At 46.7% G+C, this 141,404-nt stretch overlaps 6 protein-coding genes across 10 annotated transcripts; 2 read left to right on the forward strand and 4 right to left on the reverse strand.

Annotated features, from left to right (window-relative positions):
• Positions 1 to 1,522: 1,522 nt before the first annotated feature.
• LOC133381825 (zinc finger protein 883-like) lies at positions 1,523 to 17,423 on the forward strand. Of its 4 annotated transcripts, none has more exons than XM_061621324.1 (7): positions 1,523 to 1,625; positions 3,888 to 4,025; positions 5,589 to 5,666; positions 6,184 to 6,264; positions 9,738 to 9,827; positions 10,666 to 10,746; positions 13,928 to 17,423. In XM_061621324.1, the coding sequence occupies exons 2-7, from the start codon at positions 3,992 to 3,994 to the stop codon at positions 15,520 to 15,522; spliced, it is 1,959 nt and encodes a 652-aa protein (XP_061477308.1). In that variant the 5' UTR covers positions 1,523 to 1,625; positions 3,888 to 3,991; the 3' UTR covers positions 15,523 to 17,423. The 4 variants fall into 4 exon arrangements, with proteins under 4 accessions (XP_061477308.1, XP_061477310.1, XP_061477309.1 ...); XM_061621326.1 differs by lacking the exon at positions 1,523 to 1,625 and adding an exon at positions 1,686 to 2,001; XM_061621325.1 differs by lacking the exon at positions 1,523 to 1,625 and adding an exon at positions 1,686 to 1,985.
• A 7,211-nt stretch (positions 17,424 to 24,634) lies between these two features.
• LOC133379098 (DLA class II histocompatibility antigen, DR-1 beta chain-like) lies at positions 24,635 to 29,251 on the reverse strand. The gene is made up of 5 exons (XM_061613709.1): positions 29,185 to 29,251; positions 26,489 to 26,766; positions 26,208 to 26,319; positions 25,462 to 25,485; positions 24,635 to 24,648 (listed from the first exon to the last, which is right to left on the reverse strand). The coding sequence occupies exons 1-5, from the start codon at positions 29,249 to 29,251 to the stop codon at positions 24,635 to 24,637; spliced, it is 495 nt and encodes a 164-aa protein (XP_061469693.1).
• LOC133381865 (H-2 class II histocompatibility antigen, E-S beta chain-like) lies at positions 27,954 to 47,291 on the reverse strand. Of its 2 annotated transcripts, XM_061621425.1 has the most exons (6): positions 47,155 to 47,291; positions 40,928 to 41,212; positions 35,881 to 36,159; positions 35,602 to 35,712; positions 34,883 to 34,906; positions 27,954 to 34,033 (listed from the first exon to the last, which is right to left on the reverse strand). In XM_061621425.1, exons 1-6 carry the CDS (start codon positions 47,258 to 47,260, stop codon positions 34,020 to 34,022), a joined length of 819 nt encoding a protein of 272 aa, XP_061477409.1. In that variant the 5' UTR covers positions 47,261 to 47,291; the 3' UTR covers positions 27,954 to 34,019. The 2 variants fall into 2 exon arrangements, with proteins under 2 accessions (XP_061477409.1, XP_061477410.1); XM_061621426.1 differs by lacking the exon at positions 34,883 to 34,906.
• Positions 47,292 to 48,589: 1,298 nt separating this feature from the next.
• Positions 48,590 to 58,126, forward strand: LOC133379099 (HLA class II histocompatibility antigen, DR alpha chain-like). Its single transcript, XM_061613710.1, has 5 exons — positions 48,590 to 48,605; positions 49,588 to 49,845; positions 56,735 to 57,019; positions 57,370 to 57,520; positions 57,935 to 58,126. Exons 1-5 carry the CDS (start codon positions 48,590 to 48,592, stop codon positions 57,936 to 57,938), a joined length of 714 nt encoding a protein of 237 aa, XP_061469694.1. The 3' UTR covers positions 57,939 to 58,126.
• A 13,298-nt stretch (positions 58,127 to 71,424) lies between these two features.
• LOC133379101 (SMH class II histocompatibility antigen, beta-1 chain-like) lies at positions 71,425 to 97,841 on the reverse strand. The gene is made up of 5 exons (XM_061613711.1): positions 97,703 to 97,841; positions 96,165 to 96,221; positions 72,312 to 72,590; positions 72,020 to 72,142; positions 71,425 to 71,471 (listed from the first exon to the last, which is right to left on the reverse strand). The coding sequence occupies exons 1-5, from the start codon at positions 97,839 to 97,841 to the stop codon at positions 71,425 to 71,427; spliced, it is 645 nt and encodes a 214-aa protein (XP_061469695.1).
• Positions 97,842 to 117,773: 19,932 nt separating this feature from the next.
• LOC133381868 (H-2 class II histocompatibility antigen, E-S beta chain-like) lies at positions 117,774 to 135,406 on the reverse strand. The gene is made up of 6 exons (XM_061621430.1): positions 135,264 to 135,406; positions 125,021 to 125,302; positions 120,218 to 120,496; positions 119,938 to 120,048; positions 119,626 to 119,649; positions 117,774 to 118,763 (listed from the first exon to the last, which is right to left on the reverse strand). Exons 1-6 carry the CDS (start codon positions 135,367 to 135,369, stop codon positions 118,750 to 118,752), a joined length of 816 nt encoding a protein of 271 aa, XP_061477414.1. The 5' UTR covers positions 135,370 to 135,406; the 3' UTR covers positions 117,774 to 118,749.
• Between the last annotated feature and the right edge of the window lie 5,998 nt (positions 135,407 to 141,404).

Here is a 141,404-nt window from a genome sequence, read left to right on the forward strand (position 1 = left end):
GCTTCAAAATTTTATTTTTTTCTGATTTAGGCAAAATTTAATAGATTTTTGTGGGCCCTAAAAGTTTCATTTTTTTCTGATGTGAGAAAAAAAGAAAAACATTTTCTTCGACCCTAAAAGTTTATTTTTCTTCGTATTTCAAAAGAAATTAAAACATTTCCCTGGGCCTCTAAAAGTATCATGGGCCCTACGCACTGTGCCTACTGTGCCTAATGGATAAGTCGGCCCTGTTATGGAGAAATGCCAGATGTCCAAGCTGGATTTAGAAAGGGAAGAGACACCACAGATAGTATCGCAAACATATGTTGGATAATGGAACGGACCAAGCAATTTCAGAAGGAAATCACCCTGTTCTTCATAGATTACAGCAAAGCCTTTGACTGTGTAGATCATGAAAAACTATGGAATGCTTTAAAAGTAATGGGAGTGCCACAGCATCTGATTTTCCTGATGTACAACCTATACTCTGGACAAGTGGCTACTGTAAGGACAGAATATGGAGAAACCAATTGGTTCCCCATGGGAAAGGGTGTGAGACAGGGTTATATTTTATCACCCTATTTGTTTAATCTGTATGCAGAACATATCATACGGAAAGCTGGATTGGACCAAGATGAAGGAGGTGTGAAAATTGGAGGGAGAAATATCAATAATTTAAGATATGCAGATGATACCATACTACTAGCAGAAACCAGTAATGATCTGAAACGAATGCTGATGAAAGTGAAAGAGGAAAGCACAAAAGCAGGACTACAGCTGAACATCAAAAAGACTAAAATGATGACAACAGAAGATTTATGTAACTTTACAGTTGACAGTGAGGACATTGAAGTTGTCAAGGATTATCAATACCTCGGCACAGTCATTAACCAAACTGGAGACAATAGTCAAGAAATCAGAAGAAGGTTAGGACTGGGGAGGGCAGCTGTGAGAGAACTAGAAAAGGTCCTCAAATGCAAAGATGTATCACTGAATCCTAAAGTGAGGATCATTCAGACCATGATATTTCCGATCTCTATGTGTGGATGTGAAAGTTGGACAGCAAAAAAAGCGCATAATAAAAACCAAGAAAAATAAATATAATTTGACTTCAATGACTTACAGCGTTCACTTCACTGTATGTTACTAAAAGATGTTCATTTACCCTCCGCAGGTACTTTAAAAGTTGGAGGGCACCTTCCCTATTCTCGCGTGCGTGCGTGCGTGTGTGTGTGTGTGCGTTTTACAGATATAAGTAATCCTGTTCCAAGTGTGGAAAGAGCTTCAGTCGCCTCTCCTCGCTCCGGTCACATCGAAGGATGCATGCAGGGGAGAAACCATGGAAACGCTGTTTGCAAAAAGCGCTTTGGCGACAGGGCGTAGTAGGAACCTCCGCGCCTGCGCCCTCGATTTGCCCAAGGGCAGAGCCTGCAAGACGTTTGCCCAGAGCGCCGCTGGGATTCAGTCCTCCAGCGGTGGAAGGAACTGAGCTCTGTTTCCTAGAGAGGCAGGATGTTGTCATGACAATGGGAGGGACAGAGGGAGAGAGACAAGAGTGAAGCAAGGAAGCAAACAGGCTCGGTTGATTTCCGAGGAGGAGGAGGAAGGAGGCTGGATCGTGGCGAGGACGGAAGACAAAGAGAGAGGTGCAGCGGTGGGGGGGCGAAAGGGTCAGGAGTTTGCATTTGGGGGGTGTAAAAAGGGGGAGATCCTCCCCCCACATCTCCCCCGGGAATTCATGGGGGGGAGTCGCATGCATGCAGCCCAGCTGCAACATTGGGGGCCGAACAGCTGCAGCGCTTCCATTGCATGATCCTCTTTGAAGCGCCCTCTCCCCAGGAGTGGGGGTGGGAAGAGACGCCCTGGGGCAGAGGAGACCCCCGGGTGTCGGGGCTAGGAAAGGCGGCCTACCTCGCTGGGCTGCTGTGTGAGGACAAAAGGGGAGCAGAAGCAGGTGTCCCCCTCCCCCGACGCCTTGGACAAGAAAGCAGATCCCCCAAAAGAGAGTAAGCAAGCGAATAAGTAAGCAATATTTTCCCTACGTACAAACGGGGCTGTTTTATTGTCCATTCTGTCCACAGTATGTTCCTGTGAGCCCATTTCTGCACTGCGGTAGCTCCTGGGAGGAAACACACTTTTTGTAGAATCATAGAGTTGGAAGGGTCCTGTAAGACCATCCAGTCGAACCCCCAGCTCAGTGCTTACTTACCCTCTCCCCCAAATGCACTTTGCCTCTTATTAGGATCTCCTCTATCCCCCCCCAATTCTAGTCTGTCTGTCTGTCTCTCTCTCTCTCTCTCTCTCTCTCAGACACTCACACACACACACACACATTAGGACAATCATCTCCTTGGCTTTCTGACCTTACAACATCGTTGCTGCTGCTGAAGGTTGGGGAGGGGGAGATCAACCTACATTTCCCACTCTGGGGCCCTTGCAGGAAGGTCTGAATAAACATGTAAATGGCCAATTGCCAAGAAAGTCCAACACGGTCACATTTGACTTCAAAAATAAAACATATATCTATGGTGCGGCCGCATTTGGAATACTGTGTACAGTTCTGGTCACCTCATCTCAAAAAGGATATTATAAAGTTGAAAAAGGTTCAGAAGAGGGCAACCAGAATGATCAAGGGGATGGACCGACTCACTTACGAGGAAAGGTTGCAGCATTTGGGACTTTTTAGTTTAGAGAAAAGGCGGGTCAGAGGAGACATGATAGAAGTGTATAAAATTATGCATGGCATTGAGAAAGTGGATAGAGGAAAGTTCTGCTCCCTCTCTCATAATACTAGAACTCGTGGACATTCAAAGAAGCTGAATGTTGGAAGATTCAGGACAGACAAAAGGAAGTATTTCTTCACTCAGCGCATAGTTAAACTATGGAATTTGCTCCCACAAGACGCAGTAATGGCCACCAGCTTGGATAGCTTTAAAAGAAGATTAGACCAATTCATGGAGGACAGGGCTATCAGTGGCTACTAGCCATGATGGCTGTGCTGTGCCACCCTAGTCAGAGGCAGCATGCTTCTGAAAACCAGTTGCCAGAACCCTCAGAAGGGGAGAGTGTTCTTGCACTCGGGTCCTGCTGGCGGGCTTCCCCCAGGCACCTGGTTGGCCACTGTGAGAACAGGATGCTGGACTAGATGGGCCACTGGCCTTATCCAGCAGGCTCTTCTTATGTTCTTATATTCTTAACACACTTCTTGTAGAATCATAGAGTTGGAAGGGGCCTGTAAGACCATCCAGTCGAGCCCCCAGCTCAGTACTTACACTCTCCCCCAAATATACTTTGCCTCTTATTAGGATATTCTCAAACCTCCCCCCATTGCAGATCTTACAAACTTGTTGCTGCTGCTGAAGGTTGGGGAGGGGCAGATCAACCTACTTTTCCCACTCTGGGGTCCTTGGAGGAAGGTCTGAATAAACATGTGTGATCAGCAAATAAGCTGTGTTTTTGTGAGCTTCGTGGAAACATAGGAAGGTACCTTATATTGACTTGGTCCACCTAGCTCACTATTGTCTGCGCTAGTGCTGTCCTGGGTTTCAAGCAGGGAGCCTTTCCCAGTCCTGCCTGGAGATGCTGCTGAGATTTGAACCCAGGACTTTTTGCAGGCAAGGCAGATGCCCTTCACCTAAATGGCCATGTTGAGTAGTTCTGGATTTGATCCTAAACTTTGCTCTTTTGGGGAATGGGCCAAGGTAAATGCCCTTTCTGCTTACGGCATTCACAGCCCTCCAGTTTCAAAACCAGCCGTGGGAACCCTTTCTGGCTCTGCGGGCCAGATCTTTACTGGACCCTCACCTCAGGATCCAACTCTGACAGGTGGGCAGAGCCCTTTCAAGCTGGACGGAATGGTCTGTGTGGAAGAGGCCATCTCATGAGTAGACGGCATTTTCTTCTTTCAGGGTCTGGTGACCTTTGAGGAGGAAAAGGAGGCAGTAGCTGTGCATTTCACGGAGGAGGAGTGGGTCTCCTGGATCCGGGCCAAAGTGTTCCGCGCAGGGAAGCCATGGAGGAGAATTATGAGATTGGAGCCTCTTTCAGTAAGGAGACACGTTTTCTTAACTGATAGATGTTGAAGATCATTTGTGCCAATGATGTGTGGAGTGGAAAGTCAGTTTCCTATAAGGAATTCTGGGAGCTGTAGTCCAAACTCCACAGTGCGAATTGCTGCTCTGTTGGAGGTTGGAAGAGTCCTCTCTCCCTCTCCGTCCCTCCCTCTGCCCAGTTTTTGCCTTTGGGGCCTAGGAAGAGGCGAAGGTGGCAGCTTGCAGAATCAAGGTGGGCACCTCTGTGCTTGCACCAGTCTGTGAGCAGGAATGGTGTCTGCCTGGATCCTGCCCTCATGCGTTGGAGTTGAAGTCCTTGCCAGTTCTCAAGACAGCCCTAGTGTAGTTTCTGCAAGAATGTTGCTGCATTGCACATATTGTTGTGAGTTTCGGGTGAGGAAGATTCTCTGGAGAAGCTCTGGAAATAGATGCCACTGAAGAAGACTTGCTTCAAGTCGAAACACGTTTGACAAATTATTTGAGATATGTTGTGCATTTTATCTTTGCATTTTATATTTCTGTATTAGTATATCTTCATTTTATTGTCAGGATATACATACTGTCTACAGAGCTAGCAGTTCACATCACACTCTGTGTGGTAAATTGCATGTGCATTAGAAATTGGACATTACTGTGTATTCAGCCATAGAATATATTTTCCATCATTCATTTCTACATATATTTTTCAAAATCATACCATGACTTGACTTTATGTGCTTTTGCACATTTTGTCTAATTCAGCATCTGCATGGTTGGTACCAGAGATGGATTATGGGGAGAAGGGGGTGGGGGGAGAAACACTCTCACTGACAAATTTCTCACTCCCCCACCCACCACCCCGATTGCTGGAGCCCTTTCGATATGCAAATTATAACTGAATCATAAACTGGAAGTTAAAATTAAGCTGCAATCCCAAACATGCTTGCGTCAAAGTTGACTCCATCAAAATCAGTAGGACGTTTTTCAGAGGAAATGCATTTAGGACGGAAGCATTTATTTATACGCAACACACCATCATTTCCCTTTCAGAGATCCAAACCATATACTCTGGCCCTTTGCTGTCTCTTCCCCACGCCAGCATTGATATTTGCATATACATTCTCAACCTATGACACTGAAAAGCTTATGGGAGCATTTTTGGCTACACGAATATCTTGTGGGGGCTTCACTCTTAATCTGCATGGAGAAAGGTTTTCTCCAGAAGTGTAAATGTGAAGTGCAGCCCTCTCTCCCTTTTGGAAGAGGAGGAGGAGGGTGAAGCTCTCAGGGCTGGTTTTCACTCTGTGACAAGATGATGTCCAAATGAAAACAGCTGGGTTGGCTGAGTTCCACCATGCCCTCCCCAACAGGCAGTTCAGGTTGGGTGTCATATCCAGTGAGCGCATGTTCCCAAGTGCCAGGCTGACCCTGCTGGGACCACACGGCCCTGTCCTCTTCAGGGGGTGCAGGAGTTAACATGTTCCAAACAATCCCTCCTCTTAGCTACAAATGGTTTGATTTGGAATGGCTGAATATCTTGTGGTCAAAAGTAACAAGTCCTGTCTGTTTCCTTGGAAGAATTAGACCTCAATTCCTGTTTGGAAGATGGAGAGGATCTTCTTATGCAGGTTCCCAAAGAGGAGGAGACCTCAGCAGGTCAGTGCTTAGCTGTGCTGTGGGGGCCCTTTTGGTCTGGGAATTGAAGCATTTTTCCGTTCCTGAATAATATCATCCAGGGGAGAGTCACCCATCAGGCTGTGAATTCTCCTGGTGGACATCTCGGATGATTTTAAAAGGGGCTAAGAAAAATGGCTTCATGCCCAGTCTGTGTCTGTTGGAATTACTTTTTAATATGTTTTTGTTTTAATATATTTTAAACCCTGTTTTTAATGATGTGTTTGAGAATGTTTTTAGTGTTTTGTTTGCCACCCTGGACTCCTACTGGGAGGAAGGGTGGGATATAAATCCAAATGAATAAATAAATGCATGGAAGAGAAGGCTCTCAAGGGCCATCAGTCCTGATGTTTATGGGCCACCTCCAGAATCGGGGACAGCAGCAGGAGATGAGCTCTTGCCTTTCTTAGCTTTGAGGTTGTAGAAATTGTTTGACATGGAATCCCTGACTTTTTATGTTGTGGTTAAAAGTAACTTCTCTTGTCTGTTTCCTTGAAAGAACGAGACCTCGCTTCCTGTAAGGAAGAAGGAGAAAGTCTGTTTATCCAGGTCGTCAAAGAAGAGGAGGAGACCTCAGCAGGTTGGTGCTTAGCTGTGCTGTGGAGTCTCTTTTGGTCTGGGAACGGGAGCATTTTTCCATTCCTGAGTAATGTCATCCAGGGGAGAGTCATCCATCAGGCGGTGAGTTCTCCTGGTGGACATCTCGGATGGCTTAAAAAAGGAAGCTTGAGAAATGCATGGAAGAGAAGGCTGTCAAGGGGTACAAGTCATGATGGCTGTAGCCTTCTGTCCTTGTTTTTTTAAAAAGATGTTTTGTTTTAAAGGTGATTTCGGTGCTTCATCATTTTTTGCCCCCCCTGGATTCTCTTTGGAAAGAAGGACAGGATATAAATTTTATTAGTATTATTAGGACTGATTCTGGGATTCCCATACACATCAGTTCAGGCCCTGTGGATATGCTGGACTAGATATGCCTTTGGTTTGATCAAGCTCATCTAAGAACATAAGAACATAAGAAGAGCCTGCTGGATCAGTCCAGTGGCCCATCTAGTCCAGCATCCTGTTCTCACAGTGGCCAACCAGGTGCCTGGGGAAAGCCCGCAAGCAGGACCCAAGTGCAAGAACACTCTCCCCTACTGAAGCTTCCAGCAACTGGTTTTCAGAAGCATGCTGCCTCTGACTAGGATGGCAGAGCACAGCCATCATGGCTAGTAGCCATTGATAGCCCTGTCCTCCATTAATTTGTCTAATCTTCTTTTAAAGCCATTCAAGCTGGTGGCCATTACTGCATCTTGTGGGAGCAAATTCCATAGTTTAACTGTGTGCTGAGTAAAGAAGTACTTCCTTTTGTCTGTCCTGAATCTTCCAACATTCAGCTTCTTTGAATGTCCACGAGTTCTAGTATTATGAGAGAAGGAGCAGAACTTTTCTCTATCCACTTTCTCAATGCCATGCATAATTTTATACACTTCTATCATGTCTCCTCTGACCCGCCTTTTCTCTAAACTAAAAAGCCCCAAATGCTGCAACCTTTCCTCGTAAGTGAGTCGCTCCGTTCCCTTGATCATTCTGGTTGCCCTCTTCTGAAACTTTTCCAACTCTATAATATCCTTTTTGAGATGAGGTGACCAGAACTGTACACAGTATTCCGAATGTGGCCGCACCATAGATTTATACAACAGCATTATGATATCGGCTGTTTTATTTTCAATACCTTCCCTAATTATCGCTAGCATGGAATTTGCCTTTTTCACAGCTGCCGCACACTGGGTCGACATTGTCATCGTGCTGTCCACTACAACCCCAAGGTCTCTCTCCTGGTCGGTCACCGCCAGTTCAGACCCCATGAGCGTATATGTGAAATTCAGATTTTTTGCTCCAATATGGATAATTTTACACTTGTTTATATTGAATTGCATTTGCCATTTTTCCGCCCATTCACTCAGTTTGGAGAGATCTTTTTGGAGCTCTTCGCAATCCTTTTTTGTTTTAACAACCCTGAACAATTTAGTATCGTCAGCAAACTTGGCCACTTCACTGCTCACTCCTAATTCTTGGTCATTAATGAACAAGTTGAACAGTACAGGTCCCAATACCGATCCTTAAGGGACTCCACTTTCTACAGCCCTCCATTGGGAGAACTGTCCGTTGATTCCTACTCTCTGCTTTCTGCTTCTTAACCAATTCCTTATCCACAAGAGGACCTCTCCTCTTATTCCATGACTGCTAAGCTTCCTCAGAAGTCTTTGGTGAGGTACCTTGTCAAACGCTTTTTGAAAGTCTAAGTACACTATGTCCACTGGATCACCTCTATCTATATGTTTGTTGACACTCTCAAAGAATTCTAATAGGTTACTGAGACAGGACTTTCCCTTGCAGAAGCCATGCTGGCTCTGCTTCAGCAAGGCTTGTTCTTCTATGTGCTTAGTTAATCTAGCTTCAGAGCTTGGAAGTAACTAGTTACAAGTAACAAATTACTTGTAATTCATTACTTTTTGAGTAACAAGTAGGTAATTCGTTTACATTTTGATTGTAATAGAACTAGGAGTAATTCACTACTTTTGTGGAGTAATTGTAACGTTTCCAGAATTACTTTTGGGCATTACTTGGAGGGGGGAGCAGGGGAAGTCTTCTGCTCCTCTGATTTGTGGATGAAAATCATGTGCCTCAAACTGGGCTTCTGTGCAGCGTGGCTCTTTCCTCATGCTCTGTGGATGGGTAGGAGGCGACGAGGGAGGAGGCAGAGAGTGGAGAAAACAATTATTTAAAAAAACAGATAGTGGTGGAGAAGAATGGAGGGAAGGGAAAAAGGATCCGGAGGTCAAGAACATGGATAAAGGAGGAGAAGGAGGCAGCAGCAGAATGGAGATAAAGAACTGTGGAGGTGAAAGATGAGGGTGTGTGTGTGAGAGAGAAAGAGAGAGAGAGAGAGAGAGAGAGAGAGAATATGAATGATGTGTTTGCACTTGGCACACAAAGTGGCCTCCACCACCCTCCCTAGCTACTTTGCTGCATTTGCAGTATTTTAACTTTTGCATATCAGTTTGCTTGAGTGAGTGTCCCTTAGTTGGTGGCAGGGCAGGGTCTGGGAAGTGGTTAAGTGAGAGAGATTATGCTGGCTGGCTGAGTAGGGGGGGCGCACGTGCAAAGATCTGAGTAGTGGCCTCTGCCTCCCTCACCACCACCCTTACCAGTGGAGAGACCACCATTGCTATCATGGATAAAAAGAATGATTCTACTACCTCTGGATGTGTGTGTTTATTCTTAATGTTGTTTTAGGCTACTTAAGATGTACAGCAGCCAAGGCCAGCACCTTGTAGGCATTTTTTAAAGTAACTGAAAAGTAATTGTAGTGATTGGTTTGGAGGAAAAGTAAAGCAATCAGTTACTTTCAGTGTAATTGTAATGGTAATTAGTACTTTTTTGGGGCCATACTACTGTAACTGTAATTTATTGCTTTTTAAAAGTAATCTTCCAAGCTCTGTCTAGCTTTAATAATACTTTCTACCAGTTTTCCAGGGACAGAAGTGAAGCTAACTGGCCTGTAATTTCCAGGATCCCCTCTGGATCCCTTTTTGAAGATTGGCGTTACATTGGCCACTTTCCAGTCCTCAGGCACGGAGGAGGACCCGAGGGACAAGTTACATATTTTAGTTAGCAGATCAGCAATTTCACCTTTGAGTTCTTTGAGAACTCTCGGGTGGATGCCATCCGGGCCCGGTGATTTGTCAGTTTTTATATTGTCCATTAAGCCTAGAACTTCCTCTCTCGTTACCACTATTTGTCTCAGTTCCTCAGAATCCCTTCCTGCAAATGTTAGTTCAGGTTCAGGGATCTGCCCTATATCTTCCATTGTGAAGACAGATGCAAAGAATTCATTTAGCTTATGCTCATGCTATAAATTGGAAGGTTGGCCGTCAGGTTGAAGTTCCCCTTCTGTCCACTGAGAGATTCCTCAAATTAAAATATCTGGCTTGGCTTCCAGATCTTGACAGTCTGAAGGAGACCCAGCTAGTTTTGTAGCCGAAAGTAACTTGTGTGTTTCCTTGAAAGAGCTAGGCCTCATTTCCTGTTGGGAAGGAGGAGGAGAAGAAGATCCACTTATCCAGAGTCTCAAAGAAGAGGAGGCAGAGACATCAGCAGGTAGTGCTGTGGGGCCCTTTGTGGAACTGAAGATTCCCCACCCACCCCTCTTGTTCCTGAATAATGTCATCCAGGGCAGACTGACCATTAGGCTGCAAGTTCTTCTCATGGTTTTGCCCTCTCCACCTAAAAATCTCACAACATCTCGTTCCTCGTAGTTTCTCTTCCTCCACAGACCTTGGGTTGCGAAGGATGAAATGGTCCCATCCCACCCAGGATGCTGGGCAAGACTGTGGACCATTGATCTTAATAAGAGGTGCAGTGGTAAATTTTGGGAGGCAGGAGCCCCAAACATTCAAACCTAAAGCTTCTGTCACAAACACGTATATCTGGCACTTAATTTCCAAGTTAAAGACTATTAAAATTTGAATAGGTAATAGTTGCAGCAGCACCGGATTCTTCCCATTCTCTGTGGTGTGTGTTGTTTGGGTTACTCGCTTTCGTTGTCAGGGACTATTTGTGCCACAGACTCCTTTTTCTGGTTGTGGATCCTGCAGACTACTTATAAACCAGCAGTTATATGTATAAAAAACAATATAAGACCTATTAAGGATCATAAAAACAGTAATTCAGAATTCTTCGGGGGGGACAAAAACCTTTCAATAAACTTGGAAAGCGTAACAACATCTGGGCTTGTTTCTCTTCAAAGGGAAAAGAACTCCAAAAAACTGGCTCCACACAGCGCTCAAAGCATGTGGCCTGAGTTGCGGGCTGTTGGCAAGGCTTCATCCGTTTGCTCTTGTTAAAAATGTTTTGAGCGTTCAGATTTGATTTGGAATTCCCAAATACTTTGTGGTCAAAAATAACTAATCTTGCCTGATTTCCTTTTTTTTAAAAGAACCAGACCTCATTTCCTGTTGGGAAGAAGGAGAAGATCCGGTGATGCAGGAACCCAAAGAAGAGGAGGAGACCTCAGCAGGTAGATTTACTGATTTATTATTTAATTTATATCCCGCCCTTCCTCCCAACAGGAGCCCACATGCTTAGCTGTGTCGTGGGGCCCTTTGAGGAGCTGAAGCTTCTCCCCCCTCGCCCGCCCCGTTTCTGTGTAATATCATCCAGAACAGACTGACCCATCAGGGTACAATTTCTCCTGGCCGCTTTGCCCTCCCTTCTCCTCTTCATCCAACATCTCACAATATTTCCTTCCTCGGAGTTTCTCTACAACAGCAGACCTTTGGTTGTGAAGGCTGAAATGGTCCCCACGCCCCAGGATGTGGGGCAGGAGGGTGGACTTGAGGCACTGTTATGGGTCAGATCACTCTAGCTGTCTGTCCTTGGGGTTCAGAAAAGCAAAAGGGGACTTCTGCTTTATTTTTAATCGGATTTCATGATGGAAACCAAACTCTTGGCAGGGGCGGCAGGTCCTTCATTCAGAGAATGGGACTTTATTCCTCCTTCAAAAACCTCTGTGAGAAATGGAATCCCTTTTGCTCTTTAAGAGCCTAGTGAGAAAATTGGCCAGCTGCCAAAGGTGTTTACATTGATTGCCAGAATTTAACACACCCACAAGCCCAAAAAGTTTATTTAAAAAAGAAAATACAGAATAAAGGTTCTCTGTTTCAAAGGGGGTGGATAGGAGAAATCCAGCATATTCCAATGATTTTAAAAAACTGACTTACTGCCAGTGATTCCCAGCAACACATTTTGATTCTACAATTGCAATCCTATGTATAATTAACTTAGGAGTAAGTTCTACAAGGTTCTTCCTTCTGAGAAGTCATGCAGAAATCCAGCTTGCAAAATGCAGCACTTGTTGAACAAGGACTGTTTTTAAGTCAGTTGATATGCAACCTGTATTTATTTATTTTTATTCCTCTTATGTGCCTTCAAGTCGATCACGACTTATGGTGACCCTATGAATCAGCGACCTCCAACAGCAATTTATTTATTTAATGAAATCTTAATTATTTAATGAATGCGGCGGCACGCTTGATTAAGCATAGCCGCCGCCGGGATCACATCACCCTGGTGTTGGTAGATCTACACTGGTTACCAGTGGTTTACCGGGCCCAATTCAAGGTGTTGGTGTTGACCTTTAAAACCCTATACGGTTTCGGCCCAGTGTATCTGAAGGACCGCCTCCAGTATCATCAATTAGGCCGCCTTACAAGATCAGCCACACAGGACCTCCTCTCGGTCCCACCAATCAAAACAGCTAGGCTGGTGCGGACCAGAGAGAGAGCGTTCTCGGTTGTGGCCCCCACCCTCTGGAATTCCCTCCCTTACGATCTCCGACATGCCTCTTCCCTGATGAGTTTCCGTCGAGCTTCAAAGACCTGGCTGTTCAGGCAGGCCTTTAAGAACGCTGGGGGGATTAGTTTTTCTTGATGTTTTAATTATTGTTTTTGGTGTTAGATTAAATTGCTGAATGTGTTGATTGTATATTGTATATTTTATTCTATGTAAGTCGCCTAGAGTGTCCGTTAAGTCGGACAGATAGGCGACTAACAAATAAAAGTTTATTTATTATTATTATTTACTGCTTACTTGACAGAAAGCCTCTAAGTCAGCCTTTCCCAACTAGTGGGCCACCAGCTGATGTTGGACCACGACTCCCATCAGTCTCAGCCAGCATTACCAATGGTCAGGAAAGATGGGAATTGTGGTCCAACATCTGAGTTGGGAAAGGCTGTTCTAAGTGGTTCACAAAGAACAATTTATAACATGCATTAAAAAAATACCAGTAAAAGCAAATGTGAAGGACAATTTTTTTAATCAAAATATTACTGCAGTCAGCAATTTTGCACAGTAAAAGTACATGTTAAATGTTTTTAAAGCGACGCACCTATGTAGGCTTGCTGGAGTGAAAAAGCTTACAAGCAAGTGCCAAAATCTGCAGTTATGGTGTCTGCCTTATGTCATGGGGCTGGGAGTTCCGAAGGGTAGGTGCTGCCACAAAAAGATGAGAAAGAAGCCCCCTTGCAGCTCCTGCCTGCATTGTCTTGGTCTTAGGCCAAGGGCAGCCCACATGGCATTCCCTGTTGGACTACAATTCCCAACATCCCTCACCACCAGCAATACTGGCTGGGGCTGATGGGAGTTTGATAGCATCTGAAGGACACCAGATTGCCTCTCCTGCTTTTGGACATCCTGGCCTTTGCATCTGGCCCTCTCCTCTTTTGACTGCAACCAAATCTCATAGGGGCCCAAAGGGGAGAGCGTTTCCCTGTTTGGACCCTTGCCTCATCCCCAACCTGGCCGCAGTTCTTGCTTCATCTTGTAGAAACAGATAAAGTAACTGAGAAGGGGGCAATGCACACATGTGTACCTAATGAAATGGGAAATGGACCAGAAAGGAATCTATGTTCTTCTTGTCTGCGTTTGTAACTTATTCAAAAGGTAACCCCAATTGGGGGGCACTTAGGAAAGGGGAGAATCTTGGAGTTCCATTTAATGCTAGCCCTACTCAGAGTAGACTCACTGAAATTAATGAGCCTCGATGCCTGTCAATTTCAATGTGTCTACTCTGGGTAGGACTAGCCCTGAATAGCACCCTTGGAAATTGTCCAGCTCTGGTATGCTGAGCAAAAGAGCACCACAGAGAGCTAGCCTCTGAATCAGCAGGTTGCTCCAATGAAGACTAGAGATGTCCCTTTTGAGCCCCTGCTGCCTCAGGTCTGTCTTTCTGAGGCTTCACTCCCTTTGTGATAACTGCAGTCCTTAAAGGGCCAATCCTCTGGTCTGCAGACAGGCACTTCTTCAGTGCTCCTGGGGGCCCCTTCTGGGTGTGTTCCCTGCAGAGTTAGACTAGCAAAGTAGGTTGGGCAGCATTCAGATTCTTAGGTGAAAGGGAAGGTGCCCTTCACGGTCTCGCCTCTGGCTCTACTGGCCCTCGTGCTGTGGGAACTGGTGCTGGGGACACCTGCTCACCAGTCTCAATTTTATTGGCCTCCTGGTCAGTTAAGCCCAGGGTCAGATACCCGGTTTGGCATATTAGCTAATGGGTCTGCAGCTTCTCGCTCTTGTGTGTTGATTACTGCTCAACTCTGGGGTGAGGACAGAGGTGCTGAAGTAAGAGAAGTGGCTAATTGCATTTGATCCACAATGAGTTCCTTAGTTTCTGCCTTGCACTATTAACAGGATTTTTTTTCCCCTAGGAGGTGATGGAGAGGACAATGAGCCATTGGAAGGAATCAAGCCTGACACAGGAGAAGAGCCCTTTGGAAGTCAACAAGGACCCAAAGGGCCCGAGGGAAACCACAAAAAGAATTCAAGGAAGACGTCCTTGACTTTTCAGAGTGCTGACGTCCACAAGCTTTGGATCCCACAAGAAGATCGCAAAGGAAAGAGAAGGAAAAAGTGTCCACTGTGTGGGAAGATATTCAAGTTTAAATCAGAGTTAAATAAACATTTCAGAACCCACACAGGGGAGAAACCATATATATGTATGGAGTGTGGAAAAGGCTTTAGCAATAGCGGAAATCTTAAAAAACATAAACTCCTGCACACAGGAGAGAAGCCATATAAATGTACTGAATGTGGAAAGAGCTTTACTCAGAGTGGTAGCCTTACGATACATAATAGGACCCACACAGGGGAGAAACCTTATCAGTGCTCAGAATGTGGAAAGTGCTTCAGAGTGAGTTCAAAGCTTACTTCACACTACAGAACTCATACAGGGGAGCTGTATAAATGTACAGACTGTGGAAAGAGCTTCAGCAGTAAAGGAAACCTTTGCAAGCATCAAAGAATCCACACAGGGGAGAAGCCATATGAATGCATGGTGTGCGGAAAGAACTTCAGCAATAAAGGGAACCTTTGTAAACATGAAAGAATCCACACAGGGGAGAAGCCATATGAATGTATGGAATGTGGGAAGAACTTCAGTGACAGTACAAGCCTTACTTTCCATAAAAGACTTCACTCGGGGGAGAAACCATTTAAGTGCATAGAGTGTGGAAAGAGCTTCAGAATGAGCTCAGGCCTTACTTCCCATCAAAGAATCCACACGGGAGAGAAACCATATGCATGTATGGAATGTGGAAAGAGCTTCCGTGAGAGACCAAGTCTTGCTTACCATCAAAGAACCCACACAGGAGAGAAACCATATCAATGCATGGAGTGTGGAAAGAACTTCACTGAGAGATCAAGCTTATCTTTACATCAAAGAATCCATACAGGGGAGAAACCCTATCAATGCATGAACTGTGGAAAGAGCTTCAGGACTAAAGGAAACCTTTGTCAGCATCAAAAAACCCACACAGTGGAGAAGTCCTATAAATGTAGGAGATGTGGAGAGAGCTTCAGTGACAGTGCAAGCCTTACTTTCCATAAAAGAATTCACGCAGGGGAGAAACCATTTATGTGCATAGTTTGTGGAAAGAGCTTCAAGGGGCACTCAAGCCTTATTTCCCATCGAAGAATTCATACAGGAGAGAAACCCTATAAATGCACGGAATGTGGAAAGAGCTTCCGTTTGGTCGAAGTTCTTACTGCTCATAAAAGGACCCACACCGGAGAGAAGCCCTATAAATGCATGGAGTGTGGAGAGAACTTCAGGAATAGAGGAAGCCTTTATAAACATGAAGGTGTTCATGCGGGGGACAACCCACACCAGTCACCATTCCCCAATGCAGCTCCTGAGAATGCCGTGGCCCCTGCAGGATCTTTCCATTGCCCCCCCACAAGACTTTCCGTCTCCCTCTCTCCTTCCCCACCGCTGTGCACTGTTTTCATTGTTATTTCACCTTAAGTATTTTAGGAGGTTGGAAGCATGGTGGCAGCTCAGCCGTCAAGGCTGGGAGCCAGAAGGCGAGGATCCAAGGGTGCCCCTCTGCAGAGAAGTGTCCCTGGGCTCTGCAGTTCACTCTATGGGGAAGGAAAAGCTCTCGCGTAACAGTCTCGCCGGCTGCAATCTGTTTCTGTTATCATTACCTTTTCGATCTATTAACTGCCCTTCAAGAGAAGGTGCTGGGGGGAGGGAGGGTTACAGCAATTTAACATAGAATATTAAAAACCATTAGGGTGGCTCCTAAAATTCATATATCTTGGGTGTTAGTTCCTTCTGCTAAGGGCCGTTGGGCTCTGCTCTCCCCAAAGAAAGAGAATGTGATTAAGACGTCCAGCATCGAATCCAATGGCTTTTATTTCCATTGCCATGTGGATTCACCAATGAATGAATGAAAAGAGGATTCAACAGATTCATGGAAGAAAAGGCTGCTATATTCTGCTTCTACTGTAGGAGGAGTTATGCCTCTGAATACCAATTGCTCGGAATCGCAAGCGCAGAGAGTGCTGTTTGGCGTGATTCAGCCTAGCTCCTTCTCTCAGCTGCCCTGCTACCAAAGGGCTTTAGGGTTGGTGCCGTAGAGTGCTCTGGGGGGGGGGGGGCAGAAGGTAGATCTGGATCTACTGGTCGAGCTTTGGGTGATTTGCAGGATTTCTGACACTCAATTATTTAACAACAACAGCAGCAACATGACTCCCTTCCTTCCCCTTCCCAAAACATTCTGTTGCTGAAATGAAGAAAGCTTGGGGGAACAAGGGTGGATTTTTTTTTTGTATGGAAGGCCAGAGAGCTCTGCCCTGGAACTCAAAGCGAGTCCCTGGGCTCTGAATTCTTTCCAGCACCCGCATCTTTTGCATCATTTGGAAACAAAAGATTTGTTTGATGCCTGTGCACCTCTGCTCAAGAGCTGGTTGCATTTGCCTCCCAGTACGAGGATGAATATAAAAAAGCACAAAGGAGGGGCTGAGCAGCTCTGGCAAGGCAAAAACTGGACAGCATTGTTGCTGTGCCTTCCTCCAAGTTCCTTCCTCCCATTGACAAAGCACTGGTCCATCCCCCTTGCTGTGGTAGCGCCTTTCTGGGGTTTCAGGGAGAATTCCTTCCTAGCTGCACCTGGAGATGCTGGCATTTGAACCCGAGACCTGCATACAAGGTGCTTTGCCACTTAGTTGTTTTCCTTCTCCAGTAACTTTGAGGGGTCTGGAATTGTGAGCTCACTCTAGAACAGTGGGGCATTCCAGGGACACTGGATTTTGATGGCCTTTTCAGTGGTGGCTCTCCATTTGAGGAACGCCCTTCCTGGGGAGGTGCATCTGCCTCCCTCATGATTGGGTTTCAGGAGGAAGTTAGAAGCGGTCCTGTTTCCCCAGGCATTTGATGGCTGAAAGACACTTCCTAGCAACCCCAAGATCACTGCTTTTTAGAATGGTATAGCACAGTGGGGAGGAGAGCCTGGCTGGGAGTCCAGAGTCTGTGAGTTCAAATCCCCGCTCGTATCTCCTGGGTGTCAAGGGCCAGCTAAAGATCACCCCACAGGGAGTGGCTCAGGGGTTACATGCCCTGCCACCTGTTGGCAAGCTGTACAGTCCCAAGGAGACCCCCAGCTGGCAGTTGCAGACAAGGAAGGGGCTGGCTGGGGCAAGCTGAGCAAGCCCTAGCCAGCTGGGGAGGACTAGCATCAGAGGAAGGCAATGGTAAACCCCCTCTGAATAGCTCTTACCATGAAAGCCTTATTCAGAGGGTCGCCATAAATCGGGATCGACTAGAAGGCAGTCCATTTCCATTTCATGAGTTGTTATACTGTTGATGTGCTTGTTGCCATGGGCTTGGGAGGAAAAGCAGGATACAAACAGAATAAAGAAATTGTAGAGTACACTTTGTGTTTTTATTTGTTTGGGGCCTGGGTGTGTAGGAAATGATTATATTGTTGCTTTCCTTTCTTCCTTGGTCCTCTCTCCGGATACTCCAAATGTAACCCTGTGAGCCTTGGAATATGTTGTAAAGTTACCTGATAGTAAGAAAGAAGCACTCTGATTGTGCTCGGAGGCTGTATTTATGTGACTGAGTTTGTTGGGTGGCCTCTTGTTTCTAGAGAAAAGCTATGCCTTCTGTTGCCTGTAGAGAATTTGAAGTGTCTGCCCTGTGCCACCATCGCTCCTGGGGGAGAGGCCTGCAAGAGTAAAGTAGAATATTAAAACAGTGGTTTCAAAAGTAACTCTGCTGAGATTGCATCAGTATCACTGAGACTTAAGACTTAGTATAATAAGAAAAGCTACTTTATTTATAAAAATACATAGTAGATAGAAAGGCATACCTAGTTCTAACTAACTAAGTTGGAGGCGCAACACCCAGGTGTGGGAGTTAGCCTCATGGCTCAGGGAGAGAGAGCAGAGACAAAGAGGTGTCTCCTCTCTCCTGGACAGTCTGAGAAAAGATGCGGAAAGGGCAGAAGGAGGATGGGCAGGTAAGCTTCCTTAAAGACGCATCAGTCTAGCAACGGGAGGAAGGCAGTCAGAGCATGACAGGTAAAGGTAGCCAAGCCTCTCCATCTGGAGGACCCTCGCTCTATCTCCTTTGTGGAACACGAACAAAAGTACAAAGCAGGAGTTGCTCTTGCTCCACTTCCAGCACTTCCTTCCCTTGTCCAGAGCAGGAGGGCCAGGTGGGTTGGGTGGGAAGGAGGCCTGCTCTGCCATAGACCCTGGGCACCCATCCTGCCAGACCATGCAGGCAGCCAAGCTAGGCAGGCAGCCGGCTTGACTCCTATGACCCCAAGCGAATGGGGGGGATGAGGGGAGGGATCCCACAGGGTGGGGAAATAGGGCCAAAGCCTGCTTGAAGGTTCACGGGGTAGGTTTTTTATGTGATAAACTTAGTTGTTTTTTCTAGAAAAAAATAGGGGAGGGGCACCGTAGGCCTCTCTCCCCTGCTATGGGTCAGGGGAAGGTTGATGAGGGGAGTCAGGCTCAGGTTCCTTGAAGTGGGGAGGGCTCTGCCCCACTTTCACTGGAGGGTTCCTCATGGCGGGAGGATGTTGAGGCTGCTGCAAGATTATAACGATTAATTTTATGGAGCTAATTATTTGCTATGGCGTATTTGTTTGTGGGATCCTTTGGCTGCAAAGGGAAGATAGCTCTGCCCTCGGCTGTTCTGTTCTGGAGGCTTTTCAACTGGTAATATTGGGGGTTATTTGTCAGTCGCTTTGGGAGGATTTATATCCTGAATGGCGAGATATAAATTAATTGCAATAAGTGAGCAAATAAACAAGTAACTCTCCTTCCCACCCCCCAAGCAACTGTTTCTGAGTGGGGGGAGGATGTTGCTCCCCTTCTCCAGTCTCCCCTGCCAGCCCCAGGAGAAGTCCCCTTTGCTGCTGCTCCACTGATGTTGGGGGGGTGTCTGGAAGGACTTTCCTCTTACTCCCCCAATGTGGGATCTCTGCTCACCTGGAGGCTCCTCCACACCCAACACCTCCGGAGGGGAGACCAGTGCCATCATGACCCCAAGGAGGACCCTCAAGTCCAATGCGGAGGAGCCCCCGTCCTCTCGCAGCTGACTCCAGAGTGGGACTTACTCCACCCAGCCCCAGGAGAACTCCTGCACAAGTCCTGCCCTTCTGACCCAGGGATTGGCCTGGAACCAATGGCTCTGACCTGAGGGGGCATCATCGGTCACCAGACACACGGAGAAGGGCCTCCGATGAAGAACAGAGTCCAGGTTGGTTCATGTGGGGTGGGGCAGTCCTTGAGTTACTGGGGTCCTGTACCAAACAAGGCTTAATAGGTCAAAACCAGCTCTTTAAACTTAGCCCGGAAACTAATTCGTAGCCAGAGCGAAGGTCCTGGTCCTCTCTTTGTGGGGCTTTCCCTTAAATTTGGTCCAGCAGCTGTGACTTGTCCAAAAGGCCACACTCAGCCTGCTGGCTGGAGCCACCAGCTGCAGACATGTCACACCACAGCTCCAAGAGCCACACCCACAGGCTGCAAATTTGTTACCAGCCCTGAGGGCCAAGTTCTCTTGCTGGCCCAGAAAGTCCTCAACAAGTTGGGACCTGGTTGCCCGAAGGGGTCCTTTTGCCCGTATATCCCGATTTCCATCTGGGGAGAAATGGGGGCAGAGCCTTTTCTGTTGTGGCACCTACCTGGTGGAAACATTCAACCACACACCCGAAGTAAGGCTGAGCTTTTGGTGCCACCTGGAAAGCCGTTTGTTCACTCTCAGGCCTTTGCTGGCCATTGATGCATTGAGCAGCCCATGGAGAGACTGTCCAGCTGCTATGATCCATGCTGTATTTATTGACTTTTAATGGACTGTTGAGCTGCCTTGGCATTTTGAGTGCCAACGTGGCACTCTTTTGAGCCCTAACTTTTAGGGAAGAAAACAGTTTAAAGACTGAGGGAGGTTGAAAAATATTTTTATTGGTACGATAATATTGGACATGAAGAAATAATGTCAAAACTGTGAAATCTGCTAGATTGAAGTGGGTCGGTGCAGGGGGTGGTTAGTGGTTGCCATAAAATAGCTGGATATTTACAGAGCAATTAAATTACCTGGTATGAGCAGGGTGGGGGAGGTCTGTCTCTGGAAATTGGGCTCATCTTCAGGGTGTGGGGGGAGGAATAGGGAATCCTTCCCCCAAAATAATCTAGAAAGTGGGAGCTAGACTTGCAACATTTTTCCAGGAGTGGATGGCCAGACATTGACTTTGGATCCAAAGGGGAGGAAGGCAGAAAGGCAGAATGAGGGCTGACCCACAAGCATCTCCTGCCCCCCTCCTCAGACTGAAGAGCCCCCCCAACTCAGCCCTTGACAGCCACCCTGGGGCTGAAACACTTTCAGAGGGGTGGGGTGTCTAAAGGACATAATGGTGCTTGCTGGAATTAAGCAAGTAACCTAAGAAAAGGTTTCTGACCAGCCTTCTGGATGAACGAGGCACCCCCTGGAGGTGGGAACGACATTCATTTTGTGCAGATGTGTCGCTCTTTGGCCAGGTCTGCTACAGATGCAGCCGACGGTAAAAAGCGAGTCTCTCAGCCGAGAGAGATGCCACCTGCAGCTCAGGGGCAGATCCTCTGCTGGGCTTGAAGGGGGATCAGTCCAGCTCAATCAGTCCCCAGCAGTTCCACAATGGGCAAGAAAGACTCCCTCTCTGAAAACCCAGAGAGACGCTGCCAGTCAGTGCAGACATTATAGTAGAGACAACATTGAACTAGGCTGACCATAAGGCAACTTCCTTGTAACCCCGGTGAGCTGGTGGCAGCCGTATCAGTCCACAGGAGCAGCCGAGACTTTTGCAGCCCTTGAAAGTGAACGCTTTGGAGCCCAAGGGCCACTTTCCCTTCTGGGTAACCTTCCAGGGGCCAGATGCTAGAGGTGGGTGGGGCCAGAGGCAGAGCAGAGAATGCAAATTGAACCTTTGAATAGGAGGCTGGTGTCTGCATGACCTCACAGACACGCCCCCACCAAGGAAGGAAGAGACATTATAAGGGGGAGGGGAGGCTCCAGCCAGGCAAAAGTTCTCAGGGAGGGGCAAAGTGAGGCTAGTGAGGGGTGTGGCCTGTTGGCATATATGAGGTTCAACTCCAACTTGTGGGTTGAGGCTGCATGGGGTTAAAAAGGGTAGCTAGAGAGGAGACCTCTTGGTTGCTAGGCTAATACCTCTCTTTTGATCTCCTGCTGACTCTCCCTTCCTGCTAGACTGATATGCAAAGGAGGTTGATCCCAGTTCCTTCCCGCCTTCCCAGTTGTCTTCTTCTTCTTTCTCGAGAGGGGAGCAGACCTCTTTCCTTTGTCTCTCCTCTCAACCAGCATGAGGGCCAGCACTGGGACCAGAGCCGGCTGCTCCACCTTAGCTAGTTAGCTAGATATAGGACTCTTTCCTATCAAGCATGTACTTCCAGAATAAAGTAGTTATTTCTTATTTTAAAGCTTAAAGTCTCTGACAAATTTGCAGGGAAGGTAGAATCTTAGCAAAGATTCAAACACACACACACGTAAGCTCGCTCAAAAACTCTCCGCTCTGCTACTCAACTCAATAGAATTCCAACATGGCCTGGGGAGGGGGGTTGGTGGCTTGAGGAGAGTTTCAAGGGCCAGACAGAGAGGTCTGGAGGACCGCATTTGACCTCCCCCCTGTATTAGCCCCAGCTGTGGGCTGCTTCAAACTGTAAGGATCAGTACAATGGAATCAAGGAGGCAGATCCAAAGGTTTACTCACAAGGAGAAGTTTATTGAGTAATTTATCGAGCACACGGGCATGCCCAATAAATGGAACAGGCTGCAAAGTTCCCACATGAGCACCTGCAGTCTGTATGCTGAAGTGGGCTACAACAGGCTTGCCTACCCAGTGGAACAGACCCAAGGTCTCTCGCAGAAAGGTGTCAAGGTCTGCACCCTGAGCTCACGGCACAGGCATCTTTTATAGAGAAAATTCTGGCAAAGGCACACACAGTGACGGAACGCAATCATTAGCTATATCTAACATCAAATCTGCATCTTGACAGAAGTACATCATTAATCAAGCGATATCAGTCTTAGACATCAAAGCTACCCCATGCCTAACAGGCTATGGCTATCCCAGTCCTTTGATCCAAGGTGTCAAGGCACTTGATGGATTGTCCTATTTACGTGCAAGGACATTGGTCTGGTGCCAAGGCACATCTTGACCTCTCTATGCTACTCTTTCCAGGGCACGTGCCCTACTGTTAATCAGCACATGCAGCCCATCCTTGGCACATGCAGCTCATTAGAGCTAACTGGATCAGTGCCAAGGCTACTGTACATCAAAAGGTCCTTTCCCTCCCCAACAGCCTCCTATCACATCACGTTAGTGGCTATCTAGACGAGCTTCAAAGAGGTGTCCTCCAGGCTGCATCAAAAGACCATCTCTCAGCCCACTAGCCTCTCATAGATAAGGCCCACCTGAGGGACACTGACTGTTCTGTGACCTCATCTTCTAACAAGCTAGGTCTCTGGCGGGTTTCCAAACTACAGAAGACAGCATTATGAGCTTAACTATTAAATCTTCCGTGCCTGAGGACTGGAAAGTGGCAAATGTAACGCCAATCTTCAAAAAGGGATCCAGAGGGGATCCCGGAAATTACAGGCCAGTTAGCTTAACTTCTGTCCCGGGAAAACTGGTAGAAAGTATTATTAAAGCTAGATTAACTAAGCACATAGAAGAACAAGCCTTGCTGAAGCAGAGCCAGCATGGCTTCTGCAAGGGAAAGTCCTGTCTCAGTAACCTATTAGAATTCTTTGATATAGATATAGATAGAGGTGATCCAGTGGACATAGTGTACTTAGACTTTCAAAAAGCGTTTGACAAGGTACCTCACCAAAGGCTTCTGAGGAAGCTTAGCAGTCATGGAATAAAAGGAGAGGTCCTCTTGTGGATAAGGAATTGGTTAAGAAGCAGAAAGCAGAGAGTAGGAATAAACGGACAGTTCTCCCAATGGAGGGCTGTAGAAAGTGGAGTCCCTCAAGGATCGGTATTGGGACCTGTACTTTTCAACTTGTTCATTAATGACCTAGAATTAGGAGTGAGCAGTGAAGTGGCCAAGTTTGCTGATGACACTAAATTGTTCAGGGTTGTTAAAACAAAAAGGGATTGTGAAGAGCTCCAAAAAGATCTCTCCAAACTGAGTGAATGGGCGGAAAAATGGCAAATGCAATTCAATATAAACAAGTGTAAAATTATGCATATTGGAGCAAAAAATCTTAATTTCACATATACGCTTATGGGGTCTGAACTGGCGGTGACCGACCAGGAGAGAGACCTCGGGGTTGTAGTGGACAGCACGATGAAAATGTCGACCCAGTGTGCGGCAGCTGTGAAAAAGGCAAATTCCATGCTAGCGATAATTAGGAAAGGTATTGAAAATAAAACAGCCGATATCATAATGCCGTTGTATAAATCTATGGTGCGGCCGCATTTGGAATACTGTGTACAGTTCTGGTCACCTCATCTCAAAAAGGATATTATAGAGTTGGAAAAGGTTCGGAAGAGAGCAACCAGAATGATCAAGGGGATGGAGCGACTCCCTTACGAGGAAAGGTTGCAGCATTTGGGGCTTTTTAGTTTAGAGAAAAGGCGGGTCAGAGGAGACATGATAGAAGTGTATAAAATTATGCATGGCATTGAGAAAGTGGATAGAGAAAAGTTCTTCTCCCTCTCTCATAATACTAGAACTCGTGGACATTCAAAGAAGCTGAATGTTGGAAGATTCAGGACAGACAAAAGGAAGTACTTCTTTACTCAGCACATAGTTAAACTATGGAATTTGCTCCCACAAGATGCAGTAATGGCCACCAGCTTGGATGGCTTTAAAAGAAGATTAGACAAATTCATGGAGGACAGGGCTATCAATGGCTACTGGCCATGATGGCTGTGCTCTGCCACCCTAGTCAGAGGCAGCATGCTTCTGAAAACCAGTTGCTGGAAGCCTCAGGAGGGGAGAGTGTTCTTGCACTCGGGTCCTGCTTGCGGGCTTCCCCCAGGCACCTGGTTGGCCACTGTGAGAACAGGATGCTGGACTAGATGGGCCACTGGCCTGATCCAGCAGGCTCTTCTTATGTTTTTATGTTCTTATGTTAATCTTACCCTCCTAAAGGCACTTATACATATAAAAGCAGTAAGGCAGCCTTGCATAATGGTTATAGCAGTCACATACATGCCCCAGGGTATACACCCCCAAACCCTGAAATTCCCCATCCCTGCTTTAAAGACTAACTCAGTCCTTATGGGATTGAGTAGATCCTTTGTTTTAAGGGACAGTTCAGGTCCCATCCCCAGCAGGGAGATTCAGCGCACGAGAGATGACAGATCTAGGAGATCAGCCAGGATTACAAAAAAACCCAAATGGGACCCCCCTTTCCCTTCCCCCCCAAAAAAGGAGACATGAAAGGTGTAAGACATGTGGGGCTCTGGAGGGAGAGGCTTTGTCTCTGCCAAGGGCCTTCTCCAGCCCCTCCATGGCATCCAAAAGTCTGCATCTTCAGAGCAAGGACAGGCCGACCCTCATGGGGGGGGAGATGCTTCTCCTCCACATTGGGGATACCCACGGAGCAGTGAAGTCTAGCTGATGAGTGCTGGAGGTTGAGAAGAGAGAGAAAGGAATTAATCAACTAGGGGGTGAGGAGGGAGGATAACCCCTGCCGGACTTTGAACCCTCGGATGTGGGGAGGGGTCAAAATCCTCACCGTGATTCTCTCTCTTTCCCCAAAACTCTTCCCCGAGCAACAAAAAATTAGCTTTACTTATTTATTGTAAAATATGGATCTGCCCCTTTCCCAGGAAAAGTCTGTCCAAATCAAACAATAAAAACTAGGAGTATAAAAAAAATCAGTACTGCAGAAGATAAAAAGCAAAAACAGCTTAATTCAGGGATAGCCAACCTGGTGCCCTCTGGCTCTTGCTGGATTACAACTCCCATCATCCCTCCCCACTGGCCATGTGACTGTGTGTGGGGGGGGTTCCCTAATCCACCTGAGGCAAGATGTGGGGAGTGTCAGGTGAGGCACTGAGCTGGCAAGGGAGGCAAAACTGGGGGGTTTGAATGGTTCCCCCAGCAGAGAAGGGGGATGAGGGGGCAGAAGAAGGTCCTTCTCCAGATAGACCTCAAAAGGGGCAGAAAACCCACCTTCCCCTGAGGGCCAAATACCCGCCCTGGACTCTGCACTGGCCCTTGCGAAGCAGCTCTGACCAACACCCTCCGGGGTGGGAAACTCTCCTGCAGACCCACTTCCAGAAGGCAAAAGTGGAGTGTGTGTGCAGGGGGGATTGTTTTTTTCAATTGAAGCCCCCTCCCACTCCATCTACAGAGTCTGTGGGTGAAAAAGCAAAGGGCCCCCAGAGCAGCTGGGGAAAGGGAGGGAGGGTGGAAGAGCCAAGAGAAAAGTTACCTGCAGGCTGAGGGATGGATCGGACTGGAGGGGGAGAAGGAGAGAAAGACTCAGTCAGGATGGAATAGCCCCCCCAAGACCCCTCCCCTGGGAACACCCGCCCCACCCCCAGATCAAAACAACCCAATCAAGAGGCAACCATTTTGTACACAATAAAGCTCTCCCACTTGTGTCCACTTATGCAGTCTAAAACATCAAGAAATGGAGGACATCCGTGGTGTGGAGGGTGCACAGGATAGAACCATGTCTCCCCAAATGACAAAAACTAGAGTGGGAGACATCTTGCCCTCTCACCTTCCCACCACCACCCAATGCCCACAATCACACAAATCCCTCCCATTTCCCTTCACCTGCACCCTTTGGACCAGCCATGGGTAACACAATGGCCCTTCGCTCTGCATGGAGGGAGCATTGGTCAGCTGCTGCAGTGAGATTTTTGCTCAAATGGGCAGGAAAATGCACCTGAAGAGTTCAGCACAAGAACCCTGAGAGAGAAAGGCATCCAGAACCAGAAGCAGTGTTCTGTCATTCCCAAGTATACAAGGACTGAACAAGTCTCAAGAGATGCTGCATGTGATTCTGACTCTGTTTAGGCTAAACTCTACCCACGTCTTAGACACCAAGAGGGACCTCCTAGGAGTGGAGAAGGAGCAAGGACAGGAGGGGAGTCTAGAACCAAGCCCACTTACCCCCAGATTCAGGACCCCCCTCCAACCTTCCACCTCCCCCACTCCTGCCCTCATCACCTTTCTTGTACTTCAGGTAGAGGGTGAGTCCAGTTGCCACAAAGACCAGCCCCAGCACGATCCCCACAATCCCCATCCACATCTTGCTCTTGGCGGAGTCCGATTGAGGCACTGAAGAAATAAAGGAAAGAAAGCCTTGAGTGAGGAAAGGCAGGCCTGGGATCAGACCCCGAGGGGAGCATCCTTAATCCCCATGGAGGCCTTGGCCCAGGAATGCCCCCTTTCGAAAGAGTCTGCCTCCGCTCCAGGAGATAAGGAAGATGGATCAGGGCTGTCCTAACCCACTGCATGGTGATGGGGCCCTCGAAGCTGGTGTGGTCCACCTGGCAGGTGTAGACATCTCCACATTCTGGCTGCACCTCCAGCATCACCTGGATCTGGAAGGTCCAGTCCCCGTTCCGGGTGATGTCTGTGGTCCACACTCTGGTCTCCTCCTTCCCATTCCTGAACCACTTGATCTCAATCTTCGGTGGGAAAGAGCCAGCCACGGTGCAAATCAGCAAAGTGTTGTGCGATGTGGAGTCATCCTCTGTGGGGGTGATCTTCACCTTGGGCTGGACTGTTGGAGGGGGAGAGAGAGAGAATATTTGAGAGGGGGGTTCAGAGACTGAGGGAGGGTTAGACATGGAGAATTCAAGGGAGGGAGGGACGGAGGGAGGAATAGTGAGAGCATCTTCCATCCATCATCCCCAGCAGACACTCAGTGAATCCTTCCCTCCTAACACCATAACCAACCTGTTTGTTCTCTATCATGCCCCAGCTTCCCTTGGTGGCCAGACTAAGAGTCAGATAATAGGTGATGCTCACTTGTGTATAGCTTTTGTGGAATTTTTAAAATATCTACACACACACACACACACACACACACACACACACTTCAGCCATGTGGAGGAGGCTTCAGTTTCAAGCAGAAGACTGCTGAGGGAGGGGCTTAAGTCTTTCTGTTTGCTGTTGTTTTTAACTGTCTGCTGTGGCCACTTGTTTGATTACTGTATTGTATTGTCTGTTGTTTACTTGTACACTGTTGTGAGAGCCAAAGCTGAAGTGCTGTCTTGAAATATTTTCCCTCTATATTATATAGACATATTAAATTGTTGTCATGCTGTAGTGATAATTCAGCCTCTAGGGGGAGCTCTTGCTTCCCCCTCCACTTCTCCCCGCACCTATTGAGCAGTCTGTTCTGTTGGTAGGTGGCAGGGAAGGGCAAGTAAAGAGGCTGCTGTGATTGAGGATGGAATTGGGGGAGGCCTTTTTTTAACAGAAGAGAGGAGCAACTTCAGAAATGGGGTTGCGAAGGTGAAAAGGGGACTTAGTAGTTGCATGGGGTGAAGATCTAGGGGACTACCATGGGGGTGGGGGGAAACTGCCCGGACAGCCTCTATGAATGCACAGGATCGAGGGTCCTCATGTTCTCCCTTTTCCCTTAAGCTGTTCAGATTCCTTATACATCTGACAAGCTCATCTAAGCTTGCATGTTTAGGGACAGCAGTCATACGAATAGGCAGGTTATTGGTTGGAGATCCCTCTCAAGGATCCTTGGGATTTGGAAGATACCAGGAAAAATACTGGGGCGTAAACAGTGGAGTTGTTTAAACATTTATTTCTTAAACACTTTTAGCTAAATGTATATAGTTGGCCTTACCACATAAGTCAGAATCATACAAGTTATATTGTGATATTTGTGAATCAGATAAGTTACATCGCAACAAGTCAGAATCAAACAAGTTACATTTCTGTATCAGTACTTTTTTATATCCAGAAAAAACTGAATTGGCTCACCCAATATGTGAGATGAAACTCAGACCTTCAACAGCAGTATCTTCGACCAGGCTAAAAAGCACTGGTGAAATGCCTTGGATTTCTTGCCTTTTTATAGCCCTCCGTGTTATGTGGGAGTATCATCTTTGCTTGCTGTGGGCTACTCCAGGCAAGCCTCAGAGAAGTGTTAGTTGAATCTTGTCTCCCTGGTGGGGTAGCAAGTGTAGATTGGTTGTGCTCGCTGCATGCGGTCACTCGGCCACCGTCTAGAGGAAACACCTTCCCAACAGTCTTTGCTACATGTCAGCTGAACACACCCTCAGGAGCTTCACCCAGCTATGGCTGGCTTTATCCCAGCTTCCCTTATCTTGGCCCATTGCTTAGAAAGTGAAATAAAAGCCAAGTACTGAGGGGGTGGGAAGAGCCCAAGTCTTGTCTAGGTGAATAAACCCTAGACTGCATTTTAGATCAGGACGGGCATATGGTATATACTGACTCATGGCATCTCCTGGGAGGTGTAGTTAATGACTGAGAGTTGCTAGGAGAGCCTCTGTTCCCCTCATAGAGCTTCAATCAAAGCACCTGACTGTTAAACCACTGTGGCCACTGCAGCTCTGTCAGGGGCATAGGAGTCTCCTCTCAGCACCCTTCACAAAATACACTTCCCAGGATTAACCTCATGACAGCCTGGTGCCTCCAGCCAGCAGGCAAAGCGTGGCCTTTTGCACAAGCCACGGCTGCTGGACCCAACGTAAGGTGCAGCCCCACAAAGAGAGGACGAGGACCTTCGCTCTGGCTACGAATTAGTTTCCAGGCTCAGTTTAAAGAGCTGGTTTTGACCTATTAAGCCTTGTTTGGTACAGGACCCCAATACCTCAAGGACTGCCCCGCCCCACATGAACCAACCTGGACTCTGTTCTTCATCGGAGGCCCTTCTCCGTGTGCCACTTCTGAGGGAAGTGCGGAGCAGGGATGTGGAGTCCGAGTTGTGGAGTCGGAGTCGGCAGGCCTGGCCTTAGCATGTGTGGGGCCCAGGGCAAAAGCATAGTTGCCCCCCATTCTTTCTCTCTCTCTATATATTTATATATATTCAACAGGTCAAGCTTTCACCCAGCATAGAAATTGCACAAAATCTTCACCCATTGAATGGCTGCCTGTCACTGCAGCTGTTAAAGGTCCAAAAGCTCTGTTCACCTTCCCCAAAGCAAAACAGTCTTGCTTGTGGTGGACATGTAGAAGTACTCCATGCCTGTATTTTCCACACAGAAGAGATCGGGGGCCCTCATGGGTGGGCAACGGAAGTACCACTCCTCACCACGTGGACAGAAGTGGAGTCAATGAAATATATACGCATGTACAAAGAACAGAGATAACAGGTCCAAACCTCAAGGGGAGACTGACAATCTAAGACAGACCCAGGGGGACAACGGAGAGAGGGAGGATGGAGGCATGGGAAGAATATGCGATTATTTCATTGACAGTTGCTTTGGCTTACTTACAATAAAATATAGGAAGGGGGATGAGGGTGCAGCACTTTGGGAGGAAATAGGATTTGGGCATGTGTGGCCAGGACGGACAACTTAATTAAATTAAATTAAATTAGGCAAGAAAAGGGCATGTGAATACGATTTATTTAGAAGATTTTTTCCCCTTTCCCGTTCCTTCATCCTATGTTGTCAGACCCAGATGCTGTGGAAAAGACTGGAATGGGAGGGAAGTCCTTTGCCTGGCTTGTAGGCTGCCCGATGTGGTATCGCTGCCTGCCCCTTTTCACTTCTCAAGGGCACTTAGGTATAATTCTTCTGTCCTGCTTTATAGCCCCAAAGGCTCTCAGAGCAGTTTGCAAAAGATTATCGGAATAAAGTGTTTCAGACAGGCAGTCTCCTCCTGCCAAGTCTGGTGATGCCGGGAACTGAACCTGGAACCTTCGGCGTGCAAGGCAGATTGCTCTGCCCCTGAGCTTCCCCCTTAAGGCCCTGATTGATTTCTTAAAAGTGGGTGGAGAGCGAACAGCACCCAGCAATCCCAGCAACAGGGGGAAGGACAACCAACAGCTGACGAGCCAAAGGTAGGAAGGAGGATCCCGAGTTACTGTACTCCACCCCTGACTTACCGGGGAAGTGGAGGCTGAACCTCTCTGCTTAAAACCGAGGTGAACTAAGAAGCGAGGGCAGGCACAGGCATCGTAAAAAGACGGGCAGGAGACGGGTTGCAGGAAGCAGAGTTTAATGTCCAAACTAAGAATGACCCATGTTACCTCGGTATGCATCAAACACCGAGGTAAGTGCCTATTTTACCCCGAACGAGCGTCACACGGAGTGGGAAGGAGGCACCTGGAAGGGATTCCCTGCGTCATTCTCAAATGGGTTCCCCCTGCTGTTTAGGGCCATGCCTCCCTGCCTGCCCGCCCTTCCTGCAGGAAGGATCCGAGGGCGTCTTTCTGCTGCGCTCTGCTGCAGGGGGCCCCCTCCACGCCCATTGGCTGCGGGGTTGCTGCGTGTCACCAGCGAAGAGAGAGCAGGGGAAATCCCCGTGCAGTGACTGCAGAAGAGGGGATGCTGCATGACGCCAGAGAGAGGGCCTCCTCGGGAGCTGATGGGAGGTGTAGATTTCTTCAGGCAGTTCCGCCATGCTTGCCTTTGTGTTTGTTTGTTTCTTTGAGGTGGGGAGTGGGGGCGCAGATCGCCAAGTTCAGAATATGGGGGGGGGGGCAAAGCGCGGGGCCCGGGGCAACTTCCCCGCTTCCTGGTGCCTAGGGGCGCCTCTGGGAGTCGGAAGCAGTTTTGGGTGGAGTTGGAGTCAGTAGAAATGTACCGACTCCGAATCTGGCTTCAAAATAAATTTTGATTGACAAATTTTTTAAAATGTCAATTCAAAATGTCATAGGAGCTTCCCATGATGTCAGCTGTAGTTGAGCATTTCACCATAACTCAGGATGGAAAATATTTTGTGTGTCAGTGTATGACACAGGACCCAGATGAAGAGAGATGCTGTGATGCCGAGATCAGCGCATATTCAGGCAGCGATAAAAATGCTCCTACGAGAGCTTCCAATTTAAAAAGACATTTACAGCCCTTTCCAGGACTGTGGAGTTGGGAGCAATTTTGGGTGGAATGCTCTCCCCGGGAAGCTACACCAGGCGCCATCATTTATTTATTTATTTATTTAATTTCTTAAACTTATATACCGCCCGACTAGCAATAGCTCTCTGGGCACCTGGCAGAAATCTCCTTTTTACCCTGGCTTTTGGCCCTTGATTTGAAGGGCTTCAGGTATGGGTGGTCTCTTTTAATGCAGCAGGTCTGGGAAGACCTGCCTTGATTTGTATTGATCTGTTTTTGGATAGTGTTGTGTTTGTTGTTTTAATGGGTTTGTTCTTTGTGATTGGTTTTAATCTTCTTGCTGTAAGTCAGCCTCCACTGCCCCATGGAGTTTCCAGTGGTGGCTCCCTGCTCGTGGGATGCTCTCCCAAGGAAGGTACACCTGGCACCATCATGATCTATTTTTGGGCAGCAGGCAAAAACCTTTCTACCCAGGCTTTTGTTTATTTATTTGATTTATATCCTGCCCTTCCTCCCAGCCAGAGCCCATGAGGACAAACAAAAGCACTAAAAACACTTGAAAACATCGTAAAAACAGAATTTAAAATAATGTAAAATTAAAACAAAACATCTCTAAAAAAGTTTTGAAAGGTTTTTTTAAAAAATGTTTTTTTATAAAAAGGTTAAGAACATTACCAAAAAAAAGGTTTAAAAACATATTAAAAAGCAGTTCCAACACAGACGCAGACTGGGATAAGGTCTCAACTTCAAAGGCTTGTTGAAAGAAGGTCTTCAAAAGGCGCCAAAAAGATAACAGAGATGGCGCCTGTCTAATATTTAAGAGGAGGGAATTCCACAGGGTAGGTGCTGCCACACTAAAGGTCCGTTTCCTATATTGTGCAGAGCGGACCTGCTGATAAGATGGTATCTGCAGGAGGCCCCCACCTGCAGAGCGCAGTGATCGGCTGGGTATATCAGGGGTAAGACGGTCTTGCAGGTATCAGTTGGGAAAGAGAAGAGAGGAAAGGGCAGAAGGAGGAGGGGCAGGTCAGATTCCCTTCAGACGTATCAGTCTAACAAGCGAAGGAAGTCAGTCAGAGCATCGCAGGTAAAGGTAAACAAGCCTCTCCATCTGAAGGACCCTCGCTCTATCTCCCTTCTGGAGCTTAAACAAAAGAAGAAAACAGGAGATGCTCTTGCCCCACTTCCAACACGAACTCTGGTCTCCCAGGTCATAGTCCAACGCTCTAACCACTACACCACATGGTGTGCCGCAAGAGGTGACTAGGTGTGCCGCAGATATTATGAAAGTATGTAATTTTGTACACAAAGTGTGCCAGAAATTTTTTATATGTTTTACAGCACACTGCGAACAAAACAGGTTTGAGAACCACTGCTTTAAACTTTAAAGTTTTATACATGGGGTGTGGGGGAGAAATGGCAGGATAATTCCCCCCTCATGCAAATTGAAAATATATTCTGTTTAAAGAGAGGTGAGAGGGCCAGTGTGGTGTGCTGGTTAGAGTGTTGGACTAGGACCTGGGAGACCAGGGTTCGAATCCCCACACAGCCATGAAGCTCACTGGGCGACCTTGGGCCAGTCACTGCCTCTCAGCCTCAGAGGAAGCAATGGTAAATCCCCTCTGAACACCGCTTGCCATGAAAACCCTATTCAGGGGATCCCCATAAGTCGGGATCACTTGAAGGCAGTCCATTTCCAGTTTTTCATCTGTCAAACAGAAACATTCACAAAAAGAAACAGAAAAATAACCCTTCACGCTGCCCCCTCCGCAAGCCCTTCTAGAGTACCCTCTCTGGGTCTTAAAAAGAGGGCAGAGCAAAGCCCTCCCATCTCCCCAAGTGGATCGCGCTTTTGCCAGCCTGAGCAAAGATGCTCCTAGGACGATGGAGAACTAACATCTCTGCCTGGGGGGGCTCATCCTCAGGGTCTGGGGGAGGAATGCAGAGTCCTTCCCCCACAACAATCTAGAAAGTGGGAGCTTCAGACTTGCAGCATTTGTCCAGGAGTGGGTGGCCAGACATTGACTCCGGATCCGAAGGAGAAGGAGGCGGCCAGGCAGAAAGAGGGCTGACCCACAAGCGTCCCCTGGCCCTCCTCAGATGCTGCTGGTCAGTGCAGACATTATAGTAAAGGCAACATCGAACTAGGCTGATCGTGAGGCAATCTCCTTGTAACCCGGAGAGCTGGTGGCAGCCGTATCAGTCCACAAGAGCAGCCAAGACTTTTGCAGCCCTTGAAAGTGAACTTTTTGCAACTCAAGGGCCGCTTCCCTTCTGGGTAACCTTCCAGGGGCCAGATACTAGAGGTGGGCATGGCCAGAGGCAAAAGTGGGTGGAGCACAGAATGCAAATTTAACCTTTGAATAGGAGGATGGTTTATGCACTCTCTCAGACATGCCCCTCCCCCTCCCCCTCCAAAGAAAGTATAGCCATTATCAGGGGGTAGGGGGGCTCCAGCCAGGCAGAAGCTCTCAGGGAGGGGCAAAATGAGGCTAGTGAGGGGTGTGGCGTGGGGGGGAATGGTGGCTAAAGGAGAGCTTCAAGGGCCAGACAGAGAGGTCTGGATGGCCGCATTTGACCTCTCCCCCAGGCCTGAAATTCCCCTTCCCTGCTTTAAAGACTAAAAGTCCTTATGGGATCAGTAGATCCTTTGTTGTTTTAAGGGGCAGTTCAGGCCCCACCCCCAGCAGGGAGTGCACAAGACTCTAGATCTAGAAGACATGTGCCAGAAAGATCAGCCAGGCTTACAGAGCTGGAAGAAAACACCAAATAGGACCCCCCTTTCCCTTCTCCCCCCCTAAAGGAGACATGAAAGGCGGAAGACATGTGGGGCTCTGGAGGGAGTGGCTTTGTCTCTGCGAAGGGTCTTCTCCAGCCCCTCTGTCACCTCCAAAAGTCTGCATCTTCAGAGCAAGGACAGGCAGACACTCGCCGAGGGAGGGGACAGAAAAGTGCTCCTCCACATCGGGGGATCCCCACGGAGCAGCGAAGTCTAACTGATGAGCGCTGGAGGCCAAGGAGAGAGAGAAAGAGATACTAATCAATTGTGGGGTGAGGAGGGAGGACCATCCCTGCTGGGCTTTTGGGCAACCCTCAGATATGGGGCCAAAAGAGAATGTCAAGAGGCTGAGTGTGCGTGAGGGGGGCAGGGAGGGGGTCAAGATCCTTGCCGTGATCCCCTTTTCCCAAAACAACTCCTGGAGCAACAAAAGAGTAGTTTGCTTATTTACTGTAAAATATGGATCTGACGCTTTCCCAGGAAAAGTCTGTCCAAATCACAGAAGAAAAACTAGGGAGTTTAAAAGAAAATCAGTACTGCACAAGACGAAAAACAAAAACAGCTTAATTCAGGGATAGCCAACCTGGTGCCCTCCTCCTCTTGCTGGACTACAACTCCCATCATCCCTCCCCACTGGCCATGTGACTGTGTGTGTGTGTGGGTCCCTAATCCACCTGAGGCAAGATGTGGGGAGTGTCGGGTGAGGCACTGAGCTGGCAAGGGAGGTGGAATGGGGGGCTTGACTGGCTTCCCAGCAGAGAGAGGGGTCAGAAGAAGGTCCTTCTCCAGATGGACCGCAAAGGGGGCAGGACACCCGCCTTCCCCTGAGGGCCGAATACCCGCCCTGGACTCTGCACTGGTCCCTGTGAAGGAGCTCTGCCCGACACCCTCTGGGGTGGGAAACTCTCCTGCAGACCCACTTCCAGGAGGCAAAAATGGAGTATGTGGGGGGGGATTGGTTTTTCAATTGAAGCCCCCTCCTGCCCCATCTAGAGTCTGTGGGTGAAAAAGCAAAGCCCCCCAGGGGCTGGGAAAGGGAGGGAGGGTGAGGGTGGAAGAGCCGAGAGAAAAGTTACTTGCAGGCTGAGGGATGGATCGCCCTGGGGGGGAGGAGAGAAAGACTCAGTCAGGATGGAATAGCCCCCGTCCCCGAGAACACCCTCCCCACCCCAGATCAAAACAACACCCTCAAGGGACAACTGTTTTGTACAAAATAAAGCTCTCCCACTTCCGTCCTGTTACAGAGTGTGAAAGAGGACGAAATGGAGAACATCCGTGATGTGGAGGGTGAGCAGGATAGAACCATGTCTCCCCAAATGACAAAAACTAGAGCGGGAGACATCTTGCCCTCTCACCTCCCCACCCCCACCCAATGCCCACAGTCACATGAATCCCTCCCATTTCCCTTCACCTGCACCCTTTGGACCAGCCATGGGTAACACAACGGCCCTTCACTCTGCACGGAGGGAGCATTGGTCAGCTGCTTCAGTGAGATTTTTGGTCAAGTGGGCAGGAAAATGGACCTGAAGAGTTCAGCACAAGGACCCTGAGAGAGAAAGGCATCCAGAACCAGAAGCAGCGTTATGTTATTCCCAAGTATACAAGGACTGAACAAGTCTCAAGAGATGCTGCATGTGATTCTGACTCTGTTTAGGCTAAACTCTGCCCACGTCTTAGACACCAAGAGGGACCTCCTAGGAGTGGAGAAGGAGCAAGGACAGGAGGGGAGTCTAGAACCAAGCCCAGTTCCCCCCAGATTCAGGACCCCCCATCAGCCCCCCACCTCCCTCATCACCTTTCTTGTTCTTCAGGTAGAGGGTGAGTCCGGTTGCCACAAAGACCAGCCCCAGCACAATCCCCACAATCCCCGTCCACATCTTGCTCTTGGTGGAGTCCGACTGTGGCTCTGGAGACACAAAGGAAAGAAAGCCTTGACTGAGGAAAGGCAGGCCTGGGATCAGACCACAAGGGGAGCATCCTTAACCCCCATGGAGGCCTTGGCCCAGGAATGCCCCTTTCCAAAAGAGTCTGCCTCCACTCCAGGTGTAAGGAAGATGGATCAGGGCTGTCCTACCCCACTGCACGGTGACGCGGCCCTCGAAGCTGGTGTGGTCCACCTGACAGGCATAGACGTCTCCGCGTTCTGGCTGCGCCTCCAGCATCACCTGGATCTGGAATGTCCAGTCCCCGTTCCGGGTGACGTCTGTGGTCCACACTCTGGTCTCCTCCTTCCCGTTCCTGAACCACTTGATCTCGATCTTTGGAGGGAAAAAGCCGGCCACGGTGCAAATCAGCAAAGTGTTGTGCGATGAGGAGTCATCCTCTGTGGGTGTGATCTTCACCTTGGGCTGGACTGTTGGAGGGGGAGAGAGAAAGAATATTTGTGAGGGGGCTTCAGAGACTGACAGAGGGGTAGACCTGCAGACTTCGAGGGAGGGAGGGAGGGAGGGAGGGAGGGAGGAATAGTGAGAGCATCTTCCATCCATCATCCCCAGTAGACACTCAGTGAATCCTTCCCTCCTAACACCATAACCAACCTGTTTGTTCTCTGTAAGATTTATTTTGGGGGGAGGCAGAAGGAATTATCATGCCCCAGCTTCCCTTGGTGGCCAGACTAAGAGTCAGATAATATGTGACGCTCAGTTGTCTATAGCTTTTCTAGAATTTTTAAAATATCTACACACAAACACACACACACACGTAATTCAGCCATGTGGAGGAGGCTTCAGTTTCAAGCAGAAGACTGCTGAGGGAGGGGCTTAAGTCTTTCTGTTTGCTGTTGTTTTCAACTGTCTGCTGTAGCCACTTGTATGACTACTGTATTGTATTGTCTGTTGTTTACTTGTACATTGCTGTAAGAGCCAATGCCAAAGTGTTGTCTTGAAATATTTTTCCCTCTCTATAATAGACATATTAAACTGTTGTCACGCTGTAGTGATAATTCAGCCTCTAGGGGGTGCTCTCACTTCCCCTCCTCTTCTCCCCGCACCCATTGAGCAGTCTGTTCTGTTGGTAGGTGGCAGGGAAGGGCAAGGAAAGAGGGTGATGTGGTTGGGGGTGGAATGGGGGGAGGTTTCTTTTCTGAACAGAAGAGAGGCGCAGCTTCAGAAATGGGGTTGCGAAGGTGAAAAGGGGACTTAGTAGTTGTGTGGGGTGAAGATCTGGGGGACTACTGTGATGCGTCCTTCCCTGGCTCTCCCTGTCAGGTTCCTACCTGCTCGTGGTTACTGCCTGTCTCTAGGCACCACCAGGGACTCCACCAGTCCGGACCGCACTCTCTTATGGTTTACCTATCCGCTCTAGCACAGATCTCAACAGATCCCCCTGCTAGGCAACCACCAGTAACGTCCCAATACTAGTATTCCCAGAGACTCTGAATACTGGTATTGTTATTCTCTTCACCGCTGCCACCATTTGTTACAGTTCCCCTTCAGCCTTGGTCATTACCTTACCCTCCCTTCTGGTCTGTGAAACCCCAGCCAAGGATCAGGCCTTTGGTAAACCAAATTAAGTATTTATTACAGATAACAAAGCTAACAAGATTAACAAGATTTCTTCTTAAGGCACATAAGCATATGGTTTTACTCAATACTAATCCGAACTCCACCTCCCTCCTTCTCCACTCTCTCCTGGCAAACAACTCTCTAAACCCCACCAAGCAATCCACTCTTTCTCTTCTCCCCCCCAGATTAAACTCTCACTCTTCCTTTTATACATTCAGCCATTTTAAACACTCAGCCAATCATCTCGCATTCTACTGCCCATTCACTCCCCCTCTTTCACTCCACTTACCATGTATCTTCTAAACAATCAACACTTACCATATATACATTAATATAGGAACATCACAACTACCATGGGGGAACTGGGGGTGGGGAAACTGCCTGGACAGACTTTTTGAATGCACAGAATCGAGGGTCCTCATGTTCTCCCTTTTGTCCGGAGGCTGTTCAGATTCCGCCATATATACATTAATATAGGAACATCACAACTACCATGGGGGAACTGGGGGTGGGGAAACTGCCTGGACAGACTTTTTGAATGCACAGAATCGAGGGTCCTCATGTTCTCCCTTTTGTCCGGAGGCTGTTCAGATTCCTTATACATCCAAAATGCTCATCTAAGCTTGCATGTTTAGGGAGAGCAGTCATACAAATAGGCAGGTTACTGGTTGGAGATCCCTCTCAAGGATCCTTGGGATTTGGAAGATACCAGGAAAAATATTGGGGCGTAAACAGTGGAGTTGTTTAAACATTTATTTCTTAAACACTTTTAGCTAAATGTATATAGTTGGCCGTACCACATAAGTCAGAATTATACAAGTTATATTGTGATATTTGTGAATCAAATGTTACATCACAATTAGTCAAAATCAAATAAGTTACATTTCTGTATCAGTACTTCATTATATCCAGAAAAAACTCAATTGTCTCACCCAATATGTGAGATGAACCTCAAACCTGCAACCAGTATCTTCGACCAGGCTAAAAAGCACTGGTGCAATGCCTTGGATTTCTTGCCTTTTTATAGCCCTCTGTGTTATCTGGAAGTATCATGTTTGCTTGCTACGTGGGCTACTCCAGGCAAGCCTCAGAAAAGTGTTAGTTGAATCTTGTCTCCCGGGTGGGGTAGCAAGAGGAAATTGGTTGTGCTGGCTGCGTGCTTAGATTCCTCCTGCTAGAGACGATCACTCGGCCGCCATCTAGAGGAAACACCTTCCCAACAGTCTTTTCTAAAAGTCAGCTGAACACACCCCGAGGAGCTTCACCCAGCTGTGGCTGGCTTTATTCCTGGCTACCTTTATCTCTTATTTATTTTTACACTTGGCAGATTGCTTAGAATGTGAAATGCAAGCCAAGATATGGGGGGGGGGGAAGAGCCCAAGTCTTGTCTAGGGGAATAAACCCTAGACTGCATTTTAGATCAGGAAGGGCATATGCCATATGGTATATACTGACTCATGGCAGGGGCGTCATTAGGCAGGGGCGGGGGGTGCAGACCGCACCTGGGTGGCACCGAGAGGGGGGTGACACCCAGAGCCGCGCCTAGCTCTCCTTTTCCTGGTGGCACCCACCACCAGGGCCAGTTTTAAAGGGCGGCCATGTTGGGCACTGGCCCGAACGCCCCAGAGCTACAGGAGCCCCTGAGGGGCTCTTCGAGCCCCTGAGGGGCTCTTCGGTCCCCTTCTGTGATCTGTGCACCCCCTGCACCCCCGCGCAGCCCCCCTACCTGTCTACCGTAGTCTTTACCATTGCCCTTAATTAAGATGGCGGCCACAGTTTCCCTAAGATACTGAACCCGCTGCCGCCATCTTAGTTGATGGCAGAGATGTGCGTGTGTAGCAAGCACATGTGCCATCAACAAAGATGGCGGTAGAGGCTTCATTCCCCTTAGGGAAACTGCGGCCACCATCTTTATTAAGGGCAATGGTAAAGACTACTGTAGAGAGGTAGGGGGCTAAACGGGGGTGCAGGGAGGTTGCACGTACGTGCATGCACGCACCCCCACCCACAGGGGACCAGGGCAAGCTGATGCGCAAAGCCCCCCGCATGCCTGGAGCCAGCCCTGGGTGACACCAACCCTGGTGACGCCACTGACTCATGGCTTCCTCCAGAGAATCCTCGGAGGTGTAGTTAGTGCTGAGAGTTGCTAGGAGAGCCTCTGTTCCCCTCACAGAGCTTCAATCAAAGCAGCTGACTGTTAAACCGCTCTGGCCACTGAAGCTCTGTCAGGGGCATAGGAGACTCCTCTCAGCACCCTCTACAAACTACACTTCCCAGGATTCCTTGGGGAAAGCCATGACTGGATCAAGTGAAATCAACGTCTGGTGTGGGTGTGGCCCCCTGATTAGCCAAGCCCAGCAGCTGTGAGTTTGGCTTTTAGGACACTGAGAGTTGGTTCTTACCGAGCATGCCTGACATTATCATTGAGTTCCATGTAACATTTCTTAAATTAATTAAAGTTCAGCTAGGTTTTTTTTTTAAATTAAAAGTTCAGAACATGAAAATCAGAGTATGGGGCAAGGTCAGTAAGAGGATTACAAGTACTCCGTGAACATGGCTGATTTTTAATTAATTTCAACAGATTATGAGAAACCTGACAGAAAAAAAGTCTAAAAGGGGTCTGGTTTCCCCCCTCTCTTTTTACACTTTGAACTCTTGATTCTCTCTTGACTGTTTTGTGTATCGCCTTGAAAATTTAGAGAGTTGTTAAGCAAGTGTTTCTGAGTTCAGGACTAGAAGTTTTGTAAGGTTTTGTTTTGAAGTGAACTTATTTATTTTTTATTTTTTTATTACATTTATACCCCACCTTTCTTTCCATGATAGAAACCCAAGGCGGCTTACATACAGTTCCCAGGCAGTCTCCCATCCAGGCACTGACCAGACCTGACCCTGCTTAGCTTCACCAGGGTGCTGGTCTCATGTGCCTTCAGACCATATCCTGGGAGCTTATGGGAAGCATCAGAATGGCATGGGGGTATTTCCAATTTAACTTTGAGGAATGCAAAAGTTTGTGTCCTCCTTCTGCCAGGGTGACTCTGCCCTGCCCCTCTCTTTGGATGCCTAAATTGCATTTCAGAAAGCAAACCTGAAGTTTGAAATTATTGTAATGCTAGAAATTTGGGGACCGAAGGAAAATTTCATTTGGCGGGCAGAATTATCATTTGGGGGGCAGAATTATCATATGGGGGGCAATGCCCTCATTTGCCCCCCTGTCGTTTCCCCCTTTCCTGCCTCCCCTCCCCTGACCCCCCTCCCCTTCCCATTCTTCATCTGGTTCCAGGTGCGGAGGGAGGGGGCAGAGCCAAGGGGGTGGGGTGGGGGAGCTTCCGGAAGGGGACAGCCTTCGCCCCCCACTTTTGGGTCTCCCCATCCCCTTCTAGACTCACTCAGCGTCCTGCTCGCATGAAGGGCGTGCCGACCTTTCCCCAGTTGCGCGGGCGGCAGAAGCGCCAGGTGTCCCCCGCCTCCCCCACTTACTCTTCCTGCGGGAGGAGAAGCCCTCCGCGAGGATGCCGCAGTCGTGCCGGCAGAAGCAGAAACGCCACCCCGTCGCCTCGCCTCCCTCCTGCGCTGCCGCTGCTCTGGCCGACCCCCAACTGCCCCCCCTCCCGGGCTCACCGCGGCGGGCGTGGGCGAAGGGCGCGTGGATCGCGTAGTTGTGCCGGCAGAAGACCTCCACGTTGGCCATCTCGGTGCGCAGGACATCCTTGTCCTTGTTCCAGGCTTCGAATTCGGGCTCGCCCAGCTCAGCCACGGCCACGACCCTCCCTCGGTCGCTGTCGAAGTAAAAGAGCTCCTGCCGGCCCCAGAAGTAGCGGTCCAGGTAGCGGATGCGCTGCAGCGTCCCGTTGGCGGAGGAGGCGGAGAAGTGGCACTCGCCCTTGTTCTGGAAGAGGAAATGCTCTGGGGGGGGAGAGATGGGGAGGGGGTCAGGCGGGGGCAGAGGCAGCTGTTCTCCTGGCGAGGCGGAGGAAGGGCCGGAGGGGCGAGGCGAGGGCCGGCCGGAGGGGCACGTCCCTCGGGAGGGATCCTTCCGCTCCCCCCTCTAGAAAAGTCTCTTTTCCAGCAAGTGAGAAGAGCCCGTCGGGATCCAGGACTGCGGGGGGGGGGGGGAGAACAGCGCTTCCTTTCTTTCCTTTCTTAAAAAAAAAGTATTAAATTCCGGTTTCTACCTTTGCCTACAATAAGTGCTCCCCAACAAGGCAAAAAAGGAGAAATGCAAAGGGAACAAAAGTACGAAATATTCTAGAAGAAGGTTGATTGCTGTCACACGACTTGGGTTAGGAAAAACTCATGTTGCGGAAACCTTGAGGGGGGAAGTATGGAAAAAATGGAATATTTTTTAAAAAACTTTGATTTTTCTCAGGCTGCCATCTACGCTGGGGTTTGCCGTTTTCCCCTTTTTGAGCAATACGTATTTTTACCACTGGGAGCAAAGTTGCTAGAAATGGGGCCTCCACTTTTGTAACTCCCCCACGGAGAATCGCTCAGACATTTCTTGACATTGTTTTCCCTGTCATTTCCTTTATGAAACTGTTTTCCAGAAGGGTTTTACTTTGGCACAGCTCCAGAAAACATGAACAAAGTCTTCTACATCTCCAACAGCACAACTTTGGATAAAACTTTTGCTTAGCCTGGGTGGTGTTAAGCACTATTGGTCAATTGCTTTAAAGAGCTTTCCTTTCAGATTCGGACTTGATAATGCAATTGGGATGTTCTTAAATAGCCAACTCTGCTCTTCTTCTGAGGTGGGCAAATGAAATTTCTCTAAATATGAACTCCATTTCCTTTGGTATGTTGGGTGTAACTGTTGTATTTTCAGTAAGGAGAGAATCTGAAATATTTTACCAACAGCTGTCCTTTTCTCCGGCTAAATTAAGAAAATTTCAAAGATAGTAGATGAACGTGGAACTCTGTAGCTTGTGTTGATCTCCTATGTGTCTTACTTGTAAAAACTGAAAAAATGGAGGTCTCTCGTTATTCAAAATTGCAACCACGTTTACATAGAAAGTGATTGATCCTTGTTTAAACCAGTTGCTTCAGTAAAGTATTTTTCCCCATAGGTGATGAGCAGTGCCGGATTTAGACTTGGTGAGGCCCTAAGCTATATAAAGCTTGGAGGCCCTTTCTTAAAAAATTACACCAGATATATATATATATTCAGTACACATAAAATTTTAAAAGCCCCCCACAAAAATTCTGAATTCTTTTGAGGCCCCAGCAGTGTCATTGAAGAGCACCTTCAGAAGGCCATAGCTGAAGAAGTCACCCATAGGTCTGCACTTGAGATGGGCAAGGTGGTCTACTGTCTTCCTCATTGTGCAGTCATCTGGGAGGATGAGGCTACCACAAAACAGAGTAGTGTTTGATGCCTCGTCCCATGAAAGGGGGTGTCCATCACTTAATGACTGTTTACTAAGTGGACCCAGTCTGAACCCAGATTTGTTTGGTCTTCTAATCAGGTTCCATCAGTACAAGGTAGCTGTCACTGCAGAGATTGCAAAGGCTTTTCTTCAGACCTTAATAGCAAGTGAAAATCAGGATGCAGTAAGATTTTTGTATATGGAAGAACCACTAAACTTTGATCAAGAACCAGAACTAAAGATCCTGAGAATGACTCGAGTGTTATTTGGTTTATTGCTTTCTGCTTGCTGCTACCATATGACATCATTTGAAACAATATCAGAAGAAACATCTGCCAGATGCTTGATTAATGCCTGTATGTTGATGACTCATTGCCATGAAGGCCAGAGAATTGCTTTCAACACCTGGAATGGACCTCCGGAAGTGGAAGACCAGTTCTAAGGAACTTCAGACATTCTAGCAGAACAAGGAGAATGAACCCAACTTACAGCTGGAAGAACAAACTTTAGGACTTTCATCATTAAAGGTTTTAGGTCTGACATGGAAGACCGAGGCAGATGAGTTCATATTTGAGATTCATAACCTGCTATCCTATTTCAGTGACTCATACAACTACTGGAGATGAACTCAGTAAAAGGTGGAAATATCGACAGACATTCATGAATCCGTTTTGGAAAAGATGGCGACAAGAATATCTATTGATCAGTTCATCGCAATGAAAGCTGAACTCACAGTAAATGACATAGTTTTGATTCATGAGGATAAAATGCGCAAATACAGGTGGAAGATTGGTAGAACTGAAGAAACGTTCCAAGGACGTGACAATAGAGTCTGTGCATGTGCAGTTCGACTTCCATCTCGAGCGATTCTGAGAATGCCAATGCAACTATTATATCCATTAGAACTTGAAGAAGAGGATGAGCTTGCATGAAGTTCATTGGGCCAGAGGATGCTGAAATTGTTTGTGGTCTCTTTAAGGGGAATGTTTTGGGTGTAACACAAAGAGAAGCCTCAAGGGGTATCTTTTTATGAAACTCCTATTGAATAGTATGAAAAGTGAAAGCAACTAGGTTTCCCCGCCTCTTTCTCTCTCCTTTTTCCTCACAGTTTGTGGAAGCAGAGCTTAGTTTTGTTATAAGCCAAGTCTGTCAATTAATCAATATAATCAGTGTTAAAGAAGTCAAGCCTCCAAGGACCAGTTTTCCTGTTAAGAAGGCCTTAGCAGCTTTTAGAATATTGTATACCTGTAACCTATCAAAAGTATTTTCAATGGCTGGTTCTGGTTGTGTTAAAGCTAATGCTGTATCATCTGCATATAACACTATTTTAAATTCCTCACCGCCATTTTAGGATTTTGTTATTTGCTGATTATTTCTTATTAAAATTGCTAAAGGTTCCAAAAAATAGCGAATAATAATGGTGAGAGTGGACATCCTTGGTGAATATCTCGCTCCTGCAAGATAGGTGTTGATACCTGATTGTTAACAAATACTTTTGCAGTGGGTTTTTGATATAATAAATCTATCCAAGATTTGGAAGTTCCTCCCAAGTTCTTTTTTTGAAGAGTTCTAACCAGAAATGACCATTCCACCCTATCAAATGCTTTCTCTGCATCTAAAAACATAAATACATTCTATGCAATCAACTAGTTTTTTGACATTATGTTGTAATTTCCTGTTTTTTCTGAATCCTGTTTGGTCTGGTTTAATATAATTTGGTATGATGCTATTAAGCACTTTTGCTATAACGGAAGTCCAAATGTTTGCATCTTGGGTCAGAAGCGACATTGGCTGATAGGCAAGCCAGGGTCTTTCTCTGGCTTTGGTATAACTTCTGATACGTTTGTCTCTAGGCTTCTTAGGTCTTGTTCTGTGACTTTGGGCATGTGAGAGGAAAGAGGAAATTTCCAGTACAGGAAAGCTCTTTCTAACTCAGGTTTTATTTTACATGTTAGTTTTCAACAAATTAAGAAAATCAACCTGCACTCCATTACCCCCATGGAGAGATAGTGTAGCACAGTGGTTAGAGAGCTGAATAGCGACCTGGGAGTCCCAGGTTCAAATCTCCCATACTAAGTGGTCTTATTTATTTATTTATATTTATTTATTAAACTTTTATACCGCCCGACTAGCAGAAGCTCTCTGGGCGGTGAACTACAAAAAATACTAAGATACACAATATAATACAATAAAAACATATAACAATAAAACAGTCTAAAATCAATTACAACAAATGAAAAACCAATAGCTTAAGTTAAAATGCATTGGGAAAGAGGAAGGTTTTAACTTGGCGCCAAAAGGATAGCAGTGTCGGCGCCAAGCGTACCTCCTCGGGGAGACTGTTCCACAGTTCGGGGGCCACTACTGAGAAGGCCCTAGATCTTGTCACCACCCTCCGGGCCTCTCCATGAGTCGGAACCCGGAGGGCCTTCAAAGCAGACCGCAGTGAGCAGGTGGGTTCATATCGGGAGATGCGTTCCAACAGATATCGTGGTCCCATGCTGTATAAGGCTTTATAGGTTAATACCAACACTTTGAATCTGGCCCGGAAGCATACTGGCAGCCAGTGCAAGCGTGCCAGAACAGGTGTTATGTGATTGGACCGCTTGGTCCTTGTCAACAATCTGGCAGCCGCATTTTGTACTAGCTGCAGCTTCTGAACTGTCTTCAAAGGCAGCCCAACATAGAGCGCATTAACGTGAGGTTACCAGAGCATGTACCGCCTCTCAGCCTAACTTACCCCACAGGGTTGTTGTGATGACAAAATGGGGGAGGGGCAGACCCATGTACACCCCCTTCAGCTCTTGGGAGGAAAGTAGGGGGTATTAATGTAAACATATATCAATATAGGAGGGGGAATGCTGTCATTGAGAGAGAGTGGCTTGTGACAAGGTAGTCCAGAGTAAGAGGTAGCAGGTGAGTCTGGTTTGGAACCTCCCAACCCCAAATTTCCCAGGCAGGACACACTCCGGTTCCAGCAAAGGTCATTCTGCTCAGATGCCCCCCCCAGGAGATTTGGAGGGGCAACAGCATCTGGCCCGGCTTCCCCCCACCCTTTTTGCTTCTCTCCCAACCCACAGGAGAGTTCTGGGGAACTTCAAGGCTTCCTCAGAGATAGGTCAAGATGAACTATTTGATGGGGGCGGACCAGACACATAGGTGGGGTAGGGGACCCCTGACCCCCTAAAATGTTTCTGGCTGCCCTAAATATTTTTCCAAAAAATAAATAATGAAATTTATTTCAGAAAATAATTCCGGACACTACTTTTTTGTGTACCCCCTTGAACCTTTAGGCTGGCTCCATGCCTGGTGGGAACAAAGACTGCCTCAGAAAGGGGTGGGTTTCCTTCCTTTACAGCTTTTGAAGCGGAGGCTGGATTACCCCTCCCCCTGGGATGCTGGAGCAGTGGATTCCCTGCAGTATCTGTGGGTTGGACTGGATGACCTTTGAAGTCCCTTTCAGGACTGAAAGAGGAATAAAAGTGACCCTCTCTCTTCCAGGGCAGCTTCTGAGTAAAGGGGGGAGCTTTAAGCCTGTGGTTGATGATTGTGAATAAGGCCTGTGGGGCAACTGTGGAAGTCTGGAGGAAGGTGTGGGGGAGCCCGGAGGGGGAGGGACAAGTGGGTTGGGTGGGAATGTGAGGCTGCAGGGCCCTTGCTCAGAGACTGGAGCACCTGCTCTGTATGCAGTGGGTCCCTGGTTCAGAGGGATCTCTGGGAAGGAGGACCCTTCTCTACCGTAGACCATGGGTAGGCAGTCCTGAGCTAGGCAGGCAGACGGCTTGACTCCTATGACCCCAAGTGAATATGGGGGGGGCTTAGGTGATTAGGGGTGGGATTCCGGGGTGGGGAAATAGGGACGGAGTCTGCCTAAAGGTTCACTGGGGCAGGGTTTTTTTGTAATAAACTTAGTTGCTTTTTGTGGAAAACAATAGCAGGGAAGGGGCACCGTAGGCCTCCCCCTCCGCTATGGGTCAGGGGGAGGTTGATGAAGGGAGTCAGGTTCAGGTCCCTTGAAGTGGGGAGGGCGCTGCCCCACTTTCACTCATTACTGAGAAGGGGCAAGAGGAAGACGTTGGGAGATTACAGAGATTCATTTTATGGAGTTGCTAATTTGTTATGGTGCATCTCTTTGTGGGACCCTTTGGCCGCGAAGGGAGGATCGCTCTGCCCTCGGCTCTCCTGTCCTGGGAGGGTCCTGGGGGCTTTTTAAGGGGGCAATATTGGGGCTTACTGGTAAGCCACCTTGGAAGGATTTATAGCCTGAATGGCGAGATATAAATAATTGCAATAAATGAACAAATAAACAAATAACTCTCCTTCCCACCCCAAAAATACCCGAGCTGCTGTTTCTGAGTGGGAGGAGGACGCTGCCCCCCTCCTCCTCCAGCCCCAGCAGGAGCCCCTTTGCTGCTGCCCCACTGATGGGGGGTCTCTGGAAGGACTTTCTCTTACTCCCCCCCACCTGGGATCTCTGCTCACCTGGCGGCTCCTCCACGCCCAGCACCTCCGGAGGGGAGACCAGCACCGCCAGCACTGCCGCCCCAAGGAGGACCCCCAAGTCCAATCCGCAGGAGCCCCCCATCATCTCGCAGCCGACTCCGCAGTGGGACTTTCTCCGCTCAGTCCCGGGAGAAACTCTGCCCAAGCCCCGCCCCTCCACCCTGGGGATTGGGCAGGGACCAATGGGGCTCCGATCCGAGGCGGCGTCATCGGTCGCCAGGCAGGGGAGACCAGAAAACGTCCCTTTCAGGCACTTGTCAAGAAAAGGGCAAAACTGAGTTTTATTTGCGCTCTCTGCTCTTCCTACATTTGCGAGGTGTGCAATTTCCCCCTTAGCTTACTCTGATGCATTCCTAATTATTTATTCCGCGTTCATAAATACGTTACTGGGAGCCTTGCAGACAACCTGACTGAAGGGTGGGCTAATCGGAGGCTGTGACCCATTTGCTAAGCGGCCCCTTATCGGAGCCCCCCCCCCCAGAGATCCCCTCCCAGCCTCCACTCCAGGAGCCACTTCGGGGTGGGGTGGGTGGAGTGCTTTTGCTCTGCCTTGTTTGTAAGACCTGCGTGGTTTACTCTAGAAGGGCAATGCGTGGCCCCCCAGCCCAAAGAAACAACTCTGCATCCAGTCTTCCTGCTTTTAGTCTGCAGCCCTGGAGGAACCCCCCTTGGACCAGAGGGCAGAACCAGAGTCCCCCCTATAATCTCCCCCCATAACTTTCCCATCCTCTGGATTTCTCTCTGTCTCCCAGTGAAGCTCCTGCCCGAGGAGTTTCACTCGGCAACAGGCTGAGGTTCCGAGGCGAGCCTCCCCTCCGCCAAGGCCACCCCCGGGCACCACCGCCCCACAGCCACTTTGGGGGCGGGCAGGCAGGCGGAGGGTGCAGGTGAAATCCTTTCTTTGACTTGCTCCGGAGACTCATCACTCCCTCGCCCATTTCCATCCATCCCTCCCCTAGCCCGGGAAAAAGAGCTGCCGCGATGATGGGCACAAGAGGAGCCCTTTGCCTCTGGGGGTGCCTCTGGGCCGTCCCCACTCTGCCGCGGGCTGGGGCCCTCACAGGTCAGGCAGGGGGCGCGGGGGTATGCCAGGGAAGGGGGCATGGGAGGGAGTTCTGCCTCTGGGGGTCCCTTGGGCAGAGGGAGGAGGGATCAAGGAAAGACTGCGTGCGGCAGAAGAGGAGAGAGAAATGGGACCTCCCCCCCAAAGAGTCCTGGGCAGAGTGGGGTGAAGAGCGAGGAGGCAGGATCTGCTCCCTTAACTGAGGAGGGGTGTCTCTTTTAAGCCAAAAAGGACACGGTAAAAGGGAGGTGCAAATGGGACACCCCCCCCCCGCTTGGCTTCACAAAGAATCTGGACTTGCGCCTCTGGCCTCGCTGCCAGTTCCAAGGCTGGAAGGCACGTCGGAGCAGAATGGCCTTCCTCGAAAGTAAGTGGCATCATGAAAGGGGCGACTGCACGTGATCCGGATCAGCCAAAGGGGCCATCTGGCCCAGCAGCCTGTTCTCACGGTGGCCAACCAGGGGCCCTCATGGAAGCCCAAAAGCAAGCAGGACCCCAGTGCGGGAGCAGCACTCTCCCCCCTCAGGTTGCCCTCCACAGGTATTTGGAAAGAAACAGGCTCACCGTAGCCATCGTGGCTAGGAGCCATTGGTGGCCCTCTCCATGAATTTGTCTAATCCGCTTTTAAAGCCATCCAAATTGGTGGCCCTCACTGCTGGACTCTCCCTCCTCCAAGGAGCTCAGGGTAGAGTTACTCCCCTTTTATCCTACTCACAACAACCCTGTGAGGTAGGTTAGGCACCTGGGGATGTTGGCTGCACTCTCCCCTCATCAGGTTTCCCTCTGCACATATTTGGAAAGAAACAGTCTCTGACTGTGAAGGCAGAGCATAGCCATTGTGGCCAGTAGCCATTAGTGACCTTTTCCTCCATGAATCTCTCCAGTCCTCTTAAATCCATCCAAATTGGTGGCCTTCAGTGCCTCTTAAGGGAACAAATTCCATACTTTAACTTATTCCGCATTTCATTGCTGGACTCTCCCTCCTCCAAGACCTCAGGGTAGAGTTACCCCCCTTTTATCCTACTCACAACAACCCTGAGAGGTAGGTTAGGCACCTGGGGATGTTGACTGGTCTCTCCAATGATCCATCTAAGTCCACTTTTCTAACTGCCACGTTGGTCCTGCACTCAGAGTCGCCCTGCCTCGCCTTCTGGGGCTGTTATGGCTCTGAAATGAGATTAATCTAAAAATATATAGAGGGGATGTGGGGGTGTATGAGAGCAGAAGAAAGGGGCCACCAGTCCTCCTTTCCCTGCAACTGGAGATGTTCTGGGCCATTTGAATGAGGGTCCCCCAGAGCCCTCCCTCCCCTGCTCATTCTCTCCCCCATCCTCCCACCACCCCTGCAGTGGAGGACACGCTGGTGGAGCTCGACTTCTTCCAGGAGAGCTTCCCTTCAGAGCAGAAGTCCGGTGAGTTCCTGCTGGAGTTCAATGATGAGGAGATCCTGCACGTGGACTGGGCCCAGAAGCAGAACATCTGGAGGCTGCCGGACTTCCAGCGCTTCACCGACTTTGAGGTGCAGGGGGCCCTGGCCAACATTGCCGTCATGAAGAACAACATGCAGGTCCTCATCCAGCGCAGCAACCGCACCTGTGCCCAGAACGGTACAGCAGGGGGGGGTGACCCAGGGAGGTGCAGAGGATGAACCGGAGGGGTGGGGGTTGTCCTCGTAGCTTCTGTGACAAAATCCTTCAGCCTTTTCCTCTGCCTCAGAAATTCTGCCTGAGGGAAGCAGCCCATCGCAGGGGTGTAGACATCCAGGGCAACAGGGTCATAGAGGCCTTCCATTTTGGGGAACGGGGCCTACAGGGCAAGCACAAGGCATGGCTTGAGCACCAGCCTGCCCCGGGCCTGCAGAGCTGAAAGACCAAACACCTCCTCCGATACAAGCGGTATGAGGCTTAAATAAGCCCCCCCACCCCAACTACCTGTCGCATCATTGTGAATGCCACATGCGCTGTGCGCACAAGTCGGCCTTCACCCATGATGACAGCGGGGGAGTCTTCCCCTTAGGGACTCCCCAACCACCTTCTTGGGTGATAGCAGACATGTGCGCACAGTGCATGGTGCATTGGCACTGATGCAATTATAAGACAGGTAGGTGGGGCGGGAGGGTTTATTTAAGCCCCACACTGTCTGCCTTGGAGGATGGGGGTTCCTGGGAGCTCCCCCTTAATGATCCATGGCAGCTGAATGCTGCAACCTGACACTGCTGTGGATCACGGAGTAGGACCCTCACTGTCCCACCCTAAGGAGGGGCCCCTCTGGGCAACAGGCCCCCTCGGCCAGGGCCCAACCTGACCGCCTCTTGGCGCTGGCCCTGCCTACCTACAAGCCAATCAGCATGAAAGGGGAGCAAGTCAAGTGAGAAGACTCTTCTCAGGGGTGAATGACATGCTCCCTTGTCCTTTCTTGCTGATTGGAGGCAATCAGAGTGCAAGGAGGTGAGGCAGTCACTGAGAAAACTCTTCACAGTAGCTAACACAGGCCTCTCCTTTCATGCTGATTGGCTTCTAGGGTAAGTGAGAAGTGAGCTTCGTGGCAAAGTACCTTGGTCTCCAAAATCCTAATCCCACTTTAAGCTTCATTTCAGAATTCTTAAAATCAAAAGGTTTCTGGCAACATTTAGCCCCCATGGAGAGAGATTTGGGGTGGGGGCTGGAGAACCTGAGCTCACAGCTGTGTTATTCTGGTTCCAAAGCTCCGGAATTGCAGAAGAGACAGTGAATCCTGGGGGTGAGTCTGTCAGGGGACATGGCGTAACTGTCGTGAAGGGACCCTGCGCTTGTGAGCTGGCCCCTACCCCACTGAGCCCGTGCTTTACATGTTGCTGTGTGGAATTGTGTGCTTAATTTTGTTTAAAGCAGCACCACAGCAGCAGAGTAACAGCAGATGTTGAAATGCGAGTGTGCCAGCGTGTGTGTGCATTTACCTAAGAAAACAGGTTTTTACCCTGCATCAGCATCACTGGGACTGGAGACTTATTAAAATAAGAAAAGCTACTTTATTTCTAGAAATACATAGTAGATAGAAAGGCAAACCTAGTTCTAACTAACGAAGTTGGAGGCGTAACTCCCAGGTGTAGGAGTCAGCCCCACGCTTATAATAATAATAATTATTATAATAAAATTTTATTTTTGAGTCGCCTATCTGGCCGAGTGAACGGCCACTCTAGGCGACGTACAAAATACAATAAAATACAATATAAAAACCAAGAAGGACCATAATCAATAATTAATAAAACATCAGTTAATAACAGTTAAAAGACTAACCCACCCCAGAAATCTCATAGGCCTGCCTGAACAACCAGGTCTTCAGGGTCTGGCGGAAACTTGACAGGGAGGGGGAATGGTGAAGATCAAACAGGAGGGAATTCCAGAGGGTGGGAGCCACGATCGAAAATGCCCTCTCTCTAGTCCGCACCTGCCTAGCCAATTTTACTGGTGGGACCGAGAGAAGGTCTTGTGTGGCTGATCTTGTCAGGCGGCATAATTGGTGATGCTGGAGGCGCTCCTTCAGATAAACTGGGCCGAAACCGTATAGGGTTTTAAAGGTCAATACCAACACCTTGAATTGGGCTCGGTAAACAACTGGTAACCAGTATAGATCTATTAACACCGGAGTAATGTGATCACAGCGATGGCTGTTCTTACTCAAACGTGCCACCGCATTTTGTACCAGCTGTAGTTTCTGGACTGTTTTCAAGGGTAACCCCACATAGAGCGCATTAGAGTAGTCTAAGCGGGAGGAGACCAGGGCATGTATTACCCGTGGGAGCAAATGGACAGGAAGGTAGGGTTGCAGCTTCCCTATCAGATGGAGTTGATACCAAGCTGCCCGGCTCACTGCCAAAATTTGAGCCTCCATAGACAGCTGGGAGTCAGGAATGACTCCGAGGCTGCGAACCTGGTCTTTCAGGGGTAATCTTACCCCATTGAACACCAGGTGTATATCTCCCAACCTTCTCTTATCTCCCACGAGCAACACCTCGGTCTTGTCGGGATTTAGTTTCACAAATGTTCTAATGAAAATCTCCACTCCCCAAATATTGCAGGAGTGAGCTGTCCTCTGCTACTATATGCCGATGACACGGTCCTGATGTCCTTTTCTGAAATTGGCCTTAAACGCCTACTACGGACTTTTATTTGTTACTGCGAACAACATTTTCTTACAATTAATCACACTAAGTCCAAAATAATGACATTCACCAAAAATAACTCAAAACATCTTTGGAAAATAGAAGGCTTACTGTTTGAACAGGTTAAGAAATTTAAGTACCTAGGCATCTTATTCTGTCCCTCACTCTCCTGGACCCCTCATATGAAGGCCGTAACTCAAGCAGCCCATAACACCTCTAAAGCCCTAATTAGGTTCTATTATACAAAAGGCGGATGTTTCATCCCTGCTGCTATAAAAATTTTTAAAATTAAAATAATATCACAGCTCCTCTATGGAATCCTGATTTGGGTCACTCAGTATAATAAAAACATCGAGTCAATATTATCAACTTTTCTTATGCCCATTTTCGGGTTACCAAGATGCGCCTCTTCAGCCGGCCTCCATCTAGAGTCAGGGTTTAACTCTTTAGAATGTACAGCTTGGCTGCAAGCATTCAATTTCTGGCTCAGGATAGCCTATTCGGGGGGCCCTTCAGGACTTACACATCTTATATGGAAAGATCCATTTAAAAGTTCATGGACTAAAATCTTTGAAGGGAAGCTAAATCACCTAGGTCTGTCTTTAGAACTCCTGTCATCCTGGGGCTTTGAAACAGCCATAGCAGTTATTACTCAACAAATTAAAGACCTTGACCGGCAGTATTCATTTTCTAAGGCATTAACATCTTGCTCCCCCCTTCAACTTGGTTTGAATTTTAGCTTCCCATCTCATATGCCTTATTTAGAACAGCTAAACTTTTCACAATACGGGTTCCTGTTCTCCAGAGCAAGATTCAACTGCCTACCCTCTGCTCTGCTTACAGGCCGTTTTCAAGGTATCCCTTATGTTAAACGCTATTGTATTTGCAATGCTAATACCCCCAAAACCCTAGATCACGTTATTTTAGAATGTGAGCTATATAAGGATTTAAGAGCTAAAATTATCTCTCCACTTACTTCTGGACTCTCTAATAAACATCCAGAACAGATACTTTTCCATCTTTTGTCTGACAAAAATAAATCCACAACTGAAGCAGTTGCTAAATTCCTTTATATAGTGCAGGTGCTGCAGAAAAGACATGTGCAATGTGTTTAATGCTGTTGATACTCTTATTTTTAAATGATATCTTCATATCTTATTTTAAATGATATCTTCATGTATTTGTATTTGTACGCACAATATGTATACAAATCCTTGTTTTTTAGCTGACTGGGTCTATGACTGTAATTAAATAAAATTTAAATTTGGATTTAGTTTCAGCCTATTCCTTCCCATCCATCCACTTATGGATTCCAGGCACTTGGACATGGTATCCACAGCCAACTCTGGTGAGGACTTAAACGAGAGATAGAGCTGAGTGTCATCCGCATATTGGCGACACTGCAGCCCAAATCTCCTGATGATGGCTCCCAGCGGCTTTACATAGATGTTGAATAGCATGGGGGAGAGGATAGAACCCTGTGGCACTCCACAATTGAGAGGCCAAGAGTCAGAAACCTCATCTCCCAATGCCACCCGTTGATGCCTGTCTGAGAGATAGGAACGGAGCCACCGTAAAACAGTGCCTTCTATTCCTAATCCCTCCAGGCGATCTAAAAGGATACCGTGGTCGACGGTATCGAAAGCAGCTGAGAGATCCAGGAGGACGGGGAAGGTGAATTCTCCCCTATCCAGCGCCCTCCTCATATCATCCACCAGGGCGACCAAGACTGTTTCAGTTCCATGTCCAGTCCTGAAGCCCGATTGGAATGGATCTAAATAATCTGCTTCCTCCAAGTGTGTCTGTAACTGTTTGGCCACCACTCGCTCAATCACCTTGCCCAAGAATGGTAGGTTAGAGACTGGGCGGAAGTTGTTCAACTCTTGGGGATCCAAGGAGGGTTTCTTTAAGATGGGCTTTATCACCGCCTCCTTGAGGGCTGATGGCATTACACCCTCTTCCAAGGATGCATTTACCACCGCCTTGATCCCTTTACCCAGTTTCTCTTTGCAGCTCATAATGAGCCACGAAGGGCAAGGATCCAGCAGACATGTGGTTGGCTTCACAGTAGAGAGCACCTTGTTTACTTCCTCAGAAGGAAGAGGCTGAAACCGATCCCATCGGACCAAAATGCCACTGACCGCCTCTGGCTCGCTTCCTGTGTCCACGGCTTATGGGATCGTGTTCTTCAGGTGCTCGATTTTATCAGCAAAGTGTTTGGCAAATGAGTCACAGGAGGCTTTAGAATGTTCCATGGGTTCCTGAGCCACTGGATCGACCAGGCTTTGGACCACTTGGAACAACCTCCTGGGACAACACTCTGCCAAAGCAATAGAGGCAGCAAAGAAGTCCCTCTTTGTTGCCTTTGTTGCCACCTGGTAGGCAGCTATCGCTGCTCTAACCAGTGTCCGATCGCCTTCAGAGCGTGATTTCCGCCACTGGCGTTCTAGTCGTCTCACCTCCTGTCTCAGACCCCACAACCGTGGAGTGTACCAGGGTGCTATCTGAGCTCTATTCAGGGGGAGAGGGCGTTTCGGAGCTACCCGGTCTACCGCCCTAGTGATCTCCCTGTTCCACTCCATCACCAGGGTTTCGACCGGGCGACCTTCAGCCGGCTCCAAATCTCCCAGCGCATTCAGGAATCCTTTAGGATCCATCAGACGTCTAGGGCGGACCATCCTAATAGGTCCTTGTCCCCTGCGGAAGGTGTGCGGCATTAAGAGGTCTATATTCACCAGATAGTGATCTGACCATGAAACGGGGTTAGAAGAAACAGCCCCCATTTTCAGAGCACTTCCCTCCCCTCCCGAGACAAATACAAGGTCAAGAGCATGACCGGCTACATGGGTGGGCCCTATATTACTAAGGTGCAGTTCCCAGGAAGTCATGGTTTCCATGAAATCCCGAGGGGCTCCAGTGAGGGCGCTCTCGGTATGCACGTTGAAGTCCCCCAAGACCAATAGGTTGGGGGAGAGCATCCGCACATCCGAGATCACCTCGAGCACCTCGGTCAGGGAGTCATCCCCATGCTTGGAGAGAGCAGAGACAAAGGGATGTCTCCTCTCTCCCGGACAGTCAGAGGAGAAAGGAGTGGGAAGGGCGGAAGGAGGAGGGGCAGGTAAGCTTCCCTAAAGTCAGTCAGGGCATCGCAGGTAAAGGTAATCCAGCCTCTCCATCTGGAGGACCCCAACTCTATCTTCCTTCTGCAACATAGACAAAAGAACAAACCAGGAGTTGCTCTTGCCCAACTTCCAACATTGCACAGACAGACGAAAGGCGAAGGAAGCCCCCCTCCCCCAAAGACACACACTTGCTGCTGAATCAGCTCTTCGTACTGATGGGGGGAACCCAGGGCAACCCTCCCTCCTTCGGAGCAAGAGGTCCCTCCAAGGGGGAGCCCAGCAGCCCCCCAGCCTCTGCCCTCTTTGCCTGAGAGAGTCTCCTGGGCCAGGAAGTGCCAGGGGGGGCACAGCCCCCTCCTCAAAGGCCTGGCTCCGGAATCACTGCTGCCCTGAGGCAAGACTGAAGTCTTGTGTGCGTTTGCACAGGAGAGTGCAGGAGGTCTCACACTCACAACACAGATACGCACAGATACAGAAACCTCTCACCGACCTAGTACTTCTGGTTGCTGATGGGGAGGAGTATAGCACTCCAGATATGCTCAGAGGCATTCACTCACCTGCACACACAGTGAAATATTAGCCACAGCTAACGTGGGATGTATGAGTGTGCATGTGTCTGTCTGTCTCTCTGTGTCAGGGGGAGAGAGTTCTGGACCCACCTCCCATCAGGGCTGAATGACAGGCTCTGGCACCTTAGCCCTCCTGGGTTGGGCCTCACCTGCATGGGCTAAGTTGGAGGCCATCATTTCTGCAGAGATATTCCTGGGTCTCCATGCGGAAGAGGACTGTCAGGTTGTGGACATAGACACGGGGTGGAGGGTGGAGTTGCTTAAAGAAACATCTTTCATGCCAGAGACTGCCTGAAAAAGTGGTGTATTATCCTAGAGTTACACGTTTTGAAGCAGAGGCTGAATGGCCATCCACCAGGGAGACTGCAGGAGAGGACTACGTGCATTGTCAGGGGGTAGGACTAGATGACCTCTGAGGTGCCTTTCAGTAGGGCCTCCCCTCTGGCTCAGCTAAAGCTACTCAGCTAGGGAAGGACGTAGAAGGGAGTTCCACAGCGTGGCTCCCTGGGAGAGGCATCAAGGATCAGGAATGGCCGGCCTCGGAGGGGATGCCGCTTCTGACCAGGGACTGCCAAGGTCAGGTGACATGGTGGCCACTCAGAAAGGAATGAGTCTCTGGAGGACACACAGCATTGATCTCTAGCCTTGCCCTCTCCTTCCTCAGTGGCTCCTTCGACAACCGTGTACCCAGAAGACCCCGTGGAACTGGGGGACCCCAACGTCCTCATCTGCTTCGTGGACCGCTTCTCTCTCCCGGTGCTGAACATCACCTGGCTGAAGAACAACGAGGTGGTCTCGCAGGGCATGAAGGAGACGGACTTCTACCCCAGCGTGGACAACACCTTCCGCAAGTTCTCCTACCTCCCTTTCATCCCGGAGCAGGGGGACTTCTACGTCTGCCAAGTGGAGCACTGGGGATTCCCCGAGGGGAGGACGGAGAAAATCTGGCGTAAATGCACAGCGGCGTCATCAAAAAATCCAGATTCTGAGCTCATAAGAAGCAGGATCTGGAGATAATTTATGCAAATTAGGGACTCTTGCTCTCTTACATAATTTATTCTGCTTCTGCCACCTGTGGGGCACAGTAGGGTGCTCAGTCCCCTTCTAGGGTTTCAGGAGGTAGATGGTGCCTCTCATTTGAATTTTCAAAGTGTATCTTAAAGCTTAGAAACTTGTATTTTTTCCTGTTTTTGAGGAATTAGATATGGGATTTGCTTATGGGCTGCATTTGGGAGGGCTGAGAGAACAAGTAGACACAGAGCCCATTTTTACCCCTCTCCTGTCTCTTCCCACCCCCAGATTCCAAGGCTCCATCTCCCATCCCTGAGACAATGGAGAACGTGCTCTGTGCCCTGGGCTTGGCTGTTGGCATTCTGGGCATCGTCGCTGGCACCATCCTCTTCTTCAAGGCCATGAGGATGAACGAGGGCAGCGTTCGCAGGGGCCGCAGGTGAGTTAAATCCATTGCATTTTTTAAATTCCAGTGAGGCCAACATTTTGGGGGAGGGCTTTGCTTTGCCAGAGCAGGGAGGGGTGGGGGTGGGGCCATCTTGTCCAGAAGGTGCTCAGATCTCAGTTCTGGCCTTTCGGTCCGTTGGGTCACACCTGAGCCAGGTATCAAAGAGGGGCACTTTACTAGTTTCGAGACAGGGACCTGAGCCCAATCCTGTCTCCATATCACCTGGAGCCTCAGTCTGATCACAGGCATCCCTACAACAGCATGTATGACAACGGTGTGGTCTGGTTTTAAGTGCGCACATTTAAAAAGACAGTGCAAATATTGCCAGGATAGTGACCATCTGCTGGCCCCGAGGGAGGAGACGAAGGCTCCCAGCTCACCAGCCCCTCTCGCCTTCCCTTTCAGATGATCCAGGGGCAGAGGGCCGCTTCCCTTCTTGGCAGCCGCTTCCAAAGGCCCCTGGTCTCATGGCCTCCCCCAAGACTTTCTGCTCCCCCAAATCAGTTGGAAGAATCTGCTACAGGGTCCCTCTCTGGCTCACTTGGCCAGCTCTGCAAACTTTTCTTTCCTGACATCCGTAAGACCTAGAAAGTTATGAGTTGTGGGACTTCCCGGAAGGAGTGCTGGCTGGTGGTTGTCTCTGAGGGAGCTCTGCCTCAGAGGAAGCTTTTTTCAGGTTAAAAGCCAGCCAAGAGGAATCTTGGACTGGCTTAAATGTTCTCCAAGGCATAGGAGAACCGATCAGATTTTCCACAAGACTTCGTTGAGCTGTCGGCGGCTGGAATTGATCAGGAAATCCCTGAGATAAGAAGGCATGCCGATCGGCTGAAGACGGAGTCAGGATTTCCACGCAAGCTGTACTGGAAAAAAGCGAAGCGTTCTTTTTTTCTTCTTAAAAAAAACGTTCTTAACCAGCGAGCCTACTTCTGTCTAAATCTTATCATTCGGCTTAAATTACTACAATAAAAGGGATTTGTTTACGAATCAGCAACTGAGAAACCTGGGTGAGTCATACTTTTTCTCTTTTAAATATAATTATGGAAGAAAGAAAATGTAAACAACTTATATACTTTTTTTACGACAAAAAGCTGGCCTGAATTTGGAGTTTTAAAGCTTAAAAACGGATGAGAGGTAATTATTATATTTTGGACTATTTTTCTCTTTGGACTATTTCTTTTTGGACGAATCTGCTGCTCGTATATGTTACTAATTGCTTGGTGTTGGGAACCAGAATTGTTTTGCATTCTTGGATGTAGATAAGAACTGTGCTGTGCTGGCTGGACTTCAATAACAGGCCTGGAATATTAACTCTTTTGTTGGTGGAGGAAAAAAAAAAGAAATAGACTGCCTCTAGGTTTTGGAACAGTGATTAATATCAGAAATTAAAGGCTTTTCTTGAAAATGACAACTAAAAAAGCAACTAAGACCCAGGAGCGAAGAAGAAGTTCTACTGATCCACAGGAAGGGGTTATACCCCCAGATATGTTTCAAAAAATAATGCAAGGGATTAATGATATAAAACAGGAAATGAAAACTGAATTGACAGATATAAAAGACTATATTAAAACACAAGTGGATGAGATTAAAGGGACAATTGGGCAAATAAAGGAGGATGCAAAAAACACTAAAGAAAAGGTACAAATCTTGGAGAATAGAACAGATATATTAAATCTGGAATTAGAAAAAAACTTGGACTATATGGCTGTGACTGAAGTGAGAAATAAAGAACATTGTTTGAGATTCCGTGCAATTCCTGAGGAAACAGGTGAAGACATCAGAGATAAAATTGTTAATGCTTTAGTAAAATTTCTGGATTTGAATGAAGATTGGATGGAATTTGAAATAGACAAAGTGTATAGAATTAATTCCAGATATGCAACAATGAATAAAATTCCAAGAGATGTGCTTGTTCATTTTATAAAGAAGACGACCAGAGATATGGTATTACAGCAACACTTTAAAAATACCTTTAAAATTGATGGTAAGGAAATACTGGTGATGAACGAAATTCCTATTAGACTTTTACGTAAGAGAAAAGAATATGCTTTCCTTACAGAGAAACTTAAATTTTTTTTATTTAATTACGCTTTTAAACCGCCCTATAGCAACAAGCTCTCAGGGCGGTGTACAGCAAAATGAAACCACATTTAAAAACAAACAAGTGTGGATTAAAACATACACTATAAAACATATTTAAAAACAAAATTAAAATACGAATAAAATAAAAATACAGTTACAGTTAAATTTAAAATAAAATTAAATTAAGTTTAAAATGCCTGGGCGAAGAGGTAGGTTTTTACCTGGCGCCGAAAAGATAACAAAGAAGGCGACAGGCGTATCTCATCTGGGAGGGCATTCCATAATTTGGGGGCCACCACTGAAAAGGCCCTAGATCTAATTGTTGTTCTCCGGGCCTCCCTATGGGTTGGGACCCGGAGAAGGGCCTTAGATGTCGAGCGCAGTGAACGGGTAGGTATATAGCGAGAGAGGCGTTCCATCAGATATTGCGAAATTCAATTTAGATGGGATGTTCCAGAAGGAGTGATCTTTACATTCAGACAACAGAAATATAGATTGAATACTGTTCAAAAAGCAAGGGACTTCTTGAGAAAAGCTTCAAAAGATATGGATGAAGATAAACTCAAAGATATGGATATAATTCCTGGGGAACAAAGTCAACAAAGATATGCAGAGGAAGGAAAGGAAGATGATGGATTAAAAGGAGCATCAGGCACATTTTAAAATACACGCTTAAAGATGGATTACAAATATCTAACTTGGAATATAAATGGAGCTAATACGGCGCAGAAGAGAAAGAAAGTGTTTCACTATTTGAAAAAATTAAAATTGGATATAATTTGTTTACAAGAAACCCATATTAAGAAGAAAGATTCCAAATATTTGATTTGTAAAAATTTGGGTGAAGAATTTATTTCGGCTGGACCAAAAAAAAAAAATGGAGTTGTTCTCTATATTAACCCACAATTGCTTCCTAAATTGGTATTACTGGATGATAGTGGTAGATTTGTGGGGGTTGAAATTACTTTACAGGGTACAAACATTTTGATAGTGGGTATCTATGCCCCCAATGAAGATAAAACAAGGTTTTACACAGGACTTATGGAAAAATTGTCAGAGTTTTCATATGACCATTGGTGCATAATGGGTGATTGGAATGGGGTAATCTCACCAAAAATTGATAGGCTTTCTGAAAAAAATATCAAAGAGACACAGGGTAAATTACCGAAGATTTGCTTTGAACTGATGGAACATTTAGAATTGGTGGATACCTGGAGATATATAAATGATAATGCAAAGGAATTTACTTATTTTTCAGAAAGACACAAAACATTCTCGAGGATTGATATGATCTGGATGTCTAAAATTTTAGCGAAGGACACTTTTAAAATGGATATATTACCAAAAACTTTTTCGGATCATAACCCTGTGATGTTAACTTTAAAAAAGAAAAATCTTGGATTTAGATGGAGACTAAATGAATCTTTATTACAGAATGACAAAGTAGTACAAGAATGTAAGAAGAAATTAAAAGAGTTTTTTGAACATAATTTACATAAAGGAACAAGTGAAAATATCGTTTGGGATACAAGTAAGGCATTTATGAGGGGATATCTTATTAAATGTAACTCTGAATTAAAAAAAAAGAAACAACAGACTTCCGGGAAGGGTGACTTAGCCTGTGCCTGCTTTTGAGACGGGCTCCTGCCTCAAAAGAAGCTTATTCAGATATATCAGTCAGTTTTTTCTTTTTTTTTGACTGATTAAACTTCTCCCGGGTAGGGAGAAACGAAGAGATTAACCTCAAAGCCTATTTTTGTTGGGACGACCAGATCTCATTAATTTATGGGACGAGGTCCAGCCGACGAAGGTGGGACGGATTTTCAACAGCAAGCTCTATCTGTTAAAGCGAACGTTCATCTTATCTTCTAAGAGAGAACGCACTAACAGGCAAGCACCCTTCTTTCTATATTTTTCTTTTACTTGACTTAAATTGTTGCTGTTTAAAAGAGATTTGCCAGATTGATCGGTTTTTGACATCTCACTGGGGAGCCGTAACTTCTCTCTGCTACGCACTAATTAATAGCTTATCTCTGTTTTTGTTGCAAAAAGCTGTCCTGGATTTGCATTCTAAAGATACACACAGAAGAGGGATTTCTATTCCAGATTTTTATTTTGAAAAATATTATACTGTTTTGAGACTACTCTCTTTTTGGTCTATTTTATTTTGACGAATCTGTTTCTTGACGATTGCCATTAATTGCTTCGATCCTGGGAACTGCATTTTGTTTACTTAACTATTGGAGAGATAAGGCTGTCTGCTCTGTTTATACTGTGATGTCACCAAGTTTGGAGTATTAACCCAATTGTTGCTGAAATAAGAAGTGGTTTTCCTATATTTTTCTTTTAAAATGGCAATTAAGAAAGTGGCTGAGAATCTGGAAATAACTATGTTTCAGAGAATAATGAATGAGATTGAGATAACGAAAATTGAATTGAGTAAAATGAAGCAGGAGATTAAAGATATAAGGGTCCCTGTGAGAGAGGTGACCCTGGAAGGGGTCCCTGTGAGAGAGGAGACCCCGGAGATTGGAATAGGGGTCCCTGTGAGAGAGGAGACCCTGGAGACTGGAATAGGGGTCCCTGTGAGAGAGGAGATCCCGGAGATTGGAACAAACGTGGAACAGGAACAAGATTTGGAGTCTATGGACTTTAGAAATAAAATCTATTGTTTGGAACTCAATGTTATCTCTGAAGAAATTAATGAAGATTCTAGAGATAAAGTTATCAATGGCATGGATTATCTTCTGGACTGGAATGATGTGATGGAGCCCAATATAGAGAAAATCTATGGAATTAACTGCAGCCATGTGACAATGGAAAAACTTTTAAGAGATGACCCAGTGTATTTTGAAAAAAAGAACAGAGATATGATTTTACAGCAGTATTTCAGCAACTTATTCAGAATGGATGGCAAGAAAATATTTGGGATAGAGGTAATTCCCATCAGACTCTTATTATATGACTATGGCTTTGACAGCAAGATTATTATGGAATACTGATAATGGAAGATTGGATATTGAAATTACTGGACTTAACAAGACTACTGAAGATGGAAGATGGAAAATGGAACTAATAGAGATAATAGAACAATGGCTACTGAAATTACTGAACCTAACAGATTCTGATGTGATGGATTAATTGAAATGTTTATTTTGACTATGGTTATGACAATAAGATTATCATAATTAGTAATGAGATGGATTAATCGATATGCTTATCTGGAAAAAAAAATTGATAGATATATTTCTTAAAGAATTGAAACCTCTCTTTGACTTTTTGTGGAAAGAATAAAGTAATGTTTATGAGATTTGATGATTAAGTAAGATAACTACTGGAGGAAAGTGATTTTATAATATGACTTAAGAGACAGGATTGCTATATATTATAGACTTATAACTGATTTGATCTTTGACAAATGGGAAGTCAATATTTTACTCTTTATTTTTTTTTTTTGTTTTTTTTTTTTTCTTCTTTTCTTTTTTTCTTTTTGTTTAACTATTTTTGATTTTTTTTTTGTCTTTGAATGTTTTATGATTTTGTCTTGTATGTTTTATGAAAATCTGAATAAAAATTATTGAAAAAAAAAAAAAAAAAAAAAAGAAACAACAGAAAATGCAATTAATTTTGGAAGAAATAAAACAAAAAGAGGAAGAATTGAAAAAGAATCCAACTAAAGTTTCTATTGTAAATCAAATCAAAATGTTACAGAAGCAAGTATCAATGCTGACAGTTAGAGAAATTGAAAGAAAACTAAATTTTGCTAAACAAAGGACTTTTGAATTTGCAAATAAACCTGGGAAATGGTTAGCATATAAATTAAGAAAAGAACGTCAAAAAAATATCATTTTAAAGATACAAGAAGGAGATGAGACGTTGACAGATAATGTAAAAATTAAAAAGATTTTTCATCAATATTATTCAACATTGTACAAATGTCAGGAAATTCCATCTGAAAAAATAGAAGAGTATATATCTAAACAGAATTTGCCTAAAATTACAGACTTTCAGAGACAAGCTATTAATGGCCCTATTACGTTAAGAGAGATATCTGAAGCTATAAACAAAATTAAATTAGGAAAGGCACCAGGACCAGATGGGTTATCTGCAATGTATTATAAATGTTTGGAGGAAGAACTCTTACTACCTTTACAGTCTACAATGAATCTTATTCTGCAAGAGGGAAAGATACCGGATAGTTGGAAAAATGCTAATATAACATTAATACCTAAAGAGGAGCAAGATTTAACTAAAACAAAAAATTATCGACCAATATCTCTATTGAATAATGACTATAAAATTTTTACAATGATCTTGGCAGAAAGATTGAAAATAATATTGCAACAATTTATTCAGGAAGATCAATCAGGGTTTTTACCTAAAAGACAATTACGTGACAACGTCAGGAATGTCTTGAATGTGTTGGAATATTTAGAACAACGAAATGATAAACAAGCAGCTTTGATTTTTTTAGATGCTGAAAAAGCATTTGATAATTTGAATTGGAAATTTATGTTTCAGGTTTTGGAGCAAATGGATTTTGGAGACAATTTTATAAAATGGATTAGATCGATTTATACATCTCAGAAGGCTCAGATAATTGTTAACGGAGATTTAACGGATTCATGTGAAATACAAAAGGGTACAAGACAGGGATGTCCTTTATCTCCTCTTTTATTTATTCTGGTCTTAGAAGTGCTGCTTAGAGATATAAGGCAAGATAAAAGAATTTCGGGATTAAAGATAAAAAAAGAAGAATATAAATTGAGAGCATTTGCTGATGATTTGATAATTGTACTAGAAAATCCTTTGGAAGGAATTAATGTATTGATGGACAAATTAAAAGAATTTGGACCGTTAGCAGGATTTAAGATCAACAATCAAAAAACAAAGATGTTGGTGAAAAATTTAACTTTAAGGGAACAGAAAGAGTTAATGGACAAGACAGATTTTACAATAGAGAAAAAGTTGAAATATTTAGGTATCATTATGACAAATAAAAATTCAAAGTTGTTTCATAATAATTATGAAAAAGTATGGACAGAGATTAAGAAAGACTTGCTAAGATGGGATAAACTACAACTGTCATTAATGGGTAGAATATCTGTGATAAAAATGAATGTATTACCGAGAATGATGTTTTTGTTTCAAACAATACCTGTAATATCCTCTGATTTACCTTTTAAACAATGGCAAAAAGATATCTCTAAATTTGTATGGCAAGAAAAAAACCAAGAGTCAAATTTAAATTACTACAAGATGCCAAAGAAAGAGGAGGACTGGGATTACCAAATCTGAGACTTTATTTTGCTGCCTGCTGTCTAGTCTGGATAAAGGAATGGATCTTATTGAGGAATAAAAGACTATTGGATTTGGAGGGCCATAATTTGAAGTGGGGATGGCATGGATATCTATGGTATGACAAAGTAAAAGTAAATGTAGACTTTAACAATCATTTTATAAGACGTCCTCTGTTGAAAATATGGAATAAATATAAACCAAGGTTTTATTCGAAAATACCATTATGTGTCTCAAGTCAAGAAGCGTTTTACAGAAGAGAAATGGCTGGAAAAGAGAAATGGTTAACTTATCAAGAACTATTAGAAAATGTACATGGAGAATATACAATGAAAGAGAGAGAACAACTGACAAAGGAAGGATATAGTTTTCAATGGTTTGCCTATTTACAATTGTTAGAAAGATATAAAATGGACAAGAAAATGTATGGGTTTGAAATAAGTAAATCTGATTTTGAAATAGGACTGTGTACAAATGATGAAAATATAATTGCGAAAATGTATAAACTCTTATTGAAAATGGATATGGAGGAAGAACAAGTAAAAGAGTGTATGGTAAAGTGGGCAAAAAATTTTGGTTATAATATACAAATGGATCAATGGGAAAATATGTGGAAAAAAGGTTTGAAATTTACACTATGCTATAATCTTAAAGAAAATTTTTATAAAATGATGTACCGTTGGTACATGACTCCAGAAAAGTTGTCAAAAATGTATAGTAATGTTTCTAATGTTTGTTGGAAATGTAAACAACAAGAAGGATCATTTTATCATATGTGGTGGTTATGTAAAAAGGCAAAATCATTTTGGGCACAGATAGGTAGGAAGATGCAAAAAATTCTAAAGATAAATATTCAGTCAAAACCAGAATTTTTTTTATTGGGATTTATGGATAAACAAATAGAAAAGAAATATGGAAGAATAATATTATATATGATTACGGCAGCAAGATTATTATATGCACAAAAGTGGAAAATGGAATCAACACCAACAATGGAAGAATGGCTATTGAAATTAATGGACTTAGTAGAAATGGATAAATTGACATGTTTACTTAGAGAAAAATCGACAGATACATTTCTTAAGGAATGGAAGCCTCTCTTAGACTTTTTGTTGAAAGATCAAAATAAAATGATGATACTGGGATTTGACGATTAATTAAGATAGCCTATGGAGAAAAGGGATTCTGTATGTATATATTAAGGGACAGGTTTGATGTATATTATATACTTATAGCTGATCTGTGACAAATCGGAAGTCAACTATTTTATTTTCATTTTTTGTTGTTGTATTGTTATGTTTTTTTGACTTTGTTTTGCTTGTTTTTGGAAAAATTTGAATAAAAATTATATATATAAAAAAAGAAAGTTATGAGTTGTTACAAGGAAATATTATTGTTTTAGGATGCTCAATTTCGCATGCAATACCAGGCACAGAATGCCCTCCCCGTGAGGACCATGGCCCAGGAAGGGTTAATGATTCCCTGCCTTTTTAGCTGCAGGGGGACTGCAGGAGAGACCCTCTGCCCAGGGGTGGGGGGGTTTAGGGGCTGCAGAGTGTCCTGGGCAAATTTCTTTACTGAGATTTGGGATGCTCCTTCTGCATCTCTTTTCCAAAGCTCCCCAGTCTGGGGGGAGGAGGTGGACTTGCAGGCAGAAGTTGCCTCTCGCCTCCTATCAGCGTGTGATGTTCAGGTGGGCAGCTCTTCTTCGCTGATCTTCGGGGGGGGGGGCTTCCTGCCTTGCACTGAGGGCATCTCAAGGCTAAATGAGACCCGGCGCCGACAGCTGAAGCAATTCATTCCGCCCCCTGCCCCAATAATTCACTTCCATCTCCACTTTTTGGAGAGACTCTTACTCAGTTCTTGAGGATTGCACTGCAGCGTGATACTTCCCTCAGATGTCTGACTTGTCACCATCTTCACTGAGTCAGCCTCATCACGAAGGATTCCTCCAGCTTGCTTGGTGAGCTTCCAGCTGCAAAGAGGCCCCAAAATGTTACTCATGCACATAAAGGACCCTCAAGGCCATGTCTGTCTGACTGGGGAGAGGGGAGGACCTTTGTCTTCTTCCACACAATCTTCCAGATGGCATTTGCAATCCAAACTCTCCTTTCAATACATGGTCCCCGCTTTCCAAAACAATGAATACATTTTACATATTGATTTCTTTCCACTGGTTTTTATCTTCCTTTAAGCTCTGGGTATTTTCATTTCGTTCCACAGCATAAAGGCATACAGTTAGGGAAACATGTTGCTTTGTAGGCAGAGTCCCTGCCTGGTGCCACCTTGTTCATGGGGCCCAATTCGGGGTGGGATGAAAAGGGGGGTGGAGGGCTGGAGGGCTGGTGCCTTCACGCCCTGCTTTGGGCTTCTTGTCTGCCCACTGCTGGGAAAGAGACTTCAGAGCACAGGGACCCTCTTCTGTTTGATCTGGGAGGGGGGCTCTTCTTATTTTCAGTGCCTATGGTGGGTTGTGTGAAGCTCCAAACACCAGTCCCAGAGGAGCTGTGAGTTGGGGCACAAATCATCCATCATTGGCCACAGAGGAGAGAAATAGAAACTCCCTCTCCTAAAATGCATCAGTAGAGCAAAGCACCAGCGCTTCCCCAGATTGGAGTGGAAGCATGCAGAGACACAGAGACACCTCCAAATCCAGAGTGGATTAATGAAAGGCTTCTGCCAGAGGGAACAACCCTCCGAGGAGATGAAGTGTGTCTGCATTTCAGATCGCACAAGGCCAGGGTGCAGCCCAGAGCCAGACCAGACCTCCGTGAGGAGCTGGCTCTGTGGCCTGGAATGTGCCCTGAAACCCTCAGGGAAGGCGTCACTTGTCCGGCACCTTTCCTTGGTCTTGTCCTTCTTCAGGGTTAACTATTCTCCCTGTCCCAAACATGAGGAGAGCGAGAGTCTCCAGGCGATATGTGTGTGTGTGTGTGTGGGGGGGGTGCCTATGCATCTTTTGCAGCAACAATGCTTGTGCACAAACACTAATGTGATGCACAATGCCCAGGCTGCTCTTTCACACCTTGCAGGTGCTGAGGTCTCTCTCAAACTGCTGGCAATACAGTGTAGGACAATTGTGACTTTTTTCCAGATGAAAGCAAACATTCTTCTGGATTTGAAACATGGGATTCAACACATTATAGGGGGGGAGGCACAGGGGTGTTGCCTGTGCAAGACTCTGGGGCACAACACCGTGGCCCTGATGGCCACAGGGCTGGCTTGCAAGTTTTGAAGTGAGTGAAGTAACACACATTATACCTACATGGACCAAGTTTCCATGCAAATCTATATTTGCAGCAACATTGATGTTAAAGGTGGTCCAAAATGGTATTTAACTCCTGTTTCTATTTTATTTATTTTATTATTTAATTGATATCCCACCCTTCCTCCCAGCAGTTTTTTGTTTTAAGATGCCTTCAAGTCTATTTTGACTCATGGCGACCCCATGAATCAGCGACCTCCAAGAGCATCTGTCATGAACCACCCTGTTCAGATCTTGTAAGTTCAGGTCTGTGGCTTCCTTTATGGAATCAATCCATCTCTTGTTTGGCCTTCCTCTTTTTCTACTTCCTTCTGTTTTTCCCAGCATCATTGTCTTTCCTAGTGAATCATATAATGAGAAGGGGAAGTCTGTCAGATATAAACTGGGGGGTGGGGTGGGCTAAGCTTTGCAAAGCTGTTCTGCACCTTTTCTCTCCCCCTTCCCTGCAGAAATGCTTCCCTATCCTGCAACAGCCTGGGATGTTCCGTGATGAGAGCAACAAGTGTTGGTTGTTGCAAATGTTAGGCCTTCCCTGCCCAGCAACTGATGACCAGGCAACCTCAGAGCCTGTGATTGGCAGGGATCAAGCCTCCACCCCAGGAAAGTTCCCAGGCAGACCCCAGCGGGCACCCACATGGCCCTGATCAGGTGACAAGAAGAAGGCTCTTCTTGCGGGTCAGTTAAGATCAGCAGGAAGCAGAGAGTAGGAATCAATGGGCAGTTCTCCCAATGGAGGGCTGTAGAGAGTGGGGTCCCGCAAGGATTTGCAGTGGGACCTCTTGTGCTTTATAACTTGGGGGCAGAGAGGGGGCCAAGTTTGCTGATGGCACTAAATTGTTTAGGGTCGTTAAAACAAAAAGAGACTGGGAATTCATTCCATACTGAGCGAATCGGCGGTAAAACTACAAATGCAATTCAGTGTAAAGAACTGGGCATGTTTAGCTTGGAGAAGAGAAGACTGAGGGGAGATACAATAGCACTCTTCAAGTACTTGAAAGGTTGTCACACAGAGGAGGGCCGGGATCTCTTCTCCATCATCCCAGAGTGCAAGACACGGAATAATGGGCTCAAGTTGCAGGAAGCCAGATTTCAACTGGACATCAGGAAAAACATCCTAACTGTTAGAGCCATACGACAATGGAACCAATAACCTAGAGAGGTAGTGGGCTCTCCGACACTGGAGGCCTTCAAGAGGCAGCTGGACAGCCATCTGTCTGGAAAGCTTTGATTTGGATTCCTGCATTGAGCAGGAGGTTGGACTTGATGGCCTTATAGGCCCCTTCCAACTCATTCATGTACAAGTAGGGCCCCACTCATATGGCGGGTTACATTCCGGACCCCCGACGTAAAGTGAAAACCGCTGAAAAGTGGAACTCTCCGCAGCTTTTAATACCATTGACCATGGTATCCTGGGTCAACTTGATGAGATGGGTGTGGGAGGCACTGTTTTACAGTGGTTCTGATCATATCTGCAGGATCATTTTCAGAGAAAAGCATTGGGCAATTGTCTTTCGGCCCCCTAGCAGTTGTGCTGTGGGGTGCCTCAGGGTACCATCTTGTCCCTCATGCTGTTTAACATCGATATGAAGCCCTTGGAAGCGGTCATCAGGAGATTTTGGGGCAAGATGTCAATAGTACGCTGATGATACCCAGCTCTATTTCTCCATAACATATGAATCAGGAGAGGCCTTGCAAGCCCTGGACCGCTGCCTGGACTCGGTGGTGGGCTGGATGAGGGCCAGTAAACTGAGTCTGAATCCTAGCAACACGCAGGCATTGGTGGTTCCCAACTTTGGATAATTGGTCAGTTGCCTGCTTTGGATGGGGTCGTACTCCCTCTGAAACAGCAGGTCCATGATCTAGGGGTGCTCCTGGATCCATCTTTGTCACTAGAGGCCCAGGTGACTTCCATGGCTAGGAGTACCTTTCACCAGCTTCAGCTGGTAAGACAGCTGCAGCCATTTCTGGACCGGGATAGCCTGCCCACTGTTGTCCATACACTGGTAACCTCCAGATTGGATTTCTGTAATGCTCTCTATGTGGGGCTGCCCTTGAGGTTGGTCCGGAAGTTGCAGCTGGTGCAAAATGGGGCAGCGAGACTGCTCACTGGGGCAGGGTATCACCTACATGTCACCCTGCTGCTGAAAACTGCATTGGCTGCCCGTTTGCTACCAGGCCTAGTTCAAGTTTCTAGTTTTGGTGTACAAAGCCCTATGCAGCTTGTGGGGGGGAGGTGCTACATCAGGGGATCCCCACGGAGCAGCGAAGTCTAGCTGATGAGCATTGGAGGCCAAGGAGAGAGAGATACTAATCAATTGTGGGGTGAGGAGGGAGGACAATCCCTGCCGGGCTTTGGGGCAACCCTCAGATGTGGGGCCAAAAGAGAATGTCAAGAGGCTGAGTGTGCGTGAGGGGGGCAGGGAGGGGGTCAAGATCCTTGCCGTGATCCCCTTTTCCCAAAACAACTCCTGGAGCAACAAAAGAGTAGTTTGCTTATTTATTGTAAAATATGGAGTCTGTCCAAATCAAAGAAGAAAAACTAGGGAGCTTAAAAGAATATCAGTACTGCACAAGACGAAAAACAGCTTAATTCAGTGACATCCAACCTGGTGCCCTCTTGCTCTTGCTGGACTACAACTCCCATCATCTATCCCCACTGGCCATGTTGTAGCTTACAACAGCTATGGGGCGGAGGGGGCCACATTGGTTGCCCCTTTCTCTAATCCACCTTGAGTGAGGCTAGATGGGTGGAGTGTTGGGTGAGGCACTGATCTGCTCAGGGAGGTGGATTGGGGGTCCTTGACTGGCTCCCCAGAAGAGAAAGGGGTCAGAAGAAGGTCCTCCAGATGGACCTCAAACGGGGCAGGAAACCTGCCTTCCCCAGAGGGCCGAATACCCGCCCTGGACTCTGCACTGGCCCCTGCGAAGGAGCTCTGCCCGACACCCTCCGGGGTGGGAAACTCTCCTGCAGACCCACTTCCAGGAGGCAAAAATGGAGTATGTGTGTGGGGGGATTGGTTTTTCAATTGAAGCCCCCTCCTGCCCCATCTAGAGTCTGTGGGTGAAAAAGCAAAGCCCCCCCCCCAGGAGCTGGGGAAAGGGAGGGAGGGTGAGGGGGGAAGAGCCGAGAGAAAAGTTACCTGCAGGCTGAGGGATGGATCGCCCTGGGGGGGGAGGAGAGAAAGACTCAGTCAGGATGGAATAGCCCCCGCCCCCGAGAACACCCTCCCCACCCCAGATCAAAACAACACCCTCAAGGGACAACTGTTGTGTACAAAATAAAGCTCTCCCACTTCCGTCCTGTTACAGAGCGTGAAAGAGGAAGAAATGGAGACCATCCGTGATGTGGAGGGTGTGCAGGATAGAACCATGTCTCCCCAAATGACAAAAACTAGAGCGGGAGACATCTTGCCCTCTCATTTCCCCACCCCCACCCAATGCCCACAATCACACGGATCCCTCCCATTTCCCTTCACCTGCACCCTTTGGACCAGCCATGGGTAACACAACGGCCCTTCGCTCTGCACGGAGGGAGCATTGGTTAGCTGCTGCAGTGAGATTTTTGGTCAAGTGGGCAGGAAAATGGACCTGAAGAGTTCAGCACAAGGACCCTGAGAGAGAAAGGCATCCAGAACCGGAAGGAGCGTTCTGTTATTCCCAAGTATAAAAGGACTGAACGAGTGTCAAGAGATGCAGGACGTGATTCTGACTCTGTTTAGGCTAAACTCTGCTCACGTCTTAGACACCAAGAGGGACCTCCTAGGAGTGGAGAAGGAGCAAGGACAGGAGGGGAGTCTAGAGCCAAGCCCAGTTCCCCCCAGATTCAGGACCCCCCATCAGCCCCCCACCTCCCTCATCACCTTTCTTCTTCTTCAGGTAGAGGGTGAGTCCGGTTGCCACAAAGACCAGCCCCAGCACCATCCCCACAATCCCCGTCCACATCTTGCTCTTGGCGGAGTCCGACTGTGGGTCTGGAGAAAGAAAGGAAAGAGAGCCTTGACTGAGGAAAGGCAGGCCTGGGATCAGACCACAAGGGGAGCATCCTTAACCCCCATGGAGGCCTTGGCCCAGGAATGCCCCCTTCCAAAAGAGTCTGCCTCCACTCCAGGAGATAAGGAAGATGGATCAGGGCTGTCCTACCCCACTGCATGGTGATGGGGCCCTCAAAGCTGGTGTGGTCCACCTGACAGGCATAGATGTCTCCGCGTTCTGGCTGCGCCTCCAGCATCACCTGGATCTGGAAGGTCCAGTCCCCATTCCGGGTGACGTCTGTGGTCCACACTCTGGTCTCCTCCTTCCCGTTCCTGAACCACTTGATCTCGATCTTTGGAGGGAAAAAGCCGGCCATGGTGCAAATCAGCAAAGTGTTGTGCGATGAGGAGTCATCCTCTGTGGGTGTGATCTTCACCTTGGGCTGGACTGTTGGAGGGGGAGAGAGAGAGAATATTTGTGAGGGGGCTTCAGAGACTGACAGAGGGGTAGACCTGCAGACTTCAAGGGAGGGAGGGAGGGAGGGAGGAATAGTGAGAGCATCTTCCATCCATCATCCCCAGTAGACACTCAGTGAATCCTTCCCTCCTAACACCATAACCAACCTGTTTGTTCTCTGTAAGATATTTTTTTGGGGGGAGGCAGAAGGAATTATCATGCCCCAGCTTCCCTTGGTGGCCAGACTAAGAGTCAGATAATATGTGATGCTTACTTGTCTATAGCTTTTCTGGAATTTTTAAAATATCTACACACAAACACACACACACACACTTCAGCCATGTGGAGGAGGCTTCAGTTTCAAGCAGAAGACTGCTGAGGGAGGGGCTTAAGTCTTTCTGTTTGCTGTGGTTTTTAACTGTCTGCTGTGGCCACTTGTATGATTACTGTATTGTATTGTCTGTTGTTTACTTGTACACTGCTGTTAGAGCCAAAGCCGAAGTGTTGTCTTGAAATATTTTTCCCTCTCTATAATAGACATATTAAATTGTTGTCATGCTGTAGTGAAACACTCAGCCTCTTGGGGGTGCTCTCACTTCCCCTCCTCTTCTCCCTGCACCTATTGAGAAGTCTGTTCTGTTGGTAGGTGGCAGGAAAGGGCAAGGAAAGAGGCTGCTGTGGTCGAAGATGGAATTGGGGGAGGCTTCTTTTCTGAACAGAAGAGAGCAGCGGCTTCAGAAATGGGGTTGGGAAGTTTAAAAGGGGACTTAGTAGTTGTGTGGGGTGAAGATCTGGGGGGCTACCAGGGGGTGCGGGGGAAACTGCCTGGACAGCCTTTTTGAATGCACAGGATCGAGGGTCCTCATGTTTTGCCTTTTGCCCTGAGGCTGTTCAGATTCCTTATACATCCGACATGCTCATCTAAGCTTGCATGTTTAGGGACAGCAGTCATATCAATAGGCAGGCTACTGGTTGGAGATCCCTCTCAAGGATCCTTGGGACTTGGGAGATACCAGGAAAAATATTGGGGTGTAAACAGTGGAGTAGTTCAAACATTTATTTCTTAAACAGTTTAAGCTAAATGTATATAGTTGGCCTTACCATATAAATCAGAATCATACAAGTTATATTGCGATATTTGTGAATCAGATAACTTATATATCGCAATGAGGACTTCCGGTCAGCCATGCAATGATGACGGGTGAGTTTTTTTAGTAGCTGCGTCCCTTGCTGACAATTTTCTCATTTAACTATTTCTCCAGCTACAATTTTATCACCAAACTGTCCTTGAAGCAGCATAAACATCTTCCTGGGTAAACTGGCTAGTCTGACGGTTTATCAACTTTTTATTTACTGTATTCACAAGCTACCAAGCCCGGATGAAGCAATATCTGTTTTTTCTCCTTTAAACACCCGTAAAACATTTCTCTGTTATCGAATTAACAGTAGCTTCCAATGGCGAAACAAATGTATTTTATTTGACCCTGTTTTCATGTTCCACAAATGTTTTATTGTGATTTAGCCATCTACTCATTTGGGAGCTGCAAACTGCAAGCTCAAGGACGTTAGTGTATTTAAAGAGACATACATTGCTTTAGTCTTTTTTTCAATATTTTTAACTTACCACTTTTTATAAATCGTTTTATAGTCTGCTACTGGAGGAACCTGATTTTTTTTTTTTAAGCTTTTTAAATTTTTCAATGGTTTTTACTAATTGTAAGGATCTTGGACTCCCGCTGTCACATGATTTTACAACTCTTCCCAATAGAGTAAAACAGTCCAAAATAACCAGCTATTTTCAACATGAGGACAGAACGCCCTCATTGGTCCTTAATCAAAGTACTCCAGAAGTTCCTGACCAAGCGGAGAACATTTTTGATACTAACGATTGGACTCTACCTAAGTTCCATTCTATGGTTCCACAAACTCATTGTGAGACTCAACCTGATTTGGCGTATGAACTGGCCGAAGCAATGGCAGACGATGATCTATTAAACTTATCCGATCATAGTTCGATGCCACCTCTTGAATCATCATCCTGTTACGCCAAGGATAATAGTTGGCTACAGTCCAGTAGAAAGAACAGTAAAAAGGTGCAAACCAAGAATGCCAAAGATGAAAAATTTATAAAAATATATTTATTGTAAATCCTTAGTAAGGTGCCCAATGCGTTTCAGCCAAACATGGGCTTTCATCAGGGGATTATAATAGCTCAAAACTCAATATGCGCCAAAGAGGTAAATTTACAGTCCTGCATCAGTCAAACAAATTTGATGAAAGCCTATGTTTGGCTGAAACGCGTTGGGCAGCTTACTAAGGATTTACAATAAATATATTTTTATAAATTTTTCATCTTTGGCATTCTTGGTTTGCACCTTTTTACTGTTCTTTTTATTTGATGCCTTCCACTTTTTTTCCTACTGTCCAGTAGGCCAATATATAAAGACCTCAAAAACCTAGCTTCTCCAAATCTCAGCATTATCATGAAACATGATACCTGGTGTCAAGCAATGACTCAGTCCATGAATCAAATATCTAATTTTGTGGCTGAATCCAACTCTTTGTTGACAACTCTTACAACTCTTATTGTAAAGCTAGCAGGTCAACTTAATTCGGTTCAACATAATGAGGTATCTAATATTATCAAGTCGCCTGAGTACGGAAAGCATCACATGCATCTGGAACCCCCTCCACCGGCTGTTAAGCAGACGCATACGAAGAAACCTCCTCTAAAGCTAAACAAAAAGAATAAAAACCAGAAAACTGTGAGGGTGCGGAATAAATGCCGTATGAACTTTGGCAAATTGTTTACGATACTGGAGTCTTCTAAAACTACTTCAAACAAGCTTAAGCCAAAAAGAAAACGGAAATCTAAAAAACGTAAGAAAATAATTTCCACCATACCCATCTCCGCCATGAGCCCTCCGGTTGTTCAGCTTCAACAAGATACCGAGTGCGATCCTAAAGACCCTAATTATTCTTCCTCCATTCTTGAAAATCCTTGAAGGAGCTGGCTAACGACTGGAAAAGGATGATAACTATTATGTTTCTCCTAAGATCAAATTAAGTCCTTGGAAATTGATTCTGAACAAATCTAAACTGGCCATACTTAACTATCCGAAACCTAAAGGTTTGGTGTCACAACAGGAAAGGAGACTTCATTTAATAAAAATGCTGTCTGATTTCACTCCAAGAGCCTTTTATGCTATGGACATAGCCAACATCGAATATTTATTTTATAATTATACCAAAGCTACTGCTTTAATAACTTTTCATGAATCGGAAAAAGCTAAACTACTTTTTGATCTCAAATCCTTTTTATTTCCTCTAAATCTCACTGTTAAGAAGGTTTTTGATAATGCAGCTGAGCCGTTGAACTTGATGAACTATTATAATAACTATGTGAATCATTCTCCTTCTTCAAAATCGAGGATCCTGACAAAGCCCATTAGAACTACTAGCCATCCAAACTCATTGCTGGATTTAAACCCGATTTATGGAACATCTGAGGAACCTTCCGGCGCTCAAGCTCTTATTTACAAGGGTACAACGGTTGCTGACTCATTTCTTCCTGAAGAACTTGCTCTCCTTGAAACTTACTCTAGGCTCCCGGAGAATGATCAGAATGATATTGATGTCAAAATAGCCAACCTAGGTTTAGCCTTGAAGCCTCGGAGATGTGAAAATGAGAAGGTTCCCAGTAACCCGCCTAATGTTATAGTGGATTCTGAAATTATAGTACCCACTGCCTCGACTAGTGAACCAATTTTGCCGCCAAATCTTAATAACACAATACCTCAAAATCTGAATGCACATAAATCTTCCGATTCCCATTTTACACCTTCAGGTTCTTCAGTTCTTTCCCGAGCCATATTCTCCAACACATATCCAGTCGAGGTCCCATCCGAAACTATCTGAAAAGAAACGAATCCACCCGTTTCCAATCTGAAGTTTCTTTCTTGGAACATTGCGGGTTGGAAAAATGTTACTACTGATCCTGCCTGCCTTTTCTTTTTAAAACAACATCACATTATAGCTCTCCAAGAAACTTGGATGACGACTGATTTTGGCCTAGATGGATTTTCAGCTTACCAGTTGATGGCGACTCCTAGTGCAAAAGGCGGACGACCCAAAGGTGGCATCTCCTTATTCATCTCAACAGCCCTACAGGTCTCTATTTTACCAGTTAACCCACTACCCAAACTTGCAGTAGCCGTAATTATAAGATCTTCGCTCCGTTCTTTACTTCTGGTTAATGTCTATCTACCTCCTTTCAAAGACAAAATATCGGGTTCCACAATGATAACTAGGCTAGAAAAATACTTATTGAATTTATTTTTTCTTTACCCAGACGCGATGCTAGTTATACTAGATTTTAATGCCAGAATGGGTCCATCAGATGAGGTTTTATTCGCTAAATTTCACCAGGTGCCCCCCTCCATAGACGATACCAATGACTTTTCCCTCAGACAATCAAAAGATCTAGGCATAACCCATGCTGGATTTTGCCTAATGAACATGATAATTAGATTAAATTTAATTTTACTCAATGGGAGAACTATTGGTGATATGGAAGGAGAATTTACCTTCCTATCTAACAGGGGGACTTCAGTGATCGATATCGGAATTGTTTCCCGTGAATTATACCATTCTATTACCCTCTTTAAATGTATCGAAAGACCTGAAAGTGACCATTCTCCTATTGAATTGAACATTGTTTGGAACTCGCCTTTATTTATTGAGTCTCAGACGTTTGCAGAATCAGCCTACGATTTTCTTCCTAGAAGGGTTAAATGGATCCCAACACTTGAGAAACAGTTAAATGATAGACTCCTTGACCCCGATATGGTTTTATTAAGAGATCAGATTCTCGCATCCTCTACGCCTTTAGCTTCTTATCACTGTTTTTATCAAATATATATGATATTAGACTATATTATCAACGAATTCTATATATAAATCCCATAGCAGCACTTTTACTTCTAAACCTTGGTTTGATAAGGAATGCGTAGAAAAGAAAAAATCCTTAATATTTAAATTCAAGGCTTATAAGATGTCTCGTAATTTTGAAACGCTCCAAGCGTATTGTAACAAAAATATATATATAAACATCTACTTAAGCAAAAGAAGAAACTGAACCAACATGAATCTTGGCATCGCCTGTTATATGTCTCGCGTCTGAAAAACCCTAAATTGTTTTGGGATATCGTCTCAAAGAACTGGCCAAAACCCCACTACATGGGCTGTTATGTCCATCCTCGAGTGTGGGAGAGCTATTTTTATAAATTATATAATAACAACGTAACTTTACCAGTCTCTAATGACCTGCCAACTGATATCCCTCAATGGGAACCGGTTACTACCAATGAGATCCTTGAACTTCTATCTAAATTAAAGACTAACAAGGCCCCAGGTGTTGATAACATTCTACCGGAGACGTTTAAAACGAATGTTCAATGGTGGGCCCCCTTGTTAGCGGCTTTTTTTACGCATATCGATCAATCAATGGTAATACCCAGTGACTGGGGAACTGCTATAGTTTTCCCAATACATAAAAAAGGCCCGTTGCACGATCCTTCTAACTTCAGACCCATAAGTTTGCTGAATATTGTCAGCAAACTATATTCTGCTCACTTATATGGCAAACTAAGTGATTGGGCTGAACAGCACGAAGTATTAGCCCCGGAACAAGCAGGATTTCGAGTGGGTCGCTCAACGCTGGATCATGCCCTGGTACTTCAGCATTTGGTAGATAAACAAAAAAGAACAACTGGGAGTGCTTTGTTCACTGCCTTCATTGATTTGAAGACAGCCTTCGATACAATCTCGAGGGAAAGTCTCTGGTCCAAATTAGCTACTACCAATATTGACATACGTCTATTGACCTTAATACGGGGCCTATATCAGAATACCTATTTACGTGTTCGTTGCAACCACTCGGGTCAGCTGACTAACCCCATTCCCACCTATAAGGGGGTCAAACAGGGTTGCATCTTGGCCCCATTATTGTTTAACATTTATATAAATTCTGTAGTGTACCAGATCCATTCTGTTGTTTCACACTCCCCTAAATTAGCTGATATTTCAAGACCTATTCTACTTTATGCTGATGACATTCTGTTAATCTCAAGAACTTCGGTAGGTTTGAGGAGACTGTTGACTGGGGTAGCCACTTTTTGCTCTGAAGAATCACTAACAATCAATCACGATAAAACCAAGATACTGATTTTCACCAACAAAAGAATAAAACATGTTTGGAAAATTAATGGTCACCTTATAGAACAGGTTAAAGCAGTTAAATATCTTGGCATTATTTTTCAATCAAGTGGCTCTTGGGCTTTACACATGAAGTCAGTTATTTTAAACGCTAAAAAAACGACGAAAGCCCTATTATCATTTTATTTTAATAAAGGTGGTCAGCTCCCTATTCCAGCCATTAGAGTTTTCAAAGCCAAAATAATTCCCCAGTTACTTTACGGTTCACAAGTCGCAACCTACACAAACTTCACCCAATTAGAAGCAGTACAAAATATGTTTCTTTGGTCTATTTTTGCTGTCCCTTCGTGTGTCCCCAGCTTCATCCTATGTATGGAAGCGGGACTATCCTCTTTAGAAGCACGAATTTGGGCCTTGAGGATCAGTACTTGGCTGAATCTATTATTCAATCCTAATGGAATTGCCCCTCATATTTTGCAAGATAGATTTCATTCCTTTTGGAAAGAGATGCTCATTACCAAAATAACCTCCTTGGGGTTTTCTATTCCTGCAATTCTAACATTGGGTTTTTCAAAAGCGAAAATACAAATCTTACAACGTGTAAAAGATTTAGATCTTCAACAACATCTGGTCCTTGTTAATAAACACCTATTCAACTCTAATCCCCAATACCCAATGCATTATCTTGCTAATTTATCCCTACCGAAGCATAGGAAGGCTTTCATGTGGGCAAGGCTCAACTGCCTACCAAACGCGATATTGTTGGGCAGATATAATAAAACACCATATAATGAACGGCTGTGCCCTTGTAATGCGAAGGTGGTTGAAACACTTAATCATGTTTTTTCCACTGTTCTTTTTACCAAGAAATTAGAAGCTCATTGATCAAGCCCCTACTTATCCACCTCCCAGGTAGAACTGAGGATTTTTATATCAAATATCTTCTTGATGGCCAATTTACCCATATTACAGAGATAGTAGCCAAATACTGTGCCATAAGCATTTCCATCAGGAAAGGTTTAACCCAGTGTACTTAAATGCTTTGTATCATGTTTGGTTTTACCCTATGTTTCATGATGTGTTTCATAATATGTATGTATAAATTTTTAAGTAATTGTCTACTGCTCTGAGTAAATAACTTTGATTTATCAGGTTAGATAATAATTTCAACTTATTTTTATTTCTAATTTGCTTGCATGATATATAATTTATGCATAACATACACATAATTCTACTTGGTCAATGTTCACGGTAAATGATTTTATCTAACTTTTAGAAAATAACTTTAACCGATTGTAAGTCCACTTTTATAGTCTGTATGTTCTTATTCATTCTTATTGGTTGACGACCGTAATAAACAATACTACTACTACTACTATCGCAACGAGTCAGAATCAAATAAGTTACATTTCTGTATCAGTACTTTTTTATATCCAGAAAAAACTGAATTGGCTCACCCAATATGTGAGATGAACCTCAGACCTGCAACAGCAGTATCTTTGACCAGGCTAACAAGCACTGGTGAAATGCCTTGGATTTCTTGCCTTTTTATAGCCCTCCACGTGATCTGGAAGTATCATCTTTGCTTGCTACCTGGGCTACTCCAGGCAAGTCTCAGAGAAGTGTTAGTTGAATCTTGTCCCCCTGGTGGGGTAGCAAGAGGAAATTGGTTGTGCTGGCTGCATGCTTAGATTCCTCCTGCTAGAGGCGATCACTCGGCCGCCATCTGGAGGAAACACCTTCCCAACAGTCTTTGCTACACGTCAGCTGAACGCACCCTGACAGTGGCGTCACTACGCGGGTGCGGGGAGTGTGCACCGCACCCGGGTGACACCATAAGGGTGGTGACACCCAGAGCCACCCGCCCTGTCACGGGGCAGGGCTCTGTTGTCCGGCAAAGGAGCCAAGAAGCACTCCGGGTCGGCTTCGAAGAGCAGCCAACTCCTCCTCGGAGGCAGGCAGGCAGGAGCAGCGTCGGCAGGGCGAGGGAGGCTCGCCAGCATTCCCAGGCCTGCTTCTCCGGCTGCATGCCCCTCCAGGCGCTCCGGTCCTTGCTCGGCTGAAGCGGGCTAGCAGACCTCCCTCGGTGGCGGCGCCTTCCAGAGCCAAAAGGGAGAAGCCATGCCGCTTCCTGTCCCCTCAGCTCGGTGGGACAGCCGCCGCCACGTGCCGGGAATGGCTTTTCTTCTCATGCCCACCGACCGTCTTTGCAGCCCTCCCCTCCAGGGCTTCCTCCGGTGAGGCGCTCAAGCTGGCGGAGAGAGCGGGCGGAGGGCGTGTGTGAGGGCGAAGGAGAGAGTTCGCCGAGAGGAGCCGCTTTCTTCTACACATGTGCCCTGCCGGCCACCCGCCCGCCTACCGCCCCTCATCGCCTCTCACACACAGCGTAGTCAACAGTCATCCTGGTCTTTCCTGCCCCCAGGCAGGACTTCCAACGGCCCCCTCCCCATCTTCTTGCCGCATGGCAGAGATGGGGGATTTAGCGAGGAGGGGGGCGGGTGACGCAGCTTTCTCCCCTACCCTAAATATCCCCCTCTCACTCCCTAAACGTCCTTTTTATTTTGAAGGTGTGGAGATAGGGGGACAGGCGCTGGATCATCTCTTAAAGCAGTTCGTTTTATATGGGGCGGGGGAAAGTATACAAGTAGCCTAAATTGAGGCTACTGCTGGTGCTTCTCCTTACAGCGCGATTCCATATTTATTTATTTATGCATTATGTTCCTCCCAGAAGGAGGAGCCCAGGGCGGCAAACAAAACACTGAAAAGGCTCTACCACATCTTAAAAACAGACTTAAAAAACACATTAAAATAAACATCCTTTTTTAAAAAAGAGAAAAGCTCTAAAAGCATCTTAAACGGCCATTCCAACACAGAGACAGACTGGCATAAAGTCTCTATTCAAAAGGCTTGTTGAAATAGGAAGGTCTTCAGTTGGTGCCGAAAAGATAACAAGAGATGGCGCCTGTCTAATATGCAGTCGGGTTGAGTTCTATGGGAGGGAGTGTGTAGGATCCCGCAGCCCTGTGGCTCTGAGGGGGGAAGCCCAAGGTGACCAGTTCATTTTATTTATTGCAGGTTGCATCGCACTCTCCTTTCCAAGCAGCTCAGGATCACACGCATGAGGCTCTTCTCTCCCAACGGCTCCCCCCCATTTTATCCTTGCAACAACCCCACAAAGTAGGTTAGCCTGAGAGACAAAAAGAGTGACTGAGGGACTAACCGACCCAAGGTCACCAAGCCAAGTTGAGTGCCCGAGTTTGAAACCATGGATACTTAATACTGTGCATTCAGGTGAAGATGAATCTATCACTCTTAATACGGACATCTCTGCCTCCATATTTGTGGCTCCCTCTGTTTCCGGTGCTCAGAGGTGAGTGCTGCACCATCCTCACGCAACAGGGAGATATTCGCAGGCTCAGGGAAACCCCAAAGTTTGGAGAAGTACAAACATATTTTTGGGGTGGGTGATTTAAAGAGGTTCCCACCTACCCACCCACCAGCCCAAGGAGGACTGTGGGTGCTCATTGGCTGCAGAACAGGGTTGGGGCAGGGAAAAGGGGATGGAATGGAGCATCCGGAAGAGAAGCACTTCACACTGCAACATTTTGTTGCCAGCTCCCTGGCTTTCATTTTCACAGTTGGTATAAACATTTCCCAAGGGAGTTTACCAGATCATAGAGACAGCAAAGGTGCATCACACTAATTAGCTCTTCAGAACCAAAGGCCCTAGAAAGTCCTCTCTGGTGTTCTTAAAAATAGTTCATTTTTAGTGTATTTTTAAAATTCCAAACCGCCTGGTGTGCATCTGGTAGAAAGGCGGTCTATGAGTCAAGGGGTTGTTAGGAGGGAGCTTAGCTGGACAGGGAGCTCTGCTGGAATGTGGTGTGCCGAAGGTGAGGACAAAAGCAAGGGGCGAGAAGAGAGGGGTACCTGTCTCATCCTAGATAAGAGTGGGGTAGCTAAGGGATGTGGACTGCAGGATGCACAGAGACGGTGTGGGGTAGCGGTTAGAGTGGTGGGCCAGGACCCCTACATTCTTCTCCACTTGGGGAATAAAACTAGGGTCTTCCTGTCTATGCTGGAAGCAACATTGATTTTAATACACATGAGCTCAGACTGCTTAATAAAACATCTCACTCTTCTGAAGTGCATTTCCATGTGCGATGACTGAACAACAACAATGCAAGTTGGTGGCAGAAGAATTTGGAAAGGGGTTCGGGAAAAGACAGATGAAGTAAATCTTTTCCTGTTAGATCTAATTTTTTCAACAGCCCTATGATTGCCAGTTTATGACTTTAATTCGATGAAGGACTATGATTGCCAGTTTGTGATTTTAATTTGATGAAGGACTATGATTGCCAGTTTGTGATTTTAATTTGATGAAGGACTATTTACATTCTGTTTAACAGCTCTTGTTGCAACAATTCCACAGGATTAAGATTCACCTCCCCTCCCCATTTATTTCATTTTCCCACATGTAATTAATGACTTGGACATTTTTCCAGATTCTGTCATCCAGTGGCAAAGAACTTGCCAATTGCCTGTTGCTGTTTTATTCCTCTCTGTGAAAATGTTTCAGAAAATGATGATTAAGACTAGCTTGCTAAATCTCTTGACTGACATATATTGTAAATCAGAAGAGCATTTCAGGTATGGCTTTCCAGAGACGAGGAGTAGTTTGAGAAACACTAGAATGCAGAACTAATCCTCAACCTTAGCCAGGATTGACAACTAACTGAAAAAGCTACCTGGCCTGCTCTTATTTGCAACTGTTGAGACACAATGGAAATATCTCAATATGTGTAGCCTGGAGAAGAGACTGTTAGAGGGAGATGTGACAGTTGTCTTCAAGGGCTGTGATGTAGAAGATGGAGCATGTTTGTCACTCAAGAGGACAGGAGTAGAGGCAATGGGTGGAAATTGCAAGGAAACTGACTGCATCTAAACCTTGGGACTGCTATGGGGAACCTCCCATCATCCCTGGCCATGAGTTGTGCTTGCTGAGGCTAATAGGGGTTGGAGTCCAGGAATATTTCCAAGGGGGCCCGAGGCGCTTTGCCGTTGGGCAGGGATGGATTTGGGCCCTCTCTGACCATTGGCCATGCTGCCTGCGGCTGATGGGAGTTGGGGGTCTGGCAACATCCGGAGAACCACAGACCTCCCCTGTCCTGTTGCAGGGAACAGCCTGTCTTTCCAAAATGGATGAAAGTGTATGTCAGAAATCGTTTAATTCTAGCACATGAGTTGTGACTTTTGTTTACGAAATGGATGTTTTTGGAACTGTCCCCTTTCCAAGGTGTAAATTTCATAGAATCATAGGATGGCAGAGAGTTGGGAGGGCCTTATAAGTCGGAATCTGGCTTCCTGCAACTTGAGCCCATTATTCTGTGTCCTGCACTCTGGGACGACCGAGAAGAGATCCCAGCCCACCTTTCAATTACTTGAAGAATGCTATCATAACTTGTACAGGAGGAGGTCCATGGGGGTGACACCATGAGTTACCGCACCGGGTGACACCAACCCTAATGATGCCACTGAAGAGATGGAGGGTCTCTGAGCACTTAAATGCTCAGGGATCATCTGTAATCTTTTTACAGGAAACATGTAAAACTGGTTGTAATAATAGACTGCTTTTCCATTCATATCTTGGTCAGCAATTTGTGACGAAGCAGTCTTCCCACTCTCAATATTGGCAAGCTCTGTGGATTTTCAGTTACAAGCTATCTGTAGAAACCCAGATGGAAGATGTATTTTTGCTAGAGGATTGTTGGAGGGGAGGTTATTCACAGTGGCATCACTGTATGCTCCAAATACACACCCATTCTCTTTTTTATGTAGAATTCTTTAAAAATTAACCAAATTTGCAAAAGAAGCCAGTGTTATTACAGGGGGAGATTTGAACATGGTCTGCGATGCAAATATACATCTATCCACAAGGGGGCAGAGAGGGCCTGTAAGAGAGAGAAATCAATTATTACAACTATTAACACGATTTGATTTGTCTGATGCCAGAAGACAAGCCAACCCGGGGATCAGTGATGATTCATATTTTTCTTCAAGGTATAAATCTCTTTCCCGGCTGAATCATGTATTAATATCTGCCCCCTGCTCTCACATTTGTGGTCAGCAGACATAATACCAAGGACAGTGTGACACCATTCAGTGGTTGAAGTGGTAGTTTGACGTTTGCAATTCACTCCCGCTCATCCAATCTGGAGGTTAAATCCAAATTTAATGGCCTCTCAAGACTCAGTTCAAAATATAACGGCATTAAAGGAACATTTTGAAGTCAACATAACTCCAGAGATAGCACTTACCACAGTTTGGGATCCTACGAAAGCAACATCAGAGGAGTATGCATAGCAGAAGAAGCAAAGGAGAAGACAAATGGCAGATCCTATTAGGTCTCAATTATTAAAAGATATATTGAGTCTGGAACAGCGTTATAAACAAAGGGGTTCTAGAAGGATCTTGCATATATTAGAGATCCAACGTAAAGAACTTGAAGCCTTGGAAATTAATAAAATTACAATTTCTTCACTGTGTGTTTGACAACGGTATTATGAAGCAGGGAATAAACATTCTAAACTATTATCAAATGCATGAAAAAGAAACAAAATTTAAATAAAAATATATTCTTTAACAAACAAATCAGGCAAAGTGACATGTGACTGGGAAAAGATTAATTTAAGATTAAATTTTTACAAAGAATTATATCACTCTACAAATCCATTAAGATACTGTATAATGGATTATTGACCAGGATTTGTTAAAAAAAATTAAACCCTGATCAGCTGTCCCCCTTCAACTCTCCTATCTCTGCAGAAGAGCTCAAAAGAGCAATAAATCATCTTAAAACTAATAGAGCACCAGGACCCAATGGGTTTGGGAGTATATTTCATAAAAATGTTTTAGAGATACCTTGATCCCCAATTTTGTTCGATTATTTAATGCAATTTGGACTAAGGGTCAAATACCAAACACATGGCATGAATGACGAAAAAATGTAATACCCAACCCAGGGAAAGAGCACCCAAGTGGAAGCATATTGTCCGACAACCGTCTTGAACCACAATCAGAATTTTTTTACGTCCATTCAGGCCTTTAGGTTAAACAGAATAGCTTTGCATATCGTCCATTTAGACCAAACAGGTTTTATACCTGGAAGGCATATTTCAGACCGTATGCGCAGAGTTTTAAATGTGGCCTATCACTCTGTACAACATGATCATCCCCTTGCTTTGTTATCATTAGATGTTTTTAAAGGGTTTGATTGTTTGGAATGGCCATATTTATTACATGTCTTACACCGCTTTGAATTAGGAAAAGAAGTATTGCGGCAGTTACCACATTATATTCTGAAAACGAAGCAATTGTTCATACGAGTAATATCAATGCTTCACCGATTTGTATAGGAAGAGGAACAAAACAGGGCTGCCCATTGTCACTGTTGCTCTTCGCCCTCTCCCTGGAACCTTTGGTGGATAGATTATGTGCAAATCCGAATATAACTGGATACTGGGAAGAGGACGAGGAACACCTTATCAATATGTATGCAGATGATATGATATTGATGTTGGGCACACTTCAGGACTCCATGGTAGCACTTAAAAGGGAATTGGATACCTTCACACAAATACCAGGATTAAAGGTGAATTTTGAAAAATCTACTATTATGTTCCATAGATGTCATCCTAAGATTCAACTGAAAGTCTGTAATTTTTTTAAATTACGCATGTGCAGGACATCATTTAAATACCTGGGGATTCAGATTCTCAGGAAACTCTCTGAGTTGTTTTAACCGAATTATTAATCATTAATTAGGAATCTGAAAAGAGATATTAATGAATGGAGTAAATTAAACTTATCAATCTTAGGGAGAATTGCGGCTCTTCAAATGAAAATCATACCTAGATTTTTATACTCATTTCAAACTCCCCCTGTCACTCCCCATCAGGATGTCTTTCGGAAATGGCAAAAGATTTTAAACTCATTTGTGTTTCAAAAAATAAATAAATCCTAGAATAGCAATGAAAGTATTTTACAGGAAATCAGATGGAGAAGGCTTGGGGCTGCTGTACCTGCAAACGTATTATGAGGCATTCCAGCTTCAGCAATTGGCCTTTATGATTATTAAATCAAATAAAAGTTGGATATTGTTTGAAGAAAAGATGTTGGCTAATAGACACTTATTGGGATTTCCTTTTCTGCCCCACAGGAAATCAGTAATAGCTCAGATAAAGAACCCTTTTACTCGCTGGCGTTTCTTGTGTGGCAGAGATGGCGGTCTAAATTTGCCCCTATGTTCTCACCATTGATCCCGATAAATTCATATCCTGGTTTGACTGACAGCACCCTGCAGGGTGAAATTAAGCAATGGGAAACAAGTGGATATTATGGAATAAAAGATATCCCAGACTGGAATCTAAATTGGTTACGAGAAAAACAAATGGTACACTTTCTTCAGGATGCTAATCTTAAATGAGATGCTACAAGGTCACTTGCACAATTTGAAATGGTGGTCCTGAATCAGGGTTTGACAAGAAGGGGATAGAAAGCTTTTAAATAAAATCTTAGTGGATACTCAGACAGGACCTTCTCTTTTTCCCAAACAAATGGGAGGATGATATTAAAATATTAATAGAGGATAGAAAGTGGGAGGCATTATGGATGTCGAAATCATTTAAGTCGGTCTCCGCTAATTTTAAAGAAATGAGTGAAAAATACATCATAGATGGTACAGAACTCCAGTTCAGATTGCTCCATTTAGATCTGTAATGAATCCTGCCTGTCAGGAAAATGGTACATATTTTCATCTCTGGTGCACCTGCCCCCGAATTCAGATTTTGGGGGGGGGGAAGTCCACAGAGAACTTCTCAAAATTACAGGGGGAAAGTTGGTATGTTCTGCTGAGTAATTTCTATTATCCATATTTGAAGGTCAGAATGTGAAAATTAAATTTAAAGAATTGATATCTTTACTGCTTGTGGCGGCACGTCAGACTGTGGTTCAAAGATGGAAAGAATTAAAAGACTTGAGCATATTGGCATGGATAAACAATGTATGGAAGATTGCCTTACTAGGGAACATTGCTTGTTCACTTCACCTCTCTCGAGGATTGGAAAAGACAGACAACTTCAATGCTATATGGTGGAACTTTATTACATATGTCTCAGAACATGATTTACAAGGACATTTGTCGGCCGCAGCAAAACCTATATGGTTAAGCTAAGAACTCTTCCTTTTCATGGAATGGTGAATCATGTCATTAGTTCTGCCCTTCTCAGGGGGATTGAGGGTAGGAGGGAGGAGGGTAGTTTATATTTTGAAGGGGGTTGTTAAAACATGAAACATATAATGTATAGGGCTACTACGACGTAAGGTGAATTATGTTGTAATGTTTTAAATGGAAAGGTTGGTATATGTAAAGTGTAAAGAGTTGTTCTTTAATAAAACCCTATTATGAAAAAAAATCATTTGCACCATTGGGTGGAGGTCTAAAACTGTTGCAGCTAAGGCTCCAGCCACGTTATACTTTTCAAAACCATTTTGAAATGGAACCAGACTGAAAGGAATGAAAGGATATCTTGTTCAACTTTTTAACCAACTAGGAAAGCAATGCCCCCCAGGCACGCATGCACACACAATATTCCAGCTCCCCATTGCCTGGGCTGAGTTAGTAAGGGATCTCATTCAGCTTCCTGTGCCTTGGGGAGCCAGTTCACTCCCCTCTCTGCTTCTTCCCAGGTGCTGCCCTGGACCAGGTTGGGCTGCTGCACAGTTGAAGCCCAAAGGCCCAGGGACACTCACCAGATGCATTAATAGCACCCAACCCCTACAGGAGCTGGTTGAGCTTTATAGGGGAGGCGGATATGTGTTGCCAACAAGAATTGTTTTTCTTACCAGACCCACGCCGCAAATCCACCAGAATCTGACCTTGACCCACTGGACACCATGTTTGATAACATTTTTGACAATGTTGTGAGGAATTGCTTAACAAGGTGCATAACAGAATTTTTAAGTCCTAGCAGTCATTGGTGTGTTGTATTTAGGTTTGAAACTGCAGGTAGAAATGTGCATGTGTGGCTTTTAGATATGAGAGATGTATAGAGATTTTGCATTCCTAGTTTTTTTTAAGTGTGTGTGTGTGTGTGTGTTTTGTTGGCTACCCTGAGAACAGGATGCTGGACTAGGTGGGCCTTTGCCCAGGTGCGTCACTAGGGTGGTGTGGTGGGTGCGGGCCACACCGGGTGACACCACAAGACGGGGGTGATACCACGAGCTGCCCACCCACCCTAGGCACCACTGCTGGGAAGTGGCAGGTGCAACAATGGAGGAGAGAGAGAGATCAGGAGCGAGCACGGTGACTGCCCTCTTCCCTCAGCACCCACCGTGCCATCTCACAGGCTGGCTCCTTCACACTCCCTCGAGCTAGATTTGCTCTCAAACTGAGTGACGAATGTGAGAGTGAGCGGCTCCTCCAGTGGAGGAAAAGGTCAACGGAACTCTAACGGTTAATGGGCCAAAGGGGTAGGGTGGTCCTTAGACTCCAAAACACTTCCGGTTCCCAAACGAGAGCAGCAATGTGGAAGGGTGCCAGTCCAAAGAAACACAAGGAGGGGGGATAAAGAGGTATGATGGCAATGAAACCAGTTCAAGCCTCCGAATGAGGACCGGAAGGCTGCATGTCTTCCTCTGCTTTTCTGAGTCTCTGGATGGTCGTTGCACCTCCCTGTTCCGGCCTGGTCAGTTTCCTTTGCAAAGAAGGTGGGGAAAGCGGGACAGAGGAGGGGGGAATAAACTCCCAGGCTCCACCCCTTTGAAGAACCTGAGGGCTTCTCCGTGGAATCAACTCCGATCCAATGTCATGCAAAACAGAGCCCAAACTCCACTGCTTCCATTTCCTGGTTTTCTTGCAACCTCCAGATTTTTTTGGGGGGGGCTGTCCTGGTGCAGAGTAAGCTGCATTGCATGGGGCAGGTGGGTACAGCGGCTGCACTTTGGGATGTCAAAGAGGGTTGGACTTGATGGCCTTATAGGCCCCTTCCAACTCTACTATTCTATGATTCTATGCCTGCCAACTTGGATGGCTTTCAAAGCGGGTTGCACACGTTTCTAGAGGCTCAATGGCTGCTGACCACGATGGCTCTGTTGCTCCCTCCGCTGTTGGAGGCAGGAAATGTCTCTGAATACCAGTTGCTGGGAATGTCATTTGGGGGTGAGTGTTGCTGTTGCCCTCGAGGCCTGCTTTCAGGCTTCCCAGTGGGGCCTCTGGTTGGCCACTGAGGGCACGATGCTGGGCTCTTGGCCTGACCCAGCAGCCAGGCTCCTCTGATGGTATGAGAGGGGTTGGTCTAGGGCTAGCACCAGACTTTTGGGGGGCTGTGAGCCCAGGGCCAGTAATGGCCCCCACGGACACCTGCCTCCAACAAGGCCAAGGCCTGCCCTTTCTCTGCCCCTGCTTTGACATCGAGGCTACTCACTACCTTCCACCCCCTGGCTACACTTCAGCAGTGGACAGGTGGTGGCTCTTTTGAATGGGGGCTCACCATTTGGGGAATGAAACGAAGCTCATTAGAAGAGTACCTCTTTGGATGCAGAAGGGCCCAGGTTCGATTGCCAACATTTCTGGGAAAGACCCCCTGCCTGGAATCTTGGAGAGCTGCTGCCAATCAGGGCAGATGGTGGTTGGAGGAAAGATGGCCACCTAACAAGATGTACTTTTGGAGCTCCTCAGTTTGATCGTAAGAAACAACCTTACCCTTTATATTATCCTTGCCCCAGCCACCCAGTTGATGCTTAAAACAGCTCATATCTGTCTGGCGATGAGCCCAAGAATGTAAAAGACTCCCAAGCTTTGATGTTCCTGAACAGAGTGCTTTTTGATAAGCAAACCCCACTAACTGCAGTAGAGTCCCTATTTGTTTTGGCTATTTAGGCTCTTTGATCATCTTTGTATTATCCTGACTGAGTGTGGGCTGGCCCGTAAGTTTGCCCCAAGTTGTTCCCAGTTGGCAAAAGAATTGGAATTTACCCTTATATTTATATTCTGAACTTTAAAACCTGTTAATGATAAAGGCCACGGAAAGCTGAACGTAATCTATTGTGTCGCATCAACAGGATCAGCAGACTTAAAGTGGCAGGCTTGAGCTATTTTAATTAACTCTTGGGTTCCCAACCAGCAACTCTCTAGGATCCTCTCACCACCAAATGTGATGGTACTTACTAGGGAGGGATATAAACAACTTGGACTGGCTCCTGTACAGGAGGATATCCCAACAGTTAGCAAAAGACATGATCAATGCAAGATTACAGACTTCTATGGTGTAAGGCAGAATGCCCGGCTTGATACGAACCTCTTGGATGTGAGGCCGATAGAAGAAAATGGAATTTGTTTAGATTGGTCCTTGGGTCCATACTGCCCAATGGATCCCCTGATTGGGGATGCTATGAGGGCAGGTGAGTGCGCCTTGGCAGAAGAACCATACAACCACAGACTCTAGGCAGGAGTCTCAACTTGCCCAGCCACAATTATGTGGGAACTTTGTGAATACCTATTTATCCTGCCCTGTAGAGAATGTGAAAGTAAATAATATGGATAACAGCACTCTTCCCTCAGCTCAGTCCCCCCTGCCCTCACTTAATCAATCCTCAAAGCATACAGGGGTTCTTTACGAGGACTCTGAGCCTGATATGGTGGCCAAACTCCTTAACGCGCAGCTCGAGCTAATCAAAAATTTGTTTTTAAACTGGATGGATGATTTGATGCAAATCAAGAATCTACTCGTCAAATGTATGACACATCTGTCACTACTAATGGCTACTGCTCAGCCATGCTTGGGAGGATCCCTTCAGTCTCCTGCCAGTGATGTGTTTAACCCAGAGTTGGAATCCAAGCTTGGGATTAACAGGGATTCTAGTTCCCCGCGAGATCTTCACCCTTCAACGGAAAACCTGGCATGTGAAATACAACTGTCGGATGTAAGGAGCCCCAGCCTAGCAAGTTCTCACCATTCCCATACAAAGTGTAAAAAAAAGCCATGATCTCCTTAAAAAAGGTCCTTAAATGGAAGAACATCAAGACTGAAACTAAGAGACAAACGAACCAAAGGGGAAAACAACAACGACATCAAAGCGCCTGGTAACTCCAGGAAGGGACCTAAAATGAATTTCAAAAAACTTTTCAAGGTATTGGACTCAAAAGAGAATGGACAAGTAACATCAGCCACAGTACGACAAGTAACTAAAAATAATAGGAATAAAACTAAATTTAAGAAGACAGACCTCCACGATGCGAAGCGTTGAAGCTATATGCTTAGACGAGATAGCATCAGTCCCCCCGGAGCACCTGACAAATCCGAATCCATTAACTAGGGGTGTTGTCTCCCCAACTGGAGTTGAGGCTAGCAAGAACTCAGAGAACTCCGAGCTAATACCCACAGAGAAAGTGAAGTGGCGCCTTCTTTTAGAGGACCGGCTCTTAGTATTTTTCAACTATCCTAAACTACGTGGCTGGTTGTCACAGAGGAACCGTAAAAACCATCTATTGAAACTTTTACCTGCCACTGTCCAGTCCTCCCTGGATCTTGATTCCATTGAGAAGATTGAATATCTCTTCTATAATTCAATAACGGCTCGAGCCTTGGTGTCTTTTACCTCTACCTCTGCCATGAAGCTAGTTTATTCCCATAAGGTGGAGATCCAAAATAGAGGCATTGGGGTTAAAAGATACTTTAAAAACTATGCCCCCCCTCTTCCCTTGATCTTATATAGCCTGGAGAAATGCTTTGCACCCTCAATTACGATGAAGGAGAAAGTTCCTATTGGAACCTTTGTTACTTGTCCTAGCCCTCCCCCAAATCTAACAACTGACAGCCCGGAGTCAGTTATTCCAGGGATAACACGCACAGTGAATAATGCAGTTTGGGCGAATTCTGCTCAGAATGTGACGGATTCTGCCACTGGGAACTATTGCCCTGAGGAAGTTTTACTTATAAATAGCTTTGGATCACTACCTGAACAGGAACAACGTGAAATTCTACTCCGCTTGGCGGCTTTTCAAGATACTCTTATGAACTTGTTTAGTCACAACTGTGAAGTTAGGCAGAATGCTTCCTCCTGGCCAGTGTTTGACCCTAGGATTGCATTGAACACTGTACCAACCGAGAACTCACTGGAGCACAAAAAAAGGGTTTTGAGAACACATCAATACAGCTGCCCAGCTTGGAAACATTACACCCCCTCTAAACTTCAGTCCATTATCCTGCCGGGCCAGGAAGTGCTAAGCCCTGAAATAATTGTAACACAGCCGACAGAAGGAACGAATTTATTACCTTCCCCTCAACCATCTTCAATCATGACAAAGGAGGGCCTACAACATCTCTCAGCCTACCATGATTATGTAAATTCTGAGCCGAAACCTTTTGACTGGTTGGCTGTACAGTGTTTGGACCCCACGAGTGCAGTCCCCAGCTCACACTGATAGCGCCTTGGCACCTTCTGTTCAACCTTCGTCCATCTGCGCCTCTTCTGTAAATTGTTGTGTGCTGAGGGATCCATCAGATATACTCGACAAAATTGAAGAGATGGATTGACTATGTCTGCCCCTCGATCCTCACTCAGCAAAACACCCCAGAGGTCTGACCAAACACATGTGTTGTCCTGGAATGTGGCTGGCTGGACAAACAAGGCCTGGGACTCGGAATTCCTGGATTTCATACAGGGACATGATATCATTTTCCTTCAAGAAACTTGGCTCAGAGATGAACTTTCCTTGACTGACTTTGTGGTGCATTCGCTTGTAGCGGCCCCTAGTATTGTGGGTGGCCGCCCAAAAGGGGATTTATCCATCCTAGTTACAACCAAACTTGATACTTCCATCACAAGAATCGGGGACCCGGATAACACAGCGCTGGCTTCATTACTTAAATTTTCTTGTCTTACCTTGTTGTTAATTAATGTGTACATTCCTCCTCTTACAAGACGGCTGAGGTTGAAGATGCCTGGAAAAAGCTGGAGGGGTTTATTAGTAAACTCCTGAGTGACTATCCAGAAGCCCCGGCCTTAATAGCCGGACACCTTAATGCTAGGACTGGCGCTAGTGATGAAAAGCTGTATTCGCATTCCCAGCTCCTTCCGCGAAATATAGTATTGGAGCACCCTCTCCCCCTGAGACAATCCAAGGACCAGAAGTGTAATCTCACTGGGTTACGCCTAATGCAGATGACCAATTCCCTTGATTTAGTGATCCTGAATGGATCCACAAAGGGTGACACCAGGGGCGAATTTACATTAGTATCCAACTTGGGGGCTTCCACTATGGACTATTTCATAGTTTCTTATACATTTTTCAACAGAGTGTTCTATTGCGAGGTGGGGGTGAGAGGTGACAGTGATCATTTACCACTGTTTCTGTCTCTCATGCTCGGAGTTCAAGCAGACCATTTGGAGTGCGAGCCTATGCTGAATTCGCTGGTAGAACACGGATTTCTACGTATGAAATGGTCCCCGAAACTGGGTGACACCATGCTAAAATTTCTCCAGTCTCAGGAAGCTTTTTGCCTGCGTGAATCTATACTAACAGCGCAGTACCCAGACGTAGCCCTTGAGCTCTGCCAGAAACTCGTCACCTCTATTCGCCAACTCCTAACTCCACAAATTACCAGAAGGCTTGGGACTTCTTCTCCCAACTCTAAATCATGGTTTGACCATGAATGTGTCACTCTAAAGAAATTACTTCTGAGTAAATATCAAACTTATAGATGAGGGGGAGAAGAGGGGGGAGCGTCAGGCCAGGAGAGGGGGCTCCTTCCTGCCCCAGGGGCCGTTGTCCTGAGAGAGAGAGAGAGAGAGAGAGAGAGAGAGAGAGGGTGCCCCCCACCCCCTTCACCTTCCACCTGGGAAAGGAATGGCGAGGGGGGCATGGAATTGCACACTTGCCCCTTCCCCTTTTCCAAGGCCTTTTCTTCTCCCCCCCACCTTCCTCAAGCGGGAGCAGCTGCCCCGACCCGCCTTTAATGCCCTCCCAGAGGCAGAGGAAAGGGGCGGGGGAGGAAAATGCCTGCAGGGCACAAGTGACCCCCAGGACCCCTCAGCCCCCCTGAGACTGAGAGCATCCCGGGACTCGGGGGCAGCTATGGGGGTGGGGGGAAGAGTGTCTTTCTCTCCCCCTCCGCAAAAGGGTCTTCCAGCCCTTTCTGACTCTGCTCTTGTTTTGCATACTAGTTTTCAGAAAATAGCCCTGCACTCCCGTGCCCCCCACTGTGTGGCCTAGTGGTTAGAGTGCTGCACTGGAACCTGGCAGAGCGGGGTTCAAATCCCCTCCACGTTCAGCCATGCGAAGCTCACTGGGCAGTCTTCAGGGCCTGTCACCGCCCCTCAGCTTCGCCTACCTCACAGGACCCTTGTGATGATAAAATAGGGAGGGGGAGACCCATGCACATCACCTCGAGCTCCTGGGTGGAAAGGGGGTGCATTCCTGTAGAAATATATATTGGCTGGAGGGGAGTGAGGTCTCCCCAGGATTCTTTGGAGGGAGCCAAGGCTGTTTCAAGGATCATGATCCTACTCTACAGGGATAGTGCAGAGCGCTTCAGAAGGTGATGTCTCCCCTTCCTGTAGATGTTTTTAAGTGGGGCTGGATGCCCCCCCCATGGATTCATCACCATGACTCGGAGTTGAACTAGATGACCTTTGAGGTCCCACCCAGGGATAGTTAATAATAGTTACTGACAGTTTTATTCACCCTTGGATCACCTGGCAATGAAAGAAGGGATGATGATGATGATGATGATGATGATGATAATAATAATAATAATTCTGCAGAAACAGAGAGGGAGGCTGGTGAAGACCCCCTCAGGGCCAGCCTCAATTGCACTCCCCCCCCCATAAAACTCAGGGCTATCCACCGTCAGCTGTCCTGATGCCTTTTTAAAAAGATGTTTATATTGTGGGTTTTGAAAAATGGAATTAAGTGTTACTGGTATCCTGAGAGGCGGGATAATTGTAATAAATAAAGAAATAAAGTCTCCTTCCCACCCCCCAAAAGCCTGAGCAGCCGTTTCTGAGTGTGTGTCATGTGCCTTCAGTTCAGATATCTGGCTTCCTTTATGGAATCAACCCATCTCTTGTTCGGCCTTCCTCTTTTTCTGCTCCCTTCTATTTTTCCCAGCATTATTGTCTTCTCTAGTGAATCAGGTCTTCTCATGATGTGTCCAAAGTAAGTTGCCCCACTTCTCCCGTCTCCCCTGCTAGCCCCATCAGGACCCCCCTTTGCTGCTGCCCCATTGATGATGGGGCACTCTGGAAGGACTTCCCTCTTACTTCCCCCAACCTGGGATCTCTGCTCACCTGGAGGCTCCTCCATGCCCAGCACCTTCGGGGAGGAGACCAGCACCACCAGCACTGCTGCCCCAAGGAGGACCCCCAAGTCCAATGCGCAGGAGCCCCCCATCATCTCGCAGCCTCCGGAGTGGGACTTACTCTGCTCAACTCCATGAGAACTCCTGCCCAAGCCCCACCCCTCCCCTCCCGTCCAATGGGGTTCCGATCCGAGACAACGTCATCGGTCGCCAAGCAGGGGAGTCCCGAGAATGTCCCGTTCACGCACTTGTAAAGTGAAGGGGCAAAATTGAGATTTATTTAAGATCTTTCTGCTCTTCCGAGATTTGCGAGGAGGGGTTGTGTGCTTGGCTCATTCTGACGTGTTCCTTAGTTTTATTTTTCTGCGTGTGAATAAATGCTCCACTGTGAGTCATCCTGACTACCTGACGGAAGGGAGGGCTGGGAATCCTAATCACTTTCTGTGACCCCGGTGAGGCGGAGGACGGCTCCCCTCCCCTGCATTTGCTAAACTGCTCCTTAGGGGAGCCCACCACCCCCGGGACAGAAGTTCTCCGTCGCCCCAGGAGCATCTTTGCTCTGGCTGGCAAAAGCGCGAGCCACTTGGGGGGATGGGAGGGCTATGCTCTGCCCTCTTTTTAAGATCCGGAGAGGCTACTCTAGAAGGGCTTGCGGAGGAGGGGGCAGCGTGAAGGGTTATTTTTCTGTTTCTTTTCGTGAATGTTTCTGTTTGACAGATGAAAAACTGGAAATGGACTGCCTTCAAGTGATCCCGACTTCTGGGGATCCCATGAATAGGGTTTTCATGGCAAGCGGTGTTCAGAGGGGATTTACCATTGCCTCCCTCTGAGGCTGAGAGCCAGTGACTGGCCCAAGGTCGCCCAGTGAGCTTCCTCGCTGTGTCGGGATTAACCCTGGCAATGAAAGAAGGGATAATAATAATAATAATAATAATAATAATAATAATTCTGCAGAAACAGAGAGGGAGGCTGGTGAAGACCCCCTCAGGGCCTGCTTCAATTGCACTCCCCCCCTATAAAACCCAGGGCTATCCACCATCAGCTGTCCTGATGCCTTTTTAAAAAGATGTTTATATTGTGGGTTTTGAAAAATGGAATTAAGTGTTACTGGTATCCTGAGACGTGGGATAATTGTAATAAATAAAGAAATAAAGTCTCCTTCCCACCCCCCAAAAGCCTGAGCAGCCATTTCTATGTGTGAGTCATGTGCCTTCAGTGACCTCCAAGTGCATCTATCGTGAACCCGCCTGTTAAGATCTTGTAAGTTCAGGTCTGTGGCTTCCTTTATGGAATCAATCCATCGCTTGTTTGGCCTTCCTCTTTTTCTGCTCCCTTCTGTTTTTCCCAGCATTATTGTCTTTTCTAGTGAATCAGGTCTTCTCATGATATGTCCAAAATAAGTTGCTCCCCTTCTCCTGTCTCCCCTGCTTGCCCCATCAGGAGCCCCCTTTGCTGCTGCCCCATTGATGATGAGGCACTCTGGAAGGACTTCCCTCTTACTTCCCCCAGCCTGGGATGTCTGCTCACCTGGAGGCTCCTCCACACCCAGCACCTCTGGGGAGGAGACCAGCACCGCCAGCACTGCTGCCCCAAGGAGGACCCCCAAGTCCAATGCATAGGAGCCCCCCATCATCTTGCAGCCTCCGGAGTGGGACTTAGGGCTCATCCAGACGACTGCAAAATGTGTGACACGCCCGCTATGTGTGTTCATTATTTTTCGGTTGTCCAAATGACATCTCGCGCTGTTAAGCATTTTCACGGGTTAAATCCGCTCCTTGCAATACCAGCAAAACCGCGATTTGCTGTTTAAAATCGGGAATCATCCGCTGTGCCTTCAGGAGGTAGGATGCAATACCGCGGACTTTAAAGTTGATGGGCACTTCTTGGGCGTTTCCCCTTGCCCCTTCTCCTCATTCCAGCCAATCACGTATCTGCACATTTGCGCTTGTGCGAGAATAAGCCCGGGAAAATTGAACCAATCATCGCAATGGTGGGGTGTTGGGGGGGTCTGCAACTACTGCGTAGATGCATTTTATTTTTTGCCAGCCTGCAAACTGGGCGGCTGCTCTGCGTGAGATCTGCAATGCACAGCAAGCGAGAAAGGGGGATTGGTCGGTTTCAGCCTGCCTCTGGAAAGCTTTGTCAATTTCATTCTACTTGCTGGGGGTTTTGCTTCAAATCAGAAAAGCATACATTTGTTTACGTGTAATATCGCAAATACAAACTTAGAAAGGGGCTTCTGGTCAGATTCAAGCCTGCTCCAGAAAGCTTTGTCAATTTCATTCTCATGGGAAGGAAAGGGAGAAGGAGGGGGGGGTTACAGTTTCTTGCTTTTTTGGAGAAATAAGTGCAATTGCCAGCGTGTGTATCTTCTTAAATATCAATAAAGGCAGAAAATCATACATTCATTTAAGCGTAATATCACAAATACAAACAAGGCAGGCGTGAAACCAACCAGCAGCCTTTCCTTCCCAGGTGAGAACTCCTTTACAGCCATACTGTGTTTCGTTGCAAAGGGAACGAGAGGAGCATACGTACTTTTTTTTGCTCACCAATTGGTTGATAGGGGGAGGTTTTAGAGGTGGTGCTTGCAGCTTGGAACTCCTGCATGTGCAGGTGTAAAAAAGCGTTTTTTTTTTAAATAGGAAAGAGCGAACTAAAAGGCAAAGTGAGGACTGTCAGATGACAAACCGAATATGGAAACCATGGATTATCCCGCTCCGTTTGGATAAGCCCTTACTCCGCTCAGCTCCGGGAGAACCCCTGCCCAAGCCCCGCCCCTTCCGCAGACGTCCAATGGGGCTCCGATCTGAAGCAACGTCATCGGTCGCCAAGCAGGGGAGTCCCGAGAATGTCCTGTTCAGGCACTTGTAAAGTGAAGGGGCAATATTGAGATTTATTTAAGATCTTTCTGCTCTTCCGAGATTTGCGAGGAGGGGTTGTGTGCTTGGCTTATTCTGACGTGTTCCTTAGTTTTATTTTTCTGCGTGTGAATAAATGCTTCACTGCGAGTCATCCTGACAACCTGACGGAAGGGAGGGCTGGGAATCCTAATCACTTTCTGTGACCCCGGTGAGGCGGAGGATGGCTCCCCTCCCCTGCATTTGCCAACCACCCCCGGGACAGATTCCCTCCCTGCCTCCCTCAGTCCCTCCTGGGCAGAACATGCACCAGGCAGAGATGTTAGTTCTCCACCGCCCCAGGAGCATCTTTGCTCAGGCTGGCAAAAACGCGAGCCACTTGGGAGGATGGGAGGGCTTTGCTCTGCCCTCTTTTTAAGACGCCAATGGGGTACTCTAGAAGGGCTTGCGGAGGAGGGGCAGCGTGGTTATTTTTCTGTTTCTTTTCGCGAATGTTTCTGTTTGACAGATGAAAAACTGGAAATGGACTGCCTTCAAGTGATCCCGACTTCTGGGGATCCCATGAATAGGGTTTTCATGGCAAGCGGTGTTCAGAGGGGATTTACCATTGCCTTCCTCTGAGGCTGAGAGGCAGTGACTGGCCCAAGGTCGCCCAGTGAGCTTCATGGCTGTGTCGGGATTCGAACCCTGGTCTCCCAGGTCCTAGTCCAACACTCTAACCAGCACACCACACTGGCCCTCTCACCTCTCTTTAAACAGAATATATTTTCCATTTGGATGAGGGGGGAATTATCCTGCCATTTCTCCCCCACACCCCATGTATAAAACTTTATCGTTTAAAGCAGTGGTTCTCAAACTTTCTTTTTTTGCGGTGCACTGTAAAACATAAAAACAAATTCTGGCGCACTTTGTGTACAAAATTACATACTTTCACAATATTTGCGGCACACCTAGTCACCTCTTGCGGCACACCAGTGTGCCGCGGTGCACCGTTTGAGAATCACTGGTTTAAAGCCAGAGGCTACTAAAGTATAAATACAGGAAACAATCAATTTATTTAACTTAGCCGGCAAACGGTGTGGTGCCCATGTGGTGTAGTGTTTAGAGCGTTGGACTACGACCTGGGAGACCAGGGTTTGTGTTGGAAGTGGGGCAAGAGCATCTCCTGTTTTCTTCTTTTGTTTAAGCTCCAGAAGGGAGATAGAGCGAGGGTCCTTCAGATGGAGAGGCTTGTTTACCTTTACCTGGGATGCTCTGACTGACTTCCTTCCCTTGTTAGACTGATACGTCTGAAGGGAAGCTGACCTGCCCCTCCTCCTTCTGCCCTTTCCTCTCTTCTCTTTCCCAACTGATACCTGAAAGACCGTCTTACCCCTGATATACCCAGCCGATCACTGCGCTCTGCAGGTGGGGGCCTCCTGCAGATACCATCTTATCAGGAGGTCCATTCTGCACAAGATAGGAAACGGACCTTTAGTGTGGCAGCACCTACCCTGTGGAATTCCCTCCCCTTGAATATTAGACAGGCGCCATCTCTGTTATCTTTTCGGCGCCTTTTGAAGACCTTCTTTCAACAAGCCTTTTAAGTTGAGACCTTATCCCAGTCTGCGTCTGTGTTGGAACTGCTTTTTTATATATTTTTAAACCTTTTTTTTGGTAATGTTTTAAACCTTTTTATAAAAAACATTTTTTTAAAAAAGCTTTCAAAACTTTTTTAAAGATGTTTTGTTTAAATTTTAAATTATTTTAAATTCTGTTTTTACGATGTTTTCAAGTGTTTTTAGTGCTTTTGTTTGTCCTCATGGGCTCTGGCTGGGAGGAAGGGCAGGATATAAATCAAATAAATAAACAAAAGCCTGGGTAGAAAGGTTTTTGCCTGCTGCCCAAAAATAGATCATGATGGTGCCAGGTGTACCTTCCTTGGGAGAGCATTCCACGAGCAGGGAGCCACCACTGGAAACTCCATGGGGCAGTGGAGGCTGACCTACAGCAATAAGATTAAAACCAATCACAAAGAACAAACCCATTAAAACAACAAACACAACGCAATCCAAAAACAGATCAATACAAGTCAAGGCTGGTCTTCCCAGACCTGGTCCATTAAAAGAGACCACCCAGACCTGAAGCCCTTCAAATCAAGGGCCAAAAGCCAAGGTGAAAAGGAGATTTTTGCCTGGTGCCCAAAAATAGGTCATGATGGCGCCTGGTGTAGCTTCCCGGGGAGAGCATTCCACAAGCAGGGAGCTACCACTGGAAAGGCCCGTTCTGATCTCACTACCCTCCGCACCAGGGCTGTGGAGTAGATATGCCAAACCTTCGACTCTGACTCCTCTATTTTTCTACTGTCTGACTCCGACTCAACCCAAAATTGCTCCCAACTCCTGGAAAGCACTGTAAATGTCTTTTTAAATTGGAAGCTCTCGTAGGAGCATTTTTATCGCTGCCTAAATATGCGCTGATCTTGGCATCACAGCATCTCTCTTCATCTGGGTCCTGTGTCATACACTGACACACAAAATGTTTTCCATCTTGAGTTCTGGTGAAATGCTCAACTACAGCTGACATCATGGGAAGCTCCTATGACATTTTGAATTGATATTTTAAAAAATTTGTCAATCAAAATTTATTTTGAAGCCGGATTTGGAGTCGGTACATTTCTACTGACTCCAACTCCACCCAAAATTGCTTCCGACTCCCTGAGGCGCCCCTAGGCACCAGGAAGCGGGGAAGTTGCCCCAGGCCCTGTGCTTTGCGCCCCCCGCGTAGGGTTGCCAGGTCGGAGCCATCCAAGAACCTGAGAAAATGGGGGTGGGCCCTAGTGATGTCACGGGGCGGGCCCTAGTGATGTCACGGGGCAGGCCCTAGTGATGTCACATGGCGAGCCCTAGTGACATCATGGGGCAGGCCCTAGTGATGTCACATGGCAGGCCCTAGTGACATCATTAAGCATGATACATTGTATCAACCGCAGTTGCTTGGAGCATGCCATTCAAAACAAATTCTCTGGAGATTAAAATAGAAATCTTACCTAAAATAGGGTGTTTCTAGGTCCATCTGAAGTGACAAGGTCATTCTTTCTCACAAGCTTAGGGTGATGCAAAATGGAAATGGACTGCCTTCAAGTTGGTCCCAGATACGGTCTTCATGGTAAGCAGTATTCAGACAGAGGTGGTTTACTACTGCCTTCCTCTGAGTCTGAGAGGCAGTGACTGGCCCAAGGTCACCCAGTGAGCTTCATGGCTGTGTGGGGATTCGAACCCTGGTCTCCCAGGTCACAGTTCAACACCTTTAGGGAACATTTAATCTAGCTTCCTTGCTTCTGGCAAGAAGGGTTTACGTGCCCTCAGGCCAGGCCATTATAGAAAGAAAGGAGCTTAGTGTAGCAGAGATGTTAGATGGGAGCACAGATGGATGCTCCTGAAGGCAGCAATTATAAACATCCTTATTAAGGAACTAAGCCCCATAGAACTCAACAGGACTTACTTCTGAGTAGATATAGTTTGGATTGTGCTGTTAGTAATGCTTGACTAGGGATCCTCTGCAAAGACATCCATATCCAAGCAGGGTTGACAACCCCCTGCATGGAATGCCCTGGCCTTATCTTTTAATGTGGCTGCTCCAAACTTCTTTACAGATTTGACCCTTCACTTCAGAAAGAGGTCTGAGAAATGTGTAAGAGAAAGAAGATTGTCTACCCTTTCTGTCTACTCTGTGGGGTGCTATAAACTCACTTGGACAGCCAATCCAATTCCAGTGAGTAATAATTGACAGAGAGAAAACACGCATGGTTTGGTCTACCTTCACAGGCAGCAGCTTGGGAACAACAACTGCAGCCACACTTTCAAATATGTGAATTCTCTTTTACCATTAGTGGGCAAAAAACAAACCATCATGCAACCAACAAGGCACATCATCAATGGGTTTTAGGGGTTTAGTTGACCACATGGAACCACTGTTGTTGCTTCTATGGATGTAAGGGAGGAGGGTGAAAGGTACATAAAATGCAAACAGAAAATGAAAAAAGACAGTGATGCTTCCCTAAATGCAATACCATACCAACCACAGCAACACATACCAAAGGGTCAGCGTAACCCTTCAACTTCTGGGTAGAACTCTTACTAGGACATTAGGGACATTTCTTGGGAGGTGCAGTTCTGATGCCTTCTAGTTTACTTGCTTCTGGCAAGAAGGGTTTACATGCCCTCAGACTTGGCCATTATTGGAAGAAAGGAGTTTAGTGTTGCAGAGATGTTAGATGGGAGCACAGATAGATGCCCCTGAAGGCAGCAACTGTAAACATGCTTATTAAGGAACTAAGCCCCATAGAACTCAATAGGACTTATTTCTGAGTAGATACGGTTGCAGCCATGTTAAGGACAAGGGAGGACATTCTAGGCAAAACAGACAAATAATTGGGTGTCCGAACAAATTAAACCAGAACTATCACTAGAAGCTAAAATGATGAAACTGAGGTTATCATACTTTGGACACATCATGAGAAGACATGATTCACTAGAAAAGACAATAATGCTGGGAAAAACAGAAGGGAGTACAAAAAGAGGAAGGCCAAACAAGAGATGGATTGATTCCATAAAGGAAGCCACAGACCTGAACTTACAAGATCTGAAATAGGACTTACTTCTGAGTAGATACAGTTGCAGCCATGTTAAGGACAAGGGAGGGCATTCTAGGCAAGCAGTTGGCAATCACAATTATACAATTATACAATTACCTCTAGTATTAAGGTAAAGGTAAAAATGGGACAGAAATAAAACCAATAGCACCAGGTTACAAACAATTTTTTTATTAACAAACACTATCTTTAAGAGAACAAAGGCAGGTTACATCACCAATCAATCTGCTAATCATAATCCAATTGCTAGTCCCAACTAGAGTAGAGACCCACTGAAGCAATGAAATTGCAGCTGGTTTTAGACATTTATCTCTCTTACAAAAGAGAAGTGGATGACATCCAAGGGATGTTTTCAACCATTATAAACATTATAAACAGTATTACTCTTTATAAAAGAAAAACAGAAAGAATGGACAAGGTGCTTTCACTGTAGGGCAGGCTCCATTGTGTGTGTGCATGATGTTTTATTTATATGTACAGTCAGAGAATGAATTTGCTATTAGTATATAGGATTTTGAACAAGGCTCTGGAGCCAGGTTTTTAAGGACACAATCCTGTTCTCGGTATCCTCCAACTGTGCAGCTTTAGGAAGTAGCAGAAGCCTTACTATGCAGGCAGATCTTGAGATATGCTGCCGGAATAGCGCATACCAGCAGAATTCCCCCGATATACTTGTGGAAAACATTGCTGACAGAGCCATTCAACTGGTGAAGATATGCTCACAGAGCTTCTGACAAAGGGGGAAGATATGGGCAGCACAGAAAAGCAGCCCACTTAAACCAGATCCTATACCAGTGAATCTTCATCCATGTCAACAGCAGAACTTTTCCCCATAAGGAACTTCCCTTTCATTGATTTCAGCAGGAGGAGGAAAATTAAATATAACTGCCCCCATTATCTGCCATCCTGCATATGTTGCCAAGACTGAGGAGAAGGCATGGTGTAACTGGGAATATTAGAGAAATTTGCATTTGTGCATTAATTTGGGATCTTCATTTTAGTTTGATTTATTTTATTTAAAAGTGTTGCTAAACTGCTTAATATTTAAAATTCTAGAGTATACAAAAATACAACATAAAAACAATAAAACTCTATTATAAAAAAGCTCCCAGTTGCAAAATAGTTTTGTACTAAAAAAATTAAAACATGAGGTTTGCGAGGAATTGATCTGAACTTTGGAACTGATGTAAAAAAAACTAAAAAGAGAATTTCTTGACAGCAGGCTGTGTGGGCCCCATCTCGGCAGCGGTTGCTAGGAGACGGGGCCTACACGATGGGCCCCCCCAGCGGCACCCACAGCAGGAGGGGTGAAGCCGGCGGCCGTCCTTTTTGGAGCAGGGGAACCAGCTCCGGGGCTAAGGAGCCGGCCCGGCCTGCCCTCCACGGCTCCTGCTGAGGCTGACAGCAGGCCGCGTGGGTCCCGTCTTGAGACGCTGGGCATGGTAGTGGCTGTGATGCCCCCCCAACCAGAGACTGCAGCAGCCTGAGCCCCAGGGGAACTGGCTCTGGACTGGGCCGGGGCTAAGAGGGACTGAGGAAGCCAGGCTGGCCCAGCCTAGCCTCCGCTGCCACCGCTCGCCTCCACCCACCCATGGGCCATCAGATCACCCTCACATGCCTCACCTCAGCCTGTATGTTCTGTGGGTGGTGGTGGGAGCGGGCAGGGGCTGCTGCTGGAGAGGTCCCTCACTGTGGCGGCTGCTCAAGTCCTGCCTGCCTGAATGATAAAGAGCGGAAGTCGGCCAGCCACAGCCCAACGTATGTGTGGTCAATCACGCATGCGTGGCTGAGGGGGCCAATAAAAAGCTGGAGATCCACCTCTTTAAATGAAGTATAGCCGGAGGCCGGAGACGGCCCCCTTTTGCCGGAGTCTCCGGCAGAAAACCGGAGACCTGGCAACCCTACCCCCGTGCATGCTGCGCTTGGCGATCTGCGCCCCCACTCCCCACCTCAAAGAAACAAACAAACAGAAAGGCAAGCATGGTGGAGCTGCCTGAAGAAAACTACACCTCCCACCAGCTCCCAAGGAGGCCCTCTCTCTGGCGTCATGCAGCATCCCCTCTTCTGCAGTCACTACACGGGGATATCTCCTGCTCTCTCTCCGCTGGTGACACGCAGCATCCCCGCAGCCAGTGGGCATGGAGGGGCCCCCCTGCAGCAGAGCGCAGCAGAAAGACGCCGTCGGATCCTTCCTGCAGGAAGGGCGGGCAGGCAGGCAGGCATGGCCTAAACAGCAGGGGGAACCCATTTGAGAATGACACAGGGAATCCCTTCCAGGTGCATCCTTCCCACGCCGTGTGATGCTTGTTCCGGGGTAAAATAGGCGCTTACCGCGGTGTTTCATGCATACCGAGGTAACATGGGTCGTTCTTAGTTTGGACATTAAAGTCTGCTTCCTGCAACCCGTCTCCTGCCCATCTTTTTACAATGCCTGTGCCTGCCCTCGCTTCTTGGTTCACCTCCGTTTTAAGCAGAGAGGTTCAGCCTCACCTTCCCCGGTAAGTCAGGGGTGGAGTGCAGTAACTCGGGATCCTGCTCCTTCCTGCCTTTGGCTTGTAAACTGTTGGTTGTCCTTTCCCCTGTTGCTGGGATTGCTGGGTGCTGTTTGCTCTCCACCCACTTTTAAGAAATCAATCAGGGCCTTAAGGGGGAAGCTCAGTGGTAGAGCAATCTGCCTTGCATGCTGAAGGTTCCAGGTTCAGTTCCCGGCATCACCAGGCTTGGCAGGAGGAGACTGCCTGTCTGAAACACTGGAGAGCTGCTGCCAGCCAGTGCAGACAATACTGAGCTAGATGGGCCAATATTCTGGCCTAGCTATAAGGCAGCTTTCTGTGTTCCTCTTTAAGTCAGCCCTTCAATCCAGAACATTGAGGACTGGAATCTTGCTTTGTAGCTCAGTTGGGTGGAGCATCTGCCTCACATGCAGAAGGTCCCAGGTTCAGGCCCCAACATCTCCAGAACTGACACAGGAGCAGCAAGTCTTTGCCAGACTGCCACTTATTAGAAGCAACACCTTTACCTAGAAAAAGCTGTAGAGACGGGAGGTGCATCTATGGACACCATGTCATTTCTCTCCCTGTGCTAGATTTGAGAGAGACTTTATTCTGATAATCTTTTGCAAACTGCTCTGAGAGCCTTTGGGGCTATAAAGCAGGACAGAAGAATTATACCTAAGTGCCCTTGAGAAGTGAAAAGGGGCAGGCAGCGATACCACATCGGGCAGCCTACAAGCCAGGCAAAGGACTTCCCTCCCCTTCTAATCTTTTCCACAGCATCTGGGTCTGACAACATAGGTTGAAGGAACGGGAAAGGGGGAAAAATCTTCTAAATAAATCATATTCACATGTCCTTTTCTCACCTAATTTAATTTAATTTAATTAAGTTGTCCGTCCTGGCCACACATGCCCAAATCCTATTTCCTCCCAAAGTGCTGCACCCTCATCCCCCTTCCTATATTTTATTGTAAGTAAGCCAAAGCAACTGTCAATGAAATAATCGCATATTCTTCCCATGCCTCCATCCTCCCTCTCTCCGATGTCCCCCTGGGTCTGTCTTAGATTGTCAGTCTGCCCCTTGAGGTTTGGACCTGTTATCTCTGTTCTTTGTACATGCGTATATATTTCATTGACTCCACTTCTGTCCACGTGGTGAGGAGTGGTACTTCCGTTGCCCACCCATGAGAGCCCCCGATCTCTTCTGTGTGGAAAATACAGGCATGGAGTACTTCTACATGTCCACCACAAGCAAGACTGTTTTGCTTTGGGGAAGGTGAACAGAGCTTTTGGACCTTTAACAGCTGCAGTGACAGGCAGCCATTCAATGGGTGAAGATTTTGTGCAATTTCTATGCTGGGTGCAAGCTTGACCTGTTGAATAGATATAAATATATATATAGAGAGAGAAAGAATGGGGGGCAACTATGCTTTTGCCCTGGGCCCCACACATGCTAAGGGCAGGCCTGCCGACTCCGACTCCACAACTCGGACTCCACATCCCCGCTCCACACTTCCCTCAGAAGTGGCACATGGAGAAGGGCCTCCGATGAAGAACAGAGTCCAGGTTGGTTCATGTGGGGCGGGGCAGTCCTGGAGGTATTGGGGTCCTGTACCAAACAAGGCTTAATAGGTCAAAACCAGCTCTTTAAACTGAGCCTGGAAACTAATTCGTAGCCAGTGCGAAGGTCCTGGTCCTCTCTTTGTGGGGCTGCACCTTACGTTGGGTCCAGCAGCCGTGGCTTGTGCAAAAGGCCACACTTTGCCTGCTGGCTGGAGCCACCAGCTGCAGACATGTCACACCACAACTCCGAGATCCACACCCACAGGCTGCGAATTGGCTACCAGCCTCGAGGGCCAAGTTCTCTTGCTGGCCCAGAAAGTCCTCAACAAGTTGGGACGTGGTTGCACGAAGGGGTCCTTTTGCCAATAGAAGCAGATCTCCCAATGGGGACAAATGGGGGCAGGGCCTTTTCTGTTGTGGCACCCACTTGGTGGAAACATCCAACCACACAATCAAAGTAAGGCTGAGTTTTTAATGCCTCCTGGAAAGGTGTTTGTTCACTCTCAGGCCTTTGCTGGGCACTGATGCATTGTGCAGCCCATGGAGAGACTGTCCAACTGCTATGATCCGTGCTGTATTTATTGACTTTTAATGGCCTGTTGCGCTGCCTTGGCATTTTGAATGAAGGGTGGCATAAGTTTGACATAAGTAACCAATCAAAGCTGGGAATACACTATAGGTATGACAGAAAGTAACATTTATACAGATAGAGAAGTTGTATCGAAATGGGCAGATTTAGTCCACCCCCCCGCTTTCTTCCCCAGTACTGATAAAAGTGGCACTCCTTTGAGCCCTAACTTTTAGGGAAGAAAACAGTTTAAAGACTGAGGGAGGTTCAAAATATTTTTATTGGTACAACTCAGAAGAAATCATGTCAAGGCTGTGAAATCTGCTGCTAGATTGAAGTGGGTCAGGGGCAGAGGGTGGTTAGTGGCTGCCATAAAATAGCTGGATATTTACAGAGCAATTAACAAATTACCAGCTGTCAGCAGAGGGGGGGAGGTCTGTCTCTGGAAATTGGGCTCATCCTCAGGGTCTGGGTGAGGAATGCAGAGTCCTTCCCCCACAATCATCTAGAAAGTGGGAGCTTCAGACTTGCAGCATTTGTCCAGGAGTGGGTGGCCAGACATTGACTCCGGATCCGAAGGGGAGGGAGGCGGCCAGGCAGAAAGAGGGCTGACCCACAAGTGTCCCCTGGCCCTCCTCAGATGCTGCCGATCAGTGCAGACATTATAGTAAAGGCAACATCGAACTACGCTGATCGTGAGGCAATTTCCTTGTAACCTGGAGAGCTGGTGGCAGCCGTATCAGTCTGCAAGAGCAGCCAAGACTTTTGCAGCCCTTGAAAGTGAACTTTTTGCAACTCAAGGGCCGCTTCCCTTCTGGGTAACCTTCCAGGCAAAAGTGGGTGGAGCAGAGAATGCAAATTTAACCTTTGAATAGGAGGCTGGTTTCTGCACTCCCTCAGACATGCCCCTCCCCCTCCCCCCTCCAAAGAAAGAATAGCCATTATCAGGGGGGCGCTCCAGCCAGCAGAAGTTCTCAGGGAGGGGGCAAAGCGAGGCTAGTGAGGGGTGTGGCCTGGGGAGGGGGATGGTGGCTAAAGGAGAGCTTCAAGGGCCAGACAGAGAGGTCTGGAGGGCCGCATTTGACCTCCCCCCCAGGCCTGAAATTCCCCATCCCTGCTTTAAAGACTAAAAGTCTTTATGGGATCGAGTAGATCCTTTGTTGTTTTAAGGGACAGTTCAGGCTCCACCCCCAGCAGGGAGTGCACAAGACTCTAGATCTAGAAGATGTTAGGTCCAAACCCAACACGCGAGTTGCCTCTTTCGACCCCAACTCACATACACCCGGGAAGGTGCGGAGCTGAGTTCAAATGAACCCACTATCAGAGATCAAATAAACACAAGACAATTCCTTTGCATAGGGGACCCAATACTCACAAGCCAAGGCAGGTCAGCATGGGAACCTTGTTTATTGATAGCTTAGGGTATATATAGCCTCTCCCCGAAGTTTACAATATCGGGGTAACGTCATAAATACAAAAGAAGCAATTGCTAGTTATTTCAACCTTAAGATATGTAGAAGGAGGTAAAGGGGTACCGAGGAAGGGCACAAGTAGAAACATTGAGACTATTTTTTAGACTCTATGTCTGCATATTTCACATGTCCTTGAGATAAGCACTCTGCATGAACAGACAAAGGGAACAGCTAGAAGAGGAGGCCCAGCTGCAACCGGGCGCCCCTCAAGTGGAGACAGACATGAAATTACTAAGCTTGCATATTAAAGGGTGTTACAAGTCAAGGTCTGTGGGGCATCGGAATAACTTTTAACATTTCTATGCAAGGCACATTTGTAACAATAAGCAAGGTTATAGGCATAGATGTAAAACAAGAAACACATAATAGTAAGGCTTTCCAGCTTAAACCGGCTTTTATTACTCGAGCCACTGGAATGTAGGTAAGGGTCAGGTCACCAGGAAATAAACCGACATTTTATATCAAAAGTCATTCAAAGGCCACTTTGGTTCAGTTTCCCATGATGCCCAAGCCATTTCAAGTAAAGCAAGTGAATTATAGTTCTGCGGGTAACTGGGTCACAAATCCTGACCCAACAGTCCCCCCTTTCAGCCCTGAGAGAATGACTATTCTCTCAGGTAGCTGTATTACCTTTCTTGGGTTGCCAGATCGGCCTTAAAGCCATTTCCATAAAAGTTGGTTGTGGTTTTCGGGAGAATGATAGCGTTAATCTACTCAGGCATGTTGATGCTAGTTGCATCAGGTTTGGAATGCATTGCAAACAGCAACAGGCAGAAATTAAAATCACAATTACTAAGATCACATAAAACAGAATCTTATGCCAATCTGGCCATGCTGAAAACCAGTCTGAGAAACTAGAAAAGAGAGAAAAGTTTCCAATGCGCTCTACCTCATGGTAGATCTTCCCGATATCATTAATGTGTTTAATGACATCTGCCTTACTGTCCATTATGTGGGTACAACATTCGCTCCCTATTAACGAGCAGACCCCCCCATGGGAGCTTAATAAAAAATCCAAGGCTAACCGGTTCTGCAAAACTATAGTTCTAATTTGTCCCTGTTCATTAGTGAGGTCTGAAAAGGAAATAGCCGAATCATTCATAAAACGTTCAAAAGCCTGAGAAAGTTCTACAAGTTCTTGGTACGTTTTGGCTGCTCCATACATAGGAAAAAACCCTCTCAATACAGCTTCCCCTGTGCCTCTTTTATTACGGCGACGCAGGGTCGGGAGGGTGTGGGAAACCCGAAGTCCTGGTACAACCCTCCCTAAAGTACAAGTCCAAGAGCCTGTTTTTGGCAATTTTCTTACCGCAGAGTGTCCACAAAGCCACCAGAGTCCGGATGGTGTTTGGTGATCCACTAAGTCGGTTAGAAAAGGCACTAAGTGGTGTTCTGCGAAAGTCAGCTGTAATAAAAGTTGCCAGATGGATAGCCATGTTAAGCCTGCTTCTAAGTGCGTTCCATTTGAGAATGTCCAATTGCCCGGGCTTGTAGAAAAAATCAAACCCTCACATACCATTCCTCCTGTCGGTTGGCTTCCGCTGCCCACACAGACTGAGCTGGCGATGGGCCTGCTTAAGACCAGCCCCCCCTCCAATTCCTGTGAGCTGGAATGTGAGGCAAAGGAAAGATATTCCTTTAGCGGCAAGGGGGCCCCTGTAAGGGGGACTCCAGCCTGGCCATGTGGTGGTGTGTGTGCACAAACATAACACGTTCCCTTCTTGGGAGCTGTTTCTTCCAGTAAGGCAACAAATGTGTTTCCATCCCACCCATTGCCTGTTTTCGTGTTTCTGTGTTTAGGTCTACCTGTTACTCTTATTTCGTGCTTGGCCTGTGTTACCGGACGTTGTGGGGCTTTCCAAGCCCTAAGCTTGTTACTCATCCATTCATAACATGACGGTATGCCGATGCCCACACAAAACTTTTCTTTTCCCTTTGTTTGGATCTGAAAAGTAAGCATGTTATATTCCTGCCTTATAGTGTTTACATCTAAATTGGAGGGACATCCATGATTAAGCATAGGACGATATTGTCGGCATCACAGTGCAAGTCTGATGGGCCATTCCATCTCTACTCGGGTACAATGAACTACCCATTTACCTGTGTAATTATGTTGTAATATTACAGTTGCTTTATGACATAAACGCCCTGCTATATCTGCTTTCACCGTCCCTTCTTTTACTTGGTCCACATCGTACAAAAAAGGGTCTGGGCAGTCTTGGGTTTTAGGTATTGTCCGTCCATAGTCTCTTAAATGATAATAATCAGCATCAGCGCATATCTTAACATCTGGGGGGCAACAAAGAGGCAAGGCATGATGGACCAGTAGGGACCAAACCCACATACAACCAAGCGCCCTTGAATCTTGCCGGGCCATTCTCGCGTCGGTGGGGCTAGGTGATCAAAGTACTGTTATTTACTCAATGTCTGCGTCCTGAAAAGGGAGCTGAGCCGCTTGCCACTGTCCTGTTTCTTCGTTCTTCTGCAGGCATAATTTGGGGACCAAGGGAGGTGGAGATGCTGTCACTACGGATGGCTTTACGTGGGAATGATGTATCCACGATTTACATCCTTCCAGGAAGACGGCCACTTGTGTAGACAGGAGGACCTGGTGTGGTCCCGTGTATCGTGGCTGCAGAGAGTCGCCCCTCATGAATTTCTTTGCCCAAACAAAGTCCCCTGGGCGATATGGATGTACTTTGTCCTCGAGGGGCACTGTTTTAGTAAATCCAGCAGTTTTCCACAGCTCACGAACTTTATTCTGCAGAGAAAGATACTGGGATACAGTTATGTGATCCCCCCCCAATAGTGAAACATCCACATTGGGCAAGCTCCCCCCTTTTGACGGAGGCCTGCCATACATTAATTCATATGGTGAGAGCCCTAAGGCCCGGGTAGGACAGGTATGCAAATGGAAAAGAACGAGAGGGAGTACCTGAGGCCACCTTAATCCTGTTTCCTGAGTATAGTTAGCCAATGCCGTCTTAATTTCCCAGTTCTGTCTCTCCGTCACTCCGGATGATTGTAGGTGATAAACAGTATGAAACAGATTTTTGATTCCCAGACCTTCTTCGACTTTAGCCAGAATCTGTCCTGTGAAATGTGTTCCTTGATTTGACTCTATAACCTCTGGAACCTCGAATCGTGGTATTATTTCTCTTAGTAGTAATCGGGCCACCGTTGCAGCGGTGGAATTTGCGGTTGGGAATGCCTCTATCCATGCTGTTAGGGGACATACCATGACCAAGAGATGTTTCTTTCCTTCAGCCTTCGGGAGATCAACAAAGTCTATTTGGATATGTAAAAATGGTGCAGCTGGTACAGGTCTACCCCCTTGCAGAGCCCTATTCGGTAAGGCGGGGCCATTTGCTTGGCAAATGTGACATGCTTTCACTATTGCAACACATATCGGCTGAATTCCGGGGGCATACCAGGAACGCGTGATCAAGTCCACTAGTGCGTGCGTGCCATAATGGCCCCCGTGATCATGGAACCATTTTGCCGCCGTTTGGTACAGTGATCTCAGAAGGCATGCTCGACCATCAGGCATGGTCCACAATTGCTGCTTCAGGATTGCACCTAGCTCAGTCCATTGCTTCACTTCTTGTGGGGGTACTGAAACAGATACAGGTGGGACAAAAGCAGTAGTTATAAGTGCCAGAGTTAGCATACTTATTGGGAGCAATGCTGCTTGTAGTGCAGTTTGGACCGCCAGGGCATTTCCTAGTGTGACAGGATCTTGCTCCTTAGTGTGTGCTTTACAATGCACCACCGCTAGCTGTAAAGGTTCAAGTATAGTTTTTAACAATTTCTGCACAAGTTCCAGATGTTGGATAGGTTTTCCCCCAGCAGTTGTAAACCCCCTGTATTTCCACAAATGAATATGACAATGAATAACTCCAAAAGCATACCTGCTATCTGTGAAGATGGTCACCTTTTTCCCTGCCGACAACTGGCATGCTCTGGCCAGAGCGTAAATTTCTGCCACTTGTGCTCCCCACCTTCCCGGGAGTGCTGCTGCCTCCACTACTTCCCACTGCGTTGTGATAGCGAAACCCGTGTACCTTACCCCATTTTGGTAATAGGAACTGCCATCAGTGAATAAAACGATGTCTGGTTCTGGTAACGGTTCGTCAGACAGATCAGGTCTTATCTGTAAAGTAGATTGCAGAACTTGCACACAATCATGATCCGGAAAGGGTGGAGGCAGTTCAGGCAGAAGAGTAGCTGGGTTTAACGGTCCGCAATGTTCAAACCACACATTAGGATCCTCCAGCAGTTCTGCTTCCAACTGTTGCTGTCTTTGTGCTGAAAAAAATTGCGTGGTGCCTTTTCGCAGTAAGGCTGAAAGTGCGTGAGAGGTCCAGACAGTAGTAGAATGGCCAAGGGTCAATCCCTTCACTTTAGCCAGAAGTAAAGCCGCTGCTGTTAGCGTGCGTGTGCATGTGGGGGTCCCACGGGCTACGTTGTCAATTTGTTGTGAATAAAAGGCTACTGGGAAGTGACTGGGGCCATACAGTTGTGTTAGGACCCCGCTAGCGACCCCCGCTCTTTCATGCACAAACAAATGAAATGGTTTACCGTAATTCGGTGGTTTCAGAGACATGGAGGTTGCTACACTTTGTTTCAATAACTCAAACGCCTTTTCATTGTCCCGGCTCCATTGTATCTGATCAGGAGCTTTATTTGCAGTGAGCTCATGTAGCGGTTTGCTCAATTCTCCACAGGAAGGCAGCCATGGTCTGCAAAACCCGATTAGCCCCAGAAAACCCCTCAACTGTCTCTTTGTCTGTGGAAGTGGGCAATTTTGTATGGTAGAAACGTGCCCAGGGTCCATTTGTCGCCCGTCTGGCGTTAAAATGAAACCCAGATATTTAACTCTTTCTGACAGCCACTGGATTTTCTTCGGGTTGATTTTATGACCCCTGGAGTGCAGGTATAACAGAAAAGCCTTACCATCATCTCGTAGCGGCCCCTGGTGTTCATTCACCATCAGAATATCGTCAACATACAAAACAAGAACTGAACCCCGTTCCAGGGTGAACCCCTCAAGATCATCCCGTAAACACTGGCTAAACACCCCGGGACTGTCACAATATCCCTGAGGAATTCAGGTCCAAACGAAGGAGCGTTGATCCCATTCAAACCCGAACAAATGCTGCGATTCTGGGTGGAGAGGGATGCTGAAAAAGGCATTTTTTAGATCAATCACGGTAAACCACTTCGCATCCCACGGTATCTGGCTGATGATTGTTACCGGATCTGGAACAACTGTGTGTAAAGGGATCACATACCTGTTCACCGCTCTCAAGTCCTGGCAAAATCTCCAGCAGACCAGGTCTCCGGGCTTCTTCGGGGGCTTTTTTATAGGTAGAATAGGCGAGTTGCAGGGGGTTCGTTGTGGCCGGATGACTCCTTTTGCAATAAAGCCTTCGATTATGGGGCGTATGCCTTCTCTTGCTTCCAACGATAATGGGTACTGTGCAACTCTGGGTGGGGGAAGGAAGGGTTCCTGGATTCTCACGGGGCTTACCGACCGCAGCAATCCTACATCTGTGTCTTCCGTACCCCACAGATCTGGTGGTAGATCAGCAAGATCTTCTGGTAGGCTGTGTCCTGAATGTTTGTGTTTAATTGCAGTTCCCACTGGAACCCCTAATACACTCATCAGTAAACCCACCCCATCAGGGGTACAGGTTAAGGTAGCCTCCAGTTTACATAGCATGTCACGGCCCATGAGAGAGATGGGACAGGAGGCAGAATAAAGAAAAACATGGTTAAATAGCTTATCTTTGTACCTCACTTGCAACGGTGAAGTTATACACATAGGCATGGGGTTCCCGTCAACCCCATTGTCATTTTTACTTCTTTACTTAACCAATCATTACAGGCAACATTTATCAAAGAATACGTGGCCCCTGTATCCACCAGGAAGAATACTTCCTGCCCTTGTACACTTAAAGACAGTCTGGGTTCCTGGGTAGGGAGAGAGAGAGAGAGAAAGAATCCTGCGAGAGACATAAGATTCATTAGTCCCGTTCCCAACCCTGCATTCTCCATGCTTAGTCATTGTTGGTTTGCCTGGCGACCCCCATACTGGTCCCATGAAGCCGGTGTCTGTTGAACAGCAGGTGGAGGTGGGGGCAGGAGTTCTGCGTTAGCGCCTGTATAGTCTGGGTAAGAAGGGTTATTATTGTATTGTGTGTTCCCTGTCCTCCACAGACAGTCCTTCTTAAAATGAGAGTAATCTCCACACTGGAAACAAGCCTTGTCTCCTTGCCACGACTGTCTTATCTGTCCTCTCCCTCTCTGCTCTCCGGCTCTCGGCCCCCTCGGAAACCCTCTCCCCCTGTCTCGGTATCCTCTGCTTGGCGGCTGGCCTCTTATCGCAAGAGCCAGCATTTCAAAATCCTCTTTCTTTTCTTTCTTTCTACTTTTCTCCTTGTCTTTATCCCACACAAAATCCGCTACTTCTAGGATCACAGTCACAGCTTCCCCCCCCCCATCCGGGTCTGAAATTCAAAAAATAGTCTCTCACTGCTGGCTGTGCTTGATGAACAAAATTGGCAATGAGGGTCGGATGATCCAGCACGATTTCTGGGTTCAAATTGGTATAACTACATGCTCCCTCTAACAAGCGCAACCAAAATTTTCTGGGAGGTTCACTGGCTTCTTGTTTTATCGCAATAAATTTAGCTTGGTTGGGGGGCTTCTGTGACATCCGTTCCAAGTGCGCCCAAATCCTATCCCTATCGGTCTGCAGCTGGGCGCGGCGAGGCTGTGTCCAGTCTCCTGCTACCCAAGCCGCAGCCTTGTGCGCTCTGTCCGACCAAGCTCTATTCGCTGCTGCCTCCGCAGCCCATGCAGTCTCTAATGCCCACAACCTGCTATGTTCCTCACCTGTCAGCACTCTCCTCAACAAATGTTCCACATCCGAGTACGTCGGATTGTGGCTTTCAAACAACCTGCCCAACAGTTCTCTTATCCTCCTTGGCTGTTCCCCAAAGGTTCCAGCCATCCTGCTCCATTCTTTCAAATCCCATTCCAACCAACTTTTTAACTCGACCACCTCCGTATGCTGGATGCCACCGTGGCCATCCACGTACGGTTGATCATGTACAATCAAGGGAAACTCTGAAGCCTCTGCTGCTTTCCTTTCCTTCTCCTTTTTTCGCCTGCACGTGTCCATACCCCCTGAGGCCCCCTTCTCTCCCCCCTTTTCATCTGCCTCATCATCTGTTCCAGATGAAAGGGTTCCCACCTCCGGATTGGGATCTCCGTTCTCGGGAGCTGAGAGCGGATCCGGAGCAGAGGGTATTATGGAACGGTTCAAGACCATTCTTTTACCTGATGCATCGTCATTAAAATAATGAGGAGGGGGTTCCTCAATGGACAAAGTTCTCACTGCCATCAAAGTGAGGCTATCCCATTTTTGTGATCCTATTTTCCACAGGAGCCAAAATTCCAATTGATCTGGGTGGGTGTCCCCAATCCGTCTCCGTATTACCAATAATGGAGCGGTTTCAAAGGATCCACCCCTCGGCCACCGTTCACCCGGCACCGACACTGCAGTCATCCGTGGCCACTCCTCCTCACACAGCTCTATCATCTTTCTCTTTTTCAAGCCTCTTTTACGCACAGGCAATTCCTCCTCTTCCCACAACATGCACATTATTCCCAAAGGCCAGTCCTTTACCAGCACACTCCCTTTGTTTCCCATGACGTCTGATAGAGGTTTTCCTCAACTGTGCTTTATCCCCGTAATGCCAAATCAACCGCTCTCCTTGACAACCGAGAAAATTCTCTCATGGCGCCCGTTGTCAAATCAAGGGGTGTAATGGCGAAAAGGGGGTCCGCACAAGGGATCCCGGACAAGCCCCCAATTTGTTAGGTCCAAACCCAACACGCGAGTTGCCTCTTTCGACCCCAACTCACATACACCCGGGAAGGTGCGGAGCTGAGTTCAAATGAACCCACTATCAGAGATCAAATAAACACAAGACAATTCCTTTGCATAGGGGACCCAATACTCACAAGCCAAGGCAGGTCAGCATGGGAACCTTGTTTATTGATAGCTTAGGGTATATATAGCCTCTCCCCGAAGTTTACAATATCGGGGTAACGTCATAAATACAAAAGAAGCAATTGCTAGTTATTTCAACCTTAAGATATGTAGAAGGAGGTAAAGGGGTACCGAGGAAGGGCACAAGTAGAAACATTGAGACTATTTTTTAGACTCTATGTCTGCATATTTCACATGTCCTTGAGATAAGCACTCTGCATGAACAGACAAAGGGAACAGCTAGAAGAGGAGGCCCAGCTGCAACCGGGCGCCCCTCAAGTGGAGACAGACATGAAATTACTAAGCTTGCATATTAAAGGGTGTTACAAGTCAAGGTCTGTGGGGCATCGGAATAACTTTTAACATTTCTATGCAAGGCACATTTGTAACAATAAGCAAGGTTATAGGTATAGATGTAAAACAAGAAACACATAATAGTAAGGCTTTCCAGCTTAAACCGGCTTTTATTACTCGAGCCACTGGAATGTAGGTAAGGGTCAGGTCACCAGGAAATAAACCGACATTTTATATCAAAAGTCATTCAAAGGCCACTTTGGTTCAGTTTCCTATGATGCCCAAGCCATTTCAAGTAAAGCAAGTGAATTATAGTTCTGCGGGCAACTGGGTCACAAATCTTGACCCAACAAAGACATGTGCCAGAAAGATCAGCCAGGCTTACAGAGCTGGAAGAAAACACCAAATAGGACCCCCCCTTTCCCTTCTCCCCCCAAAAAGGAGACATGAAAGGCGGAAGACATGTGGGGCTCTGGAGGGAGTGGCTTTGTCTCTGCGAAGGGTCTTCTCCAGCCCCTCTGTCACCTCCAAAAGTCTGCGTCTTCAGAGCAAGGACAGGCAGACACTCGCCGAGGGGGGGGCAGAAAGGTGCTCCTCCACATTGGGGGATCCCCACGGAGCAGCGAAGTCTAACTGATGAGCGCTGGAGGCCAAGGAGAGAGAGAAAGAGAGATACTAATCAATTGTGGGGTGAGGAGGAGGGAGGACCATCCCTGCCGGACTTTGGGGCAACCCTCAGATGTGGGGCCAAAAGAGAATGTCAAGAGGCTGAGTGTGTGTGAGGGGGGCAGGGAGGGGGTCAAGATCCTTGCCATGATCCCCTTTTCCCAAAACAACTCCTGGAGCAACAAAAGAGTAGTTTGCTTATTTACTGTAAAATATGGATCTGACGCTTTCCCAGGAAAAGTCTGTCCAAATCACAGAAGAAAAACTAGGGAGTTTAAAAGAAAATCAGTACTGTACAAGATGAAAAACCAAAACAGCTTAATTCAGGGATAGCCAACCTGGTGCCCTCCTCCTCTTCCTGGACTACAACTCCCATCATCCCTCCCCACTGGCCATGTGACTGCGTGTGTGGGGGGGTCCCTAATCCACCTGAGGCAAGATGTGGGGAGTGTCGGGTGAGGCACTGAGGTGGCAAGGGAGGTGGAATGGGGGGCTTGACTGGCTTCCCAGCAGAGGAGAGAGAGGGGACAGAAGAAGGTCCTTCTCCAGATGGACCGCAAAGGGGGCAGGAAACCTGCCTTCCCCTGAGGTCCGAATACCCGCCCTGGACTCTGCACTGGCCCCTGCGAAGGAGCTCTGCCCGATACCCTGCGAGGTGGGAAACTCTCCTGCAGACCCACATCCAGGAGGCAAAACTGGAGTATGTGTGGGGTGGATTGGTTTTTCAATTGAAGCCCCCTCCTGCCCCATCTAGAGTCTGTGGGTGAAAAAGCAAAGCCCCCCCAGGAGCTGAGGAAAGGGAGGGAGGGTGAGGGGGGAAGAGCCGAGAGAAAAGTTACCTGCAGGCTGAGGGATGGATCGTCCTGGGGGGGGAGGAGAGAAAGACTCAGTCAGGATGGAATAGCCCCCGCCCCCGAGAACACCCTCCACACCCCAGATGAAAACAACACCCTCAAGGGACAACTGTTTTGTACAAAATAAAGCTCTCCCACTTCCGTCCTGTTACAGAGTGTGAAAGAGGAAGAAATGGAGAACATCCGTGATGTGGAGGGTGAGCAGGATAGAACCATGTCTCCCCAAATGACAAAAACTACCCCCAGATTCAGGACCCCCCTCCAACCTTCCACCTCCCCCAGTCCTGCCCTCATCACCTTTCTTGTACTTCAGGTAGAGGGTGAGTCCAGTTGCCACAAAGACCAGTCCCAGCACGATCCCCACAATCCCCGTCCACATCTTGCTCTTGGCGGAGTCCGACTGTGGCTCTGGAGACACAAAGGAAAGAAAGCCTTGACTGAGGAAAGGCAGGCCTGGGATCAGACCACAAGGGGAGCATCCTTAACCCCCATGGAGGCCTTGGCCCCGGAATGCCCCTTTCCAAAAGAGTCTGCCTCCACTCCAGGAGATAAGGAAGATGGATCAGGGCTGTCCTACCCCACTGCACGGTGACGGGGCCCTCGAAGCTGGTGTGGTCCACCTGACAGGCATAGACGTCTCCGCGTTCTGGCTGCGCCTCCAGCATCACCTGGATCTGGAAGGTCCAGTCCCCGTTCCGGGTGACGTCTGTGGTCCACACTCTGGTCTCCTCCTTCCCGTTCCTGAACCACTTGATCTCGATCTTTGGAGGGAAAAAGCCGGCCACGGTGCAAATCAGCAAAGTGTTGTGCGATGAGGAGTCATCCTCTGTGGGTGTGATCTTCACCTTGGGCTGGACTGTTGGAGGGGGAGAGAGAGAGAATATTTGTGAGGGGGCTTCAGAGACTGACAGAGGGGTAGACCTGCAGACTTCAAGGGAGGGAGGGAGGGAGGGAGGGAGGGAGGGAGGAATAGTGAGAGCATCTTCCATCCATCATCCCCAGTAGACACTCAGTGAATCCTTCCCTCCTAACACCATAACCAACCTGTTTGTTCTCTGTAAGATTTTTTTTTTTTGGGGGGGAGAAGGAATTAAGTGGCCAGACTAAGAGTCAGATAATATGTGATGCTCACTTGTGTATAGCTTTTGTGGAATTTTTAAAATATCTACACACAAACACACACACACACACTTCAGCCATGTGGAGGAGGCTTCAGTTTCAAGCAGAAGACTGCTGAGGGAGGGGCTTAAGTCTTTCTGTTTGCTGTTGTTTTTAACTGTCTCCTGTGGCCACTTGTATGATTACTGTATTGTATTGTCTGTTGTTTACTTGTACATTGCTGTAAGAGCCAATGCCAAAGTGTTGTCTTGAAATATTTTCCCCTCTCTATAATAGACATATTAAATTGTTGTCATGCTGTAGTGATAATTCAGCCTCTAGGGGGTCCTCTTGCTTCCCCCTCCTCTTCCACCACGATGGAAGATGTATTTTTGCTAGAGGATTGTTGGAGGGAAGGTTATTCACAGTGGCATCACTGTATGCTCCAAATACATGTCCATTCCCTTTTTTATGTAAGATTCTTAAAAAATTAACCAAATTTGCAAAAGAAACCAGTGTTATGATAGGGGGAGATTTGAACATGGTCTGCGATGCAAATATCCATCTATCCACAAGGGGGCAGAGAGGGTCTATAAGGGAGAGAAATCAATTATTACAACTATTAACACGATTTAATTTCTCTGATGCCTGAAGACAGGTCAACCCGGGGATCAGAGATGATTCATATTTTTCTTCAAGGTATAAATCTCTTTCCCAGCTGAATCATGTATTAATATCTGCCCCCTGCTCTCACATTTGTGGTCAGCAGACATAATGCCAAGGACAGTGTCAGACCATTCAGTGGTTGTAGTGGTACTTTGACGTTAGCAATTCACTCCCGCTCATCCAATCTGGAGGTTAAATCCAAATTTAATGGCCTCTCAAGACTCAGTTCAAAGTATAACAGCATTAAAGGAACATTTTGAAGTTAACATAACTCCAGAGATAGCACTTACCACAGTTTGGGATCATACAAAAGCAAAATCAGAGGAGTATGCACAGCAGAAGAAGCAAAGGAGAAGACAAATGGCAGATCCTATTAGGTCTCAGTTATTAAAAGATATCTTGAGTCTGGAACACTGTTATAAACAAAGGGGTTCTAGAAGGATCTTGCATATATTAGAGATCCAACGTAAAGTACTTGAAGACTTGGAAACTAATAAAATGGCCACTTCTTTACTGTATGTTCGACAACGGTATTATGAGGCAGGGAATACACATTCTAAACTATTATCAAATGCATTAAAAAGATACAAAGTTTAAATAAAAATATATTATTTAACAAACCAATCAGGCAAAGTGATATGTGATTGGGGAAAGATTAATTTACAGTTTGTGGGCCTGCCCCCGAATTCAGATATTTTGGGGGGAGGTCCACAGAGAATACTCAAAATTACAGGGGAAAAGATTATATGTTCTGCTGAGTTATTTCTGTTATCCATATTTGAAGATCAGAATGTGAATATTAAATTTAAGAATTGATATATTCACTGCTTCTGGCGGCATGTGAGACGGTGGTTCAAAGATGGAAAGAATTAAAAGACTTGAACAGATTGGCATGGATGAACAATGTATGGAAGATTGCCTTACTAGGGAACATTGCTTGTTCACTTCACCTCTCTTGAGGATTGGAAAAGACAGACAACTTCAATGCTATATCGTGGAACTTTATTACATACGTCTCAGAACATGATTTACAAGGACATTTGTCGGCCGCAGCAAAACCTATATGGTTAAGCTAAGAACTCTTCCTTTTCATGGAATGGTGAATCATGTAATTAATTCTGCCCTTCTCAGGGGGATTGAGGGTGGGAGGGAGGAGGGGTCGTTTATATTTGAAGGGGGTTGTTAAAACATAAAACATATAATGTATAGGGCTACTACGACGTAAGGTGAATTATGTTGTAATGTTTTAAATGGAAAGGTTGGTATATGTAAAGTGTAAAGAGTTGTTCTTTAATGAAACCCTATTATGAAAAGAATCATTTGCACAGGTGGGTGGAGGTCAAACACTGTTGCACACGCCCAATATTCCAGCTCCCCATTGCCTGGGTTAGTAAGGGGTCTCCTTCCAGCTCACTCCCCTCTCTGCTTCTTCCCAGGTGCTGCCCTGGACCAGGCTGAGGCCCAGAGGCCCAGCCACACCCACCAGACGCACTCATGCTGACAGGCTGCGTCTGTGTCAGAATTGCTTTTAATATGGCTTTGAATATGTCTTTAACCCCGTTTTTTAAAAAAACATATTTTTAAAGGGTTTTTAAAATGTTTTTAACACTGTTTTGTCTTAATGCATTTTAAGGTCTTTTTATGATGTTTTAAAGTGTTTTTAGTGTTTCTGATTGCCCCCCTGGGCTCCTGCTGGAAGGGAGGGGGGGTATAAATAAAATAATCAATAAAATGAATAATAGCCCCCAACACCTACAGAGGCTGCTTGAGCTCTATGGAAGAGGGGGAGATCAGTGTTGGCAACGAGAATTGTTTTTCTCACCAGACCCACGCCCCAAATCCACCAGAATCTGACCTTGACCCACTGGACACCATGTTTGATAACACATTTGACACCGTTGTGAGGAATTGCTTAACAAGGTGGATGACAGAAGTTTAAAGTCCTAGCAGTCATTGGTGTGTTGTATTTAAGTTTGGAACTGCAGGTAGAAATGTGTGTGTGTGGCTTTTAGATCTGAGAGAAGTATGGAGATTTTGCATTCCTAGGTGGGGTGTGTGTGGGGGGGTTGGCTACTCTGAGAACAGGATGCTGGACTAGGTGGGCCTTTGCCTGATCCAGCAGGCCCTTCCTGTGATGGTGATAAGATGTACTGTTTATGCAAAGGTCCCTCATTGGTGAGGCAGGTGCATTCTGTGCATGCTCAGGCCATTTATTTCTGAGGCTTATAGTTCCTAATCATGTCTCCTTTGGTGGTGCTTAGCCTGCCTCACACTTTGATTGGGTAGAATAGGGGCTGCACATTTTCCTTCTCAGTCAGTCAACTGGCAAGAACCTCCTTGTTCTCTATACCTTTAAAAAAACAAGCACACCAGAGGATCAGGAGACTTGATTTAGAAATTTTTCTTCTCTGTCACTGGCTCCGTGTGTTGGATTGGGTAATTTACTCTGGTCTCCTTTCAGTCAAAGAGGCAGCCAGCTAGCCGTGGCTTACAGCAGAAAGGAAATAATAGTCAAGTGGCACTTTGGAAACTATGCACGGAAAAAGAAAAGCAAACAATGGAAAATACAATATCCAAAAGTAGAATTTTGGCAAGACAGTTTCATGAAATACATAATAGCGGGGGGGGGGGGATGAAATGGAAGAATTTGTGAAAAACAGCAGATGCTGACCATAAAACGTTTGACATCCACCAGATTTCCCACTAGCCACTAAAGTTCCCCACCAGTCATCTGCATGAAAACACTACATTTTAGTGGGGAAATCATTAAATTGACTCCAATGGGAGAGATGCTCTGCAGTGCAGAGCAAAAGAGGTGCTTCCCGCCTCGCCTTCCTCCAACTGCAAACCCTTCCAACTCTTCCCTTTGCTGTGTTTACGGAGGAGAACTTCAGGGGCCACATCCTGTCCCATTCTGGCCCTCATCCCTCCTGCCCTCTTATCCTCCCCTCTGCTCTGCTCCAGACAAACTTCTCACACTCAAACTTCTTCTTAGCAAAATGCAAAACTTTGTGTCCTCCTTCTGCCGGGGTGACTTTGCCCTGCCCCCTCTTTGGATGCCTAAACTGCATTTCAGAAAGCAAACCTGGAGTTTGAAGTTACTGTAATGCTAGAAATTTGGGGACCGAAGGAAAATTTCATTTGGCGGGCAGAATTATCATTTGGGGGGCAGAATTATCATATGGGGCAATGCCCTCATTTGCCCCCCTGTCGGTTCCCCCTTTCTTGCCTCCCCTCCCCTGACCCCCCTCCCCCTCCCATTCTTCATCTGGTTCCAGGTGCGGAGGGAGGGGGCAGAGCCAAGGGGGTGGGGTGGGGGAGCTGCCGGAAGGGGACAGCCTTCGCCCCCCACTTTTGGGCCTCCCCAGCCCCCTTCTAGACTCACTCAGCGTCCTGCTCGCATGAAGGGCGTGCCGACCTTTCCCCAGTTGCGCGGGCGGCAGAAGCGCCAGGTGTCTCCCCCGGCTCCCCCACTTACTCTTCCTGCGGGAGGAGAAGCCCTCGTAGATGCCGTAGTCGTGCCGGCAGAACCACAAACACCACCCCGTCGCCTCGCCTCCCTCCTGCGCTGCCGCTGCTCTGGCCGACCCCCAACTGCCCCCCCTCCCGGGCTCACCGCGGCGGGCGTGGGCGAAGGGCGCGTGGATCGCGTAGTTGTGCCGGCAGAAGACCTCCACGTTGGCCATCCGGCCGCGCAGGACGTCCTTGTCCTTGTTAAAGGCTTCCACGTCGCGCTCGGTCAGCTCAGCCACGGCCACGAACCTCCCTCGGTCGCTGTCGAAGTAGAGCTGCTCCTGCCGGTCCCAGAAGTAGCGGTCCAGGTAGCGGATGCGCTGCAGCGTCCCGTTGGCGGAGGCGGAGAAGTGGCACTCGCCCTTCCTCTGGAAGAGGAAATGCTCTGGGGGGGGAGAGATGGGGAGGGGGTCAGGCGGGGGCAGAGGCGGCTGTTCTCCTGGCGAGGCGGAGGAAGGGCCGGAGGGGCGAGGCGAGGGCCGGCCGGAGGGGCAGGTCCCTCGGGAGGGATCCTTCCGCTCCCCCCTCTAGAAAAGTCTCTTTTCCAGCAAGAGGGAAGAGCCCGTCGGGATCCAGAACGGGGGGGAGGACGCAGAGCAGCGCTTCCTTTCTTTCCTTTCTTAATTTTTTTAATTAAATTCCGGTTTCTACCTTTGCCTACAATAAGTGCTCCCCAACAAGGCAAAAAAGGAGAAATGTAAAGGGAACAAAAGTACGAAACATTCTAGAAGAAGGAGGATTGCTCTGACACGACTGGAGCTAGGAAAAACTCATGTTGCGGAAACCTTGAGGGGGGAAGTATGGAAAAGATGGAATGATGTTTTTAAAAACTTTGATTTTTCTCAGGCTGCCATCAACGGTGGGGATTTGCCAATTTCCCCTTTGGGAGCGATACGTATTTTCGCCCCTGGGAGCAAAGTTGCTAGAAATGGGGCCTCCACTTTTGTAACTCCCCCGCGGAGAATCGCTCAGAGATTTCTTGACATTGTTTTCCCTGTCATTTCTTTTATGAAATTGTTTTCCAGAAGGGTTTTACTTTGGCACAGGTCCAGAAAACATGTACAAACTCTTCTACATCTCCAACAGCACAACTTTGGATAAAACCTTTTGCTTAGCCTGGGTGGTGTTAAGCACTATTGGTCAATTGCTTTAAAGAACTTTCCTTTCAGATTCGGACTTGATAATGCAATTGGGATGTTCTTAAATAGCCAACTGTGCTCTTCTTCTGATATGGGCAAATGAAATTTCTCTAAATATGAACTCCATTTCCTTTGGTATGTTGGGTGTAACTGTTGTATTTTCAGTAAGGAAAGAATCTAAAATATTTTACCAACAGCTGTCCTTTTCTCTGGCTAAAGTAAGAAAATTTCAAAGATAGTAGATGAACGTGGAACTCTGTAGCTTGTGTTGATCTCCTCTGTGTCTTACTACTGTGTCGTACTGGGGGGGGGGAGCAGGGGAAGTCCTCCTGTGATTCATGGATGAAAACAATGTTCCTGCAATTGGGCTTTTGCACACCATCGCTCTTCCCTCGTCCTCTGTGGGTGTTTCGGAGGCAACAAGGGAGGAGGTCAGGAGCAAGACATGGAGTGGAGAAAACAATTGTTTTAAAAATGGACGGTGGTGGAGAAGGATGGCGTGGAGGGAGAAAGAAGCTGGAGGGCAAGGATGTGGATGGAGAAGGAGGCAGCAGTGGAATGGAGGTAAAGAACTGTGCAGCTGAGAGATGAAGATGAGTGAGTGCGTGTGCGTGTGTGAACACTGTGTTTGCACTTAGCACATGAACTGGCCTCTGCCTCCCTCTACTGGCTACTTTGCTGCATTTGCAGTGTTTTAACCTTTTTGCATCTCAGGGGAAATGTCTGTTTGGATGGGTGTCCTTTAGATGGTGGCAGGGCAGGGTCCAGGAGGTGGTTGAGTGTGAGAGAGATGATGCTTGCTGGATGAGAGTGGGGGGGGCTTGCACTTGGTTTGAGGCACAGAGAGCTGAGCAGTGGCCTTTGCCTCCATCCCTCCCCACCTCCCTTACCAGCAGAGAGAGCACCATTGCTATCTTATAGATAAAAAGAATTATTCTGCTACCTGTGTTTATTTTTCATGTTGTTTTCGGCTACTTAGGTGTGCAGCAGCCAAGACCAGCACCTTAGAGGCATTCTAGTTTTTTATATAGTAATTTAACTGTAAATGTAGTGATTATCTTTGAGTAACGATAAAGTAATCAATTCCTTTCAGAGCAATTGTTAATTGTAATGGTAATGTATTCCTTTTGGGGGCCATGTAACAGTCATTGTAATTTATTCCTTTTTAATAGTAATCTTCCAAGCTCTGGTTTTCCCAAACACAACAGTTGCCATGTTTCCCATTTTTAAAGATCCTCTTCAGTCTCCGTAGTCAGGCTTTGAGAGTTGCCTCCTGAATTGTTTCAAGGTTAGGATGTAGCCAAATACCTAAATGTCTGATTGGTTTGTTCTCCCATTGTAAACCAGTACCTCTTGGCTGTTCTTCTATTTTCCTCTTAAATATATTAATTCCACAGCACTTGGATTTAGTTGTATTTATATCCAGAAGCTTCACCGTATGTTGAAACGGTTTGTGGTCTCTTTAAGGGGAATGGTTTGGGTGTAACACAGAGAGAAGGCTAAAGGGAAATCTTTTTACGTCACTCCCATTGAATAGTATGCGAAGTGAAAGCAACTAGGTTTTCCTGCCTTTTTCTCTCTTTTTCCCTTTTCCTCACAGTTTGTAGAAGCAGAGCTTAGTTTTGCTGTAAGCCAAGCCTGTCAATTAATAAATATCATCAGTGTTAAAGAAGTCAAGCCTCCAAGAACCATTATTCCTGTTAGGGAGACTTTAGATGTTGCAATATTTTTGGTGCCAAAACTTGGGATGGAAAGATTCAAAGAGAAGACAGACTGTGCAGTAAGGTCGGAAAGAACAAGGGGACATTGCTGAGGCTCTGGAAAGGCAAAGGCGCAAGAGCAGGGGTGCAGTGGTCTGGAGTCTCGAGGGGTCTTAGACCCTTTACTTTTTTGGGAGCAGAGTCCCTATGTCTGCAGCGCCCTGCGAGCCAACTGGCAGGAAAGGGCAGTGAGTTAGTCACTCAGAAGAGTCTTCTAGCATGCTTCCTTGTCTTTCCTGCTGATTGGAGCCGATCAGAGTGGAAGGTGGTGTTTCAACCACTGAGATGACTCTTCTCAGTAGGGAACACACTCCCCTTTCATACTGATTGACTCATAGGGACATCTGTTTGGGAGAATGCATGCACAGGAAGGACTGAGGAGCATGGAGGTGATGACAAGGAGCAAGCAAACAAGTGGGAGGGGGTGTGGCATGACTCTCATGAAGGGACCCCACACGTCTGGATTTGCCACTACACTACTGTGCAAGAGGGCTATAACTAGAACATTGACAATAAAACTGTTACAAAAGACAGAATCTGGACGACAGAAAGCTGATGCAGATGTGGCTCTGCTTGAGGAAAGCTTAAATCAGCTTCCAGCAAAGGAGAGATTCTAAATGAGCTTTACCAAGAGCTGGTTCACACAGAGCTGTAGTGTGGGTCTGGTGCTACTCATTGCCCCTTTTAATTTGCATGGATCACAGGATGCCTTGAAGGCAATCAGCAGCTAGATCTCAGTGTACCCCTTTAAGTCCATAGTAGGTCAATGTTCTTTTAATTGAACAAGGGAAGGTAAAAACGACTTCAGTTCTGTATCTCTAGTGGTTTGTAAATGCTTTACTCAGATGCTTCCCCTCTCCACGCCCATTCCCTCCTCCTCCCTTTCCTCATGTCACTTCCTGATTGGCTGCTTTCTCACGTCCTGCAAGCCTGCATGGTCATTAGGAAGCTGTGCATTTGATCCTTTCCCTTCAGTGTGAATGAAAAGCACCGTGTTTGCAGCTGGCTTTGAGCCCCCTCTGTGGATTGTGCAGACAGAAAATGAAGGTAAAAGCAGAGTTTTAAATATGATGTTTTGCTGCCATTTGGTCCAGCCCAAGACATAGAAGCTGGGATACATTTTTAGTGCTTTTGTTTGCCACCCAGGAGGAATGGTGGGATATAAATCAAATAATAAATAAATGCATAAATAAATAAATAAAATAACTGATCTAGATGGATTAGAGAAAGAGGTGGAAGCAGCACAGGGCTACAAAGACCGCATCATAGCTGGGAAAGCTCATCCAATGCGAGCGATTAACACTGAAGATGCAAGAAGTCCCTCTTCCCCAGCAAGGGCAGATCCATGGCCGCTGAGGGTCAAGCTCCCCAAACGGATGACTGAAAGATTTTATGGGGACATTAGCTGCTGGTGGGGATTTTGGAGCCAGTATGGAACCTCCATTCACCAGAACACCAGGCTGGCAAAGGAGGACAAGTTTAATTGCCTCAAATCCTTCCTAGGTGGGGCAGCAACCAGTGCAATTGCTGGCATGCGGCTATGAGAGGGAAATTAAGATGCATCTGTGAAAGTCCTGAGGGAAAGATTTGGCAGAAGGATTATTAATGCCCACATGGACAAGCTGCCAAGCCTGAAGCCAGTAAAAAGGTCAACTGGCATCTTGGCTTTACGCCACCTCTGTGAGGCCTGTGAGACTCAAGTACGCAGTGTGGAGTCCATGGGGGCTGTCTCTGATACCTGTGGAGTCTGTTGTGTCCTACACTGATGGAAATGATTCCTGAAGATACAGCACTGGAGTTCAGCCACAGTAGGGATAAGAGTGATGAATGGAAGGTACCAGAACTCCTGACGTTCCTCTAAAGGGAAACTGAGAGCCGAGAGCTTAACTCAGTCCTGACTAAGAGCGCAGTTAAACCACGTGAGAGCGATACCTCCCTCAAGTATAGCCAGAAGTCAAGAGCAGAAGAAAGGATTGGTCTCTGCGCCATCTGCTGTAGCACTGAGCACAACTCCAGAAGCAGCTGCATGTTCTGCAATGCTCCTGACCGCAGGACAGATGACTGTTCAGCTCTGACACTTGGAGGAGGAAAGGAGAAGCTGAAGAAACAAGGCCGATGCTCCATATGTCTGGGGGTAAGACAGGCCAAATTCTGAAAAGCAAAGGGAATTATTTGCTCTGGTTGTGGAAAAGGCCATCACAAGTCCATTTGTTCTCAAGAAGCAAAGGAGAACCCCACCAACAAGACCACTCCTGGTGACACTGTTATGCCATCAGTCGCTCCATCTCCAGTGGACTTAAAGCCACAGAACACAGTATTACTGCAAGCTGAAAGCACATTTCTATGAGAAGACATCTCCAGGGCACTAAAGCTCCTGCTGGTGGGAGAAGGGACCCTAACTATCCACTCCTTTGCCATAAAGACACCAGTGAGTGCCAAAAGACGGAGAGTTAAGGTGGTATAGCACAGTGGGGAGGAGAGCCTGGCTGGGAGTCCAGACTCTGAGTTGAAATCCTGCTCGTGTCTCCTGGATGTCAAGGGCCAGCTAAATATGAGCCCCACAGGGAGTGGCTCAGGGGTTACATGCCCTGCCACCTGTGCAGCCGTGGGCAACCAGCATAGTCCCAAGGAGCCCAGTTGCCCCCCAGCTGGCAGTTGCGGGCAAGGAAGGGGCTGGCTTGTGCAGCTGTGGAAAGCTGAGCAGGCCCTAGCCCGCTGGGGAGGACTAGCCTGAGAGGGAGGCAATTGTAAACCCCCTCTGAATACTGCTTATCATGAACACCCTATTCATAGGGTAGCCATAAGTCGGAATTGACTTGAAGGCAGTCCCATTCCATTCATTCATTCATGCAAGGCCTCTGGGGAGAAAAGGTTGAACTGGAGGCCCTGGAAATGCCACAAGTATGAGCGCCATGGTCAGGGTCCCAGGAGATGGCCTGTGCCAAGAATTAGAAAGAAGAGGCCTCCAGATGGCAGATGCAACCTCTCCCAAGGAAATCCAAGGCCCAGAGTTAGAAGTACAGATTGGAGGAGATTATCCTTGACAGGTAGTGACAGGCCGAGTGGAACGTCTTGGAAATGAACGGGTGTCACTTGAGACTGTATTTGGATGGGCTGTTCAGGGTCCCACTACACCCCGCGTAGGCACCAGTATCACAGAGGCCGGAGTACTGAAAGTCATAACGGAGGAAGAATCCCTCATCTCCAAACAGCTGAGAGCCTTCTGGGAACTAGAATCGATTAGCATAATGGAAGAGCTGGAGGGGAAGATGAAGTGTGACAAAGAGATGCTCCAAGGGTTTGAAACTTCCATAAAATACAAGGAAGGGAGATATGAAGAACACCTGCCTTGGAAGTCAGATCAACCTGACTTACCAAACAACAACCTTGTAGTTCAGAGAAGATTCAAACAGTTAGCTAGGAAGTTCAGAACTGATCTTCTGCTCTTTAAGAGGCACAACAATGTCATTGAAGAGCAGAAGGGCATAGCTGAAGAAGTCACCCATAGTTCTGCATTTGAGACGGGCAAGGTGGTCTACTATCTTCCTCTTTGTGCAGTCATCCGGGAGGATGAGGCTACCACAAAACAGAGTAGTGTTTGATGCCTCGTCCCATGAAAGGGGGTGTCCGTCACTTAATGACTGTTTACTAACTGGACCCAGTCTGAACCCAGATTTGTTTGGTCTTCTAATCAGGTTCCAGCAGTACAAGGTAGCTGTCACTGCAGAGATTGCAAAGGCTTTTCTTCAGACCTTAATAGCAAGTGAAAATCAGGATGCAGTAAGATTTTTGTAGATGGAAGAACCACTAAACTTTGATCAAGAACCAGAACTAAAGATCCTGAGAATGACTCGAGTGTTATTTGGTTTATTGCTTTTTGCCTGCTGCTACCATAAGACATCATTTGAAACAATATCAGAAGGAACATCTGCCAGATGCTTGATAAATGCCTGTATGTTGGTGACTCATTGCCATGAAGGCCAGAGAGTCGCTTTCAACACCTGGAATGGACCTCCGGAAGTGGAAGACCAGTTCTAAGGAACTGCAAACATTTTGGCAGAACAAGGAGAATGAACCCAACTTACAGCTGGAAGAACAAACTTTAGGACTTTCATCATTAAAGGTTTTAGGTCTGACATGGAAGACCGAGGCAGATGAGTTCATATTTGAGATTCATAACCTGCTATCCTATTTCAGTGACTCATACAACTGCTGGAGATGAACTCAGTAAAAGGTGGAAATATCGACAGACACTGATGAATCCGTTTAGGAAAAGATGGCGACAAGAATATCTATTGGACGTATGTTCAGTTCATCGCAATGAAAGCTGAACTCACAGTAAATGACATAGTTTTGATTCATGAGGATAAAATGCCCAAATACAGGTGGAAGATTGGTAGAACTGAAGAAATGTTCCAAGGACGTGACAATAGAGTCCGTGCATGTGCAGTTCGACTTCCATCTCGAGCGATTCTGAGAATGCCAATGCAACTATTATATCCATTAGAACTTGAAGAAGAGGATGAGCTTGCATGAAGTTCATTGGGCCAGAGGATGCTGAAATTGTTTGTGGTCTCTTTAAGGGGAATGGTTTGGGTGTAACACAGAGAGAAGCCTCAAGGGGTATCTTTTTATGAAACTCCTATTGAATAGTATGAGAAGTGAAAGCAACTAGGTTTCCCCGCCTCTTTCTCTCTCCTTTTTCCTCACAGTTTGTAGAAGCAGAGCTTAGTTTTGTTATAAGCCAAGTCTGTCAATCAATCAATATAATCAGTGTCAAAGAAGTCAAGCCTCCAAGGACCAGTTTTCCTGTTAAGAAGGCCTTAGCAGCTTTTAGAATACTGTATACCTGTAACCGATTAAAAGTATTTTCAGTGGCTGGTTCTGGTTGTGTTAAAGCTAATGCTGTATCATCTGCATATAACACTGTATTAAATTCCTCACCGCCATTTTAGGATTTTGTTATTTGCTGATTATTTCTTATTAAAATTGCTAAAGGTTCCAAAAAATAGCAAATAATAATGGTGAGAGTGGACATCCTTGGTGAATATCTCTCTCCTGCAAGATAGGTGTTGATACTTGATTGTTAACAAATACTTTTGCAGTGAGTTTTTGATATAATAAATCTATCCAAGATTTGAAAGTTCCTCCCAAGTTCTTTTTTTGAAGAGCTCTAACCAGAAATGACCATTCCACACTATCAAATGCTTTCTCTGCATCTAAAAACATAAATACATTCTATGCAATCAACTAGTTTTATGACATTGTGCTGTAATTTCCTGTTTTTTTCTGAATCCTGTTCGGTCTGGTTTAATATAATTTGGTATGATGTTATCAAGCACTTTTGCTATAACGGAAGTCCAAATGTTTGCATCTTGGGTCAGAAGCGACATTGGCTGATAGGCAAGCCAGGGTCTTTCTCTGGCTTTGGTATAACTTCTGATACGTTTGTCTCTAGGCTTCTTAGGTCTTGTTCTGTGACTTTCGGCATGTGAGAGGAAAGAGGAAATTTCCAGTACAGGAAAGCTCTTTCTAACTCAGGTTTTATTTTACATGTTAGTTTTCAACAAATTAAGAAAATCAACCTGCACTCCATTACCCCCATGGAGAGATAGTGTAGCACAGTGGTTAGAGAGCTGAATAGCGACCTGAGAGTGCCAGGTTCAAATCTCCCATACTAAGTGGTCTTGAGGGCCTGCAATGCCTCTCAGCCTAACCTACCCCACAGGGTTGTTGTGATGACAACATGGGGGAGGGGCAGACCCACGTACACCCCCTTCAGCTCTTGGGAGGAAAGTGGGGGGTATTAACATAAACATATATCAATATAGGAGGGGGGATGCTGTCGCTGAGAGAGTGTGGCTTGCGTCAAGGTAGTCCAGAGTAAGAGGTAGCAGGTGAGTTTGGTTTGGAACCCCCAACCCCAAATTTCCCAGGCAGGACACACTCCAGTTCCAGCAAAGGTCATTCTGCTCAGATGCCCCCCCAAGGAGATTTGGAGGGGCAACAGCATCTGGCCTGGCTTCCCCCCACCCTTTTTGCTTTTCTCCCAACCCACAGGAGAGTTCTGGGGAACTTCAAGGCTTCCTCAGAGATACGTCAAGATGAACCATTTGATGGGGGTGGACCAGGCACATAAGTGGGGTAGGGGACCCCTGACCCCCTAAAATGTTTCTGGCTGCCCTAAATATTTTTCCAAAAAATAAATAATGAAATTTATTTCAGAAAATAATTCTGGACATTACTTTTTTGTGTACCCCCTTAAACCTTTAGGCTGGCTCCATGCCTGGGGGGAACAAAGACTGCCTCAGAAAGGGGTGGGTTTCCTTCCTTTACAGCTTTTGAAGTGGAGGCTGGATTCCCCCTCCCCCTGGGACGCTGGAGCAGTGGATTCTCTGCAGTATCTGTGGGTTGGACTGGATGACCTTTGAAGTCCCTTTCAGGACTGAAAGTGGAATAAAGGTGACCCTCTCTCTTCCAGGGCAGCTTCTGAGTAAAGGGGGGAGCTTTAAGCCTGCAGTTGATGATAGTGAATAAGGCCTGTGGGGCAACTGTGGAAGTCTGGAGGAAGATGTGGGGCAGCCCGGAGGGGGAGGGACAAGTGGGTTGGGTGGGCCCTCGCTCAGAGACTGGAGCACCTGGTCTGCATGCAGAGGGTCCTTGGTTCAGAGGGATCTCTGGGAAGGAGGACCCTTCTCTACCGTAGACCATGGGTAGGCAGTCCTGAGCTAGGCAAGCAGACGGCTTGACTCCTATGTCCCCAAGTGAATGTGGGGGGGGGGGCTTAGGTGATTAGGGGTGGGATTCCGGGGTGGGGAAATAGGGCCGGAGCCGTCTAAAGTTTCACTGGGGCAGGGGTTTTTTGGTAATAAACTTAGTTGTTTTTTGTAGAAAACGATTGCAGGGGAGGGGTACCGTAGGACTCCCCCTCCGCTATGGGTCAGGGGGAGGTTGATGAAGGGAGTCAGGTTCAGGTCCCTTGAAGTGGGGAGGGCTCTGCCCCACTTTCACTCATTACTGAGAAGGGGCAAGAGGAAGACGTTGGGAGATTACAGAGATTCTTTTATGGAGTTGCTAATTTGTTACGGCGTATCTCTTTGTGGGACCCTTTGGCCGCGAAGGGAGGATCGCTCTGCCCTCGGCTCTCCTGTTCTGGGGGGGGTCCTGGGGGCTTTTTAAGGGGGCAATATTGGGGCTTACTGGTAAGCCGCCTTGGAAAGATTTATACCCTGAATGGCGAGATATAAATAATTGCAATAAATGAGCAAATAAACAAATAACTCCTTCCCACCCCAAAAAAACCCGAGCTGCTGTTTCTGAGTGGGATGAGGACGCTGCCCCCTCCTCCTCCAGCCCCAGCAGGAGCCCCTTTGCTGCTGCCCCACTGATGGGGGGGTCTCTGGAAGGACTTTCCTCTTACTCCGCCCCACCTGGGATCTCTGCTCACCTGGCGGCTCCTCCACGCCCAGCACCTCCGGAGGGGAGACCAGCACCGCCAGCACTGCCGCCCCAAGGAGGACCCCCAAGTCCAATCCGCAGGAGCCCCCCATCATCTCGCAGCCGACTCCGCAGTGGGACTTTCTCCGCTCAGCCCCGGGAGAAACTCTGCCCAAGCCCCGCCCCTCCACCCTGGGGATTGGGCAGGGACCAATGGGGCTCCGATCCGAGCCGGCGTCATCGGTCGCCAGGCAGGGGAGACCAGAAAATGTCCCTTTCAGGCACTTGTCAAGAAAAGGGGCAAAACTGAGTTTTATTTGCGCTCTCTGCTCTTCCTACATTTGCGAGGTGTGCAATTTCCCCCTTAGCTTATTCTGATGCATTCCTAATTATTTATTCCGCGTTCATAAATACGTCACTGCGAGCCTGCCAGACAACCTGACTGAAGGGTGGGCTAATCGGAGGCTGTGACCCATTTGCTAAGCGGCCCCTTATCGGAGCCCCCCCCCCAGAGATCCCCTCCCAGCCTCCACTCCAGGAGCCACTTCGGGGTGGGGTGGGTGGGTGGGGGGTGCTTTTGCTCTGTCCTGTTCGTAAGACCTGCGTGGTTTACTCTCGAGGGGCAATGTGTGGCTTTTTGGGGGGGGATGAAGTTTCATTTTTCTGTTTCTTTTTGTAAATATATATTTGTTTGCTCGATACGTTAAATAATTTTCTTTGCTGTATTTATATTTTGGTGGCCTCTGGCTTTAACCAATAATGTTTTATTCACGCATGCAGAAATCCAAAAGAGTAAGGACGATTCGGGTGAGCGCTTTGCTCAGAGGGTAGAACTAGCCCCCAGCCCACCAGTCCAAAGAAACAACTCCCCGTCCAGTCTCCCTGCTTTCAGTCTGAAGCCCGTTCCCTGGAGGAACCCCCCTTGAACGAGAGGGCAGAACCAGAGTCCCCCCTATAATCTCCCCCCATAACTTCCCCATCCTCTGGATTTCTTTCTATCTCCCAGGGAGGCGCCTGCCCGGGGAGTTTCACCCGGCAACAGGCTGGTCATCACCAGGGCGCTTCCTCATTGGCTGAGGTTCCGAGGCGCGCCTCCCCTCCGCCAAGGCCACCCTGGGCACCACCGCCCCACAGCCACTTTGGGGGCGGGCGGGCAGGCAGGCGGAGGGTGCAGGCGAAATCCCTTTCTTTGACTCACTCCGGAGACTCATCACTCCTTCCCCATTTCCATCCAGCCCTCCCCTAGCCCGGGAAGAGCTTCCGCGATGATGGGCACAAGAGGAGCCCTTTGCCTCTGGGCCGTCCTCACCGTGCCGCGGGCTGGAGCCCTCACAGGTCGGGCAGGGGGTGTGGGGGTTGCCAGGGGAGGGGCGTGGGAGGGAGTTCTGCTTCTGGGGGTCCCCTGGGCAGAGGGAGGAGGGATTGAGGAAAGAGTGCATGGGGCAGAAGAGGAGAGAGAAGTGGGACCTTCCCCCCTGAAGAGTCCCAGGCAGTGTGGGGTGAGGAGCGAGGGTGGAGGATCTGCTCCCTTAACTGAGGGGGGTCTCTTTTTAGCTAAAAAGGACAAGGTAAAAGGGAGGTGCAAATGGGACCCCCCCCCGAAACAAAGCGCCTTTTCATTCCCTTTGCGGAGGGAAGCGGGCAAAACAATTTGAATTGTATTACAAATTGGATTGCTTTTATTGTGTATTGTTTTATTGATGTATTATTGATGTTTTATTTGTGTTTTTTTATATTTTTTGTAAGCCGCCTTGAGGGCCTTTTGGCCGGAAGGCGGGGTAGAAATATTAAAATCAATCAAAATCAATCAATCAAAACACTAGCATTAGTCCGTCTGTCTTCCCAAGCAATTTGCAGAATTTTCCAGAGGCAGCATTGGTGGAATCTTTCAAGAAGTTGGGAGTGGCGTTTATAGATGGTCCGTGTTTCGCAGGCGTACATTAAGGTCAGTAGTTGGTAGTAAGGTTGGTCTCCCTGCAAATATTCCGATCCTTGAACACTCTACGCTTCATTCAGCGTTGCCAACCTTGACTGGAATAAACTCACCAGGGCTTCAGACAGAAAACCTTTCTAACCCTACCTGACAACGCTGGGACGGCAACTGCATTGAACCTTCTGCATACAAAGCAGACACTCTTCCACATCTCTGTCTGTTGAGAGTCTCGACTTCTTATTCTGTTAGACATCTTTTAGACTTTCCTCTTCTCCCAGGCATTTTAGCAAGTGTTTTAAAATTTGTATATTTGTTTTTAATTGTTGTAAATTGCCCAGAGAGCTTTGGCTATGGGGCAGTATACAAATGCAATAAATAAATTGGCCATAACAGCAACCACAACTACATTGGATGTAACGGCAAAGACGTGTCACATACCCAAATACTCACACGATCGCCCGAGTGAACACCAGCCCCAAATGAACAGAATCAGACTCACCTCCCACCTCCAGAGGATGTCTCAGTAATCCGGAAGGGCTCTTCATGAACCTTTACTTACTCTCAACAAGCACCATCTTGGAAGCCCCTTCCTTCTGGACAAAATAAACATTCTACTTTTCTTTGTTGCAAATTTGGGTAGAGACACACTTACTGTTGTGCCAGTTCCAGTGCGTCTACCTCTCTTTTCTCAAAATGGGGGCATATGATGCTTAATTTCTTTTTAAATTTAGCTTCAGGGAGATTTCACAACTGATTGGTAGATCAACCCCTTTCTGTTCCAGGTGTGGCCAATGGAAAAGCTTTGCTGCAGGCTCAGGCAGAGACAGTGATTGGCTGCTTTGTTGTGGGACGTCCTGAAAGGTCCGAAGGCAGCAGTGGGGAAGGAAGCTGTGTCCAGCCGAGGGCAGAGTCTCTTCAATATGCAGGCAGAAAAAACATTCTGGCTGTTTTTAAAGTGACTCATGTTCCCACAGCCTTAGCCCCATGTTCTTCCTCGTAATCCAAATGATAACTAGCCAGATATACTAAAGGCACTTTGCCTTTATAAACCTCTTGGACACTTTCCTTCCAAATCTGTTTCAATCCCAGGTTGGCTGCTGGGGGTGGCAGCTTGGAAGGGGTGGGTCTTACCACCACCCTCTTTATCAGACTCAAAATCTTTTTCTTTCCCTTTTTGGCTACTTGTTGTTGTTGTTATGTGCCTCCAAGTCGACTATGACTTATGGTGACCCTATGAATCGGCGACCTCCAAGAGCATCTGTCATGAACCACCCTGTTCAGATCTTGTAAGTTCAGGTCTGTGGCTTCCTTGATGGAATCAATCCATCTCCTGTTTGGCCTTCCTCTTTTTCTACTCCCTGCTGTTTTTTCCATCATTATTGTCTTTCTTAGTGAACCAGGTCTTCTCATGATGTGTCCAAAGTATGAGAACCTCAGTTTCATCATTTTAGCTTCTAGTGACAGTTCTGGTTTAATTTGTTCTAACACCCAATTATTTGTCTTTTTCGTGGTCCATGGTATCCGCAAGGCTATCCTCCAATACCACATTTCAAATGAGTTGATTTTTCTCTTACCAGCTTTTTTCACTGTCCAACTTTCAAATCCACACATAGAGATCGGGAATACCATGGTCTGAACGATCCTGACTTTAGTGTTCAGTGATACATCTTGGCATTTGAGGACCTTTTCTAGTTCTCTCACAGCTGCCCTCCCCAGTCCTAGCCTTCTTCTCATTTCTTGACTATTGTCTCCATTTTGGTTAATGACTGTGCCAAGGTACTGATAATCCTTGACAAGTTCAATGTCCTCATTGTCAACTGTAAAGTTACATAAATCTTCTCTTGACATTACTTTAGTCTTCTTGACGTTCAGCTGTAGTCCTGCTTTTGTGCTTTCCTTTTTAACTTTCATCAGCATTCATTTCAAATCATTACTGGTTTCTGCTAAGAGTATGGTATTGTCTGCATATCTTAAATTATTAATGTTCCTTCCTCCAATTTTCAGACTTCCTTTTTCTTGGTCCAATCCTGCTTTCCGTATGATATGTTCTGCATATAGATTAAATAAATAGGGTGATAAGATACACCCCTGTCTCACACCCTTTCCTATTGGGAACAAATCATTTCCTCCATATTCTGTCCTTACAGTAGCCTCTTGTCCAGAGTACAGGTTGCACATCAGGACAATCAGATGCTGTGGCACCCCCATTTCTTTTAAAGCATTCCATAGTTTTTAATGATGTACACAGTCAAAGGCTTTGCTGTACTCTATAAAGCACAGGGTGATTTCCTTCTGAAATTCTTTGGTCAGTTCCATTATCCAACATATGTTTGTAATATGATCTCTGGTGCCTCTTCCCAGGAATCCACAGCCATCTCCCCAGACACTGAGGATGAGCCCAGTTTCCAGAGACAGACCTCCCTCCCTCTCTGCTGACTCTATCTGCTCACAGTGGGTAATTTGTTAATTGCTGTATAAATATCCAGCTATTTTATGACAACAGCTAACACCCCTCTGACTGTGGGCTACCCCTGACCCACCTCAATCTAGCGGCAAATTCACAGCCTTGACATGGTTTCTTCTGAGTTGTACCTGTCATGACATCAGGCCCCCAAGAGCCATGATTTTATGCTTCAGACCCAATTCCCACCCTTAGGGCAATTGATCTGGAACCCAAACAAGAAATTCCCCTTGCCAAGGCTGTGCAAACCAACACCAACCCTGCAAGGTAGAAGATAGGTTGCCACCACCCCTTCACTGGTTCAACTGAGCTAGTGGAACTCAGAGCCCAGAAATAGGTAAAACAAGGTTCAGTGAGACAAGAGCCAAACTTACACTCCTTGTCCAGAAACCTCTGGTAAAGCCAAAATATACTCTGCTTAACTCCTTGGTAGCGCTGTGGTCAAATGGTCAAGGTGCTGGATTCAGAACCACCTTCCCGCTCAATGAACACACCAGGCTAATAAGAAATAGCTTTATTAAAAATATAAGTGCACATTAATATATAGCAGCAAAACAATTCCCCAAAACTGTTGGAAGTGGGGCAAGAACAACTCCTGTTTTGTCCTTTTGTTTAAGCTCCAGAGGGAAGATAGGGCTAGGGTCCTCCAGATGGACAGGCTTTGTTTACCTTTTACCTGTGATGCTCTGACTGACTTCCTTCTGCCCCTAGACTGGGACGTCTTTAGGGCAGCTTACCTGCCCCTCCGCCTTCCGCCCTTTCCATTCCTTTCTCCTCGTGAGAGAGGAGACATCCCTTTGTCTCTACTCTCTCTCCGAGCATGGGGCTGACTCCTACACCTGGGAGTCATGCCTCCAACTTAGCTAGTTAGAACTAGGAATGCCTTTTCTATCTACAATGTATTTCTCTAAATAAAGTAGCTTTTCTTATTTTACTAAGTCTCCAGTCTCAGTGATGTTGATACAGGGTAAAAGCCTGCTTTCTTAGGCAAACGCACGCACACGCTGGCACACTCGCATTTCAACATCTGCTGTTACTCTCTGCTGCTGTGGTGCTGCTTTAAACAAAATTAAGCACACAATTGCACACAGCAACATGTAAAGCACGGGCTCAGTGGGGTAGGGGCCAGCTCAGAAGTGTAGGGTCCCTTCATGATAGTCACACCACGTCCCCTGACAGACTCACCCCCAGGATTCACCGTCTCTTCTGCAATTCCAGAGCTCTGTAACCAGAATAAAACTGCTGTGTCCACAGGCTCTCCAGCCCTCACCCCAAATCTCTCTCCCTGGGGGCTAAATGTTGCCAGAAACTACACACAGCGCAACAAAAACCACACACCCAACCAGGGGTTCAGGTATAACATAAGAGAGTTCACACACACAACAGAAAATAATAAACTATGTAGCCTCATCTACTTACTTAGAGGTAGTTGTTGATAAGTCTCATCTCTCCTTAGAGAGAATAATGTCAGGATAGCAAGAAGCAGTGGAACCCCACATAGGGAACCACCCATCAAGATGGAAACCCAGGGGAGCAAAGGCTATGGGTCTCAGACCCTATACTTAAGGAGAAGAAACCCAATGGTCCAGGATGAATTAACCAATCAGGGGCTTTCTGATGTAATCATGTTCCTGAAGCTTCTCCACTTTTTTGCGCCTTGCAGGCCCCCCTCCCACCTCTGACCTCAACCTTCTCAAGCCCGCATGGCCTTGAGTACCAGGCTCCTACTGGTTAGCAGAGATAAACTGGTGCTTCTG

The sequence above is a fragment of the Rhineura floridana genome, chromosome 3 (assembly GCF_030035675.1).
Source record: "Rhineura floridana isolate rRhiFlo1 chromosome 3, rRhiFlo1.hap2, whole genome shotgun sequence".
Lineage (NCBI taxonomy): Eukaryota > Metazoa > Chordata > Lepidosauria > Squamata > Rhineuridae > Rhineura > Rhineura floridana.

Bases quoted from the DNA above. Each gene is read 5' to 3' on its own strand.
- LOC133381825 (XM_061621324.1), top strand. From the start codon at position 3,992: ATGGAGGAGAATTATGAGATTGGAGCCTCTTTCA. The intron at 4,026-5,588 runs GTAAGGAGACAC...TTTCCTTGGAAG, and splicing joins TGAGATTGGAGCCTCTTTCA to AATTAGACCTCAATTCCTGT. The intron at 6,265-9,737 runs GTTGGTGCTTAG...TTTCCTTGAAAG, and splicing joins AGAGGAGGAGACCTCAGCAG to AGCTAGGCCTCATTTCCTGT.
- LOC133379098 (XM_061613709.1), bottom strand. From the start codon at position 29,251: ATGAGGGCCCCCGATCTCTTCTGTGTGGAAAATACAGGCATGGAGTAC. The intron at 26,320-26,488 runs GTTAGGACAGCC...TTTATTTCTTCA, and splicing joins GCCCCATCACCATGCAGTGG to GTGCCTCAATCGGACTCCGC. The intron at 25,486-26,207 runs GTGATGAGGGCA...CTCCCCCTCCAG, and splicing joins CTACCTGAAGTACAAGAAAG to TCCGATCCATCCCTCAGCCT.
- LOC133381865 (XM_061621425.1), bottom strand. From the start codon at position 47,260: ATGATGGGGGGCTCCTGCGGATTGGACTTGGGGGTCCTCCTTGGGGCG. The intron at 35,713-35,880 runs GTAGGACAGCCC...TTGTGTCTCCAG, and splicing joins CCGCGTCACCGTGCAGTGGG to AGCCACAGTCGGACTCCACC. The intron at 34,907-35,601 runs GTGATGAGGGAG...CCTCCCCCCCAG, and splicing joins CTACCTGAAGAACAAGAAAG to GGCGATCCATCCCTCAGCCT.
- LOC133379099 (XM_061613710.1), top strand. The intron at 49,846-56,734 runs GTACAGCAGGGG...CTCCTTCCTCAG, and splicing joins CCGCACCTGTGCCCAGAACG to TGGCTCCTTCGACAACCGTG. The intron at 57,020-57,369 runs GTAAATGCACAG...TCCCACCCCCAG, and splicing joins GAGGACGGAGAAAATCTGGC to ATTCCAAGGCTCCATCTCCC.
- LOC133379101 (XM_061613711.1), bottom strand. From the start codon at position 97,841: ATGAGCCCTAAGTCCCACTCCGGAGGCTGCAAGATGATGGGGGGCTCC. The intron at 96,222-97,702 runs GTGAGCAGACAT...TCCTTGGGGCAG, and splicing joins GGGTGTGGAGGAGCCTCCAG to CAGTGCTGGTGGTGCTGGTC. The intron at 72,143-72,311 runs GTAGGACAGCCC...TTCTTTCTCCAG, and splicing joins CCCCATCACCATGCAGTGGG to ACCCACAGTCGGACTCCGCC.
- LOC133381868 (XM_061621430.1), bottom strand. From the start codon at position 135,369: ATGATGGGGGGCTCCTGCGGATTGGACTTGGGGGTCCTCCTTGGGGCG. The intron at 125,303-135,263 runs GTGAGCAGAGAT...CTCCCCCCCCAG, and splicing joins GGGCGTGGAGGAGCCGCCAG to AGCATTTCCTCTTCCAGAGG. The intron at 119,650-119,937 runs GTGATGAGGGCA...CTCCCCCCCCAG, and splicing joins CTACCTGAAGTACAAGAAAG to GACGATCCATCCCTCAGCCT.